This window comes from Leptonychotes weddellii, chromosome 2, assembly GCF_054177405.1.
Source record: "Leptonychotes weddellii isolate Sample4059 chromosome 2, ASM5417740v2, whole genome shotgun sequence".
NCBI lineage: Eukaryota > Metazoa > Chordata > Mammalia > Carnivora > Phocidae > Leptonychotes > Leptonychotes weddellii.
Window position 1 is genome coordinate 98,048,515 of NC_138370.1, and position 122,122 is coordinate 98,170,636.

Sequence of the window (122,122 nt, forward strand, 5' to 3'; positions counted from 1 at the left end):
CTAATTTGTACCGTGACCGTGTGCCGTCTTCTTCCAGGGTAAGAAGAAGAAGAGGAAGAGAGAGAAACTCCAGGAATCGACATCAGGTAGGCACCATATGACTTCCCAGTCAGTTCTCCTGCTTATGACAAACACCTTTTAAAGTAGTCTGCATCTTCTGCACCCTGCTTTATTCAGCACCTGTACCCTGTGACTTTCTAAACTCTGCTTTCCTTCCTGAGAGTCTTTAGAAATGTTTAAAAGACCTTTCTTTTAAATGTAATAATGTGAAGGTACGTCTGAACGCTCCTTTCCCAAACCCTGTCCCCCGGAATCCTGGTTGTTAACTGTGGTGGATTTTGTCTTGTTTTTGCTTTCATTGTCTACATCCTCTCTGACACTTCTGCTGTGCTTCTGTGTGCACAGCTCCTCACAATAACAATTTCTGTTCTGATTTTATAATATGCTACCTTATGTGTGTCCTTGAGAATCTTCTCTGTGGCTTGGGTTTTCTGAAAATAGAAAACATGACAATAGGGCTTACCTTTCCTGGGTGTTAATTCAAGGCATCAACCAGTGAGGTTCTATTTATTTCCCCTTTTCTTTCATTAAAAGTGAGGCCCACTACTTGTATGCACAAATAAAAATGGCTGGTATAAGAACCATAAAAAGGAAAGCAAACAGGTCCACAGGATGTTGTAGCTACTACGTATTTGGAATGTACAAAAACCTCTTCAATGAAAATTTGTTAAAGACACAATTTTCTGCAGGTACAGGTCCAAGAATGACAGCTGCCTACATCTGAAACATGGTAAGAACGACTCTCTGGTCCTACTGCTGACATTAGTTATAAACAGAGGCAACTTGCTTGTGAATCTTCTTGCTCATGCTGATGCATTCAACACTGCTCCTTTAAAGAGGAAACTCCACCAAAATCAAATTAGTGCTTTAAAAAAAAATCTGATGGTTTTTATACCGGCTATGTTTTTGCAATATAGTGTGCGTTTCTCTCTTCTTTCCTTCCTTCCCCTTTTGCCCCTTGAATCTTTCTTCTTTCCCTTTCCCCTAACTCTTCTCAGCCATTCCTTACTGACCTGCTGAAGAAACAAAGGACAAAACCAGCAAGCCCTCTTACTCTGCAAGCCCAGGGCTGCGCATGAGGCACCCAGACCCATTCCAGCCCAGGACTTGGAAGTTTTTGCTCCGTAGAGACTTCTTCTCAGTGGAGATGATATGTAGATACTTAAAAGTAATATATTTCTAGTGAGAAAGAGGAGCTTTATGTACTTTTTTCTGTTATTTAAAAATATGGCATGGGGACTTGATTAACTGTATTCTGCTATCAGGCTCTTCTCTTTATTGGTAACCATTGCTAGATCCCAGTCAAGCATTTATAGGTGCCGTTTAGTTGTTGTTGTTGTTTTACTGTAGTGACCGTATTTTTGACCAATTGGCCACCAGCCCTGGTGGCAACCGGCTTTGTAAATTGAGTTAGTTTTGCTGAGCTTTGAATTCACAGCTCATTGACATCTTTCCCAGTGACGACCTGTTCCCAAAGGAGCTACCTTTGATTCTGCTCCCTCTGCAGCAGCCCACATCCGGGTCCCATCAGGCCTGTCCTTGTGGCCTCTGTCAGTTGAGTCTTTGCTCTCATCATAGCCATAGCCCCCACTCAGATGCTCAAACTTTCTGTCTGGATTATTGGACCAGCCTTTGGATAATTTTCCCACCTCCAGCTTCTTTTCTGCCAGCTGATCCTCCATGTTGCCCCCAAAGGGATTTGCTAAAACAAAAATCGATTGTGCCACCTCCCAACTTAAAAACAGTTGGTGCTTTTTGTTGTCTGGAAAATAAAATGCAAACCGCTTAGTGTGGATCTGTCTACCTGTACCCTCTCCTGGGCAATCCCTTCAGTCTCTCTTGCTTGCCTCCATCCTAGCCCTTATGAGTCCTGTGCTCAGTCCAAACAAGATTATTAGCAGTTCCCCACACACCATGGCCACCGCACATGCCATCCCTGTGCTTGCAAAGCCCATTTCCTCCGCCGAGGAAGGAAGGAATAGGTCTGCAGTGTTTCTCAGGAGAGAGCAGTAGCCTGCAGGTCATTTGGTTCTTGGCTAGAACCAGATGACCCCCGCTTAATCTTTTAGAACTTCATTTTGGTGCTGAAATTTCAGTGGACTTTCCCAGAGAAGCCTGTAGACATTTTGGTACCAGATAGGAATTTTCAATCAGCCATTTGCCTGTGCAGTATACTTGAGTTTTTCACTCTTGCTTTCCTGAACTGTGAAACGGGAGTGACACCCACCACCGACGGTTGTTCATGTATGTTATATGCCTTCCTTCTTCCCCCCATCCCTCACTGAGACCTAACCCAGTTGCCCTCTCCTCTGTGAAACTTTCCTGATCTTTACTGAGATTCCCTGGGTTCTTCAAAATGCCATCGTTATAGTTTTATGATATCAAAACTCTTCTAAACTGAGTGGCAGCCTTCTCTCTGAAAAGAGGACCCTCCCTTCATATAGATGACCAGACAGGATAGCTGGACACCGGTATCACAGATGGTATCCATGTTTAATTCAATTTACTGGCTATTAATGGAGGACCTCTTCTGAGCTGGCCTCCTGGCTGGGTCACTAGGAGCACAGAGGGGACAGTCACAGGCCCTGCATCGTAGTGGAGGTAATTCTAGTAGAAAGTACGTACACAAAGCTTTTGTACTTGATTTTTGCATTCTTTTTTTTTTTTTCCCCCCAAGAATGTTGTCCTTTTAATTACTGAACACTTAGGTATGGACAGCAGCCGTTCCATGCTCTGCCTCTCAGTGGAAAATCCTCACAAGTGCAGGGTGCTGAGGACCAACATTCACTGATTTACTCTGTCTTCTGTTTACTCCAAAATCTTTAACACTATTTGTGTTAAAAATCAGCAGAAACCTAAAAATCATGCAGAAATAGGTTTCTATACTTCAGAGTTTGGTATTTGGTTCTGTGTCCTTAATGATCAACATTATATAGTATTTTAGGCTAGATTAGGTGAAGTCTATTTTTGTCCTATAATTTATCTCAGACATCTTTTTTTTATGTCACAGTTGTCATTGTGCTTTCTTGTCACTTACGAATTTTTTTCTAAAAGTTAAGGTGTTCCTTCTACCCTCTCCCAGAAAGACAAAAGTGCCTGGCCCTGTGCACCCTGCCTCCCCGCCCCGCCCCCCAATCTCAACAGCTGCTCCAGTTGGTTGGTGTCCTTCACTTTATCAGAGTCTGCAGTGTTTCTCTTGCTGTCGTTGCTGGGCTGATCCTGCAGCCTTTGAAGTCATTGGCCTCCTTTCAGAGAGCAGCCATTTGATAAGAACTGCAGAGAGGAGCTCCTGATTTGCATTCATAAAAATTTCAGTAAATTCGGAATGATACTGTTCCAGCCCTTTGTCTTGGGAATTCAGAAACTTCTGTACATACGGTAGTTGATCTGTTTAGTCAATGTCCAGCACTTACCGAGCACCTAACAGATGCCAGACAGCGTCGTAAGACCTGGAAATACAGTGCTGAGTGAGGCAAAGAAAGTCCTTGCTGTTGTAGTGTTTACATGGCTGAGGGCGGTTATGACATAAACAGGGCAGAATGAGTGCCGTCATAAAAATAAAACAGGGACTGACTTGGGGGTCTGCTTTAGGTGGGGTGGTCAGGAAAGGCCCTTGTGAGAAGGTGATACTTGGTAATGGCCGGTTATCCCTGAAAAATGGAGGGTATTCTGTGTATGGTTCTGGAACAGGGCAGTGGCAGAGAAACGAAAGACGTGGGGGGAAAACGTCTTTCATTTCTCTGCCGCTGCTCTGTTCCAGAACCATACACAGCTATAAAGGAAAGGGACGCATTGTTAAAATAGAATAAGAAGTATCTAAATCAGAGTGAGATCAAGGAAGGCTTCCTGGAGTAAGTAACACTTGAGCTGTCTAGTCATGTGGGGAATTCTTGGGTTTGATAGAACAGTGATTGAGTTGCTGGGAGTTTCCAGTGTTTCAGTACAAGTTTATTTGGAATATGTAACCTCTCAAGAGTTTGTCAGAAGTCCGAGGTCATCATCAAATACTGAACTTCCCTTTCTTCCTGACTTAAGATTCATAAGGTGTTAAAGAAGCAAAGAATTAGAATTTTTGAAAAGCTGAAGAGAATTTTCACTCCCAAGCAGTGGCAGAGAAACGAAAGAGTGTTTTGTGCTGTGGAAAGCGCTTAGACTGGAAACAGGGCCACCCAGGCTCTCAGATGCGCTCCCCAGCCACGCATGGCCTGGGGTAGGTCCTGTAAAGCCTGTAGACCTCGGTTCCTCGCGCCAGTGAAAGCGCTCTCGGGTCCTCTCGGCCCAGCTTCGGGTCTGCTTAGCTCTTCCGTGGTCTGCACTGCCTCCCAGTGTTGTCGAAGAGACTCGGTGTCTTGTATTTACTGATTTGTGGTCCTTGTTCTGTGAGTGGCTCTGTAGAACTACCAAAGCACCGGTGTGATCTGGAACGTGACACGTAGACAGCACGGCCCTTTTTCAATCCTGTCTAGATCACCTCCTGCCTCCCCTTCTCCCCCCAGCATGGGCGCCTCAGAAGCATTGCCTCTGGTTTGGGGATTGGATTCTCCACTGATGTGAACATATGGTTCCTTGCTTCCCAGACTACAGCCACAGCAGTGCTGGCTTCAGCTTAGAAACAAGCCAACCCCAGATAAGATGTTCGATGAGAGCCAGTCCTGCCGACGACGGGGCCTGGTTTCGGTTCTGGAGGGAAGCTGCTGAGTATTAGCCGAACCCCTCCCGATCTCCTCCTCCTCCCTGAGGTAGAGCTAATGGAACCTCATGCCCAGGAGGGGAGGATGCCGTGACTCCAACACGAAGAGCTTTGTGAGAGGGTTTATTTCTCTGTGTACACAATGAAACGTAACACTATCTTGGTGTCCAAAAGGAAAGTCCTGTTACATTAGCTCTTTGAGCTCAGATGGCCACGCGTGTGGCACAAACGCTAGAGAATTCTCATTCCTCTGAACTAGTGTAGTGGTAGTGCAAGTACCACTCGTCACCGTGAGGAAAATACCCCCGCTTAGGAAGGAGAGGCTGCCCTCAGCGAGCAAGAAGCCCTCTGAAAACTCGTATTTCTGCTCCTTAAAAGATACATGCGTCATCTAATGCTCTCATTTTTTTGGTAGGAAATAACATTGCAGGTGCCTCACGCAGCCCAACGTAGAAGCCAGCCTGTTAACAGTTCCCCATACACCCAGCGGTGTTCCCGTCTCTCCGTGTTTCTATTTCCGTGCTTTATAAACATACCCACTCAGGTGAAATCCGGTTGAAACAAATGAGCATTAACCTAGTCTCAGCACTCTGCAACAACTTTTGGATAATCAGAAATGGGCTCCATAAAAGACATGGTTAGAGGTTAGAGATTCCCAAGCTGGGCAGTCTTTTAAGAAAGCCAAATTCATCCTTAGCTTTTAGGACTAACTTGTCACTCGTCGGAATGCTGGAAGCCCAGGGCCCTGGGGAATGAGCCTGCACACATTCTCTGTGTCTCCCTGGAAGGCCACTGTTGTAAATGCCAATCATCTCTTTATCCGTTTTTCAAACATCCATGAGGACTACTTGCAGGTCAGGAACTGAACTGCACTAGGTAGTGGGGGGGGGTTCTTGCTAAATGGACTCTGTCCATGGACTCTTCCTGGAGGAGCTTTCAATTTAAGAAGACATAAAAATAGGTAATTATAAAATAATGCATCCCTTTCCTTTATAGCATAAAATGTATTATGTTAAAATAGAATAAGTATCTAAATCAGAGTGAGATCAAGGAAGGCTTCCTGGAGTAAGTAACACTTGAGCTGTCTAGTCATGTGGGGAATTCTTGGGTTTGATAGAACAGTGATTGAGTTGCTGGGAGTTTCCAGTGTTTCAGTACAAGTTTATTTGGAATATGTAACCTCTCAAGAGTTTGTCAGAAGTCCGAGGTCATCATCAAATACTGAACTTCCCTTTCTTCCTGACTTAATCAAGATTCATAAGGTGTTAAAGAAGCAAAGAATTAGAATTTTTGAAAAGCTGAAGGGAATTTTCACTCCCAAGTTTACTAACTTAAAAACATAACTGGCTTATTAATATTTACTTCAACAAAACAAATACAAAAATCCCATCTTAAAATTACATAGACGGAAAAGATATTTTTATGACATCTCAACATATTTCTTTTGATTATCTAACATCAATGAGCTAGTTTAAAAGAAAGAATGAGCTATCTAAAATACAAACTTTGGTTATACACACAGGTACCCACATACAGACATACTTGCAAAAACATAGGTTTTTGACTTTGGTGTAAACTCTACTTTGTCTACTTGATAAACTGAGAAAAATGTGTTTTTTACTTCAGCCTTTATTTCCCTGGGGCCAAGAGGTGTGTGGGAGAGGTAATTTCCAGTGCAGTATAGAATGCAATAGTTAATTGTGCAGTGCGTGGATTTACATCTTCTAAAAAACTATGTCTAACTTTCCATTAGAGGGTGATGCTGGGGAGTCTGATGAGCTATTAAGTAAGGGCTGGGGGCCTGGGGCCCCTGAGGTTTATGCAGCCTCCCTACAGAGCTTCAGAGTGGGGCTGGAGCCACCTTCAGGACTGGCCATGGGACTGAGACCTGAAGAAAGTCTTCCAGAATCCGTGCCCTCTTGGAGTCAGGGAGCAGTCTGTGTTCAGTGGTCACATTGAGAAAAACATTTCATACAGTTTTTGATGCTCACCCTGCTGAGTTTGCCACTTCTGCCTCATCTTTGCTCTGAATTCTGTGCCCCCAAGAGCAGATGTAGTCACTAGGCATCAATAAGCCTCAGGTATTTGCTTCTGGTTGACCTGTCAGTTAGAAAGCAAAGCCAGGCTCTTACAAAATAATAAGGTCAGAAACATCTCAAAGTAAAAATTAAGGCTTTGAAAATGGGAAAGTGAAAAAAATGACATCCTGCTTTTCATTTTTCATCTTTTTTGCCAAGCAGCCACTGGTGTGACATTTGTCTTGACAGGGTCGGCAGGTTGCTCTCCTAGGAGATGGGGATCTTGGTGGCCTGGAGAGGCTCCCACACGGCACCTTCTCTGTCTGAGCCAGTGGCCTTCTCGTGACTTCCTTCCTTGTATGTTTGTCCACAGATTCCTGCTAAACTTGTCACAGATCTGTAGAAGCCTTGTAGAGGATTCACAAGGCAGTGACACTTGGTTACAATGTCTCTTACCAGGAACTCCATAGTAAGAACATTCAGGAAGGAAAATCCAGACATCTGGCAGGAAGGGCAGGCTTGGGCACATTGTCCTGAAGAGAGAGATGGCTGCATAATGACACTGTGTGGCTAGACTAAGTGGTGTGTGGAATGCAGGTTTTCAAATTCTGACCATTCTCCGGGACACTTTACGCTAACTCTTGTGACAGGGGCCTTTGATGGCAAGAAGGACAGCCCATGTTGGAGTAAGGAGAATGGGGAAGTCCATTTTAAAGATGCGGGAGCATCTTGTGGGAGCCAAAGACAACAGTGCACATGGCTCAAGGAGAGGACTGGAAGATGGCCTGTTCTTACATCTGTCCCGCAAGATTGCTTCCTCCTCCCTTCTGTAGATTGACTTTCTCAGCTCTTTGAGACACATGTCCAGAACTCCCAAGCTTACACATTTTTAGTGTCAGTGTCCCAAAGAGATGATTCAAATTCCAGGGAAGGGACTCCGGTCAGCCCAGCATGGGTCACACTTTGGCCTTAGCCCATAATCAGCTGTGGCCACAGGGGATGGTCACGCTGTACAGAATCCCATCGGGGCACATCACTCTCACTGTGGGTGTGTGGGAGTTGGGACAGTCAAGAGCGGAGCTAGGAAGCACCCCAACAGGTGTGTGCTTCCGCTCACCAGGAAGCGGCTGGCTGGAGTCTGTTAGGTCACACGGGGTGAGTGTCTCTAGCCGGCTGTGCCTTAGCGAAGACACAGGCGAAAGCTTTTAAAATCTCTCCTGTGCTGCAGTGTCCCTTCTGTCAATTCCTTTCCCCTCTTTAACGGTCAGAAGAGCTAGAATTGTGTTTAAGTTGCCTTGGGAAACTGAAACAGGGAACCGGACCCTTGGCTACCAAGGTTGATCACGTGCCATTAACAAATAATAGGAGACGGAAAGGCTCATTTGAACCCTCTTGAGACATGTAATATTTAGTATTGTTCATGAAAGCGCATAAAATTGAATTAAGATCAATGCACTTAAGAACAGTTTATAGAATAAGAAAATTATTTTGGACAAATTTGGTTTAAAAAGGATGTTTTTCTCAATGAGCCATGGGGAACTGTTGAGGAAATGAGCCCTTCTGGATAATGGTTTCCCAGAGAACTCTAGGTTTACTTCTTTAAGTTTGAAAACAAGTAATTTGTTTAACTCTTGAGTGCAACCTCTGTCTCTTTCAACAGAGAGGAAATTAAGTATTTCTTAATACTTCATGCTGTTATTCTAACGAGCACATAGTATATGCAAACAAGGAATGGGTGCTGTCTGCCACTATGCGAAATGACCGCAAGTAATGGGGGATTTTAGGAAATCTGCTCTTTATAATTTTTGTGCCTTCCTTAGTTGTCAGGGACTCTGACCCTCCCCTAAAGTAAAATGTTTCTCTGGTCTGTGGTGTAGATTCAGGAAGCTTATTTGAATAATTTGTGAGTTAAAAGTAAATGGGCTCTGAGTTGGTATATGGAGGGTGCTCTTGTAAGGAAGGGTAAAATGTGCTGGTTTTGTGCATGAATTTGATAGCACTGTGATAGCCTGAGGCAGCTGTCTTCTTTAGAACTGAGGCTGCCAGCTAACAGATCCAGATGAGTGAGGTGATCCTGCTTAAAACCATCCGTAAGCTTTGTTCTTTTTGGCAGAATGAGTGGAAAATGAGAGCATTTCAGTGGGACAGTACTGCACACCTCTGTGCTTAAGTTTTAATTCATACTAACCTGAAACTTTCTAAAATTTTAGGTATGTTCTTCAAGAATATAACAAATTTTTGCTGCCCTTTTGGGATTACTTTTCTCAATTATTGTGTTGCTGGAGATACTGTTTCATAAGAGATATTTTATATTTCATAAGAGAGATTTTGCAGAATTCTCTACTGGTCTTAATTTTCTACCAGAAGTTCTATAAATAGTATGAATCTTGCTGACAAACACGTTGAGGTTGGAGCAGCAGAGATAGAATGGACATTTCTGGACACATGCTGTGTCCGGCGTGCTCCGAGAGATGCCTCTGCTTGGGGTACCTCATGCCGCTCTTGGGGCAGCCCTGGGCAGGGGAGACCTCTGGCCTCTAGGACAGAGGAGAAAACGCTGGGAACTTGTCCAGGGCCACGTGGCTGCTATGCGGCGGGGTCAGGTTCGAGCCTGGGTCTGTCTGTACCTCCCAGTCTCCATCTGCTGCGGGAACGAACCTTCATGATGCCCTTCAGGTGCCAGACACTTGCCCACTCACCACGCACATGATCTCCTTTTTTCCCCTCAACACGCTTTATGAAAGGTGGGAACTTACTCTTTCCGTTTTAGCAGATAAGGAAACTGGGGTTTGGTAGATTCAAGTAACTTGCCCACAGGAGGACCTGGTAGTATGCTGGAGCCCGTGTTCAGAGCAGCCCAGGGCTGTGCTCAGAGCTCTGCTCTGAGCCCACAACGCACCGTGCCTCCCGGCGCGCCCCGTGTGCTGAGACACCTAGACATGCGCACGCAGGTGTTTAACGGGGGAAAGTCTGGCTTTGAAAAGAAGAAAAACAAGGATGTGCCGATCCTGTTGCTTCAGGTCTAGAAGGTGAAGTTAGCATCTTTGGTGTGGGAAAACGCACAGAGAAATAATTAGATAAAGAATTTGGAGGTGGGTGGATAAGGTGAGTCTACATAGTTACTGTCTTCCTCAAGCACTTCAATTTATAGAACTAAAATGAAGTTTTGAGGCTCTCTTACTCCACCCTTTCTTCGAGAATATTTCTGTATTGTTTCCAGAAGTAGCAAGGCTCCAGTGGACCTGCCCTGGGAGGCGTAGCCCACTGATGTGATCTATGTGCCCACAGAGGAGGCACAAAGGGAAACTGATCACAGCAGCTAGAGACCAGAAATCCCCCTGGAGCAAGTCAGTAACGGTTCCGGGCCTGCCTCAGCGTCCCCTCAACATTGCAAAGTCTGCTTTCACGGAGAACTGCCTTGGAATAACCCGGGGGAGGCAACTGCATGGATTCATGCCTCTGTCTGTAGAACCTGGATCCAAGCACGGGGCCAAAGACCCATCCCTCGCACTGATCCCTTCCTCCAACCTCTTCCTCCGGGTTCCGGGAACCAGCCTGCTTCGGAGCTTGTGGCCAGCAGACTGACTGGTCTCCAGCGCTGGGACTCGGGCCGACCTCAGCTGCAGAAAGGGGGCTCGGTGCCAGCCTTTCCCCACCATGCATGGTCGTTCCGCTTTCCAAAACCCAGGCATGCTCACTTACAAGCAGTTGGCTTTTGTGGGTTATACTTTCCATCTTAGAGGAGATTTAAATTTCAGAGTTAACTTCTTATGCCTTTTGTTCTCTTTAGTATCCTGCCTTCTAGCAGAGCGTCTTGGGGTGGGCAGTGGTCTTGGTGCAGACCACCTCCCCAGTGCTGTGGACTGGGGATGGACGGATGGTTGGAAGGTAGGCAGGAGAGAAGAGGGTGAATGACAATTTAGCTCCAGGATACGGTGCAGAAGACATATGGTTAGCGCTCAAAAGCGAATCCTGCCACCCACAGGTTGGGTGACCTTAGGCCCGTTGTTTAACCTCACACCACCCCCAATTTCCTTATGTGTAAACAGGCAGGAATTCGGGGACCTGTTGTGATGATGGGACGCTGTGCGCACAGGTTGCGTGTCCCAGTGCCTGGCACGGCCGTGCTCAGCAGCCGTTGTTTTTCTTCCTTCCCCCTCGCCGGCTTGCAGACAAGGTCACCTCTAGGTCACGGGGAAAGTCATGAGGCTGTGACCCCCGTGGAGGCAGGAGGCATGGGTACTCCCTAGGGGCCTCCTCGGGCCAATCATTTAACGACCACAGGCCTCCGTGTCCTCTGCTAGGCCAGGGCCAGTTGAACTCGGTCGTGCTGGTGCCCCCCGCTCTAGCCGTCTGCGCCTCTCCTTCGTAGACACGACCTTGTGCAACAGGAGAGGTCACGCCTTGCAGTACCAGGCCTCTGTCGGTTTGCCCCTGGGCCAGGCAGCTGGCGGGAGGTGTGCGGCATGCTGCTCGAAGGCAGTTTTGGCAATTAAAATCTGCCTCGGTTGACTTCTTGCAAAACTTCTCTCTGATATTCTCTCCCCAAATTTCACGTAATAACTAAAAACATTTTAAAGTTCTTGCCCATTACTAGTGACATTTGGGAGAGGGAGGAAAGAAGGATCCATAATTCCAGCCCATCTTTTTGGGGTCCTCAGCATTATCTGAACAAGGAAATGATATCACCTGATACAGGGAGGGGAGGAGGGGGTCTTCCCCTGTTGTTCCTGCAGGCCAGCTCCGCTGCCCCCAGCTTGGCCCGGACAGCTTTAGCGGACCCTGCTCTCCTCCACCTCAGCCTTCCCAAAGGGCTTGTTTCCTTGGCTCCTCCTGCGGGGGGACAGTCTGAGGCAGGGGGGCTGGGCTCTGGACCCCGAGGATGGGGCTGGTGAAGCACTCAGCTTCCAAAAGCGTCTTACATTGGAGCTTACAGAGAAGCAATCTCCCTCCTGCCCTTCCTGCACTACTTTTGCATCAAGGCCTAGACCTTCCTAATGCTTTGGAGTGTTTATCTCCCAGAAACAGATCCACTCGTGAAGCCTTCTTCAGCTTTCCCTCGACTACTTGGGCTCTTCATACGTGACTCAGCCCATTTGAGTTCCAGGGTCCATTTGGTTGGCGGCATATTTTGTCAAGATTGGAATTTGACCCAAGAGAACTTCACCGGTTTCAGCTGGCTGGTGGGGGCAGATGGCAGAGGGGGGTGTCTTATGCTGCCTCCAAACCCACTGTACCACTGGCCCACGCAGTGACCCCAGGCAGAGGGGCCCAAGCCCTAACATCTGTGAGCTGGGCCTTGCTGCGCTGCCTTTGAAGCAGGAGCAGTAATTGTGGGCTTTGATTGCACTGACTTCACTGGTGGGTCGGGCTGCGCTGGGGCTCGCCTGGCCCGGCCCAGCCACAGCCCCCCAGTGAAGCCTTAGATGTGGGAAGGCTCCAGGCTCCGGAGCCTCATGCCTGTGGTTTCTTGAAAAGAATCTTGATTTGACCTGTTTTATATCTATAAAGCAACTCTGTAAGGCTCCCATTTCTCCCATTTGGAGGTAAGACTTGGTCTGCCCTGATGGTCCTGTATTGTAAAGAAGCAACCACGTCTGGTCTGTCTTGCTTGATAGCAAGATAAATTCTTGGCCAATTTATTTAAGACTAGTTATGCTATTAGGAGGATTTGTAAAGAGGACACTGAAATAATGCAATAACAGTGGGAAGATGGGAGGCTGTAAAAAGAAATGGCTTTATTAGGAGATGTTAAGATTCTTTCCAGGGAAGCACATGGTATCCGTGTAGTTAATGGCCATTCTGGACAGCCCAGTTTGTTCTAGTAGTCTTGTGACTGTGCTCAGCTCAAGAAAGGGGGAGGGGAAGGCCAGGACGGCTTGGGGAGCCGGAAGTGCGCGGTGCTGCCCCAGAAGGCGCTGCCTTGCTAGAACGTGGGGGCCACGGTCCTCAGCTCACGACTGGAGGGTCAGCCCGCAGCTGGGGCAGGGCTGCATCCCAGCAGAGGGACATTCTATCTCCTTCAGCAAGCAGTCCGTTCTGATCACAGCACTTGTCTCCAGCTGCTGCGAGCTCCTAGCCCAGGCCTGCAAGGCCATTCCTCGTCCGGAAGAGCAGCCTGGACCAAACCTTTGAAAATCTGTGCTGCAAAAGTACATGTAAATAGGGAACTGCGGGGTGCCTTCCCCACGGGTCCAGGCTTTGCTCCTTTGTCCTTAGAAAGGTAGGGTCCTTCTTGGCTCTTTGATTCTCCCGTGTGAAGGCTCTGTACCCTGCTGAAACTTCACACAGCACAGTGCTGTAGCAGGTGTTTGCCTGCTAACCAGGGAAAGGTTCGTTTGACAGGAGAATGGGAACTGAATGGGCATTGCAGGCCTCCTCAGTCGACAGCATTCTGGGGCTGATTTGCTCCTGTTTTGTCAGTAGCAGCCGACACGCATAGATCATTTCTTCACGGTCCCCATCATTGCTCTTGAGGGACAGTGTTGATAGTAGTTGCATTAACCATAAGAGCAGCTACCAGGTCGCCAGAGTGCGGACGGCCCTAATACTGCTCAGCACGCACCATGCACTTTCTCAGCACCCGAGGTGTGAATGGAGTCCTCGTCCCTGTGCACACGTGTACGTGTACATGGAACCAATAAGACTTATTCTCTAATGTAGTCCGAAGATTTGGGGCTACCGTAGGGCTAACCATTTTATCCATCACAGAATCGATAAAGTGGACTAACTATTAAATGCAGAGATCTTAAGACACATGCTGTATGCCATAGAGTCTAAAGGACTGTGACAAATGCACATTAACAACATTTCATTTGTTCCTTCTTGAGGTGGAAAACGAAGCTCATTCCCAACGTGCAAAGCCAAGGCAGCGACCCCGGGACCTCTTCTGGAGATGGAAGCTTGTTGAAAACCCAGACTGTCTCCAGGGCTTGCCCAGTCGACCCCAATGGAGAATTGACACCACCTTCACCCTGAGGTCAATGCTAGAGACACTGATCCATAAAGACAATCACTGCCAAACCCCCTTTCATCTACTGCAAGAGCCAAGTTCCAAAATAAAGCATAAAAGGTTTTCTAAACGAGAAGTACAAAGCCCCTGAGATTGCTAGCAGGCCGAGCAGCTGCCCTTCCTCCTCTCCACGTGCACTTCCCAGAGCATCTTGCATCCATACCTGTAACCCTTTGGCAAGGACAGTAACTTGGCTACATTCGCCTGCCGGGAGCGACTGGAGCCGGCAGCCAGCGCATCCATCATCAGCATCCCGGTGGGGGACTTTGTGGAAGAGTTCCCGCTTGGTTTCGGTCTTCATTTTTTTTTTTTCCTCCTTTCTCCTACAGCTTTTATTTAACAGTGCAAAAGGATCAATCTTGTGTTTGCTTTTTTTTTTAAACTTGAATTTTTTTAAATTTTCACTCTGTAGTTTTAACTTTCTTGTATATTTTGCTAGCTATGAGCTTTTGAGTAAAATTCAAAGATCTGGAAAAGTTTGAAATAAAAAATGAAAAGAAGCCACCCTTTTTTGAGCGGTATCTTGTCAGACAAGTGGCTTCTCTGTGAATTACTTGTAACAAATAGTGGCCTCTCTGTCTTTGTAAGGTGTTGGATAGAGCTAAATAAATGGGACAGCCAAACCCACCCTGTTGGGAGCAGTTGGCCGTCCTATTTCATTTTATTTTTCTTCTGATCTCCTTTGTTTAATGGTAAACCTTAACCGATACTTTCAGCAGGCCGGTTTGCAGTGAATTTTCATTTCTTTCCTTTTCACCCCCTTATTGTAAAAAGCCCAGCACTTGAATTGTTATTACTTTAAATGTTCTGTATTTGTATCTGTTTTTATTAGCCAATTAGTGGGATTTTATGCCAGTTGTTAAAATGAGCATTGATGTACCCATTTTTTTTTTTTAAATAACAAGGCACAGCCTTTGCCCCAAACTGCCATCTAACGTTTGTCATTCCAGTTTGAGTTAACGTGCTGAGCATTTTTTAAAAGAAGCTTTGTAATAAAACATTTTAAAACAGCGTGCCCGTTCTTTAAAAGAGTGACGTTCCCGATACCCCTGAGCTGGCAGTGGCCCGAGCTGGCTTGTCCACGTCGGAGGGGTGCCGCCACTCAGCCTTCTCTGGGGCCAGCCGCCACCTGTGATAGAAGGGTGCCTTCCCCAGTCTCCAGGACATGCAGTCCTCAAAGGTGTAGACGTACACAGGGGCCAGTGGGAAGAAGACGGTCACCAGGATTCAGATAGGAGTGATTCTCTTCTTCCCCGAACACCGCAGACCAGCCTCATGGGCTCTAGCCGTCAGCAAGGGTGCAGGCCATTTTCCATCCTCCGAGCTCGTCCGTTCTCAACAAGGGCCTCCCCAAAGCAAAGTGTCCCTGTGCTGAAGGTAGGTTTTAATTCCACTGATCTCCCGAAAGTCAACGTTTTCCCCAATTTTCAGTTTATATTCCATCATTTTCTCTTAAGCTTTTATGGCTTTCCAGCTCTTGAACTAGTTTGAGAACCATTGATAGCCCTGGTCTGACTTAAATCCCCTGCTGAATTGTAGCCGGTTTCCTTTTCCCAGTCCCCAGTACAGCTGGGGGACAGCTGGCTGCCATACTTGTAATAACCCTCCACCACCGACTGTACTTGAAGACTGCCATTAAATCGCCCCTCCAATTTCTCTTCTCCAGGCTAAGTGATCCCAACTCCTTGAACCTTTCATCATCAGTCCTTTAATCATTTTCATTACTATCCTCTGGAACCTCTCCAATTCCTCATCATTTAGTCCTAAACTTGAACCAGGGAAAACTCCATTATGTTCAGTAGACCTACTTGTTAGAAAGGTTTCATATTCATTTGAAAATCATCTGACTTTTCTTAATGCACGTGAACCCAGCGGCCTAATGCTGCCATTCAAGCTCTGGGAGTTAACTAGAAAATCTAAACAGAATGGCATAGGAGGGGATAGTTAAGTGTTACTTTTGGGGGCTGGGGGTGGGGAGAAAAAACTTATACCAACACAGTGATTGGCTCCCCCTGGATCTTAGAAGGAAACGGATTAATAATAGTCTTAAAAAAAATAATAACAGTTTGTTCACCAAGTATGAGCAAGGACATGAAGCTGAGAATGGAACGCCACCAAAGCCCACTCAAGTCCTCTCCTTTAGTGGTTCATCTACATTTTTATGACCTAAAACATGAGTAAACAATATTAGAGAAATGGATTGTTTGGGTCCTCTGAGCCAGTCATTCCTTCCACCAACTTGGCTCCCTTCTAGTTTTCTATGTTCCTTCTAGAATACCCTGTTTCTCCCAGATATCTTAGATGTCACAGCCCGGTGCTCATTCCCGGCCCACTTTACCAAGACCCTGCTTCCGGCAGGCAGCAGTGCGGGCAAGGAGAGGTGGGAGTCTCCGAGGGGTGCGGCCCAAGGGAAGTCAGCCTGGGGCATCTGTGCGCAGAGGGACACGCCTCTGGCTCTGTCTGATCTGGGAGTGATTTGGCTCCGTTCCCTGCAAGCTCAGAGCTGAACTGCGTGCCCAGAGGAGGAGGATGGGTCAGCCTCTCTGGGAGCCCAGCCTTCCTCTGAGGTCATAGCTGGCAAGCTGCTGGTCCTTACGAAGGGGTGGTTTCCTCCCGGTTTTAGTTTGTGTGGTTGCTAAGGTTGCTGGCAGCTACCTGTTGAGCCGTTCGGAGGGGCCTTTGAACTGCTTCATGACTACAGCTGTCCTAAGTACAATAATTTTTTCCTCCAGAGTTTGGTCTCAGGCTGCGACAACATGGAAACCTCTAATCAACGGCCTGTGAGCAATAACAAGATGTCTGTGTGGCTTTCCTTTTAAAGGAGAAAAATCCTGAGGGAGTAATGCATGGTTCTGACGGAAGAGAAACTTAAATGTTCCACATGACATAGTTGTTCTACAAATTACATTTACTACTTCTGCCACAGGATATCTTTCATGCATAAAAACCCAGGGAATGTTAAGAGCGGCCCTGTGAAACCTAACTTCCGCGTTTTTATAAAGGGTTAATATCCAAACTATATAAAGAACTCCTACAACTCCATAGGAAACAAAACAAAACAAAACAAAACCCAAACACTCTGATTAAAAAACAGGCAGAGGGGTGCCTCGGTGGCTCAGTTGGTTAAGCGACTGCCTTCGGCTCAGGTCACGATCCTGGAGTCCCGGGATCGAGTCCCGCATCGGGCTCCCTGCTCGGCGGGGAGTCTGCTTCTCGCTCTGACCCTCCCCTCTCTCATGCACGTGCGCGCTCTCTCACTCTCTCAAATAAAAATTTTTTTAAAAATTAAAAAAAAATAAAAAACAGGCAGAGTATCTGAATAGGCATTTTCCAAAGAAGACACAAATGGCCAACAGGTCCATGAAAAGATGCTCTATATCATTAATCATCAGGGAAATGCAAATCAAACCTCAAAGATACCACCTCACACCCGTGAGAATGGCTAGTATCAGGACAGGACATCACATGTTGGTAAGGATGTGGCGCCCTCGTGCACTGTTGGTGTAAATTGGTGCAGACACTGTGGAAAACAGTGTGGAAGTTCCTCAAAAAATTAAAAGAACTACCATACTGGATCCAGCAGTTCCATTTCTGGGTATTTATCTAAAGACCACAAAAACACTAATTCAAAAAAATACACGCACCCCCATGTTCATTGCTGCACTATTTACAATAACCAAGATATGAAAGCAACCGGAGTATCCATTGATGGAGAAGTGCATAAAGAAAATATGGTATAATATACACGATGGAATACTATTCAACCCTAAGAAAAAATGAAATCCTAACATTTGCAACAACTTGGATAGAACCTGTGAGGGCGTTTTGCTAACTGAAATAAGTCAAACAGAGACAAATACTGCATGATCTCACTTAGATGTGGACTCAAACAAAACCAAGAAGAGCTCATAGATACAGAGAACAGACTGGTGATTGCCTGAGGATGGGGAGGCGGGTGGGGTGGGATGGTGGCAAGAATGGGTGAAGAGAGTCAAAAGGTACAAACTTCCAGTTACAAAGTAAGTCCTGGTGGGGGAGGGGAGGGGCACCTGGGTGGCTCAGTTAAGCGTCTGCTTTCGGCTCAGGTCATGATCCCGGGGTCCTGGGATAGGGTCCCCGCATCAGGCTTCCTGCTCAGCGGGGAGTCTGCTGCTCCCTCTCCTTCTGCCCCTCCCCCTGCTTATGCTCTCTAATAAATAAAATCTTTAAAAAAATAAGTCCTGGGGATGCAATGTACAGCACGGTGACTACAGTTAATAATACTGCAGTGCATATTTGAAAGTTGCTAAGAGAATCTTAAAAGTTCCCATGAAATAAGAAAACTTTTGTAACGATGGGGATGGTGATGTGAGCTAGCACAATATATACAAATATCAAATCATTATACACACACCAATAATTTGTTTTATATTAATTATACTTCAAAAAACCCCACCTTAAGTTCTAGGGATACATACATACACAAAAATCTGAACTGCTTTTTAGTAGAAACTGAATAGCTTGACTACAGCTGAGCATCTTAATATGAATAGAAAGACGTGATTCTAAATGTCTTGTGGGCAAAAGAAGATCCTTGGCGGGTGGGCCATCACTGAGCAGGTACCGTTCCAAACTCGCCCAGCCCTCTACTGGGAAAACCTGCACGACCTGGCTCTGCAACCAGAAGTCGTTCAGACAGAGAGCAGAAGGCTACTTGAGATAAACATGGCTGGCACGAATCAACCTCAGGGAAAACTTGATACGTGCTAGGTAATACAGAATTAATTTTTAGTCAAACCTGAAGAACTCGGGTGAAAACTGGCCGTTGACTTGCTCTTGACAAAATAATGCTAATGGTGGGGATCGTCAGCGAGCCTGTGGGTGGCAATAATAACCTGGTATGAAAAAGAAATGATCGATGTGCCCACCGAAATACATCCTTCCTGAGCACCTGCCGATGGGCGAGACCCTAGAACAAAGGTTTTCCGCTGTGTCAGGTCGTTCAGCATCTGCACGTGTTCTCCTGTTCTCGTTCATGGACGAGCATCCTCGCCCTCAGTGGTAATTTGGACTTTAAAAAACAAGTTCTTTTTTTTCTTCCTTTCGTTTATTCTCAGATGTGAACCCACACAGATAAATGTGATAATTTATCTCAATGTCTGGTTCACTCATCTTAACCTTCTTCAAGGAGTTAACGAAGGCAAGGAAATGGAGGTGATGGTGACCGTCAGGGGCGCCCCTCAGGCAAAACACGTAGGTGGCATCTCAGAGGCTGCCCTGAGAAGGGGTGTTTTAATCAGGAAAGTCCCTGTTGACAACTGCCAAGGGTTCTAGCAGGTCAGATGGGGTTGCACCCACGGCAAGGAAGCAGGGTCTTCCATTAGGGCCGGAGGTGGCCCAGCGGAGAAAGCCGGGCTTGGAGTCGCCCGGAGGGGAACGGCGTCGCCGTCCAGCGCTGCTGGGCGCTGTGCGCTTAACCCCTGTGAGCCCGCTTCCTCCTGGGCTGAGCGAAGAGGTCACGGACCTCCACGGGCTCTGGGGAGCCGGAAATGAGAGCGCCGCCTGGCCTGCACACAGGAAGTGACTCACAGATGCACTTCCCTTTGAATGGGCTTAGAATTTGCTATTAAACCTGTTTTGTCCGGTATGAAGTATGTGGTTTTCGGATCACCTGTAGCCACAGAGCATATATGCATTATTTCTTCTGCCCCCAGAAGCAGTTGGTAACCGGACTAACCAATTTGTTTTGGACCAAAGATCAAGAAAATACTTCTACCCAAAGGGCAGAATCTGGATCGTATTGGGTCATCTGCACTGATGTGTTCATGCAACATTTCTCTTAATCTATCATAGCTACATTAAGTTTCTGCTCTCCATTCAGTGTATGGAGGAAATCGGTGGGGAATGTATGATTTGTCAGATGGAATGAGAACACTGCATCCAAGCAGCAGACTTAATCTCACAACTGTTTTTTCTTTGTGGTCACAGTGGAATTCGTAGATGAGTCACTTTTCTCCATCTTCAGCTTGTCTCAGTATTTTAACTCATGGAATCACTGAATTAGGTTCTATGCTGGAATATTTTCTCCCATGGAAAGAAGGCATGAGGCAACCAAAGTAAAATGGAGTCCTACAAATTGGCCTATTTGTTGTTACAGGTTTTTTTTTTTTTTTAAGATTTTATTTATTTGAGGGGCGCCTGGGTGGCTCAGTCGTTAAGCGTCTGCCTTCGGCTCAGGTCATGATTCCAGGTCCTGGGATCGAGCCCCGCATCGGGCTCCCTGCTCCGCGGGAGGTCTGCTTCTCCCTCTCCCACTCCCCCTGCTTGTGTTCCCTCTCTCACTGTGTCTCTCTCTCTAATAAATAAATAAAATCTTTAAAAAAAAAAAGATTTTATTTATTTGAGAGAGAGCACAGAGAGAGCGAGCGAGCACAGGAGCGGTGGGGAGTGGGAGAGGGAGAAGCAGGCTCCCCGCTGAGCAGGGAGCCCGAAGCGGGGCTCCTTCCCAGGACCCTGGGATCATGACCTGAGCTGAAGGCAGACACTTAACCGACTGAGCCACCCAGGCACCCCAGGTCTTTTTTTTTTTTTTTAAGGTATTATTTTTAAGTAATCTCTACACCCAACGTGGGGCTCAAACTCACAACCCAGAGACCAAGAGTAACACACTCCACGAACTGAACCAGCCAGGCACCCCTGTTGTTACAGGTCTTTTCAGTTAGCCCAGATACACATGCTCAATCGGAGAAGGGGTAACCCAGTTTTAAAAATCTAGCTTGTCCTCCACGCCCAGCTCTGGAGAGGCCCCTCGGTGCTCACCCAGGGGCAGACAAAAGCCCAGAAGGGCCTGAACAGTCCCATCCCTTTCCGACATGCCAGCATCTGGCACAGGCCGTGCCTGCTCCAGTTCCAAGACTCCAATGAGCTGGGACTCTTCTCTCCCCGGTGCCTGGTCCGAGGGAACGCAAACCCTTCAGGCAGCACTTGCAAAAGTGGGCCCGTTTCCATGAGCTTTCAACCTGAGTTCCACCCACAATATCATGGCCACTCCGACTTTATTGAGACTTTAGGATGACGGGCTCTATTCTCTCCTTCAGGCTGTCCACCCTACACCAGTGTCTGTCAGCAGGCTGGAGATTTCAAGGGGGTAATCAGAGACCCTGGAACACAGAGGCCCAAGGAGGCTGCAGTTCACTGGGGAGAGGGTTGGGGGCAGCCTGCAAACTACAAGTCTCGGGAGGGTGGCATGCTGTCCCTCACTGGGCTCCCAGCATTTGGGATTAGCCGTGATTTTAGTAAAAGGACACTATAAACTAGTTCTCTCTCCCAGCAAAAGACAACCCCCAGCACACACAAGACTTAACGAGAAAGGGAGGACAACAGAGAAAATCAAGATGCAAGCATGAATGACCTGCCATAGGCCTAGAACTCAGGAGCGCCGAGAGGGAACAGGTGTCCCCTGGGCCTGCCCAGCGCCGTTGGCTCTCGGCCTAGGCCGTGTGGGTGGATGAGCTCAAGCTTCTGCCAGCCATGTGACTTCAACGGGCAGGGCCAGCTCTCTGCTCTTTCCCTCCCCTGCGCATCACATCCCTGGCGGACACCAGTTACGCAAGAACATCTCACGTGTTGGAGCCGCGGAGGGCAGACGGCCTGTCCCCCAGGGCTCGAACCAGAGGGGAAGTGGCTTCCCACTCTACCTGCCTGGCCCACCAGGTCCATGCGGAGCAGAGCACGCTTGCTCTGCACCCTCACCCTTCTCTAGAACTTCAACACTGAGGCTAAAAGGCTCTGGAAATCTACCTTCCCACAAGTATATGCCAAAACCTCCACGCAGCTCCAGGAGGAGGCATTTAGGGCTCAGTCCTTCAAACTGCCCCAAGCAGATACTTCGGTCACACACGGCCGTCCTCCCCCCAGTACTGGTTTTGGAGACTTCTGCGTTTCCTGGCACCTAAACCTGGGATTTCTGAGTCCAGCGGCTGTTTACAAGGAGGGAGCAGGAAGCACTTCTTATTCTGGGCTTTCCTTCCTAATACGCACCTGCTCAAGAAGAGCTGACATTTTCTGGTGGAACATTCCAGTAAGTGCATCTACAGAAATGAGGCTGAGGTGTCATGCTGAGGTACACCCAGAAAACAAATACCCACCACACTCAGGTTACAGAAGTACAGTGGAGCTGAGCACTTAGAACCCAAGGCTGCTTAATCCCCAAGCCCCGGGTATCCATCATTTATACGGATCCACTGTGTAAGCGATACGGGTGGGGAGACCCACAGTCAGAGGCGGCAGCCTCTGGCTTCCCAACGGCCGGCCGCATTACTCTGGCCTGCAGAGGGGCTCTGCCTGCACAAACCACATTATGATAAAATGGAGTTTAAGATTTCTCCTGTTCGTACACCACTACTTCTCTACCGCGGGCACGTCTCTCTTGTGCACTTGCTTTTTTTCTGGGGTCTTAAGTCATTGGCAGTCTATCGCTTATGTGATAAAACGAACTTACCTGAGCAGCAGCCGTCTCCCCCAGTTCGCTGGACGCTCCCCCCCACGCGCTCCTGCCTCCCTAGCAGTGGGGACCACACCTCTCCCAGGGCCTGGAAAGGCCTCGAGGAGTGGCTGAGGGCGGAGCTCTGGCCCTCATCTTTTTACCTAGGTGGCCCAGCAGCTTAACTGCCAAGGCTCTTTTATAAGACTGGGGGCCTGTTCTTAATCTTCAGCCCTCTCCCCCAGGTGTAAAATGTTCAGGACTCTGTAAGCCAATAGGTTTTCAGGAACCTTCCCTTCCAAATGGGTCAGAGAGGAAGGAGGTGGGTCCCAATTAGCCTAATCTGCCAGGCGGAGTGCTCGACATTTGCAATCCATCATCCCATTCGGTCCTCAACAACCCTCTGAGGCAGGTTCCATCACTTTGCCCATCCTACCAGATACACCCAGGAGACAAACACCTCCCCCCACCGCCGGGTTACACAGGTAAAGCAGGGTGGGGCTCAGCACTAGAACCCACATCTGTTAAACCCCAAGGCCCATGCTAGTCATCATTTATACTGATTAATTCTGCAACAGATACGGTTGGTGATTTTAAAGAAAACACTCAAGGGGCACCTGGGTGGCTCAGACAGTTGAGCATCTGCCTTCAGCTCGGGTCGTGATCCCGGGGTCCTGGGATCGAGCCCCATGTCCGGCTCCTGGCTCAGCGGGGAGCCTGCTTCTCCCTCTGCCTCTCCCCCTGCTCGTGCTCTCTCTCTCTATCTCTGTGTCTCTAACGAATAAATAAAATTAAAAAAAAAAATTTAAATAAAATACTCAATAGGGGCGCCTGGGTGGCTCAGTCTTTAAGCGTCTGCCTTGGGCTCAGGTCATGATCCCAGGATCCTGGGATCGAGCCCCGCATCGGGCTCCCTGCTCAGCGGGAAGCCTGCTTCTCCCTCTCCCACTGCCCCTGCTTGTGTTCCCCCTCTCGCTGTGTCTCTGTCAAATGAATAAATAAAATCTTAAAAAAAAAAAAAACCCACAACTCAATAGAATTAGTATCCGTGATGGGATTTTTCTTTCAGGAGTTGAAATTTGTTCTGCCACTGACCGATTTTAAAAATGGAATTTTTATAACCAAATGCGTTGAGAGTACAGCAATGCTTCCGTTGTTCAAAGCGTTTCTTAGATTACTATTTATGTAGCATCAATGCCTATTTCCAAGAAAATGAGCCCCACAAAATTACAGCCGCACCTTGTACTTCTGGTAGACTTAACTGGTTCCTTAGATTGAAATGTTATGGGGATTAAAACCGAGGTGAGATGAGACAAAAGCTTGTTTTCCAACGTGTGAAAAGTATACCTCGCAAACCAAGAGAGAAAGCATACTCAGCACGCGTCGTCGGAGCCGGGCCTTACTGAGTAGTGTGACCCTCTCCCACGGTGCGTGGCTGAGCCTCCAGTGAGCTCCCGGAAGCTGACGTGGGACAGAGCCAGAGGACTCACTGTAGCGCGGCACCCACGGGACCCTCAATTTGTACCGCCGGGATAAAGTACAGAAGTGTCTCAGTTCCCAGATCGGGTCCCACCTTACCCCCATGCCTCGCCACTTCACAGTCCCAGACGGGAAATACACCTTAGGGTGGATGTCAAAAGGAGGGAGCCAACCGTGCCCCCCCCCCCCACCGGAGAGATGAACAGTGACTCTTACGGACATTAGGGGCCACAGCTTTGACTTTACAAAGGCCTCTTCAATAAGCATGGGAACTGTGCTTCAGAGAACCGCATCCTGCTGAACAGAACTGCGGGCCAGGCTGATGGCTCAGCTCAGCTCGGAGGCTGTTCTCCACGCGCCGCTTCATCCACCGTGTGGCTTTCTCACCTCAGATGTGCACTTCTATTCTAGGAATACAGATATCACGAGGAGGAAGTACAGGAGAGAGGGGGAACCAAGCACCCTCTTGACCTAAAACCTGGGCGCTCCTTTCTGGATCCCTCAAAGGTCCCGGCTTGCTGTGTGGAGGGAGGCCCGGGCCCGGGAGGGGCAGCAGTGAGGCCGTGAGGCCGGGCTCTCCCTGCGCTCTGCCCGGACTCGCCCCCTCTCCCGCACCAGGGCCGCCAAGCAGCCGCGGCCTCCTCCCCCCTGCCGAGGCCCGGTCTGTAAACAGCCTGTAGGCGGCAGGTGCACACGGGGAGGCCGAGGCCTGGTCTGTAAGCACGGCCTGTAGGCGGCGGGTGCACACTGGAGGCCGAGGCCCGAGCAGGTCCGGCTGGGCAGCGGGGGCCGCGGGGACGAGGCACACCCGACAGGGGCAGCGGCCCCGCCTGCCACAGGCGGCAGATGTTCACAGCTCCTGCCGGGCCCCAGACGTGATGGAGGCGGCGGAGGCCAGGCCTGCGGACTTTCTGGTGAGGCCAGAAGTGCGCTTAAACACCTGCGCCGGGAAAAGACATCGCGGCAGGGCGGCGGGCGCATCCCGGGGCTCCCCGTCTCCTGGAATTCCAGGGCCCAGAGCGAGCCGTGTGGCTTCCGGGACAAGTGCCCCAGGGCTCCGGGCACTGCAGTCAAAGCGGGAAGGAGGTGAAGCGGCCTCGTCGGCCCCGGACTCCGGGCCCAGGTCAAGCAGCAGCCTGAGAGGAGCAGGGCCCGTGCGACCACAAGGGGACTTGGGAAAGGCAAGCAGTGGTGGCGTCGCAGGTGCTTCCTTTCTTTCGTTAGGAAATGTTTTAGAATAACCTAAAAGTTTCCTAAGCCAGGTTCTATGTGGGGTAGAAATGTATGTAGCGGGTTATTTTCCCATGATGCTATAGTTAAGAGTCAGGAAAAAGGTTAACCAGCTCCCTTTTATCAACCATGACGTGCGGGGGGAGGATCTCTCAACCACTGAAACTGTGACCCAGGACACCAGACGAGGGCGGCCGTGTTGGGGACAGTCCCGTGTGAAAGTCTGGGTCTGAGGTTTTCAGACGTGCTCTTTTGCTCTGACCCGGTTCCGCGACCTTGCGCGCGTCTCATAAGCGCTCTGTGACCGAGGCCGCCGGACCTGAGGGCCTCCGACGTCTTTCCCGCTTCAGAATTCTATCTCGGAAGACACTTTCTCAAGCCCATGATTAAAAGAAGCTTATGTTACACTATTTCTCTTTGTTGGCGAAGAAGAAACAGATGTTCCCTAGAGATCGTTTTCTGGGCCCTTACGGCCGCTTCACTGGTAGGAAGCCTGCGGATGACCGCGGCAGGCCGGCTCCACCGCAATGCCTCCCGCCGCGGCCGCCTTCACAAGTAACAACAGGCCAAAGACGACGGGCCAAGGCTTTTGCCTAAATTACCAACCTTTACTTCCGTAACCATCCAAGCACGCCCCAAGTTTAAATTATACACGTTTATGTCAATTCAAATTTTCACAGATTAAAAGATTGCATTTTATTAGAATCAATTTACAGGCAGTCTGCAGCAATGATTTCTCACGGGCAAAAAAAGAGACAGACAGACGGACAGTCATCACTGAGATTCTGGATGTGAATGGAAGCTCTTCCCGCAAACCAAGCACACGGAGGCAGGCCCACCGGCAGCCGGAGCTGAGTGACGACACGACGTCTCGGGTCACGGCCCACGTGCAGGCTAAGGCTCGAAGCTGCAGGGAGCAGCTGTTCTCGGCAAGGCAGGACGCGGGGGCCGCTCACGCAGCACCTCCCAGACGCGCCCCGACGTGTCCGACGGCTCGCCACGCTCGCGGGAGCCAACGGCGAGCAGAGCGGCGCGCCGAGCCAGTGCCCCTTCCCAAGGGGACGGACCCAGGCAATTCTTTAAGAAAAGGTAAGGTTCAGAAGACATGTTTGCTCCAAGGCACCAAGGGTGTAAAGCTTTCTAGAGAATACACAGAAATGAACAGCCTGAAAAAGGGAAATTAGTTCTCAGTGGAAGAATCTGCCATTACGATAACTAGTGTAAATAATTACTTCAGACAGGTCACAATCAAAACGCGCAGCGAACAGACTGTGCTGCGAGAGGGAACGTGTGACCACAGAACGTTCCCGTGGCACTTGGCGGAGCTGCTCGTACGTGCTGACGGGTTCCTCCCGGAGCCAGAGAAGCCGGGCCTCACTTGTACTTGTAATAGCCTTCTCCAGTCTTCTTGCCCAGCTTGTTCTCTGCTACCAGCTCATTCAAGGATGGGATGGGCTGAAACAAGGGGTTCTTTGCATCCATTTCATACCACCCTATTGAGAGGAGGGAAGAGGTTGAGGACGAAGCGCTGGGATGATTCGGACACCTCAGCATTCCCAGGGCAAGGCTGGGGGCACAGCTCGGGAGAAGGGTCCCCACTCTGACGGGGCAGAGGCAGGAGGCAGCTGAGCCGGCACAGCCGGACGGGCCCGAAAGCACCCGGCGGCCGCTCGCGCGCGCTCCTCCCAGGAACACGGAACCAGCCCCTCGGCCGCCGGGACCCCTCAGGGGCACCATGCCGCAACTGGTAGTCTGCATCCTCACAAGATACAGAAGTTCAAGCTTCATTCAGAACCCTCCTTGCTCCCCACAAATACCTAGGTATTCTTTGTGAAACGTGGGGGCCTGAGCTACACTCAACTTCAGGAGTCCAGCTGTCATTATTATCTTTACTGTAACTTCAGAGCCACTATAGTAAAGAGATACATTATTATCTTTCAAGGGGGTAGATCTCCACGGGAGTGGAGGTTACACAAATCAGCACTTATGACGGAATGACACACGGTACCAATGTCCGATTTCAATGTGATCCTGTCCTGCAGAACCATCAGGGGAAACCAGGTAAGGGGTACACGGGACCCGGGACCACTCTGTGCTATATTTGAAACTTCCTGTGAATCTATAAATTGTTTCAAAATGAAAAGTTTTAAAAACAAGTTACCCTGTGGAGAGACACTAGGCAAGCACATTTTTCCTTTTTCTGCCATCTTTTAACTTGAATCTTTAAGCTGGTGGGGCAGAACTCTGGAAGGCCTACTAAGACCCCTTGAAATTTCGGTGGTAAACAAGCATTGTAACATGAAAGAAACAACCTCAATTCCATTACAGAAAGAGAACAGAGAAGTCCAATTCCTACCGTCCATGATGAACTTCACAGTATCCAGCCCCACGTAATCGAGAAGCTCAAATGGGCCCATGGGGTACCCAGCTCCCAGCTTCATAGCAGTGTCGATGTCCTCCTTGGATGAATCACCTGAGGACAAGAGGGCAGCACTGAGCCATCACCATCTTTCCCGTGGTTCTCCTTGTCATACTGTTAGTCCCAGAATTGAGTTTTACAAGTTCGCACATTCAAAAAACATCCAGAGTCAGGATTTCTGGCTATGGTAAGTAAGATTTCATCTCACAGGTACATGCCAAATAGATCACAAGATTTTCAAAGCTATTCCACCAAGCTATTCTGTGAGGTGAATTCTAGAGCACTGCTCCGGTGTTCACGCAGAGAGAAGGCTCCGGTGGCTGGAAACACTAGTCACTGTTAATGGATTGGGATTTTCCAACTCTGGAATAATTTATTACAACATCACTTAAAGCTAGAACATATTTGTATTGATAAATACGACTTTTTTTAAACAAAAAAGAACTAAGCTTTGTGTTTTTATATGTATCGTATGCATATTTTTCCTTTCCAGCTTTCTTGGTTTTATAAGTAATGAGTATTCCTCTGGAATTACACTCACATCAACCCTTTAGTCAAGATAAAGTTTAAAAACAAGCCCAAATCTGATTTAAAATTGCCACTCAAGTTTTAAAGTGTGTTCATTAAATTAAGACAAGAGCCAATGTGCTTTTTTCCTGGAATTCTACCCTTCACTATTATGGTCCTTGGGCCCACAAGAAGTCTTTCAGAGAACCTGTTCCCTTTCTCCAAAATCAGGAATGGGAACAGTCTATAACAAGTGATCATCTAGAAATTTTGTTCCAAAGTATAAAGAAATGGTCAGTTACACTAAAGCTAAATAAAAGGAGAAAAAAGTTCAAATACTCAAAGAGAATTTTATACCTAAACATGTTTCAGATTTTTAGGCATGAGGAATAGGAACTACTTAAACATCCATAAAAACTATGTATATATTTTTAAGATTTATTTATTTACTTTAGAGAGAGCAAGAGTGCAGCGGCAGAGGGAGAGAGAACGCCAAGCAGACTCTGTGCTGAGCGCGGAGCCCGACGTAGGGCTCGATCTCATGACCCTGAGATCACGACCTGAGCTGAAACCAAGAGTCAGACTTTTAACCAATTGAGCTACCCAGGTGCCCCAAGACTATATTTTTAAAAAGCATAGGAAGTACAGTTGAAGGTGATTAAAATACCAACTGATTATTTCTTATAGGTGACGTTAATGCTTCACTAATTAGTCAACCAGAGGATGCTAAGAGTCACAATTTTGAGTTTTAGTCCATAAGAAAGCAAAAAGAGCAAAAATCATCATATACATCAGCTTTAGGCGGCACCCTTCCTTCATTCAACTTTTATTTATCTCTGTTCCATACCAGGCACCAGAGACTTAGAATGAGACAGAGAAAAACCAGACAAGCCCCCAGGTACTCATGATATAGTGGGAGGACTCAGATGTGTCAGCTACTGCTGAAGATTCATGAAGACTGACACGCCTGTGTGTGGGCACAGGTGGACAGATATACTCACAGTGCCAACATTTCACCAAAACCCACCGAGGCCCAGGTCCTGAAGGACGAAGAGCATCCCAAGGGATGAGAGGGCAGGAAGAGCATGCCAGGCAGAGGGAACAGCATGTGCAAAGGAGAAATGAGCAGGAACATGGCAGCTGACAAATGGATTCTGCTCAGAGGCCTTCATCTGACCCTGAGGGCTTCTATGGTGTTAGAGCCCAGAATGCTAAATGACCACCTCACTTACCCCTCTCCTGGGGTCAGCACCTGCTGCCCCCTGGGATTGGTGCCGTCCCTCCTCCAACATTTGACATTTGCTTCCCGCAGGCCTCTCTGCTCAGATGTCCCCTCATCAGAGCACCCTGCTCCCTCCCTGCATGTAAACTAGCAACTGTAAGAACTCCAGGCGAGGCCTCCCACCATCCTCTTCACTTTATCTTTCTCCAGATTACTGGTCACAACCTAACGCGGTATCTACTGGTTCATTCACTGTGGACGGCCTCCCTTCCTTAGAATATCGGCTCCTGGGGACAGAAATCTCATAGTGTAACGGTTCCAACTTACCTAAAGCCATTTAATCAAATCTCTATTCGAGGGCAAATAATGAACCCTAGGGGCAATTCTGTAATTCCAGATTCAGCGACTCACCTGAAGACTATTTTATCTCAAAAAATAATACAAAGATAAAGCATATCAAAGAAAAAAATCTAAGCAGTGTTACAAAGTCAGCAACTCTAAAAGTACAGTAATACAGAGCAAAAGAGACAAAAAGAGGGAGAATTAAAGCACACAAATTGGTGTGCCACATGGGAGTTAAATATGGAACTGTGCTTTAGACTAATAATTCCTAAACTTGTATAGAGTCAAGCACTTCACTGAGAATAGGACACCTGCCCCAAATAAACTGCACACACCAAACTTCAGGAGGTTCATGGGGCCTCCCACCTCTCCCCAGTGAAGAGCCCCTAACTCTAGACAAGACAACAATGAGAAGCTTCCTGTTGCACAGTGGGGGCCTGGGAGCAGCCGGACCTGTTTCCTAGGCTGGCTCATCAGCACCACCTACCCACCATTCTTGGCGTTAACCACAGGCCCTGGCGGCAGCCCCCTAGGTGCCTGTCCTGTAGGAGACTCTGGAGAGGATGAAGAGGAGACACTTCCCAGGCACCGCATCCAGCAGCAGAAAGACGCCCTGCCACGGGGAGGAGGGCGGCAACCACCCTGAGGGAGAGCCAAAGCGTAAAGAGAGTTATAACAACACATGGCGACCAGCTTGGAACACTGGGGACATCAGGCAGGGCCTTGTAAGGGCGGGGGGAGTGAAGTCCGTGGGAGGGCAGCAGGGGCGGAGGGCAAGTGACAGCAGCTTCCCTGGGAAGGGAACTGTATTCGGTAGTCTATGACAGAAACACCGAAGAGGCCTTGGGCAGAGGAATGACAGGGCGCAGGATGTCACACAGTGACCGGGGGGACACACGACAGGCAGGGACACTCCCAGGGCTTGCCACCCGCCCAGCCCTCCCAGAAGAGCTGCCTGGGACGTGTCGGGGGGGGGACATCCGAGAGGTGTGGCGATCTGCTGCCGGGCGCCAGCCTGCTTGAAGATCTGGACAGAGAGCCGCAGGGACGAGCGGGACCAACTGCCACCAACCAGGCCGCCGCTACAGCATGAACAGATGGGAGCCGCACAGAGCGAGGACAGGACTGGGGGACTGAGAAGGCAGGCCCAAGGAAGAAGCCACGAGGCCCAGGGCATGGGAGAGCAGTGGCGAGGGGACGCCGCGGTGCCGCCAGATGCCCCGGGGAGCTGGCAAGAAGCACTGGTGCGGGGCCCCCAGGCAGCCGGGGCCCCAAGCGGTGGTGACGGAGGTGACTCTGCTCTCATGCCAACACATCCATCGGCCCGATGGGCCTCCCCCACGCAGAGCGGCGCTTCGCCGCGCACACCCCGCCGGACGGGGTTTGTGGGAGACCGAGTGCGCGCGTCCCCAGAATTCACGTTCACACCCTACCCCCCGACGTGTAGGCTTCGATGAGATCATGAGGGCGGAGCCCCACGAGGGGATGAGGGCCCTTCAGAGAGTCCGAGAGCTCCCTGTGTCCTCTCTCTGCTCCCCGCCATGCGGAAATGCGCCGCGAAGTCAGCCGCGTGCCTCCCGGAGGAGGCCCTCACCAGAGTCCCGCCATCTGGCACCCTGGCCTTGCACCTCTGCCTCCAGAACCGCGGGAAATACACCCAGTCTGTGGTGCTTGTGCTGCCCGAGATGGTGTCGTACGGACGAGCTCTCCCCGGAGAAGGAAGAGGCTGGGCAAAACAAAGTCTCAGAGTCTTCACTGCACCACTCTGCCGCCGGGCCCCGAGACCCCCCGCCACCGGGGGGGGGGGGGGCAGCACGCAGTGTCTCCTCACCCTCCCGGACAACAGGACAAACGAACAGACAGGGCAGGCGAGAGAGGAAGAATCCAAAATAGCTGCAGATGTGAAAGCAGAAGCGATGCGGTCCAGCCGGCTGCTGAGAGCAGGCACCCCGCCTGCCCGCGGGCCAGAACGGGGGGCAGCGGCGACGGGGCAAAGGGACATGGGAAGAAGCCCGAGGTAGGACGTGTGGAGTCCAGCCCCCAGTGTGCTTGCTGGGCCACAACACCCAGCCCAGACACGACTCCAGCCGCTCCCGGAGCCGACACTGCAGCTCACAGGCCCCGAGCAGTGGCGGGCAAAGAGGCAGAGGGGCAAGCGGGCCGTGCCATCCTAGGTGGCAGCGTGGGCGGTCTCGAAGAACACGGCCCCCGGGGCTCGGACCCCCTCTCCGGCCTCACCTCCCAGCGGGGGCAGGCTGGGGAGGGTCAAAGGGACCACTGCCGGTGGGGGGGGGGAGCAAAAGACAAGAGAACGCCTTTCCGCTTACAGTCAGATACAAGGTACATCTGAAAGTGTATCAAAGTGACAGTATGTCTCAGTGAGGGAAAAACATTAAGGGGTGGATTACCCACGTGCTACATTCTAAAACATTACATTAAAAAAAACCCACCTGCCTTTCAAAGTAGGGTAAAACGCTTCTCGCATTCTTTGAGGTGTAATTAGGCATATTTGCTGATAGATAAACACAGAAGTGTTGGTTTGATCTTGGAGCAAAAGTGTGGCAAATGCTTCCATAAAACAGAGAGAAGTTTTAATATTTAAAGCAGATTTTGAGGAAGCAAATGTGCTTTCATCTCTCTGGAAGAGCTGGTGTAAATATTTTGTTTCAAAAATGACATTCTCAGGAGCGAGCATTTGTGAATGAAGTAATTGAAAACAATTACACTTGCTTTTTATCCAGTCCTATTAAGGCCTACTTGCCTTTGAAGCAGACATGATAGCTACCTTTCCAGAAATGTGGTAGGGAAGGGAGGCAGGAAGATACATGCCATTTTATAACCTTGGACCATGTCCCAGGTTTTATAATTTTACAACAGGGGAAATCATTCTTTGGAAATCAACAAGTATTGACAAAAGCATGAGACCATTCTTAAGGTTAAAAAAAAAAACACATGGCCTCATTTAGTAAGGACAGGGAAGGCTCTTAGAAATAGTCATCAAGGGGCGCCTGGGTGGCTCAGTTGGTTAAGCGACTGCCTTCGGCTCAGGTCATGATCCTGGAGTCCCGGGATCGATCCCAGCATCGGGCTCCCTGCTCGGCAGGGAGTCTGCTTCTCCCTCTGACCCTCCCCCCTCTTATGCTCTCTCTCTCTCATTCTCTCTCTCAAATAAATAAATAAAATCTTTTTTAAAAAAAAAAAGAAATAGTCATCATCCCTTTTCAGCCTTGTCACTTACCTCCCATCGCCTGTCACAGAGTCACAAATTTTAGAACTTTAAGGAACTTTCAAGGTCCCTTAGTCCAGTGATTTTTACATTATTATTGTTTTAAGCAGGAAAACTTTTCATCAAAAGCAGAGATTTAGGATATAAATCTGGGCTGGCCGTGCGATGGCTCTGGCTGAGACTGTAACTGGGTGTGTGTGTTGTGGGGGGGGTTCCAGAGCCACACCTCTGAGGCTCAGAGGCCCCACAGGGAACTCAGGGGGACCAGGGCACCCAATGACAAAGGTCTTGAGGTCCAGGGTGAGGCTGATTCACAGAGCTAAATGAACCGAAGCCCCTCCCGTACGCTGCACGGCCTAGCCATTCCGACAGGGCCTGCTCAAGAACCAGGGAGCAGCGCCGAGAGCTAAGACCCGCCGCTCCCAGCCCGGCTCCGGACAGCTACCTCGTTCGTACAGCCTGACCGCTTCCATGAGGTATGGCACCAGGAGACGGTTCACAATAAACCCTGGGGTGTCCTGTTGTAGGAGAGAAAAATAAATGGCAAGTGAATTTTCACTGAACTTTATCTTCTGCGGAGTCACTAGACTGCCCCTTCTCACTCTGCGTCTCATTACCCACACTTACCAAGCTTGGCATTTTCAAGATTTCTTTTGAAGTACCAGCACAGCCCTACTTCTGTGGTATGTGACAATTTACCCAACAATTGTACTACTTAAAAAAAAAATCAAATCAAATCAAACCTAGATGCCCCCACTGCAGGAATCCTGAAATAAAGGCAGATCGAGACAGGTCACTGGAAAGAACGCAACTTTGAGGGCAGGCCGTCTGGGCTCAGATTCTAATAGTTTCTGACACTGGGACATTCTGAAATCAGGTTCATCATTGGTGAATCAGAGTAACAATTTCCAGAAGTTGTGACGATCACTCAGAAAACACCCAACACGATGCGCACAAGGCCCGATACTCAAATGGTAGCCCCTTTACTCCTCTCCTCGCCGGCATCCCTCTCAGGAATCTGGAAAAAGTACGCTCCACCTTGAACAAGCTTCACAGAAGCGCCACTGCCTGGGCTCCCCGGAACCATCTCTGGGCTACCCGGGATGTTCTCACGCTCCAGTGTGCAGTGCAGGGCGGTCCAACTGGGTAAGGTGCCAGGGCAGACAAGCCCCTGCACCTCGCATGACCCCCCTGTACCGCACACCCCTTTCATCAATTTCCTCCTCGTTACTACACTTAATCGTCTCTCCTGGAAGCCTCCTGTGGGATTTGGATTCTGCTGACTGGTCTCTCTGGGGGAATTTGTGGGGCAGGTTGGGTTGGTAATTTTGGGGTATTATTTATGTGAAACCAATTTTCACTAAGTAAATGGTGTAAATTTTAACAAAAGGCTGTGATGTTCCTGCAGACACAACTCCTCACTCTTACCCTGGGCCCTGTGTTCTCTTTCTAGCACACACTAGGCCCTCCATAAACGTACAAATGAAAAAGCTGGCCTGCCCCCTGCATTACTCTTACAGCTAACCTCACTGCACGCTGTGTAAACTAGGCAATAAAGCCACAGGATCTGGACCTTCTTTAAGACTCTGGACAAAGAGAAACCAAGTCCTACTCCTAGCTCCATGGGAACACAGAGATGAGCAAAACAGCTTTAACAGCTTAACCACAACTGTATTAATGAAATGATGCTGACTTGGTATCTAGGGCAAAAGTGCTTTCAACCTCAAAAAGTTTATCGCAGAAACTCAGGACAGGGTAGATGAAGCATACATACATAAGGTTAGAAGTCAGAAAGTACTCTGGGGACAATGTTTGCTCCAATCAGAGTATGTGGAGTTTTATACAGTGGATATTATCCACAGAGCTCAATAACGAAAAAGTGCTAAAACTCACAAAATATTCAAACTCACTAGTAATCAGAGAAGTACTCATTAGAATAAAATAGCATTTTGCCAATAAGATTAGTGTCAAAAGGGTTTTTCCCCATTATGCTAATATTCAATGCCACTGATGAGTCAGAGACGCATACACTCTCACGATATTGGTATGTAAATTGTAATGTAAAGAAACATAATCCCTTAATAAAGCAGTTTAATTTTATGTAATCGTATACCTTACATTTTTACACTCATTTGTTTATTAAATATATTTTATTTACTGTACTACGTGCCAAGCACTGTTCTATGTACTTTACAAATATTAATCCATTTACTCCTTATGATAACCCTGTGAGATCAGCACTATTATTACCTTTACAGGGGAGAGAGGGCACTGAGGCCCAGATAGGTTAAGTAACTTGCCCAAGATCACACAGCTAACAAGTGCCAGAGCCAGGATGTGATCCCAGTCACGCTGGCTCCAGAGTCCACGGTCTCACCCTTTTTATACCACGCTCTCCTCAAGAAGTCTCACTATGAAGAAAGACACGTTCCGGGTGCATTAATGTCATCTGCTGTGTTGCGTGTTGGCCCACTGCGATCCTGCAGGCCAAATCCAGCCCCGGCCTGCTTCTGTACCGTTCCACCACCGTGGCACAGCCACGGACCCCGCGTGTACCGTCTAGGCTGCACACTGCCCCCAACAGCAGAGCCGAGTAGTTAGAGCAGAGACCATATACCCGAAAATGTTGACTATCTGGCCCTCTACAGGAAAGCGTGCTGACCCTTGTTCTTTGTGGTTGCCTTCCATTGTCTGGATGCTTCATCGACAGCCTGAATAACTAACCCAGAGAGCTTGAAGGTATCACCCAGGAAAGAGTTCTGAAATGATGTAGCAAGGCAGTTTTATGAGATCAGGGAGTTCCCATTCCTGCATCTGCTGAGGCCACTCCAGTGGAAGAAGGGGTCCTCACTCTCTATGAATGAATGATTATGCTGCTGAAGACAATCACTGCCCGTCCCTGCATTTCCACTTTCTTATCTAGCTTTCGATTCACTACACGCTGATGCTCTTTCTCATACCATTACTACTTTCTGCCACGAACAAAGCATAACCCAGTGAGAGAGTGCAACGTCTGGTTATCAATGTGACTTTTTAAAAAATCCAATTTAAAACCACTAAACAAAACAAAGAAAGAATGAGTGCTAAAACATGAGACTCCCTGACACCGCTACCCTCCTGGACCGGGGGGACAGGCACGTGAGTCTGCTCTCTCAAGCTACGGGGGCCATGCCGACAGATGACTTATTCAGAGGATTCATGAACAACAGGCCTTTCCACAGGTTACTACAATACTGTGAGTTCAAGGTGGAGAATATTTTAGAAAGCAAAAGCATTCTGTAAGAAGAACCACAACGATAGAAAAGATTACGGTCAAAAAGGTAGATGCACACTTACAAAAATTTGTAACGGTACAGCTCAACTGCCCGTTTGGAAAACTGCCAAGTCATGCAGAGGAGCAGTCCTGAGTCTTGGGAGGACTCACGAGGAGCTACGGCCAGCGGAGACGGGAGGAGAGCGCCACCGCAGCTGAGAGCAGCTGGGGGCATTTCCCATATACTAACGGAGTCTGGCAAGGAGGGAAGGCGGGAGGCATGCTGCCCACTGGGCCTTGCTTCTTAGTGGAAAAACAAGACACAAAAGCACAATGCCACACTCCCTGAGAAACAGCTTCATTAATCCCACCTGGGGAAGTGGGCGCTTCCTCTCTCTCATCATTTCCCTGGCCACCTGTCGTGCGATGGTTTTCAGCTCGGGACGCACGTGTCTACCACGCTGTCATGGACACGCAGGCTCCTGGGCTCCCCCAGGCCCAGCAGAGGCTAAAGCCAATGGGGTCATAAAAACCATTTATGGAAACACAGCAGTCCAACAACAGACAAAAGCCAAGACCCGGGGAGAAGTTTTCTACTCAGCTGAAGCTCTGGCTCTCTTCAGATCTCAAAGGGTCCACCCGATAGCCTTGGGCAAGGGTTAGGGTCTGGCTCCCCTGCTGGCAAACTAGAAAAGAGGCCCAGCGTGCTCTTCCCAGCCCCTAGACAGGCCTGAGGTGAGAGTGCCCCATCTCTCACATCTTTCTATAGAAGAATTCTACCCCAAATAAGTCAGTTCTAAGGAAAACCCCCTTCCCAAGGTACCTATACTCTACCTTACAAGAAACAGGATGCTTTCCCAGGGCTTTGGTGAAGTCTATCAGAGATTCATAAGTCTTTTGGCTGGTCATTGGTGTTTTAATGACCTGGAAATGCAAAGCAGAGAATTATGACCAGAGAGTCAGCAAACAAGTGCAACAGAACGATTCAAGAAAACACTGATGTAAAGTGTCTACACAGAAGGTGGCAAAAATAGTTTTAGTTCCAGAATACAAGGATCTCAAGCCAGAAACAAAGAGTTTACCAAAATGTCCACTTTAAGACAATGAAGTACTAGGGGTGCCTGGGTGGCTCAGTGGGTTAAGCATCTGCCTTCGGCTCAGGTCATGATCCCGGGGTCCTGGTATGGAATCCCGCATCGGGCTCTCTGTTCAGCAGGAAGCCTGCTTCTCCCCCTCCCTTTGCCCCTGCTCATGTGCTTTCTCTCACTCACTCTCTAATAAATAAATAAAATCTTTAAAAAAAAAAGACAATAAGGTACTACAGAATGTACAAAATCAAGGCTTAAAATATAAATGTGTATGTGTGTAGAACAGTTTTACAGATTTTCTTCCCGAGACAGACCTGGGTTCGAATGCCCATCACACCACTTACTGGCTCTGTGACCCTGGGCATGTTTCTTGAAATTGAAATGACACTGAATTCACTCTCCCCACCTCAAGCAGCTGAGGTGAGGTGACAACGGATTAGATCAGGAGGTAAAGCATCAAATGCAGCTGCTGGGAGGTATAAAGTGCTCAGGAAATGCTGGCTTTTGTTACCGTGTTACTTGCTACCGTTAATTTACTTCAGGGAGGTAACTGGATGTCTACTGAGTACGACAACGGCCCTTCAAGCGCTCTGCCTGGAGAACCATCTTCTCTTAGTCTAGAGGAGGAAAACAGCAATCTGCCCAAGTCACAGGTCTCTTGGACACTGAGAAGAGTATCCCCCGGTACTCCACCCTCTCCCACGCAGATGCCCCTAAGCCCACCAACTCCTTCGCATCAGAACAGGCTCATCCCATGGAGGAAGGTTTTCATTTCCAGCACACAGGGGCCCCAGGCTGGGCTTACCACCTGCTGGGCACCTGGGGAAGACTCCTGGCAGCCCCCTGGACCCACGAGGTGCAAGCAAGCAAGCAAGCAAGCAAGCAAGGGCCCAGCTGCTGCCCCGCTCCCAGAGGCCCGCTGCCACTCCAGAAGGTCACACCAAGCACGTCGCCTGGCAGTTAGCCCATAGGACACAGAGACCTCACCTGTCAGGAACTAGATTTTGGCAAATGGAGAGAGACCCAGATGAATTTAAACTTAAATATATATATAATTTAAAAGCCAGTTAAGAACTTCAATGAGGGTCAAAGCAAACAGGCTTGGCTTCTACATCAGACCCTTTATATGAGGTGAGACAACTCAGTCAACCCCCGTGCCTCACCCCTCTACTGTGAAATGCGGATAATGATACTTGCCACATCCTCCATCTTGCAAGAGGGCTGTGTGGCTTAATGAGCTAGTGTCTGTGCAGGATGAAAGGTGCTATATAAATGAAGAGAATGATCATCATCCGTCTTTTAATGTGATCGCAGTTTGGGGGGTGGTGGTATGTTATGACACTAAGGGAAGTGAATGAGTAGCACAGACAGAAGCACCAGGAAGATGCAGATGAGGAATGGGATGCGATGGACCAGAAACTGCTCTGCAAACCCCATAAATCAAACAGCAATCCAAGAGTTATTCAAAAGAAAGTGTGAAAAGGTCTCCAGCAGAACCCCAAAGATTGGACTAGGACAAAGGTTGCTAATTACAGAGTTTCAAATATAATTTGTTGATTTAAAGGAGCCAATAGTGAAGATTTTTTAACAGGAGAATGCCTATTTATTCATCCATTCAACAAACAGCAACGTGCTACAGACATTCTGTTTATAGCTCCCATACAGTCTGAGATAAGTACATACACACGTATGTGGGCGGCCCGTCCCGAATAAAGGAGAACTGCTCAACTTAAGATACGGTTCACTTTCGTGCTCACCAGCGACACATATGTGAACACCCAAGAATAAAAACTGAGTAAAGAGCACTTTTAGAGAACATTTTCTAGAAAATGGTAACATTTGCTAAGCATTAACTGTTATCAACACACCACCTTCTCAAAGACATAGACCAACACTATTACATAAAAGCAGTAAAAAACAGCATTAGAGTTTGAAGTGAATGTATACAACGTGTCTTTATCTCCAAACACACGTACCTGACAGAGTAACTAAGGAAAGTGATTAGTCCCTAAGCACTGAAATGTTGAAAATCCATCCCGCTTCTTTGCTCTTCTCTGCGTAAGGATAAATGCAGTTTCTTTCATTCCCCCCCACCCCTCCCCTTTATTCCTCAACTTCCTCAAAACATTCTTAGGAAGTGAGAGTACATTGCAAGAAGCTGAGGAGCAGTGTTAGCAGACCAGATAAATTCCTATCGCAGGTCAGAGCTGTCTTTGAGAGAAAACTAAGGAAATAGTCACCATTAAACTAGAGGCAAATGCTTATGCGGGGGGCGGTAAGGGGGTAAGGGCATGAGAGAGGAAGGACAGAAAGGGCTGACAGAAGGCACCAGTGGAGAAAGCAAAGCCCGAGACTCTCCCAGGGAGCCCCGGCCAACCCCCGGAGGTCGGCCTGGCCCCGCGTCCCCCACACTTCGCACAGCAATAACTCAACCCCACAACAAATGCTACTTTAACAGCGGCTGTTCCTCAGACCCTGTCATTAGCCCCCTGTAAAAGGCGAGTTGCCACATTCCAGGTGCAAACTGTCTATTGTGACTCATCTCCCTGTACCCAAGTCTCCAAGCAAGCAAGCAAGCGGAAGCGACCCAAACAGGATCACTGGGGGCCCCGCTCCCCTCCGTCTCAGAGGTCTGCACTCAGGAGGTTCAGGCTACAGGGAGCTGCTTTAATAGCTGGGATCAAAATACACGGGTGATGCGACGGTGGACAAGGGGGTACGGTGGCTCCTGTGTAAGAGCAGGCTGATAAAATCCCACTTACAGCCTGGGGCACGCTGACCTCACCGAGGCCGTATTGGCACGTGTGGCTCTGGCGTCTCCGGTCTCAGCGAGCCAGGCGTCTGCAGTGCTATCTTCCCAGTCAGACGCTCTCCCTACACCACCCGCCCCATATGGCACAACTAAGTGAATGACATTCCACAGAGTTAGCAGCCCTCCTGGTCATCACTGGTCAGACCACTGGGCTGCGAAGAAACAAAGCACAGAGGCCTCCCTAGATATCAGGGGCTCTTTCTTCTCCTGGCTCCAGAAGGACAGTGTGGCCCGAGAAACCTTCCACCCTCCCGTTAAAAGCCGCCCAGCGCCCCCACCCCCCCCATGGCAGAAGGGGCATGAGTCAGAGAGCAGGACTGGCAGAGCTGGCCGGGCAAGCAGACACACATGAGCACACGCCCACTGACCTCCACCAGCTTCATCAAGGGCACCGGGTTGAAGAAGTGGAGCCCGGCGAATCGGTCCTGTCTCATGGTGGCGTTGGCTATGTTTGTGATCTGCAGAGAGGAAGTGTTGCTGGCAAAGATCGTGTGTCTGTGGAGAGAAAGACGGTGGAGTATCAGAATGAGTCCCCTCTTTGGAAACAAACAGGATTACCCTCGATGCAATGCACAAGGCCACTGCCTACTACCCAGATCTGTTGTCCTGACCCCTGGAGGAAGTCAGGGAAGAGATCTTCACAAAGAAGCCGAAATCAAGTGACCAGTTTCATTTCAAGTTTGAATCTTTAAATTAGATAATTTAAACTTACCTGTTTCAAAGATGTATTTCATCTTTACCAATCTTTCATTTATTTTCAGGAGCCACACTTCTCTACTGATATTTGTTAATTTTTATGGTATGTGGGAGAAAACTGAGGTTAGGTAGCAGCCTCCGTCACAAAATGAAACCCTAAGTGAGCACAGACTAATGATGAAAAAGATACACCACAGACCCTCAAAGTCAACAAAAAACTGTAAAGATCTAAGATCTTTTCCCCTCAAGTGAAAAGCTTTAATCTTCCACTGAATGGGAATTAAAATGAAAACAGAAGAAAACCAACACAGTCCAAAAACAGTTTTAAGGTTGCATAGGTACATCTGGGGAAGGAAGGATACATGTACATCTATGATAAATGTAGTTCAAGGTATTCTGCTTATAAAATCTTAAGCAGGGGCGTGGGGCATCTGGGTGGCTCAGTCGGTTGAACGTCTGCCTTCGGCTCAGGTCATGATCCTGGAGTCCCGGGATCGAGTCCCACATCGGGCTCCCTGCTCAGCGGGGAGTCTGCTTCTCCCTCTGACCCTCCCCCCTCTCATGCTCTCTATCTCATTCTCTCTCTCAAATAAATAAATAAAATCTTTTTAAAAAAAAAGTAAATGAGAAAACTGCTGACTTTAAAAAAAAAAAAAAAAAAAAAAAAGGCAGGGGCGCCTGAGTGGCTCAGCTGGTTGAGCGTCTGACTCTTGATTTCAGCTCAGGTCATGACCTCAGGGTTGTGAGATTGAGCCCCGCATGGAGTTCAGATTCTCTCTCTCCCTCTGTCCCTCTCCCCCAGCCCCACTCACCCTCTAAACAAAAAAAAAAAAGAGGGGCGCCTGGGTGGCTCAGTCGTTAAGCATCTGCCTTCGGCTCAGGTCATGATCCCAGGGTCCTGGGATCGAGTCCCGCATCGGGCTCCCTGCTTAGCGGCGAGTCTGCTTCTCCATCTCCCACTCCCCCTGCTTGTGTTCCCCCTCTCGCTGTGTCTCTCTCTGTCAAATAAATAAATAAAATCTTAAAAAAAAAAAAAAATCTCCTAAAAAAAGCAGTACCATCTTTGTGTGTGTGTGTAAAATACTCATTTTTAAAAATCCATATTAACTTTATCCAAATTCAATTTTTAAAGACCACCACAAAGTGGGGTGCCAAAGGCATTCCTGGCAAATCTTTAAACAAAGACAAGCGAGACTTGGGCTGTCCTATAGCGCCACCTTGTGGGTACACATACATAAAACAGCCTAATGCTGAGGAGAACCATCATGGCCCGGTCAGTGCAGGAAGTGGAGTGATCCCTTACCGACCAGATGTGGGAGTTCTAGCCTCCCCAAAAGGCAATGCTACAATCTGCCTGAAATCAGGGCTGAGCGGGGGAGGAGGGTCGGGAGAAGACACATGAGCGTGGCTGACACAAGCGCCGTCGGGCTGCACGCCATGAAGCCCAGCAGCCGGGCCATGGCGCCCCAGCGCTGTGCTGGCCAGGGCTGCTACATGCACAATGTGGCACCGTTTTATAGGACAATGGAAGGGCGACTTGCCTGCAGACAGGAGAGATGTGGAGGCACACTGGAGAGCACATTTCGTTAAAGGGTGAAGTTACATCAGAGCCCAGTCCCGGGTGCCTCCAGTCCAAGGTGCTCCCAGCGAACATTTTACCAGCAGGGGAGAGATGCTTCTTGCTCACAGACCTCTACCTCCCCCTCTCCCAATCGGCTGGGCTGGCTCTGCTCCTGACAGCTCTCACACTGCCGTCTTTCTACACAAACACAATGTGCCAACATACTCAGCTTACAGGGCTGCCTTGTCTTCCACAGAGAAGTACACCCTCACGTTCTCCTTGGGACGCCGGACTCTCGGACGGTCTTTGGTTTTTCCCTCTCTGACACTCAGGGACCCAAAACACTACCATCCTCTTAGATGTACTAACAGAAAATCGACGGCACAAACATGATGATCCTTGGCCACACCCGCAAGCCTCAGTGCGGAGAGGACAAGAGGGGGTGGTGGGGACTGTGGTGGACGGGACTCAGCTGGGGCACTCTGTGGGCCATGGTCCCCCTCTTCATCTGCACTGCTTATAACTGCAGCCAGGGAAGTCGTGTTCTTTTCCAGGGCACATCAGGGGCGCCGCTGGGAACTTCACCACTAGAACACATTCCCCTCCCCTGTTACAGGGGTCGCTGCAGAACTTAACAGTCAAGGATATCTCACTCACTCTAACAGTCACGGACATCTCGCTACTTAAAAAAACAAGCCACAAAACTTAGTAGGGGTTCAATAATGGTGGTGATCTAAAGTGAAAACAAGAGTGCAGCGAAGGGCGGCTGACAGCCAGAAGCAAGCTCACATCCACAGTGTGCCCTTTCACGTGTCTCATCTGTGTGACTGGACCTAAGTGAAAGAGCCTAGCCCAGCGCCTGACACACAGGCGGCCCTCGGGAAACTGAGCCAAGTTAAACTAACATCCTAAACAACTCTGTGCAATTGGTACCGCTCCCTTTATTTTGCAGATTACTAGGGAAACTAGTCTTCAGAGAGTTAGAACTGGGAAGGTCTTGGAAATGACTTACTCCTAACCCCTCAGTCAAATTACAGATGATAAAAACTGAGGATCAGACAGGCTTCATGACTGTCCATGGACAGAGATGGAAGAGGTGGGGCCACCTGACCTTCCCCTAACAGTCCTTCCATTACTCACGCAGACATGAGAGGGCAGTCAGACCTGTCACTGTCACTGAGGAATGACCAACATTTCAATAAAGGCCAAACTACCCGGGGTAGCGGGGGCGTTATTATTTTAGAGGGCTCCCTGCTCACCTGGGAGCCAATACCTGTACTATAGAGTCTTCTGTTTCTGCAGGCCCTAAACGGCATAAAGACCAGGAGCACACTCATCAGCAGAGTGACACAGAGGTGACAGAGGGGCAGGGCTTCTCAGACACCAGGCCATACGGCTATGAGGGCTGACATTCCAGCAGGCTGGTATGTGAGTGTCCCTCTTCAGCCACTGCTCACTGGCTGAGAATTACTTCTGTCTTATAATCTTATTCTGACTTTCAATTCTAACCAGGAAGAGTGAAGTGTGGCTACAGAAGCCCCAAGGAGAGCAGAAATAAATCAGCCAGGTGTCACAATTGCCAAAAGCCGAAAGTCAAACACAAATGAAGGCTCCGGATTCTGAGAAAGGGAGCAGCCCGTGTGCAAAAGCTTGCTGACACTTGTTGGCACCACCGGTCCCGAGCCCCAGGCACCCATATGCCTGACCTGTGTGGGGCTGACTCTCCCCTCCCACCCTGTGCCAGGAAGCCTGGTAAGGACTCTCCAGTGCTCCTGAAATGCTCCCAAGTGTTGTGACTTAATCCAGATAAAGCTCAAAACAGGAAAGCCCAGGGAACTTTGTGTAGACAGGCACTCCCTTCAACTGCACCATTCTGTAGGTTCCATTCAAAAAAAGGGGACACACAAACGACTCTGAGGTTCCTCAGCAGATATCTGAGGATGTGCCCAAGCCTCTTCATCCTCTGGCCCGGGAGGGCCTGTGGCCCAGACACTCCAAGAGACACAGGACTGTCCCTGAAAGGACCCCCCACTTTACTGTGGGAAATCCCACCCTCCTTTGGGGACAATGATCAGATGAAGGCAGCCCAAGCCTCGGGAAGCAGACTGGGAGTAGGAGGATAGAGGACAGAGGAAACAGTGTCAGTCTTCTGGAAACAGCTTTGGGGTAGCAGAAAGAGAAGTGGGCTTGGTGTCAAAAGACTCCCTCCTGGGAGAAGAGCCCGAGCCCGGGGAGGGAGCCCTCAGACCCAACAAGAACGCCCAAGGGTCACGTACTCAGAGGCAAACTTGTCCAGCCTCTTGAAGAGCTCACTCTTCACCTTCAGATTCTCCACGATGGCCTCCACCACCAGGTCTGTGCTGTGGACTACAGACGCTGCATCCGTGCTGGTTGATATGCTGCTCAGGGTCTTCTCCACAAATTCATCACCCGCCTAACAGTGGAAGGAAGGGGAAGAGAGCATTCACTGGACCCACCGGAAAACGGTGTGTGGTCTGATGCTAAGGCAGAAGGAGAGAGGGGGGCGAGGAGAGGCGAACTTGCAACTCGAATGCGCCGGGGAATTCTAAGCACTAAAACTCCCTACACGTCTGCCTCTCAGGACCTTCCAGACACCAGGGCGAGAATCAGCTTGGGAACATGCCAACTGCTGGTCAGCGATCACTGTGGCGTCCGGGCCGTAACCCTTCACGCTGTTCGTCAGCTCCGCTCAGCTATCACGCGGTCCTCTTGCAGCACCTGTCCGGCCGGCTCACTCTCTGTTCTCACTGTGAACACACTGCCACACGCTGTGGCAGGAGACAGGTCCTGAAATAGGACCTTCCGGAATCGAGGACAAGCTCAGCTCAGCACCACTCGTTAGTCCGAGAGGTGGTGCTGACTGTTCATCGCTAACCGGGGCAGAGGAGAGCTGAGTAAGGGCAAGAGAGGGCGAGCGTGGCCGACTTAGCAGTTGTTCTGCTAATCACCGCCCATCACAGGCTAGCTCCGGGGCTTGCAAAAACTCGCCAGACATAGCCTCTGCTGCGAAGGGCTCGCAGTCCCACCTTTGTCTCATCTGTGACTCCAGGAATCCACAAACAGGCCTCAGTTAGGGCCGAAGACGGCACCTCTATCAACTGCCATTTTTATCTCAAGATGGACTCTGTCCCCGGGGCATCAAAATGGTCACTGTCAGCAAAGGCATCGAAAAGCACTGCAGAATAAAACAACTCTCAGAGCTGTTCCACAGAAATATACTCTGAGGGCAGAGGTGATTTTCAATTTTCTATTGGCTGCAGTATAAAAAGTGAACAGGTAAAGTTAATTTTGTTTAACCCAATCCATCTAAGGTATTATCATCTCAACATGTAATCAATACAAAAAGCACTGAGATGTTTTATATTCTTTTCTCCTAGTAAGTCTTTCAATTCCGGGGTCTGTCCCACACCTGTGACCAGCGGCCGCCGTGCTGGTCAGTGCGGGCCAGGCGCGTCCCTCCTCTACACACACGCCGGGCAGAGATGAGCAACGCCAAGAGAAGAGGCTCCTGAGGACTCACTCATCAGGAGCTGTGCATGTTGAGCACAAGCACCTTGTGTGTTTGTTTTAAACCCTCTGAGTGGGGCCCAGAGCCTGTGCCCAAAGGGGCAGAAGTTTGCAGAGTAAACATATGAAAAATGCAGATTACCTGGGTTCAGACTCACTCTGTCCTCGACTCCAACCTCCAGCCCAGGGCTCTTAAAATCCCACCTGCCTGGACCCTCTTCACAACATGCCCTATCTCAGGTCCCCCTGTCATGAAGAATATGGACAGGTGACAGAGATTTTAATCTGCCTGTGACATTTCGTGTCTGGATTTCTTCAGGGAGAGGGTAAAAATTAACTCTACTCCTGCCCCTCTGATTTTTGAAAGGTGACTACATATTAAGAAAATGCAAACCAAAACCACAGCAAGATACCACTTCATACCTCCTATGATGGCTATGATTAAAAAAATGGAAAACAAGTGTTGGCCAGGATGTGGAGAAACTGGAACCTTCATACACTGCTTGTAGGAATGTAAAATGGTTTAGCCACTATGGAAAATAGTTTGGTGGTTCCTCAAAAAGCCAAATACAAGACTGTCATATGACCTAGCAATTCTACTTCGAGTACATACGTGAAAGAACTGAAAAAGGACCTGGGCAGACAGTATATCAGTGTTCAGTGCAGCATTATTCACAATGACCAAGAGGTGAGAACCACCCAAGTGTCACTGACAGACGAATGGCTAAACAAAATGTAGTCTATACACACAATGGAATATTATTCAATCAGGAAAAAGAATGAGGTTCTGACATACGCTACAACCCGGATGAACCTTGGATGGAGACAGTACCACATGAAATTCTTTAGTCACAAAAGGACAAATATCCTGATTCCAGTTATATGAGGTCCCTAGAAGAGGCAAATTCAGAGAGACAGAAAGTAGATTCGAGGTTACCAAGGGTTGGGAAAAAGAGAGAATGAGGCGTTATTGCTTAACGGGTATAGAGTTTCTCTTTGGGAAGATGAAAATGTTTTGTAAAGAGTGGTTATGGTGGGACGCCTGGGTGGCTCAGTCGTTAAAGCGTCTGCCTTTGCCTCAGGTCATGATCTTGGGGTCCTGGGATGCAGGCCTGCATCGGGCTCCCTGCTCCCCGGGGAGTCTGCTTCTCCCTCTCCTGCTCCCCCTGCTTGTGCTCTCTCTCTCTCTCTGACAAATAAATAAAATCTTTAAAAAAAAAGTGGTGGGGCGCCTGGGTGGCTCAGTTGGTTAGGCGACTGCCTTCGGCTCAGGTCATGATCCCGGAGTCCCGGGATCAAGTCCCGCATCGGGCTCCCTCCTCGGCAGGGAGCCTGCTTCTCCCTCTGACCCTCCTCCCTCTCATGCTCTCTGTCTCTCATTCTCTCTGTCTCAAATAAATAAATAAAATCTTTTAAAAAAAAAAAGTGGTGATGACTGCACAATAGCATCAACGTAATTAGTCACCAAATTGTACCCTTAAAAACAATGAAAATGGCAAATTTTACATTACATATATTTTACAACACAAAATTTCAAAACAGAAGAGCCATACTACTATAGATACCCGAGGTGACCAACACAACAAAAGCCCCCCTTGCCCTCTTCTCTGCCCGTATATGAAGTGAAATTCCATCCAAGCCCCAAGGAGATCAATCTTTACGCAACTTTAAGAAGGTGGCAAAGGTAAGCAAAAATTCACTTGGGTGATTTCTGCAGTATTTCTAATTAAACGTGAAGTTCCAATGAGAAAGGGTCAGTAAACCAGAGCTGCCGGCCTTCTAGGAGTTCCTCGAGCTCTCCTACCCCCTCTGCTGCTGGGAGTGAGAACGACACTCTGTATTTCCCTCTCCTATAATTACATTATAAATGCGCTAAGGTATGACCCAAGCAATCAAAATTTTCTATCTAAATGCAATGTTTATTATATCATTCTCTTTTTAACTCGCAAATACCAAAATTCTCTTCCTGTTTCGCTCTCTTCCATCCATATGACAAAACAGGTGTTCTTCGATCCCAAATTCTCCATGGACAGAATGAGTTCACTACCTGCAGAAACCTTCTCCCCTACCTCAAAACCTACCCAACAATATGGTTGTTTACTTCTCCTGTTTTGTACGCAGTCCTCACAGAATGTTCAGTGATTATGTCATTCATGTTGGTCTAAAGTTATGGGAAAATGAGCTTTACTCAACAAACCGAAAAAGCAAGCAAAGACCACCAAATGTGTTATGTTCAGAGGATGGGTCTTGAGGTCATGTGAAACAAAAAATTACCTTGGGGTTTTCTGCAAACTTCTTCTTGGCCACTTTCCTAAGGCTTTCCTCAATCCCCTTTTTAGATTTTGCCAGTATGTCCTCTGTCTGGTCCACCAACACTACTGTGTGGCCAGTTGTTCCAGCAACCTAGGGCAAAGAAAGAAAGAAAGGAAACATAAAAGTTAAAAAAAAAAACTAGTAGAGTTTCATATTCCGTATGAACTCTGCCACCATTCTCTTCCAAATACCAAGTAAACATCATAATAAGGCAACCTCGACTAAACACACACTTCTTGCCAGGCACACACGGACGACGAATTCTCAGAAACACCTTACAAGGTTAAGAAGTATGTGCACCATCACACGACAGGTAGACAGCGGAGCTGGAATGTGAATCAAGGCTCTGAAAGCCACACCAGAACTGCTTCCCAACTGTCCCACAAGGGAGCCACCAGCCACATGTGACTACTTAAATAAACTAAAATTAAATAAAATGAAAAAATCAGTTCCTCAGTTGCACTAGCTATATTCCAAGTGCTCAACAGCCCATTCACAGAGCATTTACTCCCCACCCACCATCTTTTTTCCTCAAAATTGGAGCATCCTGTGCAGCTTGACTGCTTAGCTCAACTCTTCTGTAGTCCTTAAATCAGCAACAGGTAAGACTTTCATAATGGTGCCAAAAAGATTCCAAGGGCCGGGACACCTGGGGGCTCAGTCGGTTAGGTGTTGGACTCCTGGTTTTGGGCCAAGTCATGATCTCAGGGTCGTGAGATCGAGCCCAGTGTAGGGCTTCACGTGGAGTCTGCCTGAGATTCTCTCTCTCTCCCTCTGCCCCTCCCCCCACTCATGCGCATGCTTGTTCTCGCTCGCTCTCTCAAATAAATTAATTTAAAAAAAAAAAAGATCCCAAGGACTATTTAGTGACATGGCTCCCATGAAAGCAGGTCTCTGGTGACCAGCCAATTAGGAGGGCAGTTCCCCATCCCGCCTTGGCTAAAATTCAGAGGGTATACATAGTGCCGCTGCCCCAAAGTTCACCTGGAGCCAGCTCGGTTTAGCCACATTCAGTGACAAGCCAATCCCTTTTTCATCACGATTTGCCAATAGCTTTTACAAGGACTGTGGAACAGGCAGTGTGGCTAAAAGTAGGTCACCAGGTCACATTCAGGTAGGCACTGTACTCAGTTCAAGCCGCACACAAGAGGACATGCGGCCTACCACAAACACAAGTGATCCAGGATGCCAGCACGACTGAGATGCCCCTCGGGGTCTGAGAAGGCCCCCGCAGAACCACCGCTCTGGAAACATCTGTGGATCAACCGTGTAGGAGAGGGAAAGCTTAGCTGAAGTGAACCTGCCCGGAGAGGACAGTAAGAAACCGTTCTAACCCACCGTCGTGATGCAAGGCTGTTGAAAGTGGGCGACTCAGATTCCAAACTGAAAACCGGACAGGAAAAGTAACACAAGAGCAAAACTCAAAGGCAAAGAGGTCCAAATCCCTGAGCCAAGATTTCCAAAGAACACTTACAAAAAATGGTAAGACGGGTTTGAAATGGAAGTTAAGTACGAGAGCACCTATGGCTTCTCCCTGAGCAATCTTCCTAGCGAGGCTGCAAGTCTGGGCCTGTGGGCCTGTGGGCCTGTGGGCAGAGCCTGCCTGGGGACCAGGACAGGAAGGAAGGTCTGCTCCGGCCGGCTGGGTAACGGCCGTAACGAGAGTTATCCTGCCAAAAGGACAGAGGCGGTGAACTTGCCCTGTTGGCAGAAACGCAGGCTGCAGGCAGGCAGCGCGGCCCACGTAAAACACCCACCCACCCAGAGCAGGCTGTCTCCCCGAGGAGCAACAGACCGAGGCCCAGCTGGCCAACGCCTCCAGCACATGACACGAGCTGGCCCCCTCACGCATTCCGAGTAAAAGCAGCACGAGCACGTTTAGAAACCGTGCGCGGAAGGCGACACAGCAGGCCCGAGACTGTTATCTTTAGAAAGGCCCTTGGCTGGGCCCCGGAAACTCAGACTGGGAGAGAGTTCCCATCCTTCCCCTGAGAGGAATGGCTCGCTGTGCCTAAACCACTCACGCGCTGTGGTCTCTGCTGCACACCTGCTTTCCCTCCGGGGCTCAGGAACTGGGGAGTGGGCCAGGCAGAGGGTACCCGTGTGACCAGCCCCAATAAAAACCCAGGGCCCTGGGTCTCCGGTGAGCGTCCCTGGTAAGACACTCCACAGGTTCCATCACAACTTGTAGCTGGAGGCGCTGCGTGTGTCCTGTGTGACTGCACAGGGAGAAGACTCTGGAAGCGCCTGACTCTCCTCCAGACTTTGCCCCTTGCACCTTTCCCTCTGCTGTTTTTGTTTTGTATCCTTTTGCTGAACTAAACTGTAGCCATGAGTATCATTATATGCTGGGTCCCGTGACTAAATCACCAACCCTGGAGGGGGCGGGGGGATTTGGTGGATAATCCTGACACAGAAACTAAGAAAACAAATCTCAAATTCAGATGCAGTTTAGCTGAAATCAAAATTATTTTGAGGCGGGGTCGCCTGGGTGGCTCAGTGGTTAAGCGTCTGCCTTTGGCTCCGGTCCTGTGCTCGGCAGGACGCCTGCTTCTCCCTCTCCCACTCCCCCTGCTTCTGTTCCCTCTCTCGCTGTCTCTCTCTGTCGAATAAATAAATAAAATCCTTAAATAAATAAATAAATAAAAATTACTTTGAGGCAGGCACCCCTGGGGAGCAACAGCTGAAGGGAGGTGTGACTGATGACCACTGATGGGGCACCTTGCCTGCAAGGTAGGGGCGAGCAGAGGTGCTAGCTTTAGGGACCTTCCGTTTTTGTTCTGGCTCCTCTGAGAGGCCCTGTGGAATGACACAAGTGATTTTCATTTTGTCCCTCTTAACCTCTGACCTAGATTATCCTCTAGGACTCCCCAGATCTCTACCTGACTAGGTCCCCATCCACTTTCCCCTCTACCTCTAGCAGGCATCGCTCGGATTTTTTTGCTCCTCGAGGAGTTGGAGAAGACAATTCAAGTACATTTGGCACAAGAGAATACCAAAGCTGAAGGGAACAGAGATAAAGAAAGAAAATGAGGGCAGTGTCCTTTTGCTTAGGGACTTTGTAATCACACTGAGAACACCGAGGGGGAGAAAACTAAGTATATAAGGCTCCATATGTGGGAAGTCAAATAAAATAAAAACTGCCATCGTGAAGAATCCTGTCAGGCAGCTGAACTCAGAAGGCTGGTTGCAAGGAGGACATCTAGAATGGGCCAACTTCCCAAGGAATAAAGGATTAATAACCATAAAGAAGTGAGGGGTGGGGGACAAATAAGGGGTGATTTCACACCTTTTCTCTAGAAACCCACTTTCAAAGGTATTATAGTCATGTTTGATTATGATAGTCATGGGGCATTTTAGTTACATAACAGATAAGCCACAAGGCTTTCCTTAGACAGCTGACCCCCCCCACTCTGAAAATCCACATACAACTTTTGACTCCCCCAAAACTTAACTATTAATAGCCTACTGTTGACCACAGGCCTTACCAATAACAATCAATTCACACATACTTTGCATGCTTCATGTATTATATACTGTATTCTTACAATAAAGCAAGCTAAAGAAGATGTTAAGAAAATCATAAGGAAAATATATTTACAATACTGTAAAAAAACAGGGGCACCTGGCTCAGTCAGTTAAGTGTCCGACTCTTGATTTCAGCTCAGATCATGATCTCAGGGTCGTGGGGTCGAGCCCCACGTCAGGCTCTGTGCTCAGCGTGGAGTCTGTTGGAGATGCTCTCTCTCTCCCTCTGCCCCTGCCCCTGCTTACTCTCTCTCTCTCTCAATAAATAAAATCTTTAAAAAAAAAAAAAATACCTTAAAAAAATCCATGACTAAGTGGGTCCCCACAGTTCAAACCCATGCTGTTCAAGGATCAACTATAACTGCTTTTTTTAAACTGTAAGCAGAACCAAACCTAGAGGGAAAGTGCCCCGAAATAGTCAAGTAAAGCAGAGGCACATGCATTACAAAAACACTAAAATTCAACCAGGAAAAACCATGGCCAGAAAAGCGTTTACAGCCTTCATGCTAACCTTCTTCTCTTAATCAAAAGTCCTCTGATAAACTCCCCCAGCCACTCCCTGCCCCCCTTGCAAGAAGACACTGGGCAATTCGGTCCCTGCCTTGCTTCATCCGAGTTTCTGGCTGAGCACACTGGAGACAACACGTGTGTAGACACTGGCCAGAAACAGCTACCAAAACAAGGCTCTCCAGACAACGTTACAGGAGAGCAAAGTGCGCATGTCAAATGACCATGTCAAAGTGACTGAGTGTGTAACATTTAGTTTCCCTCTCACCCAGAAGATGCAAGACGTACAAGGAGGAGCCAAACCTGACAGAGAGGAAGAAGACGACAGATCTTTCCCAGTGTGTTACTGATCATATTCTTGCTCTGCAAAATTTCCCTGAGCTCCACCGTGCCTCACTGGTCTCAAAAAGCTCAATGTTCTCTCTTTTCCTCAAGTGACTAGAGCATTTTTTATGCTCCAAAATGCCTCTACTGGTATTTTTGGTCCAGTGAGAAGGCAACAATTGTATACTCTAAACAGTTATCCCCAGCAGTCTTGTTTTGTTTTTGTAAATACTTTCTACTTCAGCTTTTCTTTCTTTGATTAATTCATAAAACCTCAGGAAAATATGAAGGAAATCTTATGGTAGAGACACAGGTAGAAAGGACATTCCTATTTAAACCCAAAGTGGATATGGTTAGGTCTGAATAAAGAAAATACAGGCAAGAAAGAGAAAATTAAATTCTCCCTGAAATATTTTCCATTTTAGGAAGAAGCTCTTTAGTTCAGGTCACAATTTATTTGCATGGAAACAAATGACTATTACAACATAACCTCAGGTGATTTCAAGTTATAGCAACATTTTCATCCTACCCACCTGCAGAGAGCAAACCATCCTAGGGTTCTAGTTCCTTGCAATCATTTCTTGCAGAAATACCCTGGGGACCCCAGGTCAGCACTATCTTGAGGGCAACTTCAAGCCCTATTTCTCTCTGCAACTCTAAGTGCCTGGCCCACAGTCAGCACCCAATGTTTACTTGTTAAATAAATGAACAAAACACAATATTAGATACTTAATAAAGTTTCCACAGGATGAGTCCAGTGTTTTTTGACTGTATTAATCTGCTCCTACTATTGTGTGTCTCAACTGTCCAGCACTGAGACAGACTCAGGATGCAAGCAGTCTGTCCCTTGCCCCCATGCATTCCATGTCAGACTCTCATCTCAGATCGGCTCAATAAGCTGAGGCAGTCTTAAGCATGGCTAGACAGCCACAGGCCACTTAATAAACACCAGCTTGCTTCTTTCTGAGCTTTTAATGCACTTGGTCTTGTTTCTCCAAGGAGATCCCTGAGAGCTGGGAGAGCTTACAAAAGTAACAGTCTCTACCCACAATTATCAGAAAGAACACAAGCCCTTAAAAAAAAAAAAGCCAAATGCAGCAAAATTAAGAGATGCAATGTACTGAGCATTTACTATGTGCCAGGCACATACTTTGCATTTTCCAAGACTATTTCCGATCAATCCAACAGCCTTGCTGAAGTAGACATTATCCCTGTCTTGCAAAAAAAAGGAATGAAAGAGGTTGAGTCACTCCACCGAGTATCACTCAGCTGCTAAGATGTGAAGCCAGAGTTCAAATTCCAAGGCTGCCTGGCTCCAGAACTTTTCTTGTAATCTAGTTAGAGGAGTACAAAGAATGCTGTCTTATTCGCTGAGACAACCAGCTTTCAAGATACAGTAAATAATATTATTTTACAAAAATGTCATGCTATTGACTTCTTTGTATTCTCTTTCCCCCATGCCTTCCTTAGTAACTATTATGGACTTGGTGACATCTACAAAAATTCCTCTTAACACGTCAGTTCTCCTCCAAACTGGAGTCTTAATACACGTTCACAGTCCCTATGAAATTGGGAGCACCATTTCATTTTGTAGATGAGGAAAACTGGGGCTGAAAGAGGTTCCATACCTTGTACACTGTCCCATGGTGAGGGTTAGCAAGTGGTGTAACCACACACAGAAGTAGCCTTCAGTTCAATCAAATCACAGTCATGTTCACAGCAAATACGACTTGATAACCAAGAACATCTATCCAGACAAATGACATCTGCCATGTGAGCCTCAAAAGACACCTGAAACACCCTGTGGTTCTAGGACAGCAGTTCTCAAAGTGTGGGGACCGGACCAGCAGCATCACCCTCATCTGGGGACTTGTTAGAAATGCAGATCATCAGACTCCACTCCCAACCCAATAAATCAGAAACTATGGGTTGGGGCCAGAATTTTAACAAAGCCTTCCTGGTGATTCTGATGTTCTACGATCTGTGCTCAAAACTGGTTGCAGGTTAGAATCAGCTGAGAAACATTTAAACCAACAATCGTGCAAACCTCATCTGTAGATACTGATTTATTTAGTCTGAAGGCACTGGTATTTTAAAAACAACCCAAGATGATTTTTTTTTTAGATTTATTTATTTATTTGAAAGAGAGAGAGAGAGAGGGAAGGAGCAGAAGGAGAGCGGAGAAAGAGTCTTAAACAGACTCCCCACTGAGTGCAGAGCCCAACGAGGGGCTCGATATCATGACCTGAGCTGAAACCAAGAGTCAGACGCTTGACTGAGCCACCCAGGTACCCCCCCTTTTTAAAATTTATTTTAGAGAGAGAATGCGCACATGAGAGAAACACCCCCAGATGATTCTAATGTGCAGCCCAAATACTAAAGAATCACTCGAAAATAAAGAACCTGTCTGCCCTGATTCCTATCCCCACCCACCCCAGCCCTTCTCTGTTGCCAATTATCTCCTCAAACCACTGAGGGGCCAGCAAATCTCTGTCCCAAAATCAGTAGGGTTTCTATATCTTCCTGCTGCCCTGTGTCCATGAGAAAGTTCTAGACATTATCCAGAAGGTACTATCTGGAAGACTCCTCTCCTCTAACTTCTCCCCAAATTCCTCAAGGAAAAGTCAGGTCCCACCAAGCCCCTACTTCTGCTCAGGCCTCTTGAACATCAGTGTCTTGCTCATCTCCCCTAAAGAGAACCTGTTTCTTAATTCCTTTCTTGAAGGTCAGGCCCTGCACACGTGTTTCCCAATTATGTTCCAGTCCCTTCCCTTGAAATGGCGGTCTTCTGGCCTTGATCTGTTTATTGCTGGCTCCTGGCTAACCCCTAACAGCCTTAAGCTAGCCACTCCCTTTCTTTCTTCTCCACAGGCCATAATGCCAGGAAAAATCCTGAGCTCCCTAGAAAGAAATCCCTTGAAAAACTCCACAACAAACTGAAACCCGAGTCCACAGAGGTTTGCTATCCCTAGTAACAACTACAGTTTAGAGTACTTCCTATATGCCAAACATCAGGCCTATCCTATCTCATTTAATTTTATTTAACCAATTCTCAAGTATTATCAAATGCCAATTTTAATGAGGTGTCACTTTACAGTTCTGTAGTTTATTCTCTTGAGGACAATGATGAGATTAAAACCTGCAATAAAAGAGCATATAATATGATTATTTTTGACATCTGCAACAGGAAAATTCATTGTGCAGTTACCACTACTCCCACAGCTAATTACTGATCCCAAGACAGGATCCATGGAATACAAGTATCTATACCATAAGCATTATGCTCACCACTGGGAGGCTCGTCGGTTCTTCAGCATTCAGAGCTCTTACATTTTTTACCAAGTGCCAGTAACTGTTCTATTCTCCCACTTCTTTTCTTCAATTTGCAGCAAAAGGTTCTTGGAGGAGGTACTGTGTCTTCCCTTGGCACAAATAATACTATGGACATAGGGCGTCTGGGTGGCTCAGTTGTTAAGCGTCTGCCTTCGGCTCAGGTCATGATCCCAGGGTCCTGGGATCGAGTCCCACATCGGGCTCCCTGCTGGGCAGGAAGCCTGCTTCTCCCTCTCCCACTCCCCCTGCTTGTGTTCCTGCTCTCGCTATCTCTCTCTCTGTCAAATAAATAAATAAAATCTTTAAAAAAAAAAATACTATGGACATAAATGTATATACTGGCACTGAATGCCTCAGATCTCATCGGTGATACAATAAAAACACTCACATCATCCAGAAGATGCTTAAAATTTCAGGATCAATGAAAGGAAAACACATAATTTTTTAAATTTCTTAAGAACTCTCAGAGCCTCAGAATCCTCTTTTCAAAAAGACTTTAGTTTTAAAAACAATGACCTCATCTAACCTTTCTGGTAACCGTAAGATCAAATGTTAAGAAAGAAGGTGTGTATGCTGAGTTACAAGTATCAAAAAAAAAAAAAAAAAAAGCCACACACCTAAACTGAAACACAGTGTTGACACTTAATTCAACAGCATTCCTCTGAGTCCCACATAATAACACACTAGCGTAGGGGCACATAACTCAATAGCAAAAGCCTCCCAGTTGAGTTTCCCCACTTTAAGCTCATCTCTTCCAACCTTAACAGATGTGTGTTTCATCTTCTTAAAGTGCAAGTCAGAAGTCTCCATGGGTTCACATTCCTTCCTCCACTCACCAGCCAGGTCTAAAAGTGTCAAACTCGTAACTCCTAAGGCCATCCTACACAGTTCCTTCAGCTGCTTCTTTTCGACCTTAAAATCTCTTTCCCATCTAATTTCTTCACTCCTTCTTGTAAGAATCATACCTAACTGCTGCTGAGGCCTACTTCTCTCCTATGACAGAGATGGGGGTTCACGGTTATGGCTTTCTGGTGACTCCTCCCCAGTGAAATCCAGAGTCCTTCAAGTGGTTAGTTCTTCATTCATGGCTTTCAGTTATGCTCTGGTTTGAAGGCTAAGAGCAGAACAAGATTGCTGTGTTGTTCTTGGAAGCCAAATAATTGTACTGGGGTACACAAACAATCTGGACAGTGGGGAAGCCTTTGAGAACAGTCTGGGTAAAAAATGCAGGGATTATTAGAAAATGCTTTCAACAAACGATCAAAGTCACAGACAAAAAGCCTGGCTTCTTAGAAGTGAGCATTCTTGATGCCCTCCCCAGCACCTGTGCTCCCCTATGAATGGAGGGGAACTACCATTTAGAGTATCATGCTGGCCACATCTCTACACTCATCCCTTCAACTACTGCCTACCACTAACTCAACACCTATGTTGTTCGTGCCTCTTCCAGGCTCCGGGATGAGGCAGTGAAGAAAACAAATCCCCTGCTCTCAGAGAACTTTTACTCCTCATAAATTACCCAATTTAATCTTCATAATAGCCTTTGGGGGAGGCATTGTAACAATAAGCAATCTGAAGGTCTGGAGAGGACTAGGATTTGAAGGTAGGGCTGTCTGCATCTGGAGCTCATGTGCTGGCTATTCTTGACCCAAAAGGCATGGCAGTCAAGACCATTCTGTCTCTATATCTTTTTCTTCTGCAATCTCAATCATTCTCATAATTCCAACTGTGCCTAAAACTAACATATTCTGTCCTCAGTCATCATCTTGATGTCCTACAGTCATCATCTTGACCCTAAAACCAGTTTTCTTTGAACTCCATTAATGGTACCACTATTACGATGGTCACAATTTGCTACACAACACTTTTTTCTTAATCTCAACCCTTAACTACTGTCCAAAAAAATCCTACCCACCATCCAAGACCCACTTCAAATGCTACCCTCTCCATGAAGCCTTTTTCCAACTGAATGTGCTCCCTTCTCTGTTTTGAAACCTCAGAGCTAGATTTTTACTGGTCTTACTCGCCCACTGTATACCAAAGTAAACTGTGTCATTTGGATCTTTGTCTAGCAATCTCTGCTCCCGGATTTAAATTCCTTATGGCATAAACTGATTTGATCTTTCTATCGTCTAGTACTTACCACATGCCTTGCACACGGTGGCTGCCCCAGAATTAACGGCTAAAGACTAAATGCTTTGTAGCATAGTAACCTGAGCCTGTACTCTTCTCCAGCCACACGCCACTTCCTCCTCCTCCATACTACTTCACAGCTTCACGCCCCAGCCCAGGTGGTTCCCTCTACCAGGAAGCCCCTTCTCCCTCACTGCTACTTGGGGGACTCCAATCATCTTTTAGAATTCAACACAGAGGCTATTTCTCCTTTAGGGAAACCTCTCCCAACCTTTAACAGAGGTGGTCACTTCCTGGCACCTCTACAGATTTACAGATACAAAGAATCTTTCGTATAGGATTCCAAATACTGACAGAAAAAGCATAGCGCTGCTGTGAGCCACCAGCTATCAATGGCTGCTCCATTATGTAATGGTAGTGCAATCACCAGAATATGAACACAACAGATACATCAAAAACAAATTGGTCATAGGCTATTATATGCTGTAAAAATCTCACAAATTTCAGAATAATAGTCACTAACCAATCAGTATGTAGGAGAAAGTCCAGGTGTGAAAGATAAAAGATAAATTAGACGCGGGAAAGTTGACCAACACCAACTTTGAATGATGAACTCAAGATAACACCTAGAGACCTTTTCAAAAGAGCTGCTGCATCATCCACTTCAGAGTCTGAATTTGCTGTTACCAAAAATACCAATACAGGGTGGATCTGGCACACTCCTATTTGCAGTCCAAGCAGAATTTCCAGTAGGGGCACCGGGGTGGCTCAGTCGGTTAAGTGCCTGACTTGATTTTGACTCAGGTCGTGATCTCAGAGTCTTGAGCATGCCCCAGGTCAGGCTCCATGCTCAGTGTGGAGTCTGCTTGATATTCTCTCTCTCTCCCCCTCCCTCTGCTTGCTCTCTAAATAAATAAAGTCTTTGAAAAAAACTTCCAGGAAATATAAATTTCATATACATATACGCAGTATAATATATGCATACGCTTTTTTTTAAGGGAGAGAGAGTGTGTGCAAGCGGAGGGCAGGAAGGAGCAGAGGAAGAGAGACTCTTAAGCAGGCTCCACGCCCAGCACAGAGAATGACTCAGGGCTCCATCTCAACACCGTGAGATCATGACCTTAGCCAAAATCAAGAGTCAGACACTTAACTGACTGAGCCACCTAGGCGCCCCTACACATATGCCTTTTTACATATGCTTTTTAAATGTCCTTTTTTCCTTACCAGAGAAGATATATCATATAGATCAGATCAGATCTTTTTTTTTTTAAGATTGTATTTATTTGACACAGAGAGACACAGTGAGAGAGGGAACACAAGCAGAGAGAGAGGGAGAAGCAGGCTTCCTGCCAAGCGGGGAGCCCAATGCGGGGCTCAATCTCAGGACCCTGGGATCATGGCCTGAGCCGAAGGCAGATGCTTAATGACTGAGCCACCCAGGTGCCCCTATATCAGATCAGATCTTATGTATTTAAAAGTCTTACCTTAAGGTATTTATGTTTTTTTTAAGATTTACTTATTTCAGAGAGAGAAAGAGAGAGCTCGCGCATGAGCAAGCATGAGTGGGGACAGGGGCAGAGGGAGAAGCAGACTCCCAGCTGAGCGGGGGACCCCCTCCAACGTGCAGCCTGACCCCAGGACCCCAAGATCATGACCTGAGGCAAAACCCAAGAGTCAGACGCTTAACCAACTGAGCCACCCAGGTGCCCCTGACCTTAAGATATTTAAAACACCAAAACTTTCATCTATATCAGGTCACATCCCAGATATGACAGATAGGCAATCTATCTGCCTTTATTAGTTAGTTGTTCATGCTTGTATTTCCTTCTCTGGACCATGAACTCCTCAAGAGCAGCAACCACATACTATCTTTTACCCACCCCAATTCCCAGCACATGCAAGACACTTAATATTTGTGAAAAGAACACATGAATAATAGATTTCTAAAAAGCCATAGTTTGTAAGTTATTTTTAGAGTTCTCAAGAAATCATGACTATACAGAATGGCTAAAATTAACAACACAGGAAACAAGAGATATTGGCAAGGATGCAGAGAAAGGGGAACCCTCTTACACTGTTGGTGGTAATGCAAACTGGTGCAGCCACTCTGGAGAACAGTATGGACGTTCCTCAAAAAGTTAAAAATAGAACTACTTCACGATCCAGCAATTGCACTACTAGGTATATACCCAAAGGACACAAAAATATAGATTCGAAGGGATATATGCACACTGATGTTTACAGCAGCATTATCAACAATAGCCAAACTATGGCAAGAGCCCAAATGTCCATCGACTGATGAACAGAAAACGATGTGGTATATATCTACAATGGAATATTATTCAGCCATAAAAAAAGAATGAAATCTTGCCATTTGCAATGACATGGATGGAGATAGAGGATATTATGCTAAGCAAAATAAATCTGAGAAAGACAAATACCGTATGATTTCACTCATATGTGGAATTTAAGAAACAAAACACATGAACATGGGGTGGGGGGAAGAGAGGCAAACTAGGACACAGACTCTTAATTATAGAGAACAAACTGAGGGTTGCTGGAGGGAGGTGGGTGGGGGCATGGGCTAGATGGGTGATGGGCATTAAAGAGGGCACTCGTGATGAGCACTGGGTGTTGTATGTAAGTGATGAATCACTAAATTCTACACCTGAAAGTTAACACTGTATGTTAACTGGAATTCAATAAAAACTTGAAAAAAAGAAGAAGTCATGACTGTAACTTGAAACTATAACAAATTTTACGTAACTTTCAAGTTATTTTAGAATTATAAAAAATCACATTACTTTGAAAAGTACAGTAACAACAACAACAAAAAGAGCTAATAAGCACAGTCCTTTAGTCAATTACCAAGGGGGAAAGCATGCTACAAAAGTCTCTGTTACGCTGGCAAGCAGAGTAACTGTTTTCTGGCGCTGGTGGTTAAGATGCCAGGCAAAAGGGGAAGTGAAGGACAAGTGCTGTGCAGTCTGAGCACCCTGTGATTTCAAAAATGAACTTATGCTTTATTTCCTCCAGCATGTGAATAGGTCTTGTACCCTTCTATCAAAGGGGCTGCCGGAAAGAGGCATGCAAACCCTGTATTTGTGACCATCTGTGAGGGGCACATGTGCAAGCCAGGTCAAGGATGGCCACAGACACACACGCTCAGTCCCTCCAACACAGGTTTCTTCTCTACCACACTGGGGAAACGAAGGCACCTTAGCTTCTCAACTACTGCAAGGTCAGAGATCAGCAAAAGCATTTATTGTTTACGTTTATTAGCTACAGATAATTAGCTACAACATTACTGATTTTTAGAACAGAAAGATACCCTACAGATCATTCAGTGTGGTGGCTTTCCAACTTTTTTAACCATAAAAACCCTTCTTTATAGGACAGCATACAGAAGAGCAATATGTAAAACAGTGGTCAGGGTAGGGAGGTTTGGGATTCATAGAGCCCTTAAAGTCCGTCAGAGCTTTAGTGTAAAAATCTCTAATCTAGTCACATCCATTAGCATGGCTATTATACAAACAAACAAACAAAAAAACAGAAAATAAGTGCTGGCAAAGATATGGATAAATGGGCACCTCTGCACACTGCTGATGAAAATGTAAAATGTTGCCGCTGCTATGGAATACATTATAGCAATTCCTCAAAAATGTAAAAATAATTACATATTACCCAGCAATTCTACTTCTAGGTATATACCCAGAAGAACTGAAAGCAAGGACTCTCAATAGTCCTTGTTGGTCCTATGTATACCCATATTCACAGCAGCATTATTCACAGTAACCAAAAACTGGAAGCAACCTGAGTGTCCCAAGACAGATAAATGGATAGACAGAATGTGGTATATACATTACTCCATTAAAAATATTCCAGTGAACTATTATTCCTTAAAAAGGAAGGAAACTCGGACACATGGTACAACATGGATGAACCTTGAAGATACAATATTAAGGAAAATAAGCTAGTCAGAAAAGGAAGAACACTGTAGGATTCCACTTAGGTACCTAGAACAGTCACATTCAGAGACAGGAAGTAGAACGGTGGCTTCTAAGGGCGGGGGTGGGATGGGGGGAAGCTATCATTCACTGCGTACAGAACTTCAGTGTTGCAGGATGCAGAGTTCTGGAGATAGATGATGGTGAGGGTTTGGCAACAATGTGTATACACTTAAATGCCACCGCACTGTAGACAGGTTCCCCCCACTATCTGGCAGTAGAACATTCCTATGAAAACGTTCGTAAGCCAAAATGGTATAAAGCAAAGATGCAATTACCATTAATTTATATGGAAAAGTTTTGAGCCTCCTGAGACCCCAAAAATAACCTCTTAGGCTCTTCTGATACCTTAGGACACATCTTGCCAATGGATACACAAAATAAATTGAGATAAAGCACAGGTACTCACAGACACAGTTCAAAGCCATGGTGGCTGGATGCTGAGCGTCGTTCCCAGGGAAGGAGCCGCTCGGGGTGTGCGTGGTCTCCGAAACGGCTCACTGCCAAACAAGTGCTGAATGCTATTTTGGCTTTTCACCTACTTTCACAAAAGCAAAAATCCTCCATGGGTTTCTTTCAGTTGCCAAAAACACAGACTAATGTAGATCTTTCATAAAAGCAAAATGGCATAATGCAAGCTCTTGGAAAGTGGGGCTCACCTGCATTTAAAAATGGCTAAAATGGGCACCTGGGTGGCTCAGTCGTTAAGCGTCTGCCTTCGGCTCAGGTCATGATCCCAGGGTCCTGGGATCGAGCCCCGCATCGGGCTCCCTGCTCCGCGGGAAGCCTGCTTCTCTCTCCCACTCCCCCTGCTTGTGTTCCCTCTCTCGCTGTGTCTCTCTCTGTCAAATAAATAAAAATCTAAAAAAAAAAAAAAATGGCTAAAATGATCAATTTTATGTTACGCATATTTTACCACAATTAAAAAAAACCCAAACCTCTGTTCTAATCCAACACAGCACTTTCATTTTACTGAGGAAAGAAACAACCAAAGCAGAAAAACTACTCACTTAAGATCACATACATGCAGTAGTGTAAAATGTGATTGCATAAAAGGTACTTCTGTCTACAGTACTTACTCCATCAAACTCTTCAATGGCCCCCAGTGACCAAAGAATAAACCTTCAGTTCCCACATATGGCACGCAAAGCCCTCCAGGATGGAGACTCACCTCCTCTCCAAACACACTGCTCACTGACGCCACCACTGTGAGGTGAGGCCCACAGCGTCCACATCTACTACCATCTCACCTTCTGGCCCCTGCACTGTCCACACCTTCTCCCCAACTCCCCCTCACTAACTAAGCCTCAGTATCACACATACTAAGTAAGATCACTTCCAGACCTTACACCCCAAGATCTTCTTAGCCCCGGGCTAGGTATCCCTCCAGCGCTCCTGTAATAGCCCTGTGCCCACCACACTGCTATGACCATCTGTTTCAGCCTTGCCTTCCCTACTTCCCTACTGCAGGCTCCTGACAAAATGTCATTCATCTCTGGCCACTGAGCACCGAGACCCAAGCTGGCTGCGGGGCCCCCCAGGCAATACTAACTGAACACATACAGCTGGTAAGAAGGCCAAGATGAGATCAGATCTCCCGAAGGTCCTGGGTTCTTTTCATCGGTGTAGCTGAGGGCCCCCCGTCACAATGTGAAAATAATTATATTACCGAAGGCTCTTACTTAGAAAAGAATTTCACGCATCACAGATGCAAAGAAACCCTACTCGTTCTTCTTGAATTATGCAACAATACCCCCCAAGTTATTCCCAACTTTCTGAGAAGGAGACGGTAGTGGAGAAACGGAACACAAAAAAGAAAGGCCTTCTGTTCCCCCTCCCATAGACATCTGTTGGTTTTATAATAAAAAGGGCTCTTCCTGGCACTTTAACTTGAGTGACCATAATTTAAGTCAACCCATTAAGAACTCTTGTTTTATATTACAGTACCTACCCACTGTAAGACCTTGAGGACAAGCAATCTGTAATGGAAACAAATTTATTTGAAGGCTATGTTCTCATAGCTCCATGACCTCCCTAGCCTTGGTGGAAGGCAGGCTTAGCCAGAGAGAAATATTTTTAGAGCCGGGTGCTTGAGAACTGTAAAAATAGGCCAGGTGAAGAGCACACTTGTCAAAGCCCCTGAGTACTCCAGCCACAGGGCCAAGGAAACACGCCAAGCAGAAGCATGCTGGTTTTACACATTTTTGCAAACATATCACCAGCTTTGAAGCAGCTTCTCCGAAGCATAACCTGAATGGCAAACGTGTGAGAACTCTGTACAGAGAGCTGTCCCGTGTGTCCCTATGCGACAGGAGGACCGCGGGGCATCAGCATTACGTTCCCTCAGAAAACTATCCTGACTTCCTTCCAATTCCCAGAATAAGTGCACTGAGTGAGCGCTCATGACGCTGACTGTCCCCCAGACGTTGCTGTTCCTCTGCATCAAGGCCTGCCCTTGAGTGCGTGACTGGATCCAGGGAGGAAAAAAGGCATAAATCAGATGCATCTCTCAGAGCTGGCAATTCTGGGTTTATGATTATCTCCGATTGTGCAATTCAACTCTGCCGTCAGCACGGGTTGTCTTCACTAACTTCGACAATCAAAAAAAAGGCATTCCGTCAGGCTTTCAACCACCCCCGCTACCATAACCAGCTGGTTTATTCTTACAACAGTTTAATTCACTAGCTGGCTTTGTTTTTTGTTGGTTTTTTTTTTTTTTTACTTAGATTTTTATATTTCAAAAAGTATTTCTAAAAAGCCAAAGAAATGTGCCTCCATTTTCAGATGAGAAGTACATATTTTTTTGAAAATTCAATAAGCATCTGGATTTGGTAATGTAGAGAAAAGTAACTCCTCTCCCAGGACTCTCTCCTCCCATTTCCCACCAATTCCAGGAAGGAGAAGGGGTAACAGGACATGTCACTAGCATCAACAAACTCTTGGTTATATTGACCTCTCTCTCCAAGATGCTGCCATGATGAATACTTTCTGAGTAGAAGAAACCGTTACAAATCCAAACTTCTCTCTAGGAAGATTAGTATGGCAATGCCTGCTAGAATGAGTGGGGTTTTGCTGAAAAGGACCAATTAAGAGGCTCCCACAGTAATTCAAGTATCAATGCCTGGTCCAGGAATTACAATGGGGAGCACAAGGGAAAGAACACGCCTCACAGAGAAAAGCCTCAGAGCCTTTTGCAGCACAGAGAAGACTCTGACCATGACCCCAGCTTCAGAGTGTATCTGGCTGGAAGAACAAGAGTGGTAATGACAGAGGGAGGAAAGTCACAGGGAAAGCTGGAGGGGACAAAGGAAAGGAACATGATGAATAACTAAGTCTTGGCAAGGGAGTCTGAGTCTATTCTTGGCAGAAAGAGGGCATCAGAGCAGCCAAACAGAGATCACCAGTGAGTGATTCTAACTTTGAGTCTAGAGCTAAGGAGAGGTCAAGCTGTTAATCTGTCGATTCCAGATACCACAAAAGATTCCCTTGCCCATGGAGACCACACTTCTCTCCACAACACAGCAGAGGCCAGAGGTGCAGGCAGAACTGTGCTTCTCTCGGCTTCGGGGGTCAAACATCTTCAAAGACAATTAAGAGGATTTAGAATTAGAGAAGTCATCACCAGATTGATCTCACAAATCTCCCGGAAAGCAACACGCACGGAACAGTGACCACTGAACATGCTAGTGAAGTCTCTTCAGCTCTTTGAGCGGTTAGCCCTCTCGGCACCGTGAGGCCAGGATCCTTGTTTGTAGATAAGGGAAGAGGCAGAGAGGGGTTAAGTGACTCACCTATGGTTCCTACAGCAAGGACAGGTAGGGCTGGGTGCCAGGCTCGGCCATACTCTGCTCACTTTCAAGTGTTAGACCACCACTCACCAGAAACTATTGCATTGTTCGTATACCCCAGGCAGACACAGGATAGAGAGCAGCGGTATAGTCTCCTGTGGGCCCAGGAGAGCTGGCAGTGAGGGGTGTGCCTAAGGCAGACATGGGGAGAAGACAGAAGTGGGAGGAAAGGAAGTTAGAAACACAAGCAACGGGCAGGTAACAGTGAGGCTGGATCTAGGACACGGCGGAGAAAACCCAAAACCCGACTGAGGTGCCATTTCTGCTCTACAGTGTCCAAACGTATTCTTTGGCATTCTTTTTTTTGCCTGTTAGCCCCCCGCTTCTCCAACCTCCAGCCCCACCCCAAGTCCAATGACTAATATGCCGACAGGGGCTGGTTTTGCTGTCCCTAGTATATCATGAAGATCAGAGAAGAGCCCACTCAAGAAATGAGCAACAATGCAAGAAAGGAGGGAAGAGCTTCATGACAAATGCACCCCATGCCCTTAAGGAGGGAGTTAACACCGGAATAAAAACATTCCCTCCATAAAGAACACTCAAAAGGAGAGCTTATAGCCAGGTAACTGTGCCAGTCTCCAGCAATCCTGAAAGTTTTCCCAGGCCACTGCACTGTGTTCAAGCACAATTCAACTGAGACGTATTCACTGTCGCAGAAAAAATAATAAAGTTAAACAATACAGAGCAATTGTGACCACTCTCCTATTCAGCAGCAGAAAATTCAGAGTTTGGGGGCAGAGAGAAGAAATGGATGACCAAATTCAGTGGCTGGGGAGGAAAAAAGCTCTCAGGTCCACTTGAGTCCTTATCAAGCATGACAAAGTAGCACGTATGTTGAGGAAATATTCATCTGTAGCTCAGAATGCTCACCCCTGCCATACCCCAACTTTGTTTTAATAGTCTAAGGAGCCCTCCCCAGAAGAAATGTGTACTTTTTGTTTTTTAACAAGGAAAAAAATAAATAAAAAGCTTTGGGTGAGAAGAATCAGGCCCCCAGCCCCTTCCAAACTTTCTCATCTCCTCAAAGAAGTATAGTGTGCTAAAAGGAGGGTTGTACCAGGAGCCCTGAGGAATCCAGCTTCTGAAATGGACATTTCCAGGGAGCCCACTGGCTCCCCACCCCCGTCCAGTAACATAACTAAACCTATGAGCTCTCTGGGTTCCTCAGATGAAAAAAAGGCAACAAACAAGTGAAGTTCAGAAAGGACTCATTCAATAAATTATAGAAATGCACAGCTAGGAGCTTTTTTCCTTTTCTCCCCTCCTTTACAGAACAAAAAACAACCTGCCCCTCACTCAAGGGTCATTTAATGCTATAAGCTTCTTTGCTGGCCTAAGTATTCGGCTAAAGCTAAATTGGTGATCAGAACCATGTCAGAAGTCTGTAATGGACAAACACACAAGTTAACCTTACTAAATATTAACCTGCAGCCTAAGGGATTTTTTTTTTTTAATTTAAAACAAACAAAAAAATGACAGGCAAAGTAGATGCTCTAGGAGAATACACATGTACAAATGGCCTATGCTCTGATCAAATATAATGAAGCACAAACTTCACTTACCTGAAACCGCTAAATTGCTTGAGAAACACGTTAGGCTCCCACAAAACCGATTCAAAAAATTTTTTTTTATCCTACTCAGCATGATGTGGAACATATGGCAAAATGATACATTTTACAAAAAATTAAAATTGTAAATAGAACTACTTCAGAAAGGGTTCAGGGAAGTGAAGATAAACACATAGCTTAAACGCCAGTTTATGCTTGTGTTTCTAAGGCTTCACTGAGGATTTACCACAGGTGGGGGGAGGATAAAAAGCGCCTTCCCTCTTTTCAGAGGTCCATGAACAAACCAACCACAGTATCGACTGGCATTTGTGTTCAAGATTAAGCAAGTTGGAACAGAATCATGACCAATATTCTTCATCTAAATAATACAGTCCTACCTCTGCAGCAACAATCAGAGTTGGGAGTGGATATGAGCAAAAAAGGTCAAATGGACAAGGATTACTTCAACGAAGATAATAACTGTAAAGGCAGCTAACATTTTGTGAGCTCTTATTAGGTGCCAGACACTGTGCTAAGTGCTTGACATATGCTAATTCATTCAATCCTCTCCATACTCCTACCAGGCTAGTTATTAGTATTAGTCCTACTTTCGAAATAAGTAAACTGAGGCCAGAGGCTAAGTAAGTTTCCTATGTTAACACAGCCAGCACGTGAAGCCGAGCCAGCATAAAAATTACCCAACTCCCCATACTGAACTGGACTCATTCTATATTCAAAACACATCAACTAATTCTTCAGTGGCACTCAATCAGCAAAACGGATTTACCCAGCGCCAAAAACCGTAGGTCAAGGAGCATGAAGAATGAGGTGATACACTGCCTGGGACTGCATGCCGCAGGGCAGAATGTAAAAACAGATCAGCTAAACCACCCAAAACATCAGCGAAACCAACCAGTGGCACCCAGAGATGTTCTGCAGAAAGCATGGTTTCCCCCCACAGGATTAGAGTTGTCACCTGAAGTGGGTGAGGCTCTTTTTAAACCCTGTTATAGGGCGCCTGGGTGGCTCAGTTGGTTAAGCGACTGCCTTCGGCTCAGGTCATGATCCTGGAGTCCCTGGATCGAGTCCTGCATCGGGCTCCCTGCTTGGCAGGGAGTCTGCTTCTCCCGCTGACCCTCCCGACCCTCCCCCCTCTCATGTGCTCTCTCTCTCAGTTTCTCTCTCTCAAATAAATAAATAAAATCTTTTAAAAAATAAAAAATAAACCCTGTTATATAAGAATGGAACTATGTTCCTTATGAATGTCCACTACTTAGACTTCTGGTATTTTTTTTCTGAGCCCCACACCGAACGTGGGGCTCGAACTCACAACCCCGAGATCAAGAGTCCTGCTCCGCTGACCAAGCCAGCCAGGCACCCCTAGACTTCTGGTGTTTATCAACGTTCAGAATGACAATTCCATTATGTTTCCAACTAGTGCGGTAAATATTCCCCCTAAACTCTGAAAAGGCGCTCCTTGCTCCACTTACTCAGGGATTTGACCCACAAGTATGTGTTCCCACCAATGTCAGTTATTTCTCCCCACTCCTTTCTCAAGTGAATGCTCCATTACCATACCCACAATTTTAGGTGCTACCTCAGTGCCTTTTCATGCAACATAACACCCCAAATTTTTCATGGTATCTAATAATGGATGCAGCATCCCAAGAACTGAGCAATCCCATTTTGTACAAAAGTTGAGGTGATGCTTTCTACATAGTTTCTAATCCTCTTCCACTGAGGTCTTCAAGGTACTGTCCATTTCCTACACTGTTATTGGAGGCTAAAGCCCTAATAACTTGTCACCAAGACGCTCTTTAAGTGTTTTTAAGCTAATACATTATTTTACACCTGCCCATAAGAAATCTCACTCTCACAGCCTTGGGAGATTCTGGTGGAGCAGGAAGAATGTAAGTGCGCTCAAGCTAAGCTCTGAGTATCATGTAGTATAACGCGTGGAACTTTTAGGTTAAAGGGACTTACTCCTCCTCACATGTAACAGATTACAGGAATACCATAACCTAGCAGCCAGGGTATCCATACAACAAAAAGGGCAACGTATGTCCAAAAACATGATCTCAGAAGAAAAATAATGAGACTGTAAGAAGTCAGATGGATAAAAACATTTTTAAAAATACTGATTTTAAGAGAAAATGCAATTAAATATGCGGCAAAAAAAATCTGCAGGGAGGGAGAATTAAGATATATAGTAATAATAAAGGATTTTTTTTAGAGAGAGGGAGAAAGGGAGGGAGGAGGGGCAAAGGGAGAGGGAGAAAGAATCCTGAGATCATAACCTGAGACAAAATCAAGAGTCAAAACCAAGAGTCTGACTTAACCGCCTGAACCACCCAGGCGCCCGTGTGTACTTGGTTGCAGATAGACACTGAAAAAATTAAACCTTCTTGACTGTAGCCACTGCACTCCAGTACTCCCTTAAGAAAAACTTGGTAACTGCCTCCGTCCTCAACAATACAAGTTGCAAAGGGCTGGAACGCTAAGAATAAAGTCAGCTAAGAAAATCAGTTCTCCAATATAAGCTGGAATGTAACCGCTAAAAATACATACATACATACATACATACAAGTATCACAGTATCCAGGTAATCAGTTACACAACTGAGCCCGTACCATAGCTCAGGTGGAACAGGACAGAGTCCTGAAGTCTTCCTGGGCCCTCAGCCACTCTACTCCCATTCTCCCCAGAACCTAAACCGCGCTGAAACCGCGCTGTTTTCTGCAAAAAAGGGTAATAGGTCAAAGTTGCCTAGCCACCGCGCTTGCAGTTGGAGGCGTCCCAGGGCCTCACAAGCTACGATTAGGTAACCTTACAAAGTGCTACCAAAAGGATGACTATTATTATTCTTTGTAACCCACAAAGGAAACACATGTCGAGGGCGGGGAACAGGGATCATTTAGAAGAGCAGAAAACGGCTCCGACAAAGACTGTAGAATTATTAAGAAACTGATTACAAACAAAACTAACTGATCGCAGTCCAGGTCTCTGGAAGCAAATTCGGTCTAAGCCCAGCAGCAAGCGCACAAGTTATTCCTCAATACTGTGTACATATAATACTATCCTCTCTGCACGGCCCGATTCCAAAGTCCATTCAGAAACACTTTCCACGGGGCCTACATCGGACCCTGCGGGAGGCTGGAATTTAGAACCTCAGGCTCAATCCAAGGACATTCGTTTTTCGGGGGAGCGGAGGAGAGTCAGGCCCAGACTCGAGGCTTTTCAACTGCACGGGTGAGGGGCGGGGTGGCATTTCCCCCGGTTTCCCGCGGACGCTGGCCTCCCGGCGGGACACCCACGCCGCTCTCGGCTGGCCAGCGCCTGCATGGAAGCGTGCGCAGCAAATCGAGCGGGGTACGCTGCCCGCCCCGCGGCTCACCTGGGCGATGCCGGCGCCCATCAGCCCGCCGCCAATAACCGTCACGTGCTTGACGATGATTTTCTTCGCCGAGGCCGAGGCAGTGGACGAGGAGGACACAGAGCGCACGAACTGCCGGGTTACGAAAGCCATGCTGCAGAGACAAAGGCGGCGACAGCGATAAGACCTAACGAGGTTATCCTCGGCGCAAGGACTAGCAGCGAGCTGACCTCTGGGGGCGGAGGCCTAGGCCGCCCCTCCGCCCCTCCGCCCCGCCCGCCCTCGCGTTCAGTGACGTCCTCGACGGCGGGGGTGGAGACTCGAGGTGCGCCCCGCCCATTGGCCCGGGCCGGCGGGGGACCGCGTTCGAACGGCCGAGCGCGGCTTCCGGGCCCACGTGGGCTGGCGCGGCTACGGCCTACAGGCGGGGAAGGGGGCGTGGTCGCGGCGGCGTGGCGGCGGAGGGAGCGCGCGGGGGCGAGGGGAGGTGGGCTTACAGCGGTCGGGGGGTGGGGCCCGGGCCCTTCCGCGGCCTAAGCCTCTCTTCGGAAAGGGCACCAGTCACTCGTGAGATGAAGTACCCGCTGTTGCCTTGTTAAATGCTCGTCCTTGATGCTTGCGCGTATTTCGGCGCTGAATACATACATGCTCTTTGGCTGTGGTGATTATTTTAATGCGATGGATATTGATTGTTTCTGCTGAAACGGAAGGAAGCAAACTGCTCACACCCAAAACAAATGGCTAAGGACCCACGAGTTCCAGTGCAGAGAACAGGCCCACGGGAGGGAAAGGGGGTTGACCTTTAGTTGCCCATTTCAGCGTCAGACATCTATCAATGCAGGGAAAGTGGACGGTTGAAGGTCAAAAAGCAACCATTGTAAAGTAACACACAGAAAGCATTTGAAAAGAATGTCTTTCCAAATAATGGAAGATTTGGATGCCAATTAGGTCAAACTTCTCATTCATGTGAGTAATTTCTGGTTACTGTGCTTTAGTAATATAGAATCTTTATTATTTTTGAATACACAATAAGAACCCACAAACACACCATCCAAACAAAAGTCAGCCTCTCCTATCAGAAGTAACCCACATAGCGAATCCTGTGTTCACCATTCCTTTGCTTTGATCTCATTTTTATATCTAATTCTGTAAAATTATGGGAGAAGCGCTGTTGCCCAGCGCTCTGTTAGGATTGGAACAATACTAGGATCACTACTGGTTAAGGAGACAGACAGTGTTACATCCAAGTAACTGAAGTCCACTGAGTGCCAGAATGTAACAAATGCAGAAGCCAATGGGACTAGAAGTGGAAAAGAAAGATTACACAGAGAAACCTAGTAGAACAATGAAGAAGAAAGAATTCTAGGCAGAGGAAGCAGCGCATGCTAAAGTAGAAACAGAAGAAAATATTGCCAGGGGAAAACAGAGGAATTAGGTGTGGCTAGAAGTGAGGGTAGGATGGTAGATTAGGAGGATGCATGGATGATTCTTGACGTGGATTTTAACTTTTGGTTCTCATTTAACAAGTGTCTAATGCAAGGCCAGACATCCAAACATACTCTAATTAGGGTTGTCACAATAAACACTTTTTAGTGAAAATCTGTGTAATGTAAAACAGTGCCCAAGGATACTACATTTTCAGATCTGTGATCTCTTTTTCTCTGAAAAGAATAACCACTGCCATGTTTTTAGTGGCTCTCAAATCTGAGGCTGTCTGTATTATCTAAAGGTGGGATGTAAAGAAACGAGCACAGCAGTGGGCATTGGGACTGCTGGCTCTGTCGCTTGTGTGCAATATGACCCTTGCAACACTTCCTCTCCCTGGGCTCCAGCATCCTTGTCTATCAAAAGAAATGGCTGGATACCTTTCCAGCTGTTCCATGCTAAGACTCTACCCCCAGTTCTTGACGTGGGAAACAAAGGCAGAAGAGAAGTTATTAAATTTCCCTACTACTTACAGCACATGGACAAGTCCTTGACAGAGGCAGAGTGACATTCCTCTAGGAACTCAACTGCCTCCATGTTAATACTTTGCTCAGGGCAAAAGGCAAATTTAGCCGGACCCCCAGGGTCCTGTAAGTCTACTTTAACATATAAAAATTCTTTTAGAAATTTCCTTTATCTCGGGGCACCTGGGTGGCTCAGTTGGTTAAGCGACTGCCTTCGGCTCAGGTCATGATCTCAGGGTCCTGGGATCGAGCCCCGCATCGGGCTCCCTGCTCGGCGGGAAGCCTGCTTCTCCCTTTCCCACTCCCCCTGCTTGTATTCCCTCTCTCACTGTCTCTCTCTCTGTCAAATAAATAAATAAAATCTTAAAAAAAAAAAAAAGAAATGTCCTTTATCTCTAAACCCCCCAAGATACATGTTGGCAATTGTCTCCCAAGCCTATGGCCCACCGATATGCATCTGAAGGGTCTCATGACTAAGGTTTTATTAGATGGTAAAAAATGACCTTTTCTCAACAATAGCTAGCCCCCTCAAAGTCCTGGAAACCTTGCTTCCATAGTGCCCTAGAGACTTACACTATCCCTAATCCCCTTTCAACTTGAAAGTATATAATGGGCCACTCCTCATGACCCCATTGCAGCCCTTTCTGCCCACGGGTCCTGTCCCCGTGCTTTAATAAAATCACCTTTTTGCACCAAAGATGTCTTAAGAATTTTTTCTTGGCCGTCAGCTTTGAACCCTAACATCTTTCCCACATTTTTCTGAGGCTGGAGGGACACCCCACCTGCCCCTCCACTCCAGCCCAGTCCTGATCAAATGACAGTTACAATAGAATCATTCTTCTCTTACCAAGACTGCAAGGCTTTTCCCAAGTGTGTGGCCTTGGCCTTTCAGGCATCCAGTAATGTGGTCCCTGACTGGCACCTTCACCCTGTTCTTGGGGTCCTGCTTCATTTCTCTCTACAGAAAGAGAGGGGGTACTGGGAAGCATGACTGAACCAACTCAGAGACAGCAAAGGGAAGGACTGCCACAGAGAACGGAGTAAGTGATGACTGCTTTTGTCTCATAAATGGATCATTGTAATTCTTAAAAAATACATATCAAAGAAGCATTATTTGAAAATATACATGGTGGAGGGTCTGAAGAGTGGCAGAAGCAGGGAGTAGAGTAGGTCCTTCACCTCCAACAAGGCAGCAATGGACAAAAAATATCAAAGCCTTCCCAGCTGCCCCGCTTTACAAAGTAGGTACGTGGAGAGAGAGCTGAGCTGACACTTGGACTTCACATTGTCATAGGATAGACACATTGCCCCAAGGACAGGGTGCATTAATAATCAGGAGCATTCATGGGGGCAGGATTCATGGAGTAAGTTAGACTTTTCCTTATAATTGTGGGAAATTCATGATTGCTGGCTTACTGGGGGAAAGAGTGAAAAATTACAGCTGCTTCTCCTGTTTTGTTGAGCAATTTCTAGGTTTCATATGGTAGAAGACCAGAACCTGTGCCTGCTTAGGGTGGCACAAGAACAAAGCCTGGAAAGTTCAACTGAAGGTTTACCAACTGCAAAACTAATGAGGGTTCACAGTGCCACACTTGTCAGCATGGCTTTCAAGGAAATAATCATCCAATTTGCATCATTAAGACATAGCTAGTTTGTTTCTATATACTGCTGAGAGATGCTCTCAGAATGACTCATAAAACACACAAGACAAATGTCTAGCAACATTGAACAAATTTACAAATAATTTTACCCTCTTGGGGCACCTGGGTGGCTCAGTCGTTAAGCATCTGTCTTCGGCTCAGGTCATGATCCCAGGGTCCTGGGATCGAGCCCCGCATCGGGCTCCCTGCTCGGCGCAGAGCCTGCTTCTCCCTCTGCCTGCCACTCCCCCTGCTTGTGTTCCTGCTCTCTCTCTGTCAAATAAATAAAATCTTAAAAAAAAATAATAATTTTACCCTCTTGAGATTTTAGGGGGAAGAAAGTATCATGGCAGACTTCAAATATGTGTCTTGGCTTTTACCATGCTAGCAGTCATTCATCCCAGCACAGCTGCTCTCTCCATTTCCCCTCTACTTGGAAAATTCATTAAATCCTCACAATAACCCTTTTTGGTAGGTACTAAGGGTACCCTTTCTTTAAAGATAAGGAAACCGAGGTGCAGAGAGGTTTAGTAACTTAGTCAATGTCACACAGCTAATAAATGGCACAGGGAGAATTCGAACCCATGATAGTCTGTTTTCAGGACTCATGTTCTTGACCGCTATGCTGTTTTGCCTCTCTTCATAACAACCCTAAGACTACCACTGCCGTCCTCCTCTAAGGCTGAAGAAGCCAAGATGCTGAACGGTCAAATTGTTTATTAAATGTAATTCTCCTAATTAACAGGTCAGGCTCAGTTTTGAACCCATTCTGACCTCAAGACACTTTTCATAATTCCATCTGTCTTAGACAGTGCCCTGATGCTAGATCACTGTGCTCCCCTCCTTTTAAAAACTTTATCCACATAACAAAACAAAAACAAAAAAAAACCTTTATCCACAGGATAAAGACCAAACTTCTAAGTCCTAGCCCCAACATTCTAAATTCATCTATTCCTTCACAAGTACCCTAAATTTGAGCCATAAAGAACCAAAGTTACTTTTCCCAGCTTCTAAATTATCTCTCAAAAAGATCCCAATTGCCAGTTCATTTATAAATGAGTTCAAGGCTAAAACACTTTTTTACTAACTATAATTCTCAGACATTTTCAGAGTTAGAGTTAACAAGGCTGACAGTGACTCCTTGTTTATCTTTAAAAGTAAAATGATTGATTTTAGAAATAACAACTAAGTTCTTCAGTGCTTTATGTGATCAAGAAACATCTGATTCTAGGTGCTGGACAAGAGGTGACTGGAATGTGGTCTCTGTCTTTCAAGGGCTCATATTATAGTAGGAGAAACAAATATGGAAGTGAGTCATGACAGCAGGGTTGTAACTGCTCTCCCCCGGGGAATGCAAGGGACTGTGAAGGAGGTTAGCTTGGGGGTAGGTAGCAAAGTGTTTGTGGGGTGTCACGGGGTACCAGCTAACACACTTAGTAAATGCTCAATTTGCTAGACTCTTCGCTAACGACGTGTTTCTGCCCTTTACCAGTGTGCTAAACTACTTCATCATGATGGAGATATTACAGCAGAGTAGTCAGGATGAGTAGGAGGTTAGCAAGCAGCAGAAGAGTTATAAGGACATTCCAGAGAGAGAAAAATGTATCTGTAGATTGTGAAGGAACACAGAAAAGAAAGTGGTCTGGAAATAAAATTAATATAGAATAACCGTAAAGATGAGATTGGAAGGTGGCAGGGGCCAGATCAGGGTGGAAATTTTTATGAGAGTCGTGGTCACAATTACATTTAATTTTTTTTCAATTTTTATTTAGAAATAATTGCAAACTCATAGAAATAATTGCAAACTCTTAGAAAAATTGCAAGAGTAAGAATAATGCAAAGAAACCCATATACCTATATTTACCTATTGTTAATATTTTATACATTTGCTTCATCATTTTTTTTTATTAGAGAGAGAGAGAGAAAGCAAGGGACAGATGGAGAGGGAGAGAGAGAGAGAATCCCAAGCAGGCTCCATGCTCCCCACAGAGCCCAAAGTGGGGCTCAATCCCACGACTCCTAGATCACAACCCTAAGCCAAAATCAAGAGTCCCACACCCAACCGACTGAGCCACCCAGGTGCCCCTGCTTTATCATTTTTTTTATCTTATCTATTTTCTATGCTTACCTCTCTACATATCTATATCTATCCAAAATATTTAAGATATGTATAATATGTAGAGATATATAATTTTGAGCCATTTGTGGGTAAGTTACACATATCATGGTTCTTCATCTAGTATTTCAGTGTATATTTCCTAAGAATTGGGTTGTTCTCTTACATAACCATAGTACAGTTATTAACATTGGTAAATTTAATATTGTTACAACATTTCTAATTGATCACCTGTATTTCAATTTAGTTAACTGATCCAATAATATCATTCACAGATTTTTTTCCTTCTAGTACTGAATCCAATCTAGGGTCAGGTATGGCATTTAGTTTCATATCTCTATCTCTCTTTAAATAACAGATTTATTGAGGGTTTAGTTTATTTGTTTTTATTTTTATGTTTAGGCACTGGCTTTGCCATGAACATTGTGTTTGTGTACAAGAAAACTATATAAAGGACTTAAATACCTTTGGAGAGATCTTTCAAAAACTATAATAATGGACAACTCACCACACAGCCTTTGCATGTCAGGTGGGAAGAGAGTTGCTAAACAAATTCAGACTGGAAAAAATACAATGAGGACAAATGCTCCCAGACAACATGATGGGAGAAGAACAGAATTTAGTGTCATCTTTTAGAATTAGAAATGCCAAATTGGTACATTCCTTGTGGAAAACTTTGTTTTAAATGAAGCACACATAGTACGTAAAGTCTGAGTAGTAAGACTGAATAAGAAGAAACTATAGAATATACAACCTTCAATAACATTCTTACAGTTGTTACATTTGTAATTTAATCATAAAACATTTGAGATTTACAAACCACATTATTCTAGTCTGTTTGATTTGACATTCTGAAATTCCTTAGACTATTTTGTGAATATATTTGTACCCTTTGTCAATTTTTCTTTGAAATAAAACTGCAACCAGATTTGAACCATCCTTGCAAGATGTATTTTGCATTATGAATACGTTCACATGATATGTCTGAGACTTGCTTCACAATAAATCAATGCAGAATGGGGATGATGGAAAGTGGGTTGGATGTAGATGAAACAAGATTTGTGCTTAACTTCTGTAGGTATTGTCCATAATAAATGTCCATAATACAAAAATAAAAAGAGGGAAACTGCATATGGTAATGAAATGTGTTCAGTGTAGGTCACTACTTTTATTTGCTTGCATTGTGAAACATGGTTTTAAAAATTTCATCTTGGTTCCTAGATAAAATCATTTCAATTATCCTTTATTTCAAACACAATGTTTGGCCTAAATGTTAAAAATATTTTATCATAGTGGGGTGCCTGGGTGGCTCAGTTATTAAGCGTCTGCCTTCAGCTCAGGTCATGATCCCAGGGTCCTGGGATGGAGCCCCGCATCGGGCTCCCTGCTCAGCAGGAAGCCTGCTCCTCCCTCTCCCACTCCCACTTGTGTTCCCTCTCTCGCTGTTTCTCTCTGTGTAAAGTAAATCTTTAAAAAAATATTTTATCATACAGATTATTTATTATAAAAAAAAACATGGTTTGCATCCTTGTTTTTAGACTCCTCTTCAATGAAATACCATTGAGTCAATTTGTTACATTCCTATTATATTTCAGGTTATCATGCTAGTTGTTGCAAAGGATATTTATTTCACATATCACACAGTTCAAGTGTTTAGTTCAGTGACTTTTACCAAATGGTGCAACCACCATCATAAATCAGTTTTAAAACATTTTCATCCCCCCAGTAAGATCCCTAATGCCCTTTTAAAGTTAATCCTCATTCCTACTCCCAGCCCCAGGCAATCACCCATCTACCTTCTGTTCATATATATTTACCTTTTACGAAACACTTCATATAAATGGAATCATTTAATACATTGTTTCAGCAAAATGTTTTTTAACTGTGCTTTATCTGTGCTATACCATGTGTCGGTGGTTTGTTCCTTTTCATTATTGAATAGTATTTCACTGTATGGATCTACCATATTTTGTCTATTCATTCACCAGTTAATAGACATTTAGGTTGCTTCCAGTTTGGGGCTATAATGAATCATGCTGATAGGAAAATTCTCTTTCTTTGTTTTCTTTTCTCTTTCAGAGATACCTGGGGATAGAATTGCTGAGAAGTAAGGTAGTTTTATGTTTAACTTTTTGAAAAGCCACAAAACTGGGGGCGCCTGGGTGGCTCAGTCATTGGGTGTCTGCCTTTGGCTTAGGTTATGATCCCAGGGTCCTGGGATGGAGCCCCGCATTGGGCTCCCTGCTCAGAGGGAGGCCTGCTTCTCCCTCTCCCACTCCCCCTGTTTGTGTCCCCTCTCTCACTGTCTCTCTCTGTGTCAAATAAATAAAATCTTAAAAAGAAAAACAAAAGAAAAGCCACAAAACTGTTTCCAAAGTGATGGTAACATTTCATATAACCACCATCGATATACAGTGCTTTCATTTCTCCACATCTTCACCAATATGTGTTATTTTCTGTCGATTTATTATGATCATTTATTATAGTCTATATTTTTTCTTATTTCTCATTCTAGTGTGAAATGGTATCTCCAAGGTTTTATTTTGGATTTCCCTAATGTTAAACATCTTTTCATGTGCTTATTAGCCATTTATGTATATTCTTTTTAAAAATGTCTGTTTACATCTTTTATCCACTTTTATCCACTTTTTCATTGGTTTTATTATCAGTTTGGACTCACAAATTACTAATCTTTCCAAAGGTGTATAATTCATTACTGGATTTAATTATTTTGAGGTTCAAATTATTCCAGATTGGGCCAGTAGGAACCTCTTCAAGATGGCTCCTTGAGACATTCGCCCATTCTTTTCTCAACAACTCCTAACTTTTTGGCATAACAAGGCTCATCTTGTATCTACACTGCCCTAGTTCCAGAAACAGTCATTTTGTGATGAGCCCCAGTTCCTTTTAATGGGAATGATATTGGAGACCGAGGTCTGGGTGCAACTACACTTTGAAGAGATTAGTCTGGAAGCTGTCTGAAGGGTGTATTTGTTCTCTATTGCTATGTGATAAATTATCTTAAAACTTAGTGGCTAAAATTAAAAGGTTTCATGGTGTTTGTGGATCAGAGAGTCAGGAGCAGTTTAGCTGGGTGGCTCTAGCTAACGATTTTTCAGGAGGTTATGTCAAGATGTCATGCAAGGCTACAGTCATCTAAAGGCCTGACTGGAGCAGGAATGTCTGTTTCCAAGATGGCTCACTTACATGGCTATTGGCAGGATGGGCCAGATTCTTGCTATTAGTAGGAGGCCTCGGTTCCTTGCTTGTGTGTCCTGACAACATGGCAGCTGGCTTCTCCTGGAACCAGTGATCCGAAAGAGAGCAAAGCAGAAGCCACAATGCTTTTTATGACCTAGCTTCAAAAGCTGCATCCCAGTAGCCCAGTGGTCACATGAGTCAGCCATATTCAATGTGGAAGGGAACTACAGAAAGAATCAGTAAGGGAGACCACACAACGTCAAGGTCATAAGGACACTTTTTTTCTATGTTATTTTGAGATTTCTTGTATTACTTTTCACATCCAGGCCTACCACCCTCTAGATTGTTTTTTACATGTGGTGTGCGACAAGGAGTCATGGCTCATTTATTTCCGTATGTTGATATTCAACGGATGCAACACCAGTTATGGAAAATTCCACCCGTTCCCCCACCGTATTACAGTGGCATCTTTGTCACAGTTCAGGTGCCTTCATGTGTGTGAGGCTGCTTCACTGGTCTGTTTGACTTTGTGCTGATCCCACACTGTCTTGCTTACTGTAGCTTTATGAGGAGATTTGACATCTTGGTATCATGATCGTTTTGGCTATTCTGGCCCTTTGCTTTTACAAATACATTTATTATTATTATATTTATTTATTTATTTGTTTGTTTGTTTATTTTTAGCTTTTGCCACCTTTTGCAAGTACGGATGCTCAGGCCCAACCCTGGTAAGATTCTGATTTAACTGGTCTGGGGTGGAGCCTATTCATCAGCATTTTTATCAAACTCCCCAGGTGAGTCTCAAATACTGCCAGAGTTAAGATTCACTGATCTAGTTGAACTTTCTTCTGTGACAGCAGGAAAAATCGAGGCCCAAAGAAGTTAAATGCTTACCAACAGTTACACAGAGAAGGTAATTGCAGAATCAAGGCTCCAACTCAGGTGCTGTCTTCCAGTTCAGTCCTCTTTCCACCACCTATAATTATTCCTGGATATGCCCAGCAGATGAACAGCAGAAAGCAGGGGGGTGGGGGAATATTAGGTTAATAGTTCATGGACACAGCCAAGATGTTCAGCATCTTATCCCACTGTAAGAGTGCGGTAAGAAAGCTGTGCAGAGTCCTGAGAGATCCTCTCTCTACATCCTTGACAAATGAGGAAACTAAGGCCCAGAGAGGTCATATGGTCAGTTCCTGGCAGGGACACTGGTGTCTGAAGTGTGTCATGCCTCTAGTCCCGTCCTCACTTTCCCACTATGTTTGGCTTTCTACCCAGGTACGCTCACTCTCACCACCAGCTTTAGCTCTGGTCCCTTAGAAGTTTTTGTCTACAACTTACCTCTACATACGTCATGGGATGATTCCTGAAAGAAGCAAAGCCTTATTGTTTCCTATACAATTACATGTCTTATTAACAGAGCAGAAAGAACTTACACTCATGTGGCTAAATGGTATTAAGCTAATCTCAGGCCCCCAGAGAAATTATCTTTAATTTAGTTTAACTCTTGTCTTCAAGATTTTTAATGCGAAGATCTTTATTTCCCCACAATGGGGCAGCAAAGAGCTTTTTCAATACACAGTTAATAGCGTGTTGAAAATCTAATAGTGGCAGTACTTTTTATTTTTAAAGAAACTTCCTTAAGCTCTTTTTTTTTTCCTTAAGTGCACAGGCAAGGAATTACAAGCATAGCATTTCATTTAGACCAAATTATTCTTAAAGTTTTTACCAGAGATTGGCATATACTAGCCATTGACTATACTCCATTGCCGTTAAAGGTTATTAAAGATATTATTTAAAGATAATCTTTAAATAAGAGAATAGCTTAAAATAGATGAATATTTAAAAACAATACCATTTAGGGGCACCTGGGTGGCTGAGTTGGTTAAGCATCTGCCTTCCGCTCAGGTCATGATCCCAGGGTCCTGGGATGGAGCCCAACATTGGGCTCCCTGAAGAGCGGGGAGCCTGCTTCTCCCTTTCCCTCTGCCCCTCCCCCTGCTCGTGCTCTCTCTCTCTCTCTCTCAAATAAATAAAATCTTTAAAAAAATACCATTTAGGGGCGCCTGGGTGGCTCAGTCGGTTAAGCGGCTGCCTTCGGCTTGGATCATGATTCCAGGGTCCTGGGATGGAGCCCCATGTCGGGCTCGCTGCTCAGCGGGGAGTCTGCTTCTCCCTCTGCCTCTGCCTCTCCCCCTGCTTATGCTCTCTCTCTGTCAAATAAAGAAATAAAATTTAAAAAAAAATACCATTTAACTTAGGTGCTTGAAACTATAGGAAATAGGAACCCCTACCTTTGATGTTTTAGGTAAGCCCTTAAAATCTGGCATCTTGCTCTCAATTTTCCTTGATCATATGGGAGAATCAGACCAGGCATCCAAACATGTGGGTTCTGATTCTGGATCTAAGAGTCCTTGGGCTGGTCATTTCACTACTGATATTTCCATCTCCTCATCTATTAGGAGACTAAATTAAATCATCTCTAAGCCTCCTTTTAGCTCTAATGTTCTGTCGTATAAAAACCCTAGCCTATCATCATTTTAGACTAAAGAAGTTTCAATTAAAAATGCTCAGTGTGCTTTCAGAGCTACAAAAGCTTTCATTTTACAGATGAATATTAAAATATCTTGAACCAAACAGGCTCAATGCTGTAAGAAATCACAATCATAACTCAATTGATTACACGTGAGCAATTCGTAATCTGGTAGGTATTATTCATTCATTTACTTTTAAAGGAAAAGACGTGCATTACAGAAAAGTTGAGAAACAGAAGAGTTGAGAGCAAAACAAAACTGTAATTTTACTATCCAAAGTTCTGTCAGTCTATAATTCTAGAAGAAGGGATCATAGTGTATTTAGATTTTCATCTTCCTTTTAAAATTATATTGCAATATTGTGAACCCTTCTGATGCCGTTGAAGGTTATTAAGAATAATATTTGTTAGATAACACTCCATTATTCCACCCTTGCCCTATTCTGATTATTCTTAACACAGTAGCCGGAGAGAATCCATTCAACTGAAAGTCACATCATGTTCCTTCTCTATTCAAAACCCTCTATGGCTTCCATCTCACTCAGATTGAGCCATCGTCTCTGTCATCTGTCCTCTCTTCCAACTTTATGATTTCCTCTCCTACTACCATTCTTTCTTGTTCACTCTGCTCCAGATGTTCTGTTCCTCCAACATTTCAGACACATCCCTGCAATGAGGCCTGTGGACTTCCTGTTCCTTCTGCCTAGATGTCTGCCTAGATGTTTGCTCTTCACTTCCCCTGGGTCTTAACTCAAATATCAGCTTCCCAGGGGCGCCTGGGTGGCTCAGTTGGTTAAGCTACTGCCTTCGGCTCAGGTCATGATCCTGGAGTCCCTGGATCGAGTCCCGCATCGGGCTCCCTGCTCGGCGGGGAGTCTGCTTCTCTCTCTAGCCCTCCTCCCTCTCATGTGCTCTCTCTTTCTCATTCTCTCTCTCTCAAATAAATAAATAAATAAAAATCTTAAAAAAAAAATACATCAGCTTCCCAGTGAAGCTTTCTCTGTCCTCTGTACCTAAAAATGCAACCTCCCCCTGGTTTTTTGCCTCCCTTCCCTGGTTTTATTTTGGTCTTTAACATTTATGACTAATATGCTACACATTTTATATATCTTATTCACTGTCATGTTTTCCTCTTTTGGAAATTAAGCTCTTTCATGTCAGAGATCTTTGTTTTGGTTGCTTCTATGCCCCAACATCTAGAAGGGGTCTCATAATTATTTCATGTGTGAATGAGTATGGCTATTACATTGCCCATAGTGTTGAGCATTTGGATTGCTTGTCTTTTCTTTCCTTTTCTCTTTTGCTATCAAGTATATCACTGCAGTGAATAATGAATAACTTATCCAAAACTGTTTTTATCTTTCAATATTACCCATGGCTATATCTTAGAAGTAGAACTGATTGAGCAAAATGGGATGAACACTTACTTAAGAAAACTTCTGGGAGGAATGAGTTTTGATTTACAGAAGAGTTGCAAAGATAGTGCAGAGAATTCATGCATTCCCTTCATCCAGCTTCCCCTAGTTTTGACATCTTGCATAACCATGGTACACTTGTCAAAAATGAAGACATTAACACTGAAGACAATGATATGAACTAAACTCCAGACTTCACTGGATTCTCAGGTTTATCCGTTAATGTGGTATTCTATTCCAGAATCCAATGTAGGATACTACTCTGCATTTAGGAACAAATACTTTAAAAACTTTCATGCATATTAAATTTTCTCCAGAAATGTAGCTTCAGTCTAATTGCCAACAGCAGTATATGAATGCTTCTCTCTTATCAATATTTGGTATTTTCCTTTTAAGATGTATCTTTAAAATTTGATGGGTAAAAAATAGTATCTTATTACTATTTTAGTTGCATTTTCAATGAATTTAAACATTCTTTCATATATTGGCCATTTGTATTTTCAAAATTTTGTGTGTCTTTCACCTATTTTTATTTATTTTTTTAGTAGGCTCCATGCCCAATGTGGGGCTTGAACTCCCAACCCTGAGATCAAGAGTCCCATGCTCTATCCACCAACCCAGCCAGGAAGTCCCTCCCTATTTTTAAAACTGGGTATTCCACTCACTGAATTATAAGCACTCTCTATATTAGGAATATTAAATTTTTGTCAAGACTGATATATTTTTCATGATTTGCCAACTGTCATTTTAGAACATGGGAGTTTTCTGTTTTTATGTCATCAAATCTACTCTGCTTTATATTTGTGATTGAATGTATTTTTTATGCTTAGAAAAGCAGCTCCCATTCCCATATCAAATGTTTCATAGATAGATACTTACATACATAGAATATACATACATACAATATTATTTCTATTTTTTAGACCTAACTCTTAGATTTGGGTATATGAAAAGAGAGAAAATGTGTTTTTTTTTTTTTTAATTTTTATGTTATCAGCCTCCTTTGAGCTGTTCTCATTTTTTAAAAAGAATTTATTAATTTATTTGAGGGGGCAGGGAGTGAGCACAAGCAGGGGGAGCAGCAGGCAGAAAGAGAAGCAGGCTCCCCGCTGAGCAGGGAACCCGACGCAGGACTCAATCCCAGGACCCTGGGATCATGACCTGAGCTGAAGTTAGACCCTTAACCAACTGAGCCACCCAGGTGCCCCTAGTAATTCATTATTTTAAAGATAGTATTGACCCAGAAATAAAAAGCTCATCTATATGGTCCAATAATTTTCAACAAGGGTACCAAGATCATTCGACAGGGAAAAGATAGTCTCTTCAACAAACAGTGCTGGGGAAACCGTAACCACATGCAAAAAAATGAAGTTAGACCTTACTTTACACCACATACAAAAATCGGCTCAAAATGGATCGAAGACCTAAACAAAAAAGCTGAAACTCTAACATTCTTGGAAGAAAAGGGGGAAAGTTTTGTGACATTGGATATGACAACTATTTCTTGATAGGACACGAAAGGTACGGGCAACAAAAGAAAAAATAGACACATTGGACTTCATGAAAATTAAAAACTTGTGCATCAAGTGTTTTAAACTGGCAGGAGGTGGAGCAGATTGTAGGAGCTGAGGGTTTAAATAAACGGAGTAACCATAAATAGTGAGGAGGGCTTGGAGGAACTGGGTGATGAGATTAGGGAGCGTTGTGAGGGCTGCTAGAACCGAAATACCAGACTGGCTGTCCTATAAGTAACAGAAATGTATTTCTTACAGTTCTGGAGGCTGGAAGTCCAAAATCAGGGCAGATTCGGGATCTGCTGAGAGCCTACTTCCTGGCTCTCAGTCGGCTGTCTTCATGTTGCTTCTCACATGGGGGAGGGACAAGGGAGCTCTCAGGAGCCTCTTTCATAAGGACACTAATCCCTTCACGAGGGCTCCACCATCAAGACCTAGTCACCATCTCAAGGTCCCACTCCAAACACCATCACATCAGGATTAGGTTTGAATATGAGAATTTAGGGGGGACACAAACATTTAGTCCATAGCAGGGAGTTCTCCAGAAAGGCCACTTTAGATAGGAGGTGACCTCTGAGCTATGAGGAAGCAGGAGGAAGAGTGGGACAAGGAAAAAGCCGGCAGGGGGCTCATCTGTAAGCAAAATCCACAGGTTGAGGTATTTAACAAACTCCTCTCCCAGAGCTGAGAAGTGTAAGAGAGTACTCAATACTTTGCCAAAATGGGCTCATGTAGATTCATCCCTCCCTCAAATAACGCTGGATTGGGGCGTGGGAAATCAGAAACCTGAGCTGGGACGGTCCTGAGAGTAACTGTGCTCTGAGGGGATATTTTAAAAGAATTATCCTCCAGTTTAAAGCCATGTTTCTGTTACATTGTGACCGTCTCTCTCTTTGGAGGTCTGCTCCCTCCTCCATTTCCTAACTCGGCTTGTAGTTTAAAAAAAATTTTGTTTAGCAGTTAAAACAAGAAACAAAAAACCAGACGATACTATTTCAGTTAAAACTGAAAGTTTAATAAAAGCACCAAAAATTATGCTAAAGATGAGGATTAAAAATTAGGCATTAGGAAGATATATAAAACAAAGTATTATGATTTTTACACTTCAAATAAATCATAAGGTACAAAATCATAAAATGCCAACATATACAAGGACAGCATTAACGGTCCTTTCAGTGATTTACCATATAAAGATGTTTTTAAAGTGCTACAGTCTGAGGCATTATATTGAAGAGTTTAATGAACATCTGATTTCAACAGAATCTCACAGAACAGGTTTGTTTGTTTTTTTCAAGCAAGCTACAAACTGCTCGGTTAGGAATGTTGAAAATGTATGTATAAATTAAGGAGTAATAAACTTGCTAATGCCAAATTATTAGGGCAATGCAAAAACATATAAAATTCCAGCTGAGGAACAAACTGTCCTGCTCAAGGTACAGTGTAACCACACACCATCATCTCATCACAAATCTAGACAACCACTCCATTTGCTCACAATTCCTGGGCAGTTAGTTTATTTGGTTTGGTTTTCTGTTTTTGTTTTTTTTTTAGTTGACGAAAGTCCTCAAGGCACCTAGAGATCTGCCTGTACCTCATCCATCTGCACTGAAAACGCCCAGTAGACTCCCATGGGATCAGATGACAGCAATACAGGGCAGTGGTAAGGAGAGAACTCTCCAGTCACGAGGACTGGTAGGTCTGAAATGAACAACGGGACCTTCTAACTAGGTACCTTCACTTCTCTGACGCTCAGCTCTGTCAGCTACAAATAATGTCTTCTTAATAGAGTTTCTGTAAGAATGATGTAGGCATACAAGGCAAGCACTAAGTATGGTGCCCGCAGGAGGGAAGGCTCCAAACTGTGGGTGCACATCTTATTATCGTGGTTACTTCTCTATCAGGAGCACTATGGGAGAATCCAGGAGAGGGCTGGTCATTCTTTGGAGCATGCCCTCATTGGGGGAAATACTGGCAGAGTAGTAGGCAGGATTATTCCTCTGGGTACAGGTCTGCTCAGACACAGCATCCTGGCTGCACGCAGCAAAAGGCCAATAGCTCCATCATCGTTGTGACAACCGAAGATGCACTTACACATTTCCAAATACCCCCTGAAAGGGGTCAGTGCCTTTTTTGAGAACTGCTCTTCTGAAGGGACCGTCTTTATTAAGGAACGATGTAGGTCTCTTAACAAGATTAAGAATGCCTCTGTGTCTCTGCGAGGTACTAAGGTGAGAGACGTACGGAGCCCGTGCAAGAGAGAGAGAGAGAGAACCATAGCCTGAATCCTTCCCGAGGAATCCCAGTATCAGAATTCCCAAGCTCATGGTTCAGGGCTCAAGTGGAAAGGCAGAGCTGTATGTCTGCAAGCAGCTCAGCAGAGAGGGACTCGGAGCCACGAAGCCTCTTCTTCAGCCAAGCCTCACTGTGGCTGCAGTTGAAACAGAAGACAGACACACACATTCAAACAACAGGTTCCCCTCTCCATACCCGACAAGGGCACTTGAGTCTGTGTCTACAAAATGTAAAAAACTACATCAAAAATGAAAAGATAACAGCTACAGAACAAGCCTCCCCCCTCCCAAGACCAACATAGGATCTGTGCAGAGAAAAGCTCTAACTCGTCATGACTGAAACCCACATCTTTCCCTGGCAAAGTGTTCAAGCCGGAACCCCACTTTCGTGCTGTCATAGGTCTTGAGCTTGTGGGTCCTCCTTCGGCTTCTTCAGTACTTAACAGTGTTTTGGTGATGTCAGGAAAGACATGCGGCATTTGACCTTCCTTAGTGCTGAGAGAGGAGAGAAGGCACGTTTTCTTAAACTCATTTGACACACGGAATGACTGAGGCACTGAGTGATGAGGAGGAATGTTCACTGGTGGAAGCCACGGGGGATAAAATCCAGATCTCCTGCTTCCCGAGCTGGCACTCGGGTCCCCATCCCCTAAGTCACAGACGGGCGTCACTAAAGTGACGGAAGTGTCCTGCTGAGGAATCTTCCAAGATGCAAGCTCCATCCACATTCTGGTCTCCCTCTCATCTGAACCTAACCTGGGGCCACTGAGTTGCTGGGTCTGCCGTCAACTGCAGAAGGAAGAATCTGCTGAGGAGGAAATGTATTTACATTCTCTTCTTGGACGTGTTATCTCTTTGAAATGATTATATTAAATGGGTGTGGGGCTAGAGTTAAACCATATCTTCCAGTCAGGATGGGCTTCTTAGAATTCTTGGGTAAAGCAAATGTGAAACTCTGCATTAGGCTCACAAACATCAGAAATAATTCCATCTTGGCCAGTTGTTCTCCCATACACACCCGCTTCCCTAAAAATGAGATCAGAAGAGAAAGTTGGGATTATAATACCATCACTCTTCCTATCTCGAGATCAGAGCAATTTTATATGAAATATCTCAATTAAGTGTTTTAAATGAAGATAGAGAGAGGTGGGTTTTTTTTTTAAGATTTTATTTATTTGAGAGAGAGCACAAGCAGGGAGAGTGGCAGGCAGAGGGGAAAACAGGCTCCCCACTGAGCAGGGAACCCAATGTGGCGCTCGATCCCAGGACCATGGGATCATGACCTGAGCCAAAGGCAGATGCTTAATGACTGAGCCACCTAGGCACCTCTAGAGAATTTTAAAATAAAATGGCCACATATACCTCATGGCTTCCCAAAGAATATGCTGATCAGAATTTTTACGTACTAAATTCACATTTTAACTCCTACTAATGAAAACCTATCCTCATTCTAGACTGGAACTAGAGACAGATCGAGGCTACTCTTGTCTCCTCCATACCTACTTATCTCTTTCCTTTGCTCTTACCTGGAAGATCAAAGAGAAAATGAGTCAAATGAGAATCTCTGGAGCATTCCTTTTTTATAGAAAGAATCCTACATGTGCTCATCCAGGTGTCTAAAGGAGGGACTGGTGAGGTTGGAGAACCCAGCCTCTCAGCCACCAGCCCAGCAAAAGATTACAAGTTGCTCTTAACGCCAACAGTTTCCTGAGACTCAAATAATCACTTGTGCAGCTCAGAAAGGGACATTTCTAGTCATATTAAAGGATTTAAAACCAATGCTTTCATTTTGTTTTTAAAATCTGAAATGAATATAGTGGGGCTGTATTATCTTGATTATTTACCTCTTCTCTTACATTTGCTTGCTAAGAAAAAAATATTTTTAAAGATTTTATTTATTTATTTATTTTAGAGAGATAGAGAGCATGAGCCCGGGGGGAGAGGGAGAGAGAGAATCTCAAGCAGACTCTGCACTGAGCTCAGAGCCCAATGTGGGGCTCTATCTCACAACCCTGAGATCATGACCTGAGCCGAAATCATGCTTAACTGACTGAGCCACCCAGGCTCCCCAGGAAAGATATATTTTTAAAACAATATCATGAAATAATAAAAGATTCTTTTAGCTCTACCTCTTTAATTATGCCATTAAGAAAATAAAAGTTTAACTGACCTATCCCAAAAGGAATAAATGTTTCTTTTTTAATAAGTTGTCCTTGATCATCCAGAAATCGATTAGGGTAGAAATCATCTGGTTTCTCCCAAGTGGCTGGGTCTCTGTGTACTGACCACAAGTTGGGTAATATCACTGTGCCTTTAGGAATACTATATCCTTGGAGCACTAAAACAAACAAACAAAAGAACCCAGTGTCATTAAACATGTTCTTACTAATAGTTTTCCCTAAACATCACTATCTGAAAAAGAAATCTAGTTACATACCTAGCTACTTAATTTGTGGAGACTAAACATTGAGGTGCTGGAGGGTGGGGGCCAGACCTTATCAACTGGCATGCTCTCCATGTGCTCCCAGGACCCAGCCTGAGATAAGGCACAGGATTTGCTTTAACAGATGTTGAATTAATGAATTAAATCAAACCAGAAAAACATTACAATTAAGAGAAAACACTGAAACAGAAATCATAGGACATTCCAGGTAAACTTTCCGAAGAATTACAAATTTTGTGATATTAAAAAAAAATCGTAAGAGAAAATATATTTACAATACTGTAGTGTAAAAAATTTGCACATAGGAGGACCCACATGGTTCAAATTCATGTTGTTCAAGAGTCAACTGTATTGTATGGTAGTAATTGATAAAATAAATTATATCTACATCTGTATTTTATGCATTCATGGTATACCGTTTTCTTAATTTCTTCGGTATTTCTAGGCTACATAGTTCATCTGTGAATTTTTTCAAATTGTCACAAATCTCCCCAAAATTTTCCAATGTTTTTATTTTTTTATTTATTTATTTTAAAGATTTTATTTATTTATTTGAGACAGAGAGAATGAGAGAGAGCACATGAGAGGGGGGAGGGTCAGAGGGAGAAGCAGACTCCCCGCCGAGCAGGGAGCCCGATGCGGGACCCGATCCAGGGACTCCAGGATCATGACCTGAGCCGAAGGCAGTCGCTTAACCGACTGAGCCACCCAGGCGCCCCCAATGTTTTTATTAAGAAAAATCTGCATATAAGTGGACCCACGATGTTCACCCCTGTGTTGTCCAAGGGTCAACTGTACAGGGAAGTCAACACAGGCTCTCAGCAGCTGCCAAGTTCATATGCACTTTAAACAGTGCCCAAAAGATACAGCACACACAGTGCATCTAACTTGGACAGAAGAAAACATGAAGTGATCCAATGTCATTTATAAGTTATTGCTTCCTACAACTGCCTTATAACTATATTTAAGCCTGTTACATCATGGGCTGTCTCCAGAGGAGGTAAGTTCCTTCTTATGAGGGATTTTACATAGAGTCTGGCCGCTTACGTGTCAAAGACATGACACAATGGACACATCTCCGTGTAGGTGGGAAGTTGAAACAGGTGCCCTTGGAATCAGAAGGGCTCTTCCAAGTCATATTTGTGCTTCAGTTGTAGAACTGTAAAAGGCGAAGTAGGGTAATTCCCCGTTAAAATACTTAATTTCATATTTAGACGAGCTCTTCTGACCTTCCAAGAAGACAGAAAGGTGCCTTTGTTCATTCCGGCATTTTTCCTGCCAATATAGCCATCTTAAATGGTAGAATTTGCTTGACAGTGTAAGTGCGCATGCTCTGAAGTCCAGAGAGCTATTTAGAAAACAAGCCGGGCAGGAATGCCAGTACATCAATAATAGACAACCGAGGGCCAAAATGTTCCCTGATGTTTGATTATCCACGACATGGCGTTAAACCCTCAGAATGGTCAGCACACCGTCACTTCAACTCCTGTGGATTAAGGGCAGGGCTTCCCTCAAGGGCACTCGAAGGAGAGAGATCCCAGACTTGCCTGTTTTCTCCGAGGTCATGTGAGGAATGGCAAGCGGCACCACCGCCGTCAGCCTCTGGACCTCCATGATGGTGGCTTCCGTGTAGGGCATCTGGGCCTTGTCAGTGAGGGAAGGGACTCTGTCAGCACCAATGACCCTTTCAATTTCTTCCTGAACCTTTTCTATTGCAAAAAAAAAAAAGAAAGAATAACAAATAGTAAACCAGAAGATAAGGCAGGAGAATTGAGACTGCCATCCTACGCATACTTGCCATCACATCATACCCACAACTGCTAAGCGGGCAGTTCAGACCTGACTCAGCCTCAGAGAAGTGAAGCGCTGGTCACATGTCCAAGTAGAGGCAGCTGGTCCCAGGGACCCAGTACCACCTTGTGACTCGGAAAGTGGCCAGCAGAACAGATAGATGGGTAAAGGAGAAAGCATTCTGGAATTAGGGAGTCCTCTCAATCATTCTCTCATAGGAACAGGAGACTGACTCTCTCAGTCAGACAACGTGAGGTAGCCAGCGTGGCCCCCAGGGATCCCTGCCTCTCGATGTTCACATCCTTGTACGGTCCCCCCTCCCACTAGGTACCGCGTTGGTCTGTGTGACCAACAGAATAAAGGAGAAGTGATGGCGTCAGTTCTGAGCTTGGGTCATAAGAGACACTGTGGCTCCTGTCTGGGTACTCGCTCTCTCTTGGGTCACTCATCTTGAGGGAAGGCAGCTGCCAAGTCAGGCAGCCTTATGGAAAAGTCCAAATGGTAAGGCCTGCAGCCAACAGCCAAGGGGACAAGCCATCTTAGAAGTGGACCCTTCAGTCCCAGTCAGGTCTGCAGATGGCTGAAGCTCCAGCCAACATCTTGACGACAACTTCCTGAGAAATCCTAAGCCAGACCAACTGGGCGAAGCTGCTCTTGGATTCCTGATCCCCAGAAACTCTGTGAGACAGTAAATGCTGGTTGTTTTAAGCTGTGAAATTTGGGGATAATTTGGTACTCATCAAGAGTTAACTAATGCGGGAAGCATAATTTCATTTATAACAGACAGAAAACGGCCCCTCAGCGATGTCCACACCACAACCCACCAGAACCTATGAATATGCTACTTTATGAGGCAAAAAAAGACCCTGCAGGTGTGGGACGCCTGGGTGGCTCAGTTGTTAAGCATCTGCCTTCGGCTCAGGTCATGATCCCGGGGTCCTGGGACCGAGCCCCACATGGGGCTCCCTGATCAGCAGGAGGCCTGCTTCTCCCTCTTCCACTCCCCCTGCTTGTGTTCCCTCTCTCAGTGAGTTTCTCTCTGTCAAATAAATAAAAATAAAAATCTTAAAAAAAAAAAAAAAGACCCTGCAGGTGTGATTTGATTAAGGGCCGTGAGATGGGGAGATGACCCTGGATTTTCTGGGTGTGCATGAATTACATGGGTTTTCAAACTGAAGAACTTTTCCCAGTTTAGTGTCAGAGGGAGATATGAGTCAAAGAAAATGGTGAGAAGAGCTGCAATATCCCTGGCTTTGAAGATGGAGGAAAGGGGCCAGGAGCCAAGGGAGCTGGAAATGTATCCTCCTCTAGAGCCTCCAGAAAGGAATGCCACCTTGCCAACATTTTGATTTTAGCCCAATGAGACACGGACCTTCAAGATAACAAATTTGTGTTGATTTAAGTCACTAAGTTTGTGGTGACCTGTTATAGGAGCAATAGAAAAGCAATACACTGTCCTCTTCTGTGGTCTTCCACTGTGAACTGCCAGACACCACCTATTGGTATCGACATGGTGGAATTAGCTCTGTGATCTCAGGAAAGTCACATAACTTCTCTAGGTCTCTGTTCTCCATTTTCAAAACAAGATGACTGGGTTCAGATAATCATTGTAACTCCTGTTAGCTCTAAATTGTCCTTCTTTTCTAAAAAGTCTTCCTCTAGCATACATTTCACACAGAATCAGACCTGTAGAGATTTAAAGCAGGGGCAAGAAGGTATGACATTAGTCCTACCATCTAGAAACTTGGCAGTTTCGCTGTTAACACCTTCCCAACTCCCAGTGGGATTCAAGTGTCTCCACTTTGTTTTCTGGCCTGAAGACACTGCTTAGTGCTAGGAGCCACAGGATCGCCCAAGTTGCTGATACTGATTTAAATAATCTGGCTTTGCCTGAATGAAGGAAACATCTGTTAATTACCTTGTATGTCGGGGTTCAGTGACATATACAGAAGGCACCAAAGCAAGGAGTTAGTTGTGGTATCAGTTCCAGCAATGAAGAGATCACCAATGATATAAAATAAGTAATCTTCATTAAAGCTACTATTGCTGTTATTTTTTTTCTCCTCCTCCACGTGGAGAAGGTACATGTCTATGAAGTCCTGAGGGTTCTCTACATCCAGAGACTCTCGATGGTCTCTGATGATTTTTTTAAGGAAAGTGGTAATATCCTTTTCGATTTGTCTTAATTCCTTAAATGGTCCAAAGGGAAGATAATAAAGCCAGGGGCATATGTTGACCAGGAGGAGCTGGGTGTTCAGACAGATTTCTAAGGCTCGTGACATAAGACCGAGCATTTTCTTAAACTCACTATTGGTGTAGTCAAAGCGCTGGCCAAAGCACAGGGAGCAAATGATGTTAGAGACGGCATTGTTGATAATGGGGAAAGGGTTGAAGGGGTCTTCTCCATGCTTCTGCATTTCCTCCTTCACATATTTAAACTCTTCAATAATCTTGGGCTCCAAGCTCAGCTTTCCCAAGCCAAAATGACGAAGAGTTGAATGCGAGAACTTCCTCTGTTGTCTCCAGACAGGACCGTAATGTGCGAATACAATCCCTGCAAAAGGACCGCGAGAAAAGAAGGTGAGAGAGAGCAATGCCTGACCCTACTGAGCAGGACCTATGATGAGGTGTGTTCTGTGTTTGTCAAATCCCTTGTGCAAAATTCAGCTACAGGTAGAGATTACCAGCCAAGAAGAATGATTAGCAAAGTTGTATTATCATGATAGTGTAAGTTCCTAATAACAAAAATCATACCCGATAAAGCTTATTATGATAGGTAGGAACTCCTGGTGAAATGAAAAGCAATGAATTTCAATTTCTAGAGTCAGTGTAAATTTCCAAATCTTGGCCTTCGTAAGAGTAAGTCCAGGCTTTTTAAAGCATTTTTTAATGCTTCAGGCTGGATATCCCCATATTCTCAGCATTCTGAATAGAAGGAGGGCAGGGACATTATCGGATTGTGCTGACCATTAAGATCCCAGCTTCTGGCATCATTCTGGGGATACAGGAGGAGCTTGTTAAATATTAACTGAATAAATCAACAGCCCAACTGGATTATAACCCTGGCTATCAGTTTGGAACCGAATAACTGGCAGGTACTCTAAATTGTCTGTTGCTAGCAACAACCCTAATTTAAAAACATCTGAACTCAAGGTCTCCACAACTCTACCTTATTTGATCCTCACTTATGTTATACATCCCCCATCACCAAAACGCAACAGAGTTGTTCTGAGATGTTATATCAGATTGTTTTCAAATATCCCTTGTTTCCTGTCACCTATTTCACCCTCTTATTTTCCATGGTGCCCTTTATTGTCCCAGCTGGTCCTCCTTTCCCATTTTTAATTGACTTCATTTCTGCTACTTTTGAGGACATGCTTCACGTATTTAACAAATATTTCTGAATGCCGACTGTGTGCCGGGCACCGAGATGCTGTAAATACAGACCCTTCTCTGTGGTTAAATCTTCTCACAATCTTTAATACCTCCATAAAGTGTCCTTCAATACACACATCCATGTGGTCAAATGAATCAGACAATCTATTAGCTTGGCTTTTCTCCTTGGACTCTGCCACACATCTGCTCAGATCTGCAATGGCTGCCTTTCCAGATCTTCTGTTCAGGTGTTTGGTGACTTCTGTGTGGCATTATTAAGAATTTTCTTAAACTCTCCTGTGTTGAACCCATTTCCTGGATTTTACTTCTTCCTCTTTCTAGTTTCCTTCCCTGATTTTGCTAAAGCAAAAATGCATGGGAGGCAAATTTCTAAAGATTTTTTAGAAAATATATTTATTCTACATTTTTTACTTCCTCAGAATTTTGAGAACATTGCTAAGAGTGGATTGATGAGTCATAAAAATGTACATCTTCAATGTATAGAAGACTTGCCAAGTTACGCTATGAAGTGCTTAAAGCACATTGTCTTAATCACTGTTTTTTTTTTTAATTTTATTTATTTGAGAGTGAGAGAGAGTATGAAAGAGAGAGAGCACAGCAGTGAGGAGGCTTAGAGGAAGAAGCAGGCTTCCCGTGGAGCAGGGAGCCCGATGCGGGGCTCGATCCCAGGACCCTGGGATCATGACCTGAGCCGAAGGCAGACGCATAACGACTGAGCCACCCAGGCGCCCCATCACTGTTGCTTTTTAAGATATAAATAAGACTTCATAGTAAGTCTTAACATCTAATAGGGAGTCCCCCCTCCTTCTTCTCTTTCAAAATTGTTTATTATTATTATTATTATTCTTGGCTCCTCACTCTTTTATAAAACTTTAAAGTCAGCTTGTCAAGTTCTACCAACAAAAAACTTTTGGGATTTTCACTAGAATTGCATTTAATTTATAGATTTGAAAATTACCTTCTTTCTGATAATTGAACCTGCTTGCAATGCAAGAATAAATCCAATTTTGGTTATAGTGTTTTTATGGTTTTAATTGTTGGATTTGGTTTCCTAATATATTTTTTAAAGATTTATTTATTTATTTTAGAGAGAGAGAGCAAGAGTGGTAGGAGCAGAGGGCAAGGGAGAGAGAATCCAAAGCAGACTCTGAGCTGAGTGTGGAGCCCAACGCAGGGCTGGATCTCACAACCCTGAGATCACAACCTGAGCTGAAACCAAGAGTCAGACACTTAACCGACTGTGCCACCCAGGCACCCTCCCCCAATATTTTTTTTTTTAAAGATTTTATTTATTTATTTGACAGAGAGACAGAGCCAGAGAGCACAAGCAGAGGGAATGACAGAGGGAGAGGGAGAAGCAGGCTCTCCACTGAGCAGGGAGCCTGACGTGGGACTTGATCCCAGGACCCTGGGATCATGACCTGAGCCGAAGGCAGATGCTTAACCATCTGAGTCACCCAGGCGTTCCCCCCCGCAATATATTTTTAAATTCATAATCACAAGTGAAAATGGCCAATAAATTTCCACTTTCATAATATACTTGTCTGAATATACTGACCTCTTAAAATAAGCCAGGGTATATTCTTTCTCTCTGGAAGAATTTGTCTAAAATTATAATGATATGTTCCTTTTTTTTCTTTTATGCTTTTTTATTTTCCAGATATATAAAGCTGGTCATCTAACTCACTAGTTTTCAGACCTTTATCCTAATAAATAACTTAAGATTCTACATTTGCTTCTGAGTACCACATGAGCTACAGTCCACAAGTACTGTTTGCATGTATTTTCATTATAATCTTGTTTAAAATTTTTTGTTATGATTTTTTTGCTACCTAAGTTAATCTGTCTTATACTGATTTTTGACACGAATGAGGCTTACTTTTTAGCCTAGTACGTGATCAATTTTAATAAAATTTCCAATAAAATTGAGAAGAATTTTTATCTAAATCAGTTGTTGGATACAGGGTTCTCTATATGTCCAATAGAAAAAGCCTGATAAATATTGGAATCAAATCTTTTGTACCCTTAGCAAATTTTTATCTTCCTGCTCTCTCAATTATTCAAATACTTATGTTAAAATATTTTAGTACAATGGTACATTTATCAACTTCTCTTTGCAGTTCTGCAAGTTTTGCTACATTATTTTGCTATATAGCTATTTATATCTATGTATCTATCATTGCTCTTAGGTACATATATACTTAGGTACACGCAAGTTTAAAATTATTGTATCTTCCTAGTTTAATAAAAAGCTTCCTTTATCATCATTTAATTCACTACTTCTTAACAATGAAGTTTGACTTAAAGTATACGTTGTCAAAAAGATACCAGCTTGGGGCGCCTGAGTGGCTCAGTCGTTAAGCGTCTGCCTTCGGCTCAGATCATGATCCCAGGGTCCTGGGATCCAGCCCTGCATCGGGCTCCCTGCTCCACGGGAAGCCTGCTTCTCCCTCTCCCACTCCCCTTGCTTGTGTTCCTGCTCTCACTATCTCTCTGTGAAATAAATAAATAAAATCTTTAAAAAAGAAGACACCAGCTTTTCTTTTTAAAGTATTGTCTTAGTATAACATTTTCCTTTCTTTTATTTTGAATTTTAATGTACCCTTATGTTTGGGGTATGTCTCTTTTTTGGGGAAGGGTATGTCTCTTTTAAAATAACATACCTTTGGGGGTGCCTGGATGGCTCAGTCAGTTTCGGCTCGGTTTTGGCTCAGGTCGTGATCTCATGGGTCATTGAGATCAGCAGGGTCGGGCTCCATGCTCAGTGGGAGTCTGCTTAAGGATTCTCTCCCTCTGCTCCTTTCCCTGCATGCATGCTTGTATGTGTTCTCTCTCAAATAAATAATCTTTTTAAAAATTAATTAATTAACATACACTTGGATTTTTAAAAATCCATTCTAACAAAAAAAATCCGTTCTAGCAATCTTTTAGCCAATTTATTCCATTTACATTTAATACAATTACTAATTTATTTCTAATATATTATTTTGAATTTTGTCCTACTGTATCTATTCTTTTTTCCCTTTCCTTTCTTGCCTTTTTTTGCATTAGAGAAACAGACTGAATTTTTAACACATTTACTTAAAGTCTAGATTAACGATCAGCAAACTTCAGTCCACAGGTCAAATCCAGCCTGCTGCCTCTTTTTATACGGTCAGTCAGCAAAGATTAGTTTTTGTATTTTTAAATGGTTGGAAAAAATCAAAACAATACATCATGATATACAAAAAATATGAAATTCAAATTTTAGGGTTTATAAATAAAGGTTACTAGAACACAGCCAGTTAGTAAGCCACTGTAATTCATTTACATATAGTCTGTGGCTGCTTTGGTGCTAAAATGGCAGGATGGTTGCAGCAGGGATTGGAGGTAGGAGAGAACATTTTCTCTGCCAGGGTCCAAGCCAAGACAGAAAAATTTCCTTGTTTTCTTTTGTTACTGGTAGGTTTGTTGGGTGTTCCTTGTCAAATTCAATCTTTCACTCAAAGTGAAGCTCTTCAAGAGTCCTCTCTTTATCTAGAGGCAGCTTTTCATTTTGCGTGATACAAGGTCGTATCTCTCTGCCCTCACTCCACCCACTCCACATCCATGTGCAAGAGGTCACTAAAACCCAAGTGTCCAGAGCATCTACTTTCTGTTTTCTGAGGGAGTGGGTGTGGTGATAAGGAACTGGTCTAACTATATTTTATATGCATTTCAAACTCAGTGGCTCATCCCTGACTCCTGTAATCACTGGTACCTCCAATTCCTGAGACTTTCTGGGGTTCCACAGGGTAAACTGTCTCACATTCCACTCGTACACCCCGGCCCCATGTGGACACTTAGGAGTGGTCATCCTCCACTCTATGAAGTCACTGGCCAGTCCTAGGTCTACTTTTTGTCTTCAAATACTGTGGTAGAGGACTGTAGATTCATTTCACCATGGACAGTGTGTGTGCTTCTGTTAAAAGTCCCTCTGGTTTGGTGTGTGATTATCAAGACAGAGAAGAAATGGAAATGAAACTAGAACTCTCCCTTTATTCAATAAAGCCCCATAAACTATTTCCTAGGCAACCAGAGCTTAGTCACTCTTCCTGCATTTAACCATGGCCAAGTCTTGCTGCATTCAGCATTCAGACGCTAAGTGTTGTTGGGCCGTCTTCTTTTTCCTAACTTCAGGATCTGACACTACTTTTATTTTTTTAATTTTTTTATTGTTATGTTAATCCCCATACATTGCATCATTAGTTTTAGATGTAGTGTTCCATGATTCATTGTTTGTGCATAACACCCAGTGCTCCATGCAGAACGTGCCCTCCTCAATACCCATCACCAGGCTAACCCATCCTCCCACCCCCCTCCCCTCTAGAACCCTCAGTTTGTTTTTCAGAGTCCATCATCTCTCATGGCTCGTCTACCCCTCCGATTTCCCCCCCTTCATTCTTCCCCTCCTGCTATCTTCTTTTTTTTTCTTAACATATATTGCATTATTTGTTTCAGAGGTACAGATCTGTGATTCAACAGTCTTGCACAATTCACACTGCTCACCATAGCACACATCCTCCCCAATGTCTATCACCCAGTCACCCCATCCCTCCCACCCCACCCCGACACTACTTTTAACTGCCATCTAATTTAAGGTATCACATATGACATCTTTGCTTTGTCCTATTTCTCAAGAAACTTTTTCTTTTATTAGGTCCTCAGTCTGTATCATCTACAATCTTTCAACTATGCATTTGTATTTTAGAAATATTTTCTCTAGTAAAATGCCTCTTTTCTAACAGTTTTTCCAATATTTATTTAGAGTCCCCTATGTGCCAGTTACTAAGGACATACAGATTAAAAAGACACAATCCCATTTTTTAAGATGTTAGTCTTTTGAGGAACTAGATCAACCAACAATCCAAATACACTGTTGTATGTTAGACTGTATTGAAGTTACATACTGTTTTGAATGCTGTATGTTAGAGTGTCCAGAAGTTGCAGAGTTGGAATATATTTATTGAATGCGGCATTGTTGGGATGTGTTGTATTGAATGTTTATGTTGGACTGTACTGAGGTTGCATAGTTGGAGTGTACAGTATTGAATGTTTTATGTTGGACTGTATTGAATGTTGCACTGTTAGGATGTATTGATTGAATGCTGTATGTCAGAGGTGTATTGAAGCTGTAATGCAGACAAAGGAAGGAGCACCATGTCAGCTGAGGGAAGGAGGCACTTCTCAGAAGAGAGGACATGTGGGGCGCCTGGGTGGCTCAGTCGGTTAAGCATCTGCATTCAGCTCAGGTCATGATCTCAGGGTCCTGGGATCGAGCCCCGCGTCGGGCTCCCTGCTCAGCGGGAAGCCTGCTTCTCCCTCTGCCTGCCACTCCCCCTGCTTGTGCTCTCTCCCTCTCTCTGTCAGATAAATAAATAAAATCTTTAAAAAAAAAGAAAAAAGAAAACAAGAGAGGACACGTGAGCGGATGCTGCATTTCTAAATAAAGGTGTATGAAGGCACATTTTAGAAATATAACTTGAGCAAAGTTAAAGAGGATGTTTCAAGAAGGGCTAAATTATCTTTAGAGGGAAATCAGGTTTAGATGAGGCAAGGAGATGGAGAGGACCTTCTCAGAAGTGGCTAATATTTGAGGATTGGGACATCTGACAAGTTGACAGGTATGAAGTGCAAGACAAAAGAGGTGACCAAAGTGACCGTGCCTGAGAATGCTAGGATGAGAGGCATGGACAGAATTAATGGCCTCAAGGTTCCAAACTTCACAAAACACTCATGTTTTGGAGCCAGAATGGCTTAAGGTCTTAGGAATGTCTGAAAGAGGTTCAGGCTCATCTGACAGTTGTTGACCTCTCCATTCCTAGCCCTGAAAAGAATGGTATTCACAGATATATACAAGGGCTTCATTTCAAGGAGGCTAGTAACACTAAAACATAAAAATGGCTCCAAAGCAAAAATCCGGACTCTTCTTGTTGGGCGGAATGACAAAAATATATCTTTAAGTAGGTTTGGCAAAAGGGCCCATTAGGCTGTGGAACCAAACCCAGGAAGAGCTAGGTGTTACCAGCTCAAAGAAGACTAAAGGCCACACAACTCACCTATTTTTCACTACTTTCTGCCTGGCTTCATTTTTTCCTACTGCAAACCAGTTCTTTCAAGCATCAGGGATTCCTGATCTTGGGATTCCTAATCTCCCGTTTTCCCCACCAGAGAGAAAAGGCCAGATCCAAGGCGGAAAATGCTGGAGGAGGATTCAAATGCTTCAGGCAGGTATCCCATGATGATACCAATTTGGAACGCCTCAAGTTTATTTTGTGACTTGAGGTTTCTGGACTATGCTGTGAATATATTCTTGAGTTCTGTGCCCAGCCTACAGACTAGCCACGGATACAGAGAGGCAAGATATTCTGATCAGGTCATCTCTGATCACGGTCTATCCCTTGACCAATCACTGTGGCCAGAGAGGGGAGTTCATATAAAGATAGGACATCTCATGTTCCAACCACAGTTAGTGGGTACAAACGGGTGGTGAAGACAAGGAGTTCCTCAAAGGGGAGTGCTTTTCAGAGGAACGGGTGGTGGACAGTTGAAACAAAAATCCACTTCAAACCAAACACAGGATAGGCTAAATTGACCGTGATACATTCTCACAAACAGATGTTGTACGGCTCTTATGGGCTTTGCAGGAGAATATTGGATAATATGGAAATATAGTCAGAAAATTTAAGTGATAAAAACAATTTTAAAGTGTGAATATGATTCCATTTTAAAGAAACAAATTTTTTTTTTTTAAATACATGTACAATGTGATGAGCACCGGGTGTTATACGCAACTGATGAATTACTGCACGCTACACCTGAAACTAATGATGTACTATATGTTGGCTAATTGAATCTACAGTTTTAAAAGAGAAAAAAAAATACATGTACAAATAGAAAAAATACTGGAAGGTTGCCACAGCTGAATGCTTGTGTCCCCTCCAAATTCATATGTTAAATCCTAATGCCCAATGTGATGGTATCTGAAGTGAGGTCTTTGGGAGGTGATTTAGGTCATGAAGGTGGAGCCCTCATGAATGAGATCAGTGCCCTTATAAAAGAGGCCCCAGAGAGCTCCCTTGCCCCCCTCCCACCATGTGAGGTTACACATGGCCATCTGGGAACTAGGAAGTGGGCCCCCACAAGACACGGAGTCTGCTGGGGCCTTGATCTTTCATTTCCCAGCCTCCAGAACTGTAAGAAATAAATTGCAGTTTATAAGCCACCCAGCCTATGGTACTCTGTTAAAGCAGCTCAAATAGGCTAAGATAAAGGCAATACATAAAAATGTCAGTAATGGCTATCTCAAAATAACAGTGATCACAGATGATTTTCAATTCTTTTTGAAAAAAATGGAAAGGAATTCTTTTTTCCTTTTCCATGTTTTATGTTTTACAGTAATGAATATACACTAAAGTAAAAATACTTAAAATACATTAAATTTGATGCGATTTACAGTTATCACACCTACATTTTCTTCCTCCTGAAGCAGAGAAGGTGCTATCCATCTACTGATTATATTTGTCCTTTCTTTCCACGGGGACATAGAAGTGTTCCTCTTCTTCTTTTTTTTTTTGCGAGAGAGAGAATGAGAGAGAGCTCGAGACGGAGGAGGGTCAGAGGGAGAAGCAGACTCCCTGCTGAGCAGGGAGCCCGATGCGGGACTCGATCCCAGGACTCCAGGATCATGACCTGAGCCGAAGGCAGTCGCTTAACCAACTGAGCCACCCAGGCGCCCAGAAGCGTTCCTCTTAGTGGGAATTCAGGCCTTCTTGATATGAGTACATGACTATTTCAAATACCTATTTTACCGCAATTACTACAAAATTTGGTTATCCTGCTTTCCTCATTCATTTTTATTTTATTTTTTTTAAAGATTTTATTTATTTATTTGACACAGCGAGAGAGACAGACAGAGAGCAAGCACAAGCAGGGGGAATGGCAGGCAGAGGAGAAGCAGGCTCCCTGCTGAGCAAGGAGCTCAATGCGCGACTCCATCCCAGGATCCCTGAATCACGATCTGAGCCGAAGGCAGCCGCTTAACTGACTGAGCCACCCAGGCGCCCCTCCTCATTCATTTTTAAATTCCCCAGATGAATTTTCATTTTCTACCTTCATTTTGCATCTTTTTCCCCTTTGAAGTAGGTAATACTGACTGGTCTATACCCTACTTTTAAACTTCTTCCAATTTCCATTTTACTTTCCATTTTTATGGCTCTGCAGCTTGCTTTCACTCTTGTTCGAAGCCTCTAGCAATCTTTTAAAATTAGAAAGGATCTAATTTCTGTCAACAAGGAAACAGATAAATCAATTAACAAAAACCGGAAGTGGAAAGATACATTTGAGGCACCTGGGTGGCTCAGTCAATTAAGTATCGGACTCTTGATTTCAGCTCAGGTCATGATCTCAGGGTCGTGAGATCCAGCCCCCACACATGGCTCCATGCCAGGTGTGGAGCCTTCTTAAGATTCTTCCCTCTCCTATGGTGAGCGTTGTGAACTGTGTAAGACTGATGAATCACAGACCTGTACCTCTGAAACAAATAATGCATTATATGTTAAAAAAAAAAAAAAGACGATAGCAGGAAGGGAAAAATGAAGGGGGGGAAATCGGAGGGGGAGACGAACCATGAGAGACTATAGACTCTGAGAAACTGAGGGTTCTAGAGGGGAGGGGTGTGGGGGGATGGGTTAGCCTGGTGATGGGTATTAAAGAGGGCATGTACTGCATGGAACACTGGGTGTTATACACAAACAATGAATCATGGAACACTACATCAAAAAAATTAATTAATTAATTAAAAAAAAAGATTCTTCCCTCTCTCCCCCCCACGCCCCCACCCCCTGATCTCGAGAGCACTCTCTCAAGCAAACAAACAAACAAATAAATAACATATGTTAAGTTTTTAAAAAACATACCAAATGAAGCTATGTATTGTTTATGAATCTGAAGCAAATCTGAGTGGTAAATAAATGAATTTATATTGCTCTCTAAACTTCATATTTGAAATATTTTATAATAAAAATGTGATGTGCACAAACCTTTTAGAAGAAATAGACCACACTTAGAGTAAAGCACTCTTTTGGTAGCCTTGGCTCTGACTTTGTAACTTTATTTTCTATTCCTGCTTAGGAAAAGAATCAGATAGAGTAATGAGTGTGATGGCCATGGCTAATGTGAAATATCTTTATGGGATATCCAGCTTACTATAGTTTTTATGGGCTTAGAAAGGACATCAACTTGTCTAAGCATGAGATTTTGAAAAATTCAAATATAATAAACAAAATAAACAACCTCCCACATTCTAGAACTTTCTGGCAATGTGTTGTCAACTATTTCAAGCCTGCCCGTGCACATCACTGTTTATGAAACATTCACTTCTCTGCTAGTCTCCCCAACTTCAGCAGCAACGTTCTCCAAAATTATCTTGTAATAAATAATATTATTGACTTCTAATTCCTGATACCATTTCTCTTTCTCCTATACTCTACATATCTGTTTCCTAGGCAATTTCACATTTTACAATTCTGCCATTGGAAACAGTGGCCAAAGGTAGCTGGGGCACTCCTCAAATCTTGCTGAGCTCAGCCTTTAGCTCCCATGGCTTCTCTTCTTCAGGCTGATAACTTCAGGCTATCCATTTCTTGATCTATAAAGTCTGCTCAGAATTTGTCTGGTCCTTCATCCTTTGAGGGACATCTTGAAATAAACTCACATTCTCCCCTTTTATTCTTCACCCTTGAAAAGTTTCCATTAAAAAAATTCCTCAGCTATCTACATTTTCCTATTCAGATGATCTGTTCTCTACTCTAAGTTAACCCCACAAGCATTTCCTTTGTAGCCTATGGTTCTTCCTTCTCCTTCTCTTGTCAATCACCTTCACCAGCCACAGTATTTTTCTCAATTCAAAGCACATGACCCAACACACATCCATTAGAATACCAGAGCAGTATCACCTAAAAAATCCTAACTGTCTTCTGGGGGAATGAATGTTTTGAGATGCTGAAACACCAAGTTACCCCCAGTTCCCAGTCCTTTCCTACATAAAGGATCTAATAATAAGTTGTGACCCAACTAATACTTAGAAACTATTTATTACAGATTTTTGAGCAAACCACAAACCCACCAGGAAGGACCTCAAAGAAGAAAATCTAACTCATACCTTAAAAAAAGAATCCAAAGGAAAAGACACGCAAAAAAATTTACAATATAATGTGGTAAGTGCATCAACAGATGCTTGTTATGCACATATTCACTCATTTCTTGATACCTACTTGTACCAATAAGTAGGGAAACAGTGGTTCACATGATGAACCAAATTTTAGCCCTCGCAGACTTTATATTCCATTAGTAGGTGGGGCTGGTAGTAACCTAAATATTTTCAAGGTGTTTAATGAGTGAAATATGAATAAAATAAGTTGTGATATTGTGCAGTGTCTAAAATAGGACTCAAAGGTGACAATTGGCCTGAGAGAGGATAAGGAGTCAGTCAAGTGAAAAGTTATTCCACGTCCAAGGACAACAAACCCAGCAGACTGAAACAGTCACAAGTTTGGCAGGAATCTGCTTAATTTGTCTAGAGCAGGTTGAAATGTACAAGTAAAGGCAGAATGAAAAGAGCTGAAGTCAGAAAGACAGGCAGGAACCAGGTCGTTCAGGGCACAGTCGGTCAAGGATGGAGTTGGAGAAACCTGATTTCAGCTGGGGAGCTGAAACACCGTTTGATTCATGGTTTTTTTTGTTGTTTGTTTTTTTTTAAGATTTATTTATTTATTTATTTGACAGAGAGACAGCGAGAGAGGGAACACAAGCAGGGGGAGCAGGAGAGGGAGAAGCAGGCTTCCCGCCGAGCAGGGAGCCCATGTGGGACTCGATCCCAGGGTCCTGGGATTGAGCCCCGCATCTGGCTCCCTGCTCAGCAGGAGGCCTGCTTCTCCCTCTCCCACTCCCTCTGCTTTTGTCCCCTCTCTCTATCCAATAAATAAATAAAATCTTAAAAAATTTAAAAAAAGAGATCCCTCCGGTTGCTGTGTGGATAAAAAACTAGAGTGGAAGCAAGCAGGCTAGTTAAGAGGCTTCAAGTATCAGATGAAAAATGATGGTACTGATTGAAGGTGCTGACAATGGAGATGGAAAAAAGTAGACGGATGCAGAACTGCAGATCTGCAGGAGGAAGTGAAGAGATGTGCTGACTGGCAGGGGTTGGGAGTGGAACGGAGTTTAAAATGAAACAGTGCTGGGGCGCCTGGGTGGCTCAGTCGTTAAGCAGCTGCCTTCGGCTCAGGTCATGATCCCAGGGCCCTGGGATCGAGCCCCGCATCAGGCTCCCTGCTCCGCGGGAAGCCTGCTTCTCCCTCTCCCACTCCCCCTGCTTGTATTCCTGCTCTCACTGTGTCTCTCTCTGTCAAATAAATAAATAAAATCTTTAAAAAAAAAAAAAAATGAAACAGTGCTATCATGGAGAAAGGGTAGCCTCTTTGGTGGAGTAGAGAAGTAGGTCAGGGAACACATTCTTAAAGAGGTGACATTCAAGCAGGTATGAAAAAACAGAAAATAACAAGTGTGGCTGAGGGTGAGGGCAGATTGGAACCTTGTTCACTGCCACCAGGGAATGTAAAATGGCGCAGCCACCATGGAAAACAGTAGGGCAGTTACCCAAAAAATTAAATAGAGAATTGCCATATGATCAAGCCATTCCATTTCTGGGTTTTTACCCAAAAGAACTGAAAGGAGGGACTTGAATGGATGTGTGCCATGTTCCTAGAAGCATTTTTCACAATAGCTAAAAGTTTGAAGTACCCAAGTTCCATCAGGGGACAAAAGGATAAACAAAATGTATTATAGACATTCAACAGAGTAGTATTCAGACTTAAAAAGAAAGGCAACTCTCACACAAGCTATAACATGGAAGAACCTTAAAACATGATGCTAAGTGAAATATGTCAGTCACAAAAGGACAAATATTGTATACCACTTATATTAAGTACCTAGAATAGTCACATTTGTAGAGGCAGAAAATAGAACAGTGGTTGCCAGGGGGTAGAGAGAGGAAGGAGGGGATTTTGTTTGTTTTTGTTTAATTTTAAGTAATCTCTACCCCCAACATGGGGCCTAAACTCATTACGCCAAGATTTTGAGTTGAATGCTCTACCAACTGAGCCAGCCATGTGCTCCAAGGAGGGAGTTTTTTTTAATGTTTGGTTAATGGGTACAACGTTTCAGTTTTCCAAGATGAAAAGTGTTCTGCAGATGGTTGTAATGGTTTCACAACAATGTGAATGACTTAATGTCACTGAACTTAAAAATGGTTAAGTTGGCAAATTTTTTGTTAATGTGTATCTCACCACAATTTTTTTTTTTTTTAATGAAAAGGGAGAGAAAAGAGGGGCGCCTGGGTGGCTCAGTCACTGGGCGTCTGCCTTCGGCTCAGGTCATGGTCCCAGGGTCCTGGGATCCAGCCCCACATGGGGCTCCCTGCTCCGCGGGGAACCTGCTTCTCCCTCTCCCACTCCCCCTGCTTGTGTTCTCTCCCTGTGTCTCTGTCAAATAAATTAAATCTTAAAAAAAAAAAAAAAGGGAGAGAAAAGAAAAGCAAACAGCAGTTCTCCAGGCAGCCATGAGATGGGAAGAAAATTCTAGATAGAAGCAGCAGCGATGTGTGAAGGCAGGGAAATGGTGAATTATGAACAGTGACATTTGTTTTTCTGTCGGACATTTAAAACATTATGATCATCATTACTATTCATTTAAAATCCCGATGCAAAATTCTGGCTTAATGAGATTCTAAAAAGCCTGGATCTCTTTATGCCACATTCCATATTCTCCTAGATGTCAGTCTAGTGATGAAGACCCACATCCAGTTACAAAATTATCCAGCCCCAGTTTTGTTAAGTGCAGTAAAGGAAAAGCAATTGTGCATAGAAATTGGTTCCAAAAGGGAGCCTAAGTTGGAGAGGAAGTAAGAAAAAGCTTCCCGAGGTAAAGACATTTAAATTTAACACCTGACTGATGAAAAGGCAATTAAATTAACATCTGACTCAGACAAAAAAGTCTAGGATCTATACCAGCCAGTAAGACATAGAGTAAGACTGATAAACAAAGGGGGGGGGGGTGGAGTTAGGGAAAGGGTAAAGGTGATCTTTTACTGCAGTGGATAATATATTCCCCAACCTTCAAAACTGCCCAACTTGGATTTCCAGAACCAGAAATCAGAGGCTATAAACCCCGTAAAAGAGGTTTGCCCATAAGCTCCTAACGTGTTTTCTGGACCTTTATATCTTATAGAAAATATCTTCTTAAACTCTCACTCAGAACCCAGAAGGTGTAAAAAATATCCCTGCCTCCTTCTAACACGGCGGAATTTCCCCCTGGAGACACAGCCTTGAGAACGAGGCCTTGTTCTGGGAAGGACAGAATATGCCTGGAAAGGTAGAGCCTGGCTTTCACACATTGTCTCCCACCCCCACCCCTGTCCCCATTACCCTTCCTCAACTTTCCTGTGGGTTTCCTACTTGTGATCTTGGACTATTAACGAGTCACCCATCCAGCAGCTCGATGCGATCTTAAAGGCCCCGTTAAAGGGACGCGTCGCCGCCGCCCTCCCACTTCGGGGCGGGATGCAGGTGGGCTAGGTGCGCCGGCTGGAAAGGACGCAGGAGGCGCCGCATCGCGCGTTCACGCGACCCGCGATCCCCAAGGCTCCGGCTCACCCTTCTCCTTGGTTACGAGGGAGACGAGCGGCACCCGCGGGCGGTCGCTAAAGATCTCGGCCTGCTGCACCAGCGCCTCGCGCACGCTGTGGAAGTCGCTGAGGACCACCACCAGGTAGTGGCCAACGAAGAAGCTGAAGACGTTGCCGTACACGCGGGCCAGGTCGGCCAGGAACATCTGCGGGTTCAGGGCCGAGGGCTCCATTCCTGCGGCCCTCGCCTGGCGGTGCAGCCAACTCTTCCGTCGGAGGAACCGAGGCAGCAGCCCGAAGCCGAAGTTGCCCACTACGGGCCAGGGCGTGGGCCCAGGGGGGATGCCCCGCGCCCGATGCCGCCACCGCCAGCTCCAGCCGAGCAGCGCCGCGAGGCTGAGGAGCAACAGCGCGCCGCCGGTGGGGTCCAGCCGCAGCAGCCCGGGAGGGGCGTGCAGCAGGCGCAGAGGCCAGGGCGAGCCCTCGGCGGGGGGCTCTGGCAGCCCGGGGGAGGCCATGGCCTGTGCGCCGGCGTCCGCAGCCTCAGCTTCCTCCGGCGAATCCTTGGAGACAGCGAGCTGACTGCGGGGCCGGCTCCCCGCACGCCCCCTGCTAACTGCGCTGCAAGGCGGAGGGCGGGCAGAAGAGCGGCGGAGGGCGTCCCGGATTGGCTGCGCCCACCGCATTCTCTCCACCCCCCTCTCCGCCTCCAATCAGCTACGCCCGAGCAGAAACGGGGACGCGCTCGCCCGGTGGTCCAGTTGCGCCTCTCCTCCGGGTTGGGCACGGCAGTTACTGCCCCTGACACAAAGATGCTTGCGTTCCGATTGGCTGTCGGATTTCCTCGTGTTACCCGTGTGTCATTTGAGTGTATAAACTATGCCTGATGAACAGGCCGCCGACATGACTCAGCCTCAACAGCAGCACCTCTACCTAAAGGGTCCCCGCGCCCACCTCGGTAGCAAAAAGACGGGGTTGCTGCTTTATCTAAACCGGGATTCAAAATTAAAAATAAAATAAAATAAAATAAAATAAAAATAAACCGGGATTCAGAGGAAGAAGGGACCGTTTCCTCCACTCAGAGACAGGAGGACGATGGGAGAGCAAAGTGCAGAATTTGCAGGTGCAGGAGGCTTAAGGCTGCGGGAAGGATGGGTGGGGGTGGGGTAGGGGGAGGTGGGGGAGTAAAACTCTCAGAACCTGCCACTGGCAGGAAAACTTTATGCGGAGAGCGAAAGCTCAGCGTTTATTTCAGCATGTAGCCTGGGTAAAGCAGCAAGCCTAATCCAGGAATAGATAAAAAAGAATAGACTTGGAAGATTAAAGTAGCTAATAATATAAAAAGAAAATTAATCGGGGTAAGAGAGATGACAATATTATTATTGGTATGAGACCAAACCCGAAATGCTGAGATGGAGATATTAAGTATGAATTGTATAATGAGTTTAAGACAAAGTCCTTTAATCTTCCGTGATAACGGCTCCTAGGAGCTTTCCCTTCCTTCTCCTATAAGTTAAATCCTCTGATTTCTCTTTAATGTTAAGTTGACACTAGAATTGTTGATATCAGATAACTTTTTATCTACTGAAAGGTCAGTTTCTTACGACTCAATTTAATTCATCATAACGAACAATCTGTTCTTTTCCCAATTTCAGATGCTTTTAATTATTCCCCCCACACTAAAAGTTTGAACACCACGCTGTACTTATAAAAATGTGACCAAAGCGTAGTGAGTCCTTTCTATTCATTCTGTGATCCATTCTAATTTTTCTATAGGCAAGTGATGTCAGCAAAATATGCTAAATTTCAAGTCCACTCTGTTCGAATACTATTTTTGTCATGCTCTTCATAAGTTATTTTAAATTTAACAACAGCAACAAAAAACACACCTCATATGCTCTATAATTACCCATTGTTAGTTTTCTGATTTTTTTGAATTTAGAGAATTACTAAAAATTAAACTACTTGCTTGTAGATATGATCTTCAACATGTCCTGATTCTCTTTGTACTCTTGCTCTCTAAAATAGTAGCCGCTAACATCTTCCCGTACAACCTACTTAAGTTCACAAATGATTTTAAAGTAGTTGAAATGTGACTTTCAATCAGATTGTCAGAACCTTGAACTTGGCCCTGGTTAATAATGACACGATAAGTCAATAAAATCTGAAAAAATAAAGTGTATTTACGGTAAAGTATAAGCTAGCTGCCTAACAAAACGAAGGATTATGACTTCCTGCTGTAGGTGGCGTGCTTGGCCCTTTGCCTGATAATGAAGCCTCATTTCTAAGCCTCATTTCTAAGAATCACGTTTTAGGAAGGACACTGAAAGTTATCTACTCCTTCCAGGGTGCCTGGCTGGCTCAGTCAGAAGAGCGTGCAACTCTTGATCTTGGGGGTCATGAGTTTGAGCTCCACGTTGGGTGCAGAGGTTACTTAAACAGGCTTAAAAAAAAAAGTTACCTATTCCTTCCTTTAGTCAAGAACATACTCACAGCAAACCAGATATTTGAAAGTCAGTCTTTTATTCTGATTTTAAAAAGAGTAATACATAAGTATTTTTAGAAAATTTGAAAATGCAGGAAACCATAAAAGAGAAAATAATCACATTTTAATTTTTTCCACTTAGGTAATTTGTAACATTTCTGTGTGTATATTTCCAGTCTTTCCCTCCCCCCCATGTAGCTATGATATTTTAAATCTTTATTAATATTTCTATTTGTAGTATCTACATATTTAATACACATATGAACAAATATATATCATTAACATTTCCATGTTGTTTTCCCACAAATAATTTTTAATTACTATATTCTAGTCCAGGGGGTCAGCAACATTTTCCTATAAAGGGCCAAATAGTAAATATTTGGGGTTTTGCAAGCCACACGGTCTCTGTGACAACTGCACAACTCTGCCCTGGGAGTGGGAAAGCAGCTGTAGACAATATGTGGAGGGGGGGGCATGGCTATATTTCAATAACACTTTACTTATTAAAAAAAAACACACGGCAGCTGGACTTAACCTGCAGGCCATTATTTGCTGATCTCTAGATTAAAAAAAAAATCCATCGCTCAGGAATATCTTGAAATTTATCTGACCAACACCCTGTTGTCAACACATAAGCTGTGTCAGTGTTTGTTTTGTTTTGTTTGCCATTGTGAACAAAACTGATATATACATCTTTATTTCAGTAGGATAAATACCGAGAAATAGAACTGTGTACTAAGGCCGTTGCTACAGAAAACAAAATACACACACACACGCACTTTGTTGTTTTTATTATGTTATGTTATGTTAGTCACCACACAGTACATCTTTGATGTAGTGTTCCATGATTCATTGTTTACGTATAACACCAAGTCCTCATTGCAACACGTGCCCTCCTTAATACCCATCCCCTCAACCCCCCTCCCCTCTAAAACCCTCAGTTTGTTTCCCGGAGTCCATAGTCTCTCATGGTTCGTCTCCCCCTCTGATTCTCCCCCTTCATTTTTCCCTTCTCCTAATGTCCTCCATGCTATTCCTTATGTTCCACAAATAAGTGAAACCATATGATAATTGACTTTCTCTGCTTGACTTATTTCACTTAGCATAATCTCCTCCAGTCCCATCCATGTTGATGCAAATGGTGGGTATTCATCCTTTCTGATGGCTGAGTAATATTCCATTGTATATATGGACCACATCTTCTTTATCCATTTGTCTGTTGAAGGGCATCTCGGCTCTTTCCATAGTTTGGCTATTGTGGACATTGCTGCTATGAACATTGGGGTGCATATGGCCCTTCTTTTCACTACATATGTATCTTTGGAATAAATGCCCAGTAGTGCAATTGCTGGGTCATAGGTAGCTCTATTTTTAATTTTTTGAGGAACCTCCACACTGTTTTCCAAAGTGGCTGTAACAACTTGCATTCCCACCAACAGTGTAAGAAGGTTCCCCTTTCTCCACAACCTCTCCAACATTTGTTGTTTTTGCCTTGTCAATTTTTGCCATTCTAACTGGTATAAGGTGGTATCTCAATGTGGTTTTGATTTGAATTTCCCTGATGGCTAATGATGGTGAACGTTTTTTCATGTGTCTGTTAGCCATTTGCATGTCTTCATTTGAGAAGTGTCTGTTCATGTCTTCTGCCCATTTTTTGACTTGACTATTTGTTTTTTGGTGTTGAGTTTGAGAAGTTCTTTATAGATGTTGGATATCAGCCCTTTGTCTGTAGTGTCATTTGCAAATATCTTCTCCCATTCCGTGGGATGCCTCTTTGTTTTGTTGACTGTTTCCTTTGCTGTGCAGAAGCTTTTATCTTGATGAAGTCCCAAAAGTTCATTTTCACTTTTGTTTCCCTTGCCTTTGGAGACGTGTCTTGAAAGAAGTTGCTGCGGCCGATGTCGAAGAGGTTACTGCCTATGTTCTCCTCTAGGATTTTAATGGATTCCTGTCTCACATTGAGGACTTTCATCCACTTTGTGTATGGTGTAAGAGACTGGTCGAGTTTCATTCTTCTGTATATAGCTGTCCAATTTTCCCAGCACCATTTATTGAAGAGACTGTCTTTTTTTCCACTGGATATTTTTTCCTGCTTTGTCGAAGATTAGTTGACCATAGAGTTCAGGGTCCATATCTGGCCTCTCTATTCTCTTCCATTGATCTATGTGTCTGTTTTTGTGCCAGTACTGTGCTGTCTTGGTGATCACAGCTTTGTGATATAGCTTGAAATCAGGCAACGTGATGCCCCCAACTTTGTTTTTCTTTTTCAACATTTCCTTGGCGATTCGGGGTCTTTTCTGGTTCCATACAAATTTTAGGATTGTTTGTTCTAGCACTTTGAAAAATGCCATTGGTATTTTGATCAGGATGGTGTTGAAAGTATAGATTGCTCTGGGCAGCATAGATATTTTAACAATGTTTATTCTTCCGATCCATGAGCATGGAAAATTTTTCCATCTTTTTGTGTCTTCTTCAATTTCTTTCATAAGCGTTCTGTAATTTCTAGAGTATAGATCCTTCAACTCTTTGGTTAGGTTTATTCCAAGGTATCTTGTGGTTTTTGGTGCTATTGTAAATGGACTCGATTCCCTAATTTCTCTTTCTACAGTTACATTATTAGTGTATAGGAAAGCAACTAATTTATTTCTTTTTTTTTTAAGATTTTATTTATTTATTTGAGAGAGAGAATGAGAGAGAGAGAGAGAGCACATGAGAGGGGGGAGGGTCAGAGGGAGAAGCAGACTCCCTGCTGAGCAGGGAGCCCGATGCAGGACTCAATCCCGGGACTCCAGGATCATGACCTGAGCCGAAGGCAGTCGCTCAACCAACTGAGCCACCCAGGTGCCCGGAAAGCAACTAATTTCTGTGCATTGATTTTGTATCCTGCCACATTACTGAATTGCTGACACATACACTTTGCCTTTCTACTCTCAGAGATAACCTCTGTTAAGTGTAAAATATATCCTTTCAGACTTTTTACCTGCTTAGACTCCCCCTCCCCCATCAGTGTCATCACACTGTGCTTTGGGTTCACTAACCTGCCCTTTTCACATGACAGTGTATTTTGAGGATCTTGCCATGTCAGTGAGTATTGATTTATCTCATCGTTTTAAACAGCTGTTTGGTATGTTATTAAATGGATTTGTTCTCTCATGAGTGTCATACATTGTTCTCAGCACTGAGAATACTGTGTGAACAAAACAAAGTGCTTGCCCTGCAAGGAGCTTACTTTCTAGTGGAAGAAGACAGATGAAAGATGAACAAATGTATAGTGTCTGTTGGTGACAAATACCATGGAGGAGATAAAGCACATTGGGATTGCTATCTTTGTGTGTGTGTGCATGGGGAGAGGGTTGTTATCTCATATGAGGGATTCAGGGAAATCTCTTTTGCATGGACAACTGGTCACCTGATGAAAGGTTTGTAGGTACTTGGGGAAAGAGCATGCCAGACAGAGGAAGCAGCAAGTGCAAAGGCCCTGACGGTAAAGTATGCTGGGAGTTTCCAGGAACAAGGAGGCCATATGGCTAGAGTGAAGGAGGTAAGGGGGAGGGTAAAGAGATGACATCAAAGAGGTAGACTTGTAGGGCATTGTAGAGACTTTGGCTTTTATTCTGAGTAAGATGGTCAACCAGTGAAGTGCTTTTGAGAAGGAATACCATCATCTGGGTTAGGGTATTTTTTGTTGTTGTTGTTAAGATTATACTTATTTATTTGAGAGAGAGAGAGAGAGAGAGCATGTTGTGGGGTGGGGGGGGAGGAGAAGGAGAGGGATAAGCAACTCTGTGCTGAGTGCGGAGCCTGACGTGGGGCTCTGTCCCACAACACTGAGATCACGACCTGAGCCAAAATCAAGAGTTGGACACAACTCACTGAGCCACGCGCCTGGCTTGTTTTAATAAAGTCCCTTTGGCTGCTCTGTAAAGGGCCAGAGGCGAAACCAAGACCATTAGGAAATCAATCTGGCATGTCACACACTTTACTGGCCAAATCCTTTGTTAATAAACATCTAGGTTATTTCCAGGATCTTTTTATTAAAAACAGTGCTGGAATAAACATTAGAGTTTTTTATTTATTGTGGTAAAATTTACATAAAATTTACCATTTTAATGATTTTTAAGTGGCAGTAAGTACACTCACAATAACAGTCACAGTTCTGTAACTACCACTGCTATCTATTTCCAGAACTTCATCATTCCAAATGGAAACCCTGTACCATTAAATAATAACTCCTCATCTCCCCTAGCCCCTGGTAACTTCTCTACTTTCTCTCCTTCTGAATCTCCTGTTCTAGGTAACTCATATGAGTAGAATCATACAATATTTGTCCTTTTATGCCTGGCTTATCTCACTATAAATTTTCATAATGTTTTCATGGTTCATCCATGTTATATGTCAAAATGCCAATCCTTTTTAGGGCTGAATAATATTCCATTGTATGTATATACTACATTTTCTTTATCTGTTCATCCATCGATGGTCATTTGGATTGTTTCCATTTTGCACTATTGGCAATAATGCTGCTATGAACATGGGTGTACAAATATCTGTTGAGAACCTGCTTTCAGTTATTTTGGGTATATATCTAGGGGTGGAATCGCTGAATCATATAGCAAGTTTATGTTGAACTTTTTGAGGAATCATCAAACTGTTTTTCACAGTGGCTGCACTGTTTTACATCCCTACGATACCAGTGACAAGGGTTCCAATTTCTCTATATCCTCACCAATAATTGTTATTTTCTGTTGTTCTTTTTCTTTTCTTAATAGCCATCTTTTTTCCATAGTAGCCACTCTAATGTGTATAAAGTGGTACCTTGTGCTTTTGATTTACATTTTTCTAATGACTGATAATGCTGAGCCTCTTTTGTGTTCTTATGGGCCATTTGTATATATTCTGTAGAGAAATATCTATTCAAGTCCTTTGCCTACTTGTGAATCAGGTGTTTATTGTTGAGTTGTTGTTCTTTATATATTCTGGATATTAATCTCTTATCAGGTATATGATTTGCAAATATTTTCTCACATTTTAGGTTTTTTTTTTAAAGATTTTATTTATTTATTTGACAGAGAGAGAACACAAGTTGGGGAGATGTAGGAGGCAGAGGGAGAAGCAGGCTCCCTGCTCAGCAGGGAGCCCGATGCGGGACTCGATCCCGGGACCCCAGGATCATGACCTGAGCGGAAGGCAGACGCTTAACCGACTGAGCCACCCAGGCGCCCCTCTCCCATTTTGTGATTGTCCTTTGTGCAAGGTTTTTAATTTGATTAAGTCCAGTTTATCTATTTTTTCTTTCCTGTGCTTTTGGTGTCATGCTTAAGAAATGATTGCCTAGAGGTGCCTGGGTGGCTCAGTCCATTAAATGTCTGCCTTCAGCTCGGGTCATAATCTCAGGGTCCTGGGATCAAGTCCCATGTCAAGCTCCCTGCTCAGTGGGGAGTCTGCTTCTCCCTCTCCCTCTGCTGCTCCCCCTACTTGTGCTCTCTCAAATAAATAAATAAAATCTTAAAAAAAAAATTGCCTAATCCAGGGTCATGAAGATTTACACATTTTCCTCTGAGAGTGTTTTAGTTTTAGCTCTTAAATTTAGATTAATTTTTTTATGTAAAGTATCAACTTCATTCTTTTGCATGTGAATATCCAACTTTCCCACCACTATTTGTTGAAAACACTGTCCTTTCCCCACTGAATGGTATTGGCACCTTTGTTGAAAATCAATTGACCATTATGTAAGGTTTTATTTCTGGGTTCTTTATTCTATTCTATCAGTTGGCCTATATGTCCAACCTTATGCCAGTACCATACTGTTTTTTTGTTTTGTTTTGTTTTTAAAGACTTATTTATTGGGTTCCTGGGTGGTTCAGTCGGTTAAGCGGCTGCCTTGGCTCAGGTCATGATCCCAGCGTCCTGGGATCAAGTCCTGTATCAGGCTCCCAGCTCAGCGGGGAGCCTGCATCTCCCTCTCCCTCTACCCCTCCTCCCTGCTCATGCTCTCTCTCTCTCAAATAAATAAAATAAAATAAAATAAAAGATTTGTTTATTTTAGAGAGAGAGAGAGAGAGGGAGCAGGGGGAGGGGCAGAGGTAGAGGGAGAGAATCCCAAGCAGACTCCCCGCTGAGTGCAGAGCCTGATGCGAGGCTCAATCCCATGACCCTGAGATCATGAGCTGAACTGAAACCAAGAGTCGGATGCTTAACCAACTGACCCACCCAGGCACCCCAGTACCATACTATTTAGACTACTGTAACTTTTTTTTTTTAAGATTTTATTTATTTGAGAGAGAGAGAGAGAGAGATCACGAGCAGGGGGGAGGGGTAGAGGGAGAAGCAGACTTCTCACTGAGCAGAGAGCCCAATGCAGGACTCAATCCCAGGACCCTGGGATCATGACCTGAGCTGAAGGCAGACATTTAACCAACTCAGCCATCCAGACGCCCTTCTACTGTACCTTTATAGTAAGTTTTGAAATCAAGAAGTGTGAGATCTCCAACTATTTCCTTTTTCAAGATTATTTTGGCTATTTTGGCAAATTTGGCTACATTGGCAATTTTGCTCTTATCCCTTGAAATTTGCTCTTATCCCTTGAAATTCCATATGGACTTTTGGATGAGTTTTTCTATTTCTATAAAAAGCACCATGGAGATTTTATAAAGATTGCATTGGATTTGTAGATTGCTTTGGGTAGTATTCTCAACAAAATAAGTCTTCCGATCCATGAACATGGGATGTCTTCCCATTTATTCAGTACTTTTAGTATAGAAGTCTTTCATCCCCCTGGTTAAATTTATTCCTATTTTATTCTTTTTGATGCTACTGTAAATGAAATTATTTTAATTTCCTTTTCAGATTGTTTTTAAAATACAGAAATGTGACTGATTTTTGTGTTTATTTTGTATCCTGCAACTTTGAAGTCATTTATTAGATATGATAGTCTTTTCAAAAAATGTTTATTTTAAAAGTCAATTCAAGACAGGAGACAATAATAAGCTAAACTAGATGGCTGGTTCTAGTAACATGGGAACGACTTGTTTAGCATTTCAAACAAGGGGGCTCAGTAAGGAGCTGAGGTTCATTTCTAGGCAATCCCTGCATCCTGAAAAGAAAGTTTCTAAGAGAAGGCTATTTTCTCCTCTCCAAGCTCTATAATATGTGTAAGACAATACAAAATGCAACAGAATCTTTCTTTTGAGAGGGGGCTTACGGGCAGAGGGAGAGGGAGGGAGAGAATCGTAAGCAGGCCCCATGCCCAGCATGGAACCCAATGTGGGGCTCAGTCTCATAACCCTGAGATCATGACCTGAGCTGAAATCAAGAATTGGACGCTTAAGCAACTGAGCCACACAGGTGCCCCAGAATCTTTGTTCCTAAATAGCTATTTATTCCACTCCTGTATGTCTTCTAAGTATTGACATTTGTATGAATTGGTCTCTCCTAAATAGGTAAATGCCTAGTAATATATATAATTTATATATCTTTTTAGACAGGTCTATGCACGAAGTCTAGAAGTTGTTGCAAAACTCATTTTCCTTCTTGAGTCTCTATCAAGTCTATAATGAGTCCCTTCTCTCTGGTGTCCTTCTGTCTTCACCTTCTATTTATGCCTGACCCTTCTGCAGTGTCCTGGCTTTTTCCTCTTACCTTGGACATGGGCTTTCAGTCAAATGGTTCCATCCAGTTTTCTCCCCACTGGAGCTGTGTATGGGTCTTACAGTTCCAGGATAACGGAGATGAAGGAAAATAATCATTCCTAGTCCAAGCTCAGAATTAAATATGTAAAGGACAAATCCCTCTTTTGGTTGATGATTGCATTTTTTAAAAATTCACAGACTTGTTAATTTTTTAATTCCAGTTAGTTAACAAACAGTGTTATATTAGTTTCAGGTGTGCAATATAGTGATTCAACAATTTCATATGTCACCCAGTGCTCGTCACAAGTGCATTCCTTAATCCCATCACCTAATTAACCCATCCCCCACCCCACCCCCTCTGGGAATCGTGAGTTTGACTTCTATAAATAAGAGTCTTTTTCTTGGTTTGTCTCTTTTCCTTTTGCTTGTTTTGTTTCTTAAATTCCACATGAGTGAAATCATATGGTATTTGTTTTTCTCTGACTTATTTGGCTTAGCATTATACTCTCTAGGTCCATTTATGTCATTGCAAATCGCAAGATTTCATTCTTTTTTATTCCATTTTGTGTGTGTGTGTGTGTGTGTGTATCACATCTTCTTTAGAACACATTCATCAATTGATGGACACTTGGGCTGCTTCCATAATTTGGCTATTGTAAATAATGCTACTATAAATATATGGGTGTATGTATCCCTTTTGAATTAGTGTTCTTGTATTCTCTGGGTAAATATCCAGTAGAGTAATTGCTGGATCATAGGGTAGTTCTATTTTTAAATTTTTGAGGAATCTCCATACTGTTTTCTACAGTGGCTGCACCAGTTTGCATTCCCACCAACAGTGCACTAGACTTCCTTTTTCTCCACATACTTGCCAACAACTGTTGTTTCTTGTGTTGTTGATTTTAGCCATTCAGACAGGTGTGAGATATTTCCTTGTAGTTTTGATTTGCATTTCCCCGATGGTAAGTGATGAACATTTTTTCATGTGTCTGTTGGCCATCTGGATGTCTTCTTTGGAGAAATGTCTGTTCATGTCTTTTGCTCATTTTTTAAATTGGATTATTTGGGTTTTGGTATGGAATTAAATTCTTTAATATTTATGTATTTTACACACACACACACACACACATACACACTCTTTATAGGGTATGTCATTTGCAAATATCTTCTCCCATTCTGCAGGTTGACTTTTAGTTTTGTTGATTGTTCCCTTTGCTGCACAGAAGATTTATTTTTTTTAATCTTTTTTTTTTTTAAGATTTTATTTATTTATTTGACAGAGACAGAGACAGCAAGAGCAGGAACACAAGCAGGGGGAGTGGGAGAGGGAGAAGCAGGCTTCCCGCTGAGCAGGGAGCCCGACGTGGGACTCGATCCCAGGACTCTAGGATCATGACCTGAGCCAAAGGCAGCCGCTTAATGACTGAGCCACCCAGGCACCCAGAAGCTTTCTATTTTGATGAAGTCCCAATAGTTTATTTTTGCTTTTGTTTCCCTTGCCTCCGGAGACATATCTAGAAAAAAGTTGCTACAGCCAATGTCAAAAAGGTTACTGCCTGTGTTCTAAGATTTTTATGGTTTCAGGTCTCACATTTAGGTCTTTAATCCATTTTGAATTTATTTCTGTGTATGGTATAAGTGGTCTAGCTTCTTTTTCATGTTGCTGTCCAGTTTTCCCAATACCATTTGTTGAACTAATAGTCTTTGTGTGTGTTGTGTGTGTGTGTAATCTTTAGTTTTCTACATGTAAGGCCATGTTACTTGTAAACAGAATTAATTTTACTTCTTCCTTTCCAATTTGGATGCTTTTTCTTTTTCTTGCCTAACTGTTCTGGCTAGAATTTTCAACACTGTTATTGAGTAGAAGTGGCAAGACTGGGCATCTCTTCTGATCTTAGAGGAAAAACACCGCATATGGTGTTAGCTGTGGGGTTTTCATATATAGACTTCATTATGTCAAGGTAGTTTCCTTTCATTCCTAGTTTGTTGAGTGTTTTTATCATGAAAGGGTGTTGAATTTTGTCAAATGCTTTTTCTGCCTCAATCGAAATAATTTTTCCCCCCTCCTTCATTCTGTTAATATAGTATGTTGATTTTCATGTTAAATCACTCTTGCATTCCAGGACTAAGTCCCTCTTGGTTATGGTATATAATCCTTCTAATATGCTGCTAAATTCAGTTTGCTACTATTTTGTTGGGGATTTTTGTGTCAGTATTCATAAGGGATGTTGGTCTGAAGTTTTCTTTTCCTGTAGTGTTTTTGCCTGGATTTGGTGTCACAGTCATTCTGGCCTCATAGAATAAATTAGGAAGTGTTCTCTTCAATTTGCTGGAAGAGCTTGAGAAAGATTGGTGTTAATTTTTTTTTTTTTTAAGACAGGGAGAAAGGGGGAAGGGGCAAAGGGAGAGAGAGAGAGAGAGAGAGAATACCAGCCCCAATGTGGGGCTCAATCTCACAACGCTGAGATCATGACCTGAACCGAAATCAAGAGTCAGATGCTTAACCGACTGAACCACCCAGGCACTCCTCATGTTAATTCTTTAAATTACTGGCAGAATTCACCAGGGAAGCCATCTGGTCCAGGGCTTTTCTTTGTTGGGAGGTTTCTGATTACTGATTCAGTCTCCTTATTATAGGTCTATTCAGATACTTTGTCTTCATGATTCAGCACTGGTTGGTTTTATGTTTCTAGAAATTTATCTGTTTCATATAGGTTACCAATTTGCAATTACTCATAGTACTGTTAAAAACTTTATTTCTGTAAAATCACTAGTAATGTCCCCACTTTCATTCTTAGTAATTTAAGCCTTCTCACTCTTTTTCAGTCATTCCAGTGAAACGTTTATCAATTCTATTGCTCTTTTCAACGAACCAACTTTTGGTTCCATTGAGTTCTCTGTTGTTTTTCTATTCCTGTCTCTGCTCCACTCTTTATTTCCTTCCACCTGCTAGCTTTGAGTTGAGTTTGCTCTTCTTCTAGTTCTTTAAGGTCTACAGTTAGGTTATTGATTTAAGATCTTTCTTTTATAATGCAATGCATTTACAGCTATAAATTTCCCACTTTCACTGTATCCTGTAAATTTTGGTATGCTGTGTTTTCATTGTCATTTGTTTCAAGGTATTTTCAAATTTCCCTTGTGATTTCTTCTTTGACCCATTAGTTAAGAATGTCTTGGTTGGTTTCCATGTTGTGCATTTTTATGTTTGAGCAATGTCATGTTAAATAGCTCCAGCAGTGGATTTCTTATATCTCCTGGGAAGGTTGTTGATCGCAAAACAGCCTTTAATGACTTTTTCTACTTTTGAGTTTAACTCTCTTTAATATAACTTAATCTCAAGGCTGTTTGGGAATTGCCTGGATTCTGGTGTTCCCCCCAATACATACAAAGGTCATGTAGAAGTCAGCTCACTAGATTAGTTACTGGTGGAATCTAGGAACTTTGTTGGCAGCACAATGTTGATCTCACTATGATGAACGAGCTGTAGCTTCACGTGACTGAGATAAA

General features: G+C 44.8%; 3 protein-coding genes across 11 annotated transcripts in view; 1 reads left to right on the forward strand and 2 right to left on the reverse strand.

Moving 5' to 3' along the window:
• Positions 1 to 14,791, forward strand: part of LEF1 (lymphoid enhancer binding factor 1) — a 120,516-nt gene extending 105,725 nt beyond the window's left edge. For 3 of the 6 annotated variants that reach the window (XM_006727184.3, XM_006727182.3, XM_006727185.3), the window contains 3 exons: positions 38 to 86; positions 750 to 790; positions 13,599 to 14,791. In XM_006727184.3, coding sequence (XP_006727247.1) covers positions 38 to 86; positions 750 to 784 — 84 coding nt within the window. In that variant the 3' untranslated portion in view covers positions 785 to 790; positions 13,599 to 14,791. The remainder of the gene's footprint in view (positions 1 to 37; positions 87 to 749; positions 791 to 13,598) is intronic. The other 3 variants (XM_006727183.3, XM_031025575.2, XM_031025608.2) reach the window with 1 other exon arrangement.
• A 10,830-nt stretch (positions 14,792 to 25,621) lies between these two features.
• HADH (hydroxyacyl-CoA dehydrogenase) lies at positions 25,622 to 70,799 on the reverse strand. 2 transcript variants are annotated; one of them, XM_006727180.3, is made up of 8 exons: positions 70,539 to 70,799; positions 47,879 to 48,007; positions 44,353 to 44,510; positions 40,188 to 40,314; positions 36,754 to 36,843; positions 33,112 to 33,184; positions 27,307 to 27,423; positions 25,622 to 26,443 (listed from the first exon to the last, which is right to left on the reverse strand). In XM_006727180.3, the coding sequence occupies exons 1-8, from the start codon at positions 70,668 to 70,670 to the stop codon at positions 26,325 to 26,327; spliced, it is 945 nt and encodes a 314-aa protein (XP_006727243.1). In that variant the 5' UTR covers positions 70,671 to 70,799; the 3' UTR covers positions 25,622 to 26,324. The 2 variants fall into 2 exon arrangements, with proteins under 2 accessions (XP_006727243.1, XP_081668149.1); XM_081812023.1 differs by lacking the exon at positions 70,539 to 70,799 and adding an exon at positions 69,775 to 69,793.
• Positions 70,800 to 86,162: 15,363 nt separating this feature from the next.
• On the reverse strand, positions 86,163 to 109,302 carry CYP2U1 (cytochrome P450 family 2 subfamily U member 1). Of its 3 annotated transcripts, XM_006727179.3 has the most exons (5): positions 108,531 to 109,298; positions 93,326 to 93,961; positions 91,164 to 91,325; positions 89,344 to 89,511; positions 86,163 to 88,199 (listed from the first exon to the last, which is right to left on the reverse strand). In XM_006727179.3, exons 1-5 carry the CDS (start codon positions 109,186 to 109,188, stop codon positions 88,021 to 88,023), a joined length of 1,803 nt encoding a protein of 600 aa, XP_006727242.2. In that variant the 5' UTR covers positions 109,189 to 109,298; the 3' UTR covers positions 86,163 to 88,020. The 3 variants fall into 3 exon arrangements, with proteins under 3 accessions (XP_006727242.2, XP_081668146.1, XP_081668147.1); XM_081812020.1 differs by lacking the exon at positions 89,344 to 89,511 and having other exon boundaries at positions 108,531 to 109,300; XM_081812021.1 differs by lacking the exons at positions 89,344 to 89,511; positions 91,164 to 91,325 and having other exon boundaries at positions 108,531 to 109,302.
• Positions 109,303 to 122,122: the final 12,820 nt, after the last annotated feature.

Excerpts from the sequence above, each read along its gene's own strand:
- HADH (XM_006727180.3), bottom strand. The coding sequence starts at position 70,670 with ATGGCTTTCGTAACCCGGCAGTTCGTGCGCTCTGTGTCCTCCTCGTCC. Across the intron at positions 36,844-40,187 it reads CCTTGATGAAGCTGGTGGAG|GTCATTAAAACACCAATGAC; the intron begins GTCAGTGGGCGT and ends TTGCATTTCCAG. Across the intron at positions 33,185-36,753 it reads AGCATCCTGTTTCTTGTAAG|GACACCCCAGGGTTTATTGT; the intron begins GTAGAGTATAGG and ends CTCCTACAACAG.
- CYP2U1 (XM_006727179.3), bottom strand. The coding sequence starts at position 109,188 with ATGCGGTGGGCGCAGCCAATCCGGGACGCCCTCCGCCGCTCTTCTGCC. Across the intron at positions 91,326-93,325 it reads ACTGAACCCCGACATACAAG|AAAAGGTTCAGGAAGAAATT; the intron begins GTAATTAACAGA and ends TTTTTGCAATAG. Across the intron at positions 88,200-89,343 it reads ATTTATTCCTTTTGGGATAG|GGAAGCGGGTGTGTATGGGA; the intron begins GTCAGTTAAACT and ends TCTCATTTTTAG.